Raw genomic sequence first — 119,707 nt, 5'->3', positions numbered from 1 at the left:
TACACAAATATTTCTAGAAAAATCATTACAGTAATTCACCAAAAGGGTTTTTTTCAAGATCCAAAGCCTGTAGTACCTTCCTAGTGACCTGACTGACTTACTACAGGTGATATTTGACCAATTTACCCCTTACTGTATGTACAGTACTCAAATATTATTAGAAAAATCATTACAGTAATTCACCAAAAGGGTTTTTTCAAGTTCTAAAGCTTGTAGTACCTTCCTAGTGACCTGACTGACTTTCTACAGGTGAAATTTTATCAATTTATACCTTACTGTATATACAGTACACAAATATTTCTAGAAAAATCACTACAGTAATTCACCAAAAGGGTTTTTTCAAGTTCCAAAGCTTGTAGTACCTTCCTAGTGACTAGACTGACTTACTACAGGTGAAATATTACCAATTTATCCCTTACTGAATGTACAGTACACAAATATTTCTAGAAAAATCATTACAGTAATTCACCAAAAGGGTTTTTTCAAGTTCCAAAGCTTGTAGTACCTTCCTAGTGACTAGACTGACTTACTACAGGTGAAATATTACCAATTTATCCCTTACTGAATGTACAGTACACAAATATTTCTAGAAAAATCATTACAGTAATTCACCAAAAGGGTTTTTTCACATTCCAAAGCTTGTAGTACCTTCCTAGTGACTAGACTGACTTACTACAGGTGATATCTGACCAATTTACCCTTTACTGTATGTACAGTACACAAATATTTCTAGAAAAATCACTACAGTAATTCACCAAAAGGGTTTTTTCAAGTTCCAAAGCTTGTAGTACCTTCCTGGTGACCTGACTGACTTACTACAGGTGAAATATTACCAATTTACCCCTTACTGTATGTACAGTACACAAATATTTCTAGAAAAATCATTACAGTAATTCACCAAAAGGGTTTTTTCAAGTTCCAAAGCCTGTAGTACCTTCCTAGTGACTAGACTGACTTACTACAGGTGAAATATTACCAATTTACCCCTTACTGAATGTACAGTACACAAATATTTCTAGAAAAATCATTACAGTAATTCACCAAAAGGGTTTTTTCACATTCCAAAGCTTGTAGTACCTTCCTAGTGACTAGACTGACTTACTACAGGTGATATCTGACCAATTTACCCTTTACTGTATGTACAGTACACAAATATTTCTAGAAAAATCACTACAGTAATTCACCAAAAGGGTTTTTTCAAGTTCCAAAGCTTGTAGTACCTTCCTGGTGACCTGACTGACTTACTACAGGTGAAATATTACCAATTTACCCCTTACTGTATGTACAGTACACAAATATTTCTAGAAAAATCACTACAGTAATTCACCAAAAGGGTTTTTTCAAGATCCAAAGCTTGTAGTACCTTCCTAATGACTAGACTGACTTACTACAGGTGAAATATTACCAGTTTACCCCTTACTGTATGTACAGTACACAAATATTTCTAGAAAAATCATTACAGTAATTCACCAAAAGGGTTTTTTTCAAGATCCAAAGCCTGTAGTACCTTCCTAGTGACCTGACTGACTTACTACAGGTGATATTTGACCAATTTACCCCTTACTGTATGTACAGTACTCAAATATTATTAGAAAAATCATTACAGTAATTCACCAAAAGGGTTTTTTCAAGTTCTAAAGCTTGTAGTACCTTCCTAGTGACCTGACTGACTTTCTACAGGTGAAATTTTATCAATTTATACCTTACTGTATATACAGTACACAAATATTTCTAGAAAAATCACTACAGTAATTCACCAAAAGGGTTTTTTCAAGTTCCAAAGCTTGTAGTACCTTCCTAGTGACCTGACTGACTTACTACAGGTGATATCTGACCAATTTACCCTTTACTGTATGTACAGTACACAAATATTTCTAGAAAAATCCCTACAGTAATTCACCAAAAGGGTTTTTTTCAAGTTCCAAAGCTTGTAGTACCTTCCTAATGACTAGACTGACTTACTACAGGTGATATCTGACCAATTTACCCCTTACTGTATGTACAGTACACAAATATTTCTAGAAAAATCATTACAGTAATTCACCAAAAGGGTTTTTTCAAGTTCCAAAGCTTGTAGTACCTTCCTGGTGACCTGACTGACTTACTACAGGTGAAATATTACCAATTTATCCCTTACTGAATGTACAGTACACAAATATTTCTAGAAAAATCATTAATTTAATTCACCAAAAGGGTTTTTTCAAGTTCCAAAGCTTGTAGTACCTTCCTAGTGACCTGACTGACTTACTACAGGTGATATCTGACCAATTTACCCTTTACTGTATGTACAGTACACAAATATTTCTAGAAAAATCACTACAGTAATTCACCAAAAGGGTTTTTTCAAGTTCCAAAGCTTGTAGTACCTTCCTGGTGACCTGACTGACTTACTACAGGTGATATCTGACCAATTTACCCCTTACTGTATGTACAGTACACAAATATTTCTAGAAAAATCACTACAGTAATTCACCAAAAGGGTTTTTTCAAGTTCCAAAGCTTGTAGTACCTTCCTGGTGACCTGACTGACTTACTACAGGTGAAATATTACCAATTTACCCCTTACTGTATGTACAGTACACAAATATTTCTAGAAAAATCATTACAGTAATTTACCAAAAGGGTTTTTTCAAGTTCCAAAGCCTGTAGTACCTTCCTAGTGACTAGACTGACTTACTACGGGTGAAATATTACCAATTTATCCCTTACTGTATATACAGTACTCAAATATTTCTAGAAAAATCACTACAGTAATTCACCAAAAGGGTTTTTTCAAGTTCCAAAGCTTGTAGTACCTTCCTAGAAACCAGACTGACTTACTACAGGTGATATTTGACCAATTTACCCCTTACTGTATGTACAGTACACAAATATGTCTAGAAAAATCATTACTGTAATTCACCAAAAGGGTTTTTTCAAGATCCAAAGCTTATAGTACCTTCCTAGTGACTAGAATGACTTACTACAGGTGATATTTTGTTTTGTTTTTGTTGCTGCTCACTCTTGTTCTTTGTATAGTGTCACCTGATCTCTTGTGTACTGTGCTCCAGTGTTCCCGCTGTGTTTGGAATGCCTGTCGTTTGTGGATCACATTATCACTGGATTTCTGTCTTGCAATTCATTCATCCACCCATTTTAGTCCCTGCGCTACCGAAGACACCATCAGCACCCACAACCTCCTTTGTTACTCAGCTGTTGTTCACGTTATCTTCCTTAATAAATATTTGTATGCTTGCAACTGAATCTCGAGTCATTTAACGTGACATTTTCTCATTATATTTGTATTTATTTTATACTGAAATTGGTTAACCCCCATGTTAATATTTTATTACATAATCAATCCTTGACAAGTTTACCACAAGTTAACACAAATTAAATTCAACTTGCTGAGTTGCATCAAAATGATATTGTCAAAACAAAAACAAAAAATATAGGCAATATTAAGATCATTTAGCATTTCCAATTATTTTAGGCCTTTTCCATTCTATTCTATTAATATTTGTTTAGGCTACTTTTATTAATAAATTAATATTATAATATGCCACATTTCATCCTCAGTAATTTCATAGCACATTACCCCATAACTGACGTGCTGTTAAGATAAGATGTGAAGAAAAGATTAGGCTATTAGCCTATTTTCCTTTAGATTTTTTTTTTTAATAAGATTTGTTTTATTATACAATGACATTAATTAGGCCTATAATTTAAATGAGTAACAGTGTTTTTTTTTTTATGTACGGGCCACAAGAGAAAAATATGGTCCCACTTTATATTAAGTGGCCTTAACTCATATGTACTTGCATCAAAAATAAGTACAATGTACTTATTGGGTTCATATTGAATTGTAAAACACATTTGCTGCTATTGAGGTGGATACGGGTAAGGTTAGGGAAAGCTTTGGTGGGATGGGTAGGTTTAAGGATAGGGGTAAGGGTTAAGGGATGGGTCAATAGTGTAATTACAAGTGTAATTATAGAAATTAATATATAAAAAACTAAATATATTTTATTTGAATAACATTATCTAAGTTGATTTATCATAAGAACATAATGTTTTGATAAATCATGAAAATCGTTATCTAAATATAAAAGAATGTTCTACAGAATTAAATGGAACATGTGGGGGGAAAAATAATAAAAAGTTAACTTGTACCCTTACCAACAATGAATGCTAATGAAAAAGTTTTATGTAAAAGTAGTTTTGTAATTACTTTTTTTTTTTTTTTTTTTTTGTTAAAGAACAATTTAATTTAGCCTATCTATTTATTTATTTATTCTTTGGGCCGGGTTTTAAAAAAAATCTGAAGTGCCTATGCTTGGCTTTTAATTTGAAATAAACAGTGTATCCGAGTTGCTTTCGCGATCGCATCGATCGAGTAAGGACGTACAGTTAGTACTAATTAGCCACCTGGTCAAATACCTAAAAATTGGTTGTGAGATAGCGTTGATTATTCCGCTTATATTAGGCTACTGCAAGTGATAAGATTATATATAGGCTATATATTTGTAATATTTTGTAATGATCATAATTTTTCCTGCAATGGTTTTTTCCCAGCTTCTGCATTTTTCTGTCTTTTCTTTCGCGGTCAGAACAGGTGAGTAAAACAACAATTTCGAATCTTGACAGTATTTTATTCATAAGATAGTGAATTTACATTGACACTGCAGGTTAGGGTAGACAAAGTGATGTTGAGCTACAGCTTTCGAGAAGTAGGCATAGGCTAAAATAAAGACATTTACAGCTATTAAAGTGAACTTTACCTGTAGGGCCTGGCGCAAAAATGAGGCATCGGCATCTCACAGCGGCATTTCCAGCAGCATGGACCTTCTTCGGCATTTTGGTCAAATATCACCTGTAGTAAGTCAGTCTAGTCACTAGGAAGGTACTACAAGCTTTGGATCTTGAAAAAACCCTTTTGGTGAATTACAGTAATGATTTTTCTAGAAATATTTGTGTACTGTACATACAGTAAGGGGTAAATTGGTCAAATATCACCTGTAGTAAGTCAGTCTAGTCATTAGGAAGGTACTACAAGCTTTGGATCTTGAAAAAACCCTTTTGGTGAATTACTGTAATGATTTTTCTAGAAATATTTGTGTACTGTACATACAGTAAGGGATAAATTGGTAATATTTCACCTGTAGTAAGTCAGTCAGGTCACCAGGAAGGTACTACAAGCTTTGGATCTTGAAAAACCCTTTTGGTGAATTACTGTAATGATTTTTCTAGAAATATTTGTGTACTGTACATACAGTAAGGGGTAAATTGGTCAAATATCACCTGTAGTAAGTCAGTCTAGTCACTAGGAAGTTATTACAAGCTTTGGATCTTGAAAAAACCCTTTTGGTGAATTAAATTAATGATTGTTCTAGAAATATTTGTGTACTGTACATACAGTAAAGAGTAAATTGGTCAAATATCACCTGTAGTAAGTCAGTCTAGTCACTAGGAAGTTATTACAAGCTTTGGAACTTGAAAAAACCCTTTTGGTGAATTACTGTAATGATTTTTCTAGAAATATTTGTGTACTGTACATACAGTAAGGGGTAAACTGGTAATATTTCACCTGTAGTAAGTCAGTCAGGTCACTAGGAAGGTACTACAAGCTTTGGAACTTGAAAAAACCCTTTTGGTGAATTACTGTAATGATTTTTCTAGAAATATTTGTGTACTGTACATACAGTAAGGGGTAAACTGGTAATATTTCACCTGTAGTAAGTCAGTCAGGTCACTAGGAAGGTACTACAAGCTTTGGAACTTGAACAAACCCTTTTGGTGAATTAAATTAATGATTTTTCTAGAAATATTTGTGTACTGTACATACAGTAAAGGGTAAATTGGTCAGATATCACCTGTAGTAAGTCAGTCTAGTCACTAGGAAGGTACTACAAGCTTTGGATCTTGAAAAAACCCTTTTGGTGAATTACAGTAATGATTTTTCTAGAAATATTTGTGTACTGTACATACAGTAAGGGGTAAATTGGTAACATTTCACCTGTAGTAAGTCAGTCTAGTCACTAGGAAGGTACTACAAGCTTTAGATCTTGAACAAACCCTTTTGGTGAATTAAATTAATGATTTTTCTAGAAATATTTGTGTACTGTACATACAGTAAGGGGTAAATTGGTAACATTTCACCTGTAGTAAGTCAGTCTAGTTACTAGGAAGGTACTACAAGCTTTGGAACTTGAACAAACCCTTTTGGTGAATTAAATTAATGATTTTTCTAGAAATATTTGTGTACTGTACATACAGTAAGGGGTAAATTGGTCAGATATCACCTGTAGTAAGTCAGTCTAGTCACTAGGAAGGTACTACAAGCTTTAGATCTTGAAAAAACCCTTTTGGTGAATTACTGTAATGATTTTTCTAGAAATATTTGTGTACTGTACATACAGTAAGGGGTAAATTGGTCAAATATCACCTGTAGTAAGTCAGTCTAGTCACTAGGAAGTTATTACAAGCTTTGGATCTTGAAAAAACCCTTTTGGTGAATTAAATTAATGATTGTTGTAGAAATATTTGTGTACTGTACATACAGTAAGGGGTAAATTGGTAACATTTCACCTGTAGTAAGTCAGTCAGGTCACTAGGAAGGTACTACAAGCTTTGGAACTTGAAAAAACCCTTTTGGTGAATTAAATTAATGATTGTTCTAGAAATATTTGTGTACTGTACATACAGTAAGGGGTAAACTGGTAATATTTCACCTGTAGTAAGTCAGTCAGGTCACTAGGAAGGTACTACAAGCTTTGGAACTTGAAAAAACCCTTTTGGTGAATTACTGTAATGATTTTTCTAGAAATATTTGTGTACTGTACATACAGTAAGGGGTAAATTGGTCAAATATCACCTGTAGTAAGTCAGTCTAGTCACTAGGAAGTTATTACAAGCTTTGGATCTTGAAAAAACCCTTTTGGTGAATTACTGTAATGATTTTAAAGTAATTTCAAATTATACAAATTAGACGTTTTTAAGAAGTTGGGGAATTGACAGACGTTCCCTTAGTCATGCACCGTGATCATGCACTGTGAAAGCGCTTTAAAGCATACATATGCATCTGTAATACCCGTAGGTGGTTTTGAGTGATTTTTTTTTATGTTGATATACATAAGTTTCATAATTGTTAAAACTATTTATAGTATTCATATCTCTGATAGATTGTCGTCTTTGTAGTACAGTGGCAAGGGAAAGCGAAAATCCGGCGAATATCAAACCTAAAACTAACTTTACCCCGCTGCTCCAGCAAGCTTTCGTTCCGTTATCCACTGGGCCGTGCTGCGTAGTTCAAAGTAAACTAGTGAAACATCTGAAAACAGTGCTATTTGTTCTGTATTTGTTGTTACTGACAGAGAAACAACAGATGATTCAATGACAGAGCAGTCCGAACCAATCCATATCGTTTCAGATCATTGTGCAAGTGCGTTTGGCCAATTCACGGAAAAGAAAGAATCCAGACAAAAGAATGATTCATTCACGAATGATAGGTATCGCTGGTTCAGTCGACAGAACTACAGGACACACATAATATCTGCTGAAATATTTGCACAGAAAAAATTTCTCAGGTCAGTCGGAGGCGCGTGCATGTTACATACAGTGCATATATAGCCGTACAGCTGCCATGGCGGCCACGTATTTTACCAAATTTAGCCGCACTGCCAGGAAAATAGGAGGAAGGAAGGAGCCCTGTCCTATGCCTTTCCTATTCAACTTATGGAAAAAAGCTTAACTGACGCGAAACAAGTTTACACTTCTCCGTAACTTGAATATGAAAGGTGGTCTGGAGGAAGCTAGATATTTTAACTTTTTAAATATGTATATTTTTTTGCACAAACACATCGCTTTGCTTCAGAAGGCCTTTATTAACCCCCCGGAGCCATGTGGAATATACATTTATGATGGATGGATATGGATGGAAGCACTTTCTTTAGCTCCTACTCGTTGATCCAGCTCACTGCCATTATAAAGCTCGGATGTACGGAAGACGATTAGGGCCAAGCAATAATAAAAAAATAAAACCATCTCGAGATTAAAGTTGTTAAATTTCGAGAAAAATGTCAAGATAAAATGTTGAGAATAAACTTGTTAAATTACGAGAAAAAAGTCAAGATAAAATGTTGAGAATAAACTTGTTAAATTACGAGAAAAAACTTGTTAAATTTTGAGAAAAAAGTCAAGATAAAATGTTGAGAATAAATACGTTAAATTACGAGAAAAAAACTTGTTAAATTTCAAGCAAAAAGTTGAGATAAAATGTTGAGAATAAAGTCATTAAATTATGAGAAAAAAAGTTGTTAATTTACGAGAACAAATTCGTTAAATTATAAGAAAAATCTCATTAAATTTCGAGAAAAAAGTCGAGATAAAATATTGAGAATAAACATTAAATTATGAGAAAAAAGTTGTTAAATTACGAGAACAAATTCATTAATTTACGAATTTGTTCTCATAATTTAACGAATTTGTTCTAGTAAATTAACAACTTTTTTCTCGTAATTTAATGACTATTCTCAACATTGTATCTCGACTTTTTTCTCGAAATTTAAAAATTTTTTTTTCGAAATTTAACAACTTTAATCTCAAGATGGTTTTATTTTTTTATTATTGCTTGGCCCTAATCATCTTCCGTACGGATGCTTCAGGATATTTATCAAAATTTCTCAGATTGTGTTTATCAGAAAGAAGAAAGTCATATTACACCTATGGTTTAAATTAAATTTTCATTTGAAAGTGAACTAATCCTTTAATTTAAATTAAATTAAAAGTTATTTTTTAAACCTATATATTGATATATTTTATACTGAAATGTTGAATGTTTGTAATTAATGTTTAAAAAAAAATAAAAAATTCATAGATACATCAATACCAGTATTAGTGTCAGTGATTCTGGCCTTCATTCATAAAAAGATACCATTAACCAAATGTTTAAAATATAATATCTTTAAGTTGTTTCTACATTGATTTGGAGAGTAACTGTAAAATTATTACAATATAAAAATATAAAAAACTCCAATGTTTTTAATCGTGATTATTCACAATTAATTACAGAAAAAAAAAAATTTTTAATTGATTGACAGCACTACTAAAAACTTGTTAGTCAGCTAGGAAAAAATCATTTAGAGAATTTTGATAAATGCACTATATTGCATATTCATTATATTTCTACTTAACATGTTCTTTGGTGCTTTAATGTAAGTTTGAAAAAAATCTGTCATGTTTTATGACAGCCACATTTAAATTTTTATATAAAAAAAAAAAAAAAAAAAGAAAAGAAATGTCTAGCCCTATTGCCCATTACAACACAACAAAGTTTGTGCTATGCTATATTTATAGTCAGGCAGTTATTATGAAAAGCACAATCTAAATTAGTGTGTGCTTTGTGACACACGCCCACAAACCATGCATCCACTGGGATTCTGTTTGATGGTATTTAAAATGTGATGCTCTGACATCTGTGCCTTCAACAACACCTGTGAGGGAAGCGTGTACTGTAGATTTGCATTAACAAGGACTTTGCAGTATTACTCTATTCAGTGTTCTATAGCAGCATCTGTGGTTAATTTGATCTTCATGTTTGAAAATGTCTAATCCGTTTAATGCCTCTAAATCAAACCTCACTCAGACTCTGTTGATTTTGGATCAAGATGCACCAATGAAGGCATTTTTGTTTGTGACCCCATGTGTTATTTTCCTTTATGTCAATGGGGTAATGCTGTTCACTTTGAGGAAAAAGACTGTTTTTCAGGAGACATCCCGCTACATTCTCTTTGGTCACATGCTTTGGGTCGATACGCTCAATCTCTTTATGAGTGTACTGTTGTATATATGTGCTGTCAGTAGGATTTTAGTTATGAAAAATATCTGTCTTGTTCTTCTCAATGCTGCAACAGCTCTCTTTCAGGTCTCTACCTTAAATCTGGCTTTGATGTCACTGGAGAGGTATGTGGCCATCTGCATCCCTCTCAGACATGCAGAAATCACCAGTTTTGAAAGAACTCACTTAGCTTTCGGTGTTGTTTGGATCATGGGTTTGTTTCAGTCCCTGTCGGAGGTGATTATTTTCTACTCCATTGATACTACAAACACAGCAATGTCTTTGTTCTGTTCAAGAACTACTCTCTTCAGACTGCAGATATATAAGAAACTTGATATAGCTTTCACATGTATATTTTTCATCTCAGTGTGTTTTGTTATTATCTTTACTTATGCTTCTATAGCAGCTGTGGCTAGAACAGCTGCCTGTGATAAAATGTCAGCCAAAAAAGCCAACAAGACTGTTCTGTTGCATCTAATACAGCTGGGTCTTGGGGCATCATCCATTTTAGTTGGAGTCATCCAAGAACCTATTTATGTTTATACTGACCCAACGACTGCAGTAAATGTAATGTATTTTTGCTTTTTAGTGTTTATAATTTTCCCTAAATGTCTAAGTCCTCTTATATATGGCATGAGAGACCAGGCCTTCAGCTGTTTATTTAAATACTATTTCACATTCGGTAAAGGTAAAGTCAAACCAGTTATAATAGATCAAAACGTTTAGTAGCAATGGTTAGAAAATTAGCACTTCATATTGTACCATATTTTAATATATTGGATATGTTCCTGGACATGGAGATAATAATATGAGATAAAATGTTATGTAATTTATTGTAAAGATACTCTGAAGTTGAATCAGACTAAAACAACTAAGCTGTGAAATATGCAAGCATTTAGCATGCTAATCTGTTTTATTTTCACAGCACAGTGTGCCCGTATATGGCAAAAATGTTTAATAATTGCTCATTTTTGTAAAGGACTACATTTTGGCACTGTGACATGAACATTATTAAAGTTGTCATTTAGATTATAGTCATTTTAATCTGTTTTGGACATCTAAATTATCTCTGAAATGACCTATTCATTCACTGATACACTTCAAAATAAAACCATGCAAGGAACAAAATAAATGTTTATGTGGAATGAAATGCTTATCTTTCTGTCTTTTTGTTATTTGTCCTTTGCCAGAAAGATTTGGTAAGATCTAGAATTACAAAATAGATCATGATGACATTTAAGAGATGTCATTGCACCATATTCAAATAACATCATTATATTTCCCTTCTGTGAGTTTTTAGAAAAGGAAGTGCGTCTTTCGTGACTTTAAAGCCCTCGAGTATCATGACAAACACCCCCATTGGAACTCCCCTACACTTCAAAGTTAGTGATTGCATTAATTATTTAAAACTTTTTTAGACTGACAAACATGTTTTTTTTTCTTTATATGATTGTTTGGGAATAGGTATTTCCATAAAGAATAACAGAGACAACTACATTTCAACAGAGGTTCACTAATAGGGTCTAAATCCTTCACAAACACTTTTCTTAATGAGAGGTTAATCTTAGAGGACTCTTGAGACTTAACCACTTATTATGATCAATAGAAATGACATCTGGGCATGACTCACTCATATTCAGACTTGGGTTGAATGTGGCTGCAGCTGGGGACGTCCAACAGAGTTCTAATTTTAATCTGTGGGTCATCAAAAAAATCATCGGAAAAAAAACACATGCACTTCTTCTGAAGGCTTGTAACTTTCTGAAATTAATTTGACAACTCCTGGATCTAAAAACATCTGTGTTTCCCTTCAGAGTTGTTATCATTAACTAAAACTAAAACGTAAAAAAAAAAAAAAAAAAAATCTACCTTTATTTTGTATTTATAGCCTAAATCATAAAAAAAAAAAAAAAAATCTAACTACTTTAGGCTGAAAGAGAAACAACATATTGTCATTTCAGTGTTATTCAGGTCATATGAAAGGGCTGATAAGGTTACAATGAACAAACCAGAAAACACAAACAGTACCTGAAAAACAGGATCAAGTTTATATAGAAATGTCATGGCCTTGATGAAACAAGTGTGCTTGCAGACCTGGTTGTGGCAGTTATGACTGACAAAGAGACAGAGAAAATGAAACTGAATGCATATATGGACTAATAGAGGCTTCTAGATCACTATCAAAATTCAATAATATTGGTTCTTGTAATGGTTATAAATGTGCACCATTAGGTTAACAAACATTTGACTAACCAGGCTGTCAGACAATTTGTGTGAAAAAAAAAAGCGGCCTTAACATAGTATAATTTGCATTATTATTAAAAAGTGTATAAAGTGCGTCATTCGCTTCAGTCATCTTCAGGGTGCACTTCTCTCTCAACACCGACAGAGGGAGACTGTCATCACTTCATCTCAAGAAGTATGGCGGCGTACAGAAGGAAATTGTTCGCTGCTGGACTGAGGTTGTATTATTGTGTTTTCAGCTGTCTCGTTCTTGAAGATTGTTTAATTTCATGAAACCTAACTGTAGTGTATTTGTGGTTTCTGTGCATTCATAAATAATGGAACAGTAGTTGCGGTTAGATAAACATATGTAGTGTAAATTCGATCAGATGTTTCGGCAAGTGTAGTATTGCTGCCTATATTTCTTATTTTAACTTTCTAAGATCTTTTATTTAATAACCTACTTTCCGTTTCGTTTTAGCCTTGTGTGTACAAACTGTCTTGTATAGTGTTGTCCTTGAACTGAGTGCCTTAATTATGCATCTTATTGTTCCTGGCATGAACTTTGTTTGTCATTATGTTTTGTGTAGCTGTGCTGCTTCCTTGATGAACAGAAGCTCCTGTCAGAGCAGTCGCAGACTGGCTGTGCTGCCCACACTCATCAGGAAGAACTGGAAGACGCTGAGTGTCACAGGTGCTCTGTGTGCTGTTCCTTTCATCCAGGTCTGCACCATCACAATGTGACTGGAATATGGACTGTTTGATTGCTATAGCTGCCAATATTTAATAAACAAGTACAGAGTTCAAAAGATAGCATCATTTCTGATAGAGCCTATAATTCACTATCTATTTATTAATAGTGGCCTATGAAGGTGAAGGCTTATCTCATGTATATTAATTAGATGACAATACTAGGCCATCTTCCTAGCCGTTCAGTCATGCCAACACATTTAATTAAGCCTTCTTCACTAAATAGTCTGCCATTAAACCTCTTTAGTGTTATTTTCTACTGAACTGGTATCTGAAAAACCTCTTTAACGACTCTGTTCTCTTTGTCTTGTTTAGAAACCAGAAAATCTGTCTCATGAAGATCTGGTACGGAGAGCATCGTCTCTGGTCACTAACAGTACTAATACTTTTGTTTCTCAAACTACTTTAGCGCTGCTCGACTCCCTCACAGGCTATGTTAAGGTAATCCCAACTATTTGAACAAGGGATTGATGCTTTCATTTTCACGATTAAAAAAAGTTTGCAAAAACAACATCCAAAATTCTTGTCTTCTCTAGGCTATAAACAGTCTTGTGAAGTTACACAAGCACTATGTGGATTCTATCAGCAATCTTTCTCCTGCGGAGGAGAATGCTATCTGGCAGGTCATCCTTGGTCGGCGTCAGGAGGTAATGATTTGGGAAAATGCAGGGAGTTCATGTTCACAAGCTTTCAAATTAAAGTTATCCTTTACAGTATTTAAAGGGTTAGTTCACCCAAAAATAAAAATTATATCAATCACTCACCCTCATGTCGTTCGACACCCGTAAGACCTTCATTCATCTTCGGAACACAAATTAAGATATTTTTGATGAAATCCGATGGCTCAGTGAGGCCTGCATCGGCAGCAAAAACACTCCATTTTTCAATGCCCAGAAAGCTACTAAAGGCATATTTAAAACAGTTCATGTGACTACACTGGTACAACTTTAATATTATAAAGCGACAAGAATACTTTTTGTGCGTCAAAAAAAAAAAAAATTATGAATTTATTCAACAATATCTAGTGATGGTTAATTTCAAAACACTGCTTCATGAAGCTTTGAAGCCTTACGAATCTTTTGTTTCGAATCAGTGATTCGGAGCGCGTGTCAGACTACCAAAGTCACGCCCCCTGGTGGTGAACCATTGAAATTTCGAAATACTTTTGACATAACAAATCCTTGTTTACTGAAATCATGTGACTTTGGCAGTTTGATACACACTCCAAACCACTGATTCGAAACAAAAGATTCATAAAGCTTTAAAGCTTCATGAAGCAGTGTTTTGAAATCACCCATCTCTAGATATTGTGGAATAAAGTCGCTATTTTGTTATTTTTGGCGCACAAAAAGTATTCTCGTCGCTTTATAATATTAAAGTTGAACCACTGTAGTCACATGAACTGTTTTAAATATGTCTTTAGTAGCTTTCTGGGCCTTGAAAAAGGGAGTGTTATTGCTGCCAATGCAGGCCTCACTGAGCCATCGGATTTGATCAAAAATATCTTTAATTTGAGTTCCGAAGATGAAGGTCTTACAGGCGTCGAATGACATGAGGGTGAGTAATAAATGACAGAATTTTAATTTTTGGGTGAACTAACCCTTTAGTTGTGTAGTGGTGCTTCTCTGACATTATGGTATAATACATTATTAATATAACTTCTCTTTTTAATGAAATGATTGCATTTTCAACAAGGTAATTAACAAGAGAAAGGATTACAAACAATTTGAATCCTGCTGGATGACTGCCATCAATCTCTCAAAGCTGGCAGCAGATGCAGCCTTCAATGCAGGTAGGGCTCATTTTCTTTAGTAGGTGTTTAAAGGATTAGTTCTCTAAAAAATGAAAATTCTGTCATGAATTATTCACCTTCATGTCGTTCCAAACCTGCAAGACTCGTCCATCCTCGGAGCACAAATAAAGATCTTTTTTAATGAAATCTGAGAGGATTCTGTCCCTCCACTGACAGTCTACGCAACTACCACTTTCAAGCCCCAGAAAGTAGTAAAAACATCATAAAAGTAATCCACATGACTCCAGTGGTTTACCCTCAATTTTATGAAGTGACACAAAAGCTTTGTTTGCATAAATAAACATAATTTACCACTCTATTTACAAAATAACGATCTTCAAGGAGAGCACCGAGACGCAGATGTTGTTGCTTGAACACGCATTGGAAATCTTAATTTGTGTGCCAAAGATGAACGAATGTCTTACAGGTTTGGAATGACATGATGGTGAATAATTAATGACAGAATTTTTGCGTTAGGGTGAACTAACCCTTTAAGATTATTAGGTTAACACTGTTTAACACAACATTTTTTTATTTAATTTAACAATTCTTTATGAACATCAGGATGTTTGGTTAATATTTGAATGAATAAAAAAAATAAAACATATATTATATTATATACACTACTTTTCAAAAGTTAGGGGTCAGTAAGATTTTTGTTTTTAAAAAGTCTCACATGCTAAATAATGGTAACCTTATTGATAACATCTTAACGGGTTGTATTCAAGTAAAAGATATTATGTAATATTGCTGAATCAACCTAAATGCATACATTTATACCAACAAAATTAATTTAAATCAAGTTAAAAAAAAAAAAAAATTGTTCTTTAAGATAACAGTTGCATGTTAGCACTTTTTACAGTGTTAGACTGCACTTATTTGATTAAAATATATAGTAAAAACAGTAATATTATGAAATATTATTATAATTATAACTTTAAATACAAATAAACTGTTAACTACTTTGAAATAAGTATGATTTAGTTCAGTGCTTCTAAAAGCTGTGATGGGGACCATTGCAAATTTTGGATGTCTCCCTCATCAGACACACCCAATTCAAGTCTTGTGGTACATCTGAAATTGCACACTGTCTGTGCAAGTACTACATTTCAATTTGAACTTACTTTGCGACCGTTAAAGTATGTCCTATACAGTATGAACAATGTGCGACATCCGCCATATTGTTATTGTCACGTGACCTACCAGCATCAGTTGCGTCGGTTAACTGCCATTCATAAATCCTCTCGTGGCCTCATGGGATAGTAAAGGTGTTCGTCAAATGCACACTTCAGAATCTCAGCAGAAGTAGTAGGTCATCTTGGTACTTTTCACCCTCCTGTTTTTCGAATACTATGTATTCGGACATACTACTCTGTCGGCATACTGTTTTTTGCATTGGGAAGTATTTGATTTCGGACACAGTGATGCAGTCTGTGCTCACGAGTTGAATCAGGTGTGTTAGATGAGGAAGACAAACAAAATGTCCAGTTATGGGTGGGGACAGATTTGAGAATCATGTGACTTATCCAAATACCTACACTTGCTGTCTTTACACTTGACCACTTGTCTACTTGTATGACATATTTCCTGTATTTGCCCCAATTGTTCAAGTAGGCGTGAAGAGCCTTAAAAATTCAATTTTACAGAGCTTTATTATTTTCAATACTTTGCATCTTAAAATACACATATAAATGTCTGTCAGTAGTCGCTATGTAACTAACAGAAAACAATTTTAAAATACCACAAGAGTGGGTATTTTGACAGAGCAGTGTAGAGACTCATTTACATTTGGCACTTACTGCCACTTGGTGGTCATTTGTTGGATTGCGCTTTTAGCCACACATTGTAATAGCCTAACCCTGTCTGTCCTCTACAGGGGCTGACCAAGCTTCTGTGTCAGCACAGAACAGTCTACAGGCCGCACAGTCCCAGGTGGAACATTTTCAACAGCTGATGCAGGAGGCTGAGAGAGAACTCAAAGACTCTAATGCTGAGAACAGCGAGAGGTTTCAAAACCACAGCACTGGAGTGGAGGATGAGGACATACCAGATGCATATCTACGAGAGGACTAGTCACATCAAGACCTTTAGCACAGCTTTAAAGTATATTGATACAAAAACCTCTACCACTACTGAAGCACAGAATTGAATTTGATTAATACTCCCATCTGCAAGTTATTTATTTTGTGTGTGGCAAAGGACAAATGCTGTGAAATGAGCTCAAATCTGTGATGCAGCCAGGACAATTTATATAAACGAATATAAGTATTAAATACAAAACTATCAGGGTAAGAAATGGGACTTGATAGATAAAGACTTACTTTCCAGGTCAGGTGCTTCACATTTGTTAGTAATTGATAAGTGCAATTACAGTTTAATTACATGGATTTAAATTTAAACTACTTTTAGATTTTAAAACAGTTGTTTCATAAATGTTCTTTTTACTGTATGCACAATATGTCTGATCTATAATTACAGTCAGATGCTACCCTTGTAATTTCTTCTTCTTAAAATAAACATTGGAAATGATTTGTTTTGATGATCATTTCTGTCTGTTTTGTTTTTTCCCCTGTTGCAATTAATTTATAATGGAACTACATTATTATTTAAAAAATCAGGTGTTTTATTTCAAACAATTTCCTTTTGATGTTGTCATTCTGTGTTCCTCTCAGTCATCCCGATAAAGAATGCACTAATACTTTTTAACCATCTATTAAAATGTCATTTGTAAAAACCTCCCTTCTAGAACTGCATTTGTATTATCACTAAAATATATTAATTTCTGTCTCTTGTTTGTCCCCTTAATTTTCTTTTGCCATTCTCAACAACAACCTATCATCTATGTCTGCCTCACATTTATCTCCACCTGTTGTTTCCAGTGCTGTGGACTGAAGGGCTCATTACCCACACATCCATCATGGCGGTAGAGATGTTGTCTTCCTTTTGTGCCGTTTAGAGTTTTCTCTTTTCACATCACTTTTTCAGTCAGCTCTCCAGAGCCAAAGTCATATGTCATTCCTTTGTCCTTTCAGATCTTAATCCAAACAGATTGATTTATTGTTTGAATCATGGCATATTTTCATAATGCTGTAAAAAAAAAAAAAAATTTTAGGAAAGGTTATTTAATGTTACTCAAATGGTTCGTGTCTTTTAAGAAGCGTTGGTGAGATGAGGTTTTAAACGACCATTTTAGATTCATTGTTGTTGATAAATAGAGTGGGAATGTGTTGACGAATAGGTCGTGCATCAAATATCTGTTGGAACGAGGCCACACGTGCTTGTTGTAGACTTTTTTTCTTTTTTCTTCTTTATTTTGTTATTTTATTTGGTTTCAACATTTAGATTTACGTGGTAAGTTACAAGGTTTGCTTGGACATTGCTTGGATTAAAAAAAATGTCTCTTTTTAATCAGAGAGTAACCAGAAGGAGGCGATATAGGACCATTTATAGTTGACATGGTCTTCTCGTCTTAATGGAAGTAACACTGTGGCATTTAGTGGTGCTAACCTCATATTTGTTCCAGTCGATCGATCGATCGATCGATTGATTGATTGATTGATTGATTGATTGATTGATTGATTGATTGATTGATTGATTGATGTTGAAGAACTTGGGGAAACAACTTTTCATATTCAATATCTCATGTATTTTAAGACAATTCCTTCTGCTATTAATTTATGAACACTGTACTTCTTAGAGCTAAAATTTTAGTTCATGCTTAGAAAATTACTAGTTTAGTAGATTGATAGATTACAAACATGCGATAGGCCAAAAGAGAAAGGTCAAGACTCACTTATGATAAAAAAAAATCTAAATCAGTGTTATACTAATACTTTTTAACCATCTATTTAGTTTGTGAAGTCTGACCTAAATTTGCAATATTACTAAAGTATATTAAAAATTGAAAATGTACTAAATTTGTAGATATGAGTAACATATTACAAACGTACTGAAAGGTCAAAAGTGAAAGTGACATGTGAAGGCCAAGTATGATAACCCATTTTCAGAATATTTTCTCTGCATTTAACCCATCCAAGTTAGTGCACACACATTAGGAGTAGTGAGTAGTAAACACACAAACACACACACACCCGGAGCAGTGGGCAGCCATTTTTGTTGTGGCGCCCACCAGGGGTTGTGCCTCACTCAAGGACACATCAGTCATTTCCTGCCAGAATTGAGAATCAAACCCACAACCTTCCGGTAACCAATCTGACTCTCTAACCATTAGGCCATGACTGGCCCAAAGTGAAGTCATAACTAGTTTTACAGAGCAAATATGATGAGCCATAAAGACCACAGCTGGAACACTTTCTGAAGTGTTTTCTTTATAAAAGCAATTTAAACAACAACAACAACAACAAAAATGAACTAAACTAAAAATGAGCATTTATGGAAAAATGTTTGTTTAGCTATTCTGAACAATGTGGCAAAGCCTGTTTCCAGCATCAAAAACAATGTGGTATTTATAGTGTATTCTTTACAAAACATTGGTCAAAGTGACATGAAGACAATAGAAGAGTCAAAAACACTGTTCCTTCCAAGTCGTCATTCCAAAGACTCGACATTTTCATGGGAAACAACTTGCTAAATTGTCAAAGTAAACTCTGCCACGGTTTATGTTTGGTTTGGTTTTATCCAATCAATGTCTGCCCTCTGCGAGCATTGTAATGGAAATTCATCTATGACTACATGGATTTGGGCACTGGATCCCACTTTAGGACTTCACTAACATGCCAGTGTTGAGTGAAGACTGAAGTAATTTGGGGTTTGCTTACTAATCAAAGAAAAACCCATAGTCAGCCCAGACAGCAAACGTTTAGTTTTTGATCTTGCGCTATGTATTTATAAAATAAAAGACTTGTTTATTGAATCCAAAATAAAAGAATGAGAATAAAAAGAATACTTCACATTGAGTGATGGGGTTGAACACAAATATGAGACTGAGAGCATGAATGAAAACAAATGGATAAACAGCTCCTCGATCCTTCCAGCCGGCATTAGACACCCTTCATTCCCTGCAACTCTTCTGTGCATAAGTGCTGGTTACTGGCATGCTTTATGATGAAATTAGGCACATGATTTATTTTCAGAAGGGTGCTGTTCTATGTTACTTGTCTAGGAAATGTTTAAAACTGCAGCTTATGAAATACTGTAGTGTATTTACTTGAATAAACTATAGTGTGCTCTGCAATGAGGGAGTTAAGTCAGTGCGTGTTGGTACAAAAGTGAGTGCACCAAGCCTCCTCTTTTAAGGGTCCTTGAGGACTCATGCAACATTCCTGGGGCAGGCAACACCCTCGATGTGCTTCCCGGTTTTAAGAACACAAGAGTGAAAAATATATTTTTCAAGGGGTAAAATATACTAAACATTAAAGTGTTTAGAAAAATCTTTCAGGCACGTAATTCTTGATAAATGGCAAAACACTTTACAGAGTTTGAAACGACAGGTTTGAGCAATTACATCTCAAGTGTTTTAAAGTATGCCCATTTGTTCTGGTTCCAGGACAACCTCTGGAGCAAGATGAAGACTCGATCAACTACATTATCACTTGAGTTCAGGATACATTACCATTTGAATGTTACCATGGCATCACACCATTAGAGACACAAAAAGCCTCTTTGAGGGAAGCTTGCCTAGTAACAGGTTTAAAGGCTTTTGTTGCTATCTAATGAAAATATCTGTAAATTAGACACTGTTTTTTTGCTTACAATTTAATTAATAGAATGGCTGAGTCAAAGTTCATAAGTAGTGTTGCAAATAAGAATATCTCTAAATTAGATACAATGATGGCTATTCTTGTGGTTCTATGATGTTTATGTCCATCTTATAATTTAATTAAGTCATAAAACAAAAATATAGATAATATGTATCCATACATACACACACAAATACACACACAAACACACACACACACACACACACATTGATACATTCACTAGTTCACACTTATAGCCACTTACATCCAAGCTCAGAATTTGGCCCAAACCTAGAATACTCCCCCCATCCCTTGCTGGGATAGGAATAATCTAGATTGAGGAGCTGGGGTGGAGGTGGGATGCTGGAAAACTGTTGTTGAACCCAAGTAAGTCGTCTCCATATATGACTCTCTGATGTTTATATCCATCTTAATGTCATAAAAAATATAAATATACAGATCTGACATACATATCTGATTAGCCAAAACATAATGAGGTGAAGCAAAAAATCAGGTGAAGCAAAAAAAAATTAAGGTCACATGTCAAGTTCTGAGTAGATTAGATGATTAGTGAAAAATCAGTTCTTGTAGTCATTGTGTTGGATGGTAACTTTAACCACATTTAACAGTACATTAGCAACATGCTAACGAAATATTTATAAAGACAATTTACAAATATCACTAAAAATATCATGATATCATGGATAATGTCAGTTATTATTGCTCCATCTGCCATTTTTCGCTATTGTTCTTGTTTGCTTACCTAGTCTGATGATTCTGCTGTGCACAGATCCAGACGATAATACTGGCTGCCCTTGTGTAATGCCTTGAACATGAGCTGGCATGTGCAAATATTGGGGTCATACCAGTGGCGTAGCAAGTCAGCCCCGGGTCCATATGCAAAAAAATTTTTACGGGCCCCTCTCGGTTTCGCGGTGGGTGAAGAATGTGCGTCTTATGTGAATGAGCCCAGGACTTTAATATGAATAAGATATTATCACTAATATGCAGACAAAAATGGTAAAAAAAAAAAAAACATTTCTAGGAATGACAACAGCACTACAGTACTATATCCGCTCCTTATGAATGAATTGTTCCGTTACATAGCCTACTTTTTTAATGCACATGTTTTATAATAAATTTACTAGAAGTTTCTTCTCTAAATTTGTTTCCATCACGTTTTATGTGCATTTTATTTCGTTGAATATAAAGTAGGCCTATCCACCCCAGCGAGTGTAGGAGTTACATTTATTCACATCTTGCGCAGTATCTTAAAATGTGCAGACGTAGTCGTTTTTTCAGAAAACCAATATGACTCATTTTGTACTACTGACATTACTGCATGCACAAGTTTCAGAAAACCACTTTAAAAATGACAGAAAAGCGAATACCAGTCAAATACAATAGATCATCTCTAAGACATGGCATGGATCATTTTATGGTCCATTTATTAAGATTTTCAGTACATTTAACATAGATAGACTTAACATTTTTTCTATTATACTTCATTTTTATGAACATGTACATGGCTTCTGTCTCTCACACAGATGCGCGTGCGAGCCTTTGAAAGTATTTAGCTGCAGAAAGACGCGTTGGGCATGTGCGCTGCGCACTATCTAGTGGATTTTGTTTTCAAGCACAGTTCATACACTGTCCGTGCCATCACAAAAACTGGGCTGCATGCGGACGGGGAGTGCGGACGTCCGCGAACCCTCCTGATGACAAAAATTTCGCGATGCGGATGGTGCGTGGACGCCCAAAATATACTTTGGGGTTAAGCCCATAATAGCAGGCCCCCAATCTGCCCGGGCCCATATGCACGTGCATACCTTGCATGCCCAGATGCTACGCCACTGGGTCATACATATTCATGATCCCGACTGTTACGTTACAGTCTGTGTTATTTTGAGATTCGCCTGTTCTTCAGAGGTCTTTTAAACAAATGAGATTTACATAAGAAGGAGGAAACAATGGAGTTTGAGACTCTCTGTATGTCATTTCCATGTACTCAACTCTTGTTATTCAGCTATGCCAAGGTAAATTCAATTTTTAATTCTAGGGCACCTTTAAATCATTGACGGGGTTGGGCGACCAAGACTTATTGATGCACAAGGGCAACAAAAGGCTATCCATTCTGGTCCGAACCGACCACAGAAAGTCATAGAAAATTTGAATGATGATTATGGGAGGAATGTGTCAGCACTCAGTACATATTATATGGGACTGCAAAGCCGTAGACCAATCACAGTGCGTATGATGACCCCTGTCCAATGGGCGTGAAAGTCAGAACTGGACCTTGTAGGAGTGGAAGAAGATCGCCTGGTCTGATCAGTCTCGTTTTCTTTTACATCATATGGACATATGCGCCATTTACCTGTAGAAGTGATGGCACCAGGATGCACTGTGGGATGACGACAGCTGGCAGAGGGAGTGTGATGCTCTGTGCGATGTTTTGCTTGAAATATCTGGGTCCGGCCATTCATGTGGACATAAACTTGACACGTGCCACCTTTGCAAACTAGGCACACCCCTTCAATGCAATGATATTCCCTGGTGGAAGTGGCCTCTTTCAGCAGGATTTTGCACCCTGCACACATTGTTCAGGAATGGTTTGAGGAACATGAAGAAGAGTTCAAGGTGTTGAACTCCCCAGATCTCAATCTGATTGAGTATCTGTGGGATGTGCTGGGCCAACAATTTTGATCCATGGTGGCTACATCTCTCAGCCTACAGGACTTGAAGGATATGCTCCTAATGTCTTGGTGGCAGATACCACAGGAAACCTTTAGGAGTCTTGTACAATCCATGTCTTGGCAGGTCAGAGCTGTTTGGTGGCACACGGATGAGCAACCAAGTATTAGGCCGGTGGTCATAATGTTATGGCTCATTGGTGTGTACACACACACACACACACACACACACACACACATTAATACATTCTTACTTAGAACTTTTTCTAAGGCTATTTATTGCTCTAAACAAGGCTATGTTTATATCTAAATTCCATAAACTACAGACAAATCTACAACACAAGACTTTAATTTAAAAGGATCTCTATACTGTAGTCAGACCCTGCCTTGCTCATCATTTTTACTTTAATACAGAGACAAACATCCAGCCAGAGAGAAAAAAATGAAACTTTATCGATCCCCTGTCACACATTAGAAAGAACTGTGAGATATACATCAGAATTAAGGTATTCAGCATCATAAAGTTGTCAGTCAACCGGTGAGTAAGTCCTTCTTATATTTTTTAATCACTTGGAGTACCTCATAAATAGTCCCTCTCTCACTGCCAGGTGAGACCGTGTGCCCAGTTTTCCTTCAATGTTTTTCTCCTTTTCCAAATTAACAAATGGTGAAAGAATGAGTTACCAGGAAAATTTGCTTTTAGAATAATTCTAGTCCAAACAGTAAGGTGAAACACTGGCACACATTACAGCAGATGAAGAAAACATTCAATAAAGATGTTCATAAATTTCTGCAGTGTCCACGGAACATTATTTTCCAGTTGGCAATCCCTCACATTGAAAAATTAAACTCACCTGCATCTAACAAGAGAGAGGATTCATTGCTTCGTTCATGGATTGTCTTTTAAAATAAACAAAGTCAACAAACAACAAAAAAGGGATTTAGGGTTTAGTTGGAGGAACGATAATGATGGGCAAGAATCTTTGTAAACCAAACCTTCTGGGTGCAGATAGACAAAACCTCTGCTGAATGGATGGAGTTTCTCAGTGAGATTGTTGACGAGGAGATGTTTGGTTCATTTAGGCTGTTGAAAGAGACAGATCCTCAAGGAACGAGGCTCACTGCTCAGTACAGAGGGGTTGTGGGAGAGTCTGGGGATCTCTGTCTTTGATGTACTGTTTTCATAGAGGAGATATCAGTAACAGAGTGAGCTGACTTTGTTGATGGGGCATTGCTACTCCTGGGAAATCGTTTATAAAGGGCATATCTACTGTAAAGACACTCTCTTTTATTTTTTGAGCTATTTTCTTGCATGCTGTGATCAGCAATGCCCTGGAGAAAAGAAAATAATTTCTCTGTCCAATAAATCAAAGTAACAGTGGGGGAAAGGGGTGGCATAACTTCACTTCTTTCTTTGCTCTCCAGCTTCTACCATTCAAATAAATAGCTGAGCTAAAGCTTATCCTGGTTGGATTGAGACAAGACAGAAAGTCAACAAATTGCTGATCTGGCATAAATGAGGTGGAGCTATTAGCCGCCCAGTGCATTTATTGTTTGGTAGGATTAGCTCGTTAATTTCTATATGTCCCAATTAGACTAGGTAACAGCAATGGGGTGAGGGGTTTTTTTGTGGCTTTGAGGCAAGAAAAGCACAGATTGGAGATGAAAACTTAAAAGGGGGGTCTGAATGGATTAGCAGGGGGTACAGGGGATTAAGTCTGAAGCTAACAGAAAATTAACGCCTATTTGTGGGACTGCACCTTCTATTAAGTAATAGAAGTGGAAATCCAACTTGTCTTTTGAGTTTCTATGTTAAAGCCAAAATACACAAGATTTGAATTAGGATTACATTAGTCTAAATTCCTTTAGATTTGTGGGTTACAGTTTATTTTAAGGTGTCATTGTTACAGTGTAATTATATATTTACGTACAGAGTAATGTTAATTAACAACATGTACTATAGGGTTAGGGTAGGATAATGGTTTGGTTGAGGGTTTAGTAGCATGTAATTATGCATAATTTACTATTATTACTATGGTAAGTGCATGTAACATATTTAACAAGGACACTGTAAAATAAAGTGTTACCAGTGTAACAGAAAAGTTAAGAAACTTTACAAATTTGTTGGAGCGCAGCCAGTTGGTGGTGCAATAAAAAATACACTTTAAAATGGCTTTATGTGATCATTGTTAGGTCTGGATTGGTTTTTCGTATGCATTGAATATATTTGACACAAGCTGAATTCAGAATAGTATAGCCTACTAGAATCCTAATGTAGAGTAGTAGGTTGGCACACCATTCTGAATCCAGGCTTTTGGCAATATATGAGGAAAATAAAAGTCGGCATTAAATCAAAATTAACCCTATTTACTTTGTTAGCACAAATTACAAGTCTTGTGGTAAACAATTCATCCACGCACAAAAAGTATTGTCTCTGTAATCTTTACTCAAAATCTGAAAATGTACTTCCCCTCTGGAATGGCCTTCCTTCTCTCATGACGTCATTTTGACGGCTTAGGTAGAACATCCCCTCCAACTGTCAGTCTGCTGCGAGCTTTGACAATGAGCTGAATGGAGAAGAAAAAAATGTTCATTAACTGGAACATTGAGAAATAATATTTCAAAGTGATTTCCATCACTTTTTGACAGACAATAAATATTGTAATTACCTGCTTTAGAAATATGCAGTAAACACTGCTAATAGGGATAAGAAGTGAAAAGGGCAGACAATTATATTTTAAAGCATCTATGTGAAAACAAATCTGGAGAGAGATGTGAGGATTTGAGAGATTCTTAGTGCATTCCAGTGAATTATTCATAGGATATTGTAAATTAAATCAGGAGAACAGACCACAAATGCACCACAGTATATGTCTTTTTCATACTGTTACAGTGGAATACAAAGGGAAAAAAAGTTAAGCAACTGAAAAGTGCGTGTGCCATAGATATTCTTCTTATAGGCTCCCATGTCACATTAAAATACCAAATGTTAAGTTACTCTCCTGACGTCTGAAAATAGTATGTGAAGGGAATTTACAGCTCATTCAGTCAAACTGATGGAGAAGGATTATTTGTAGTGCAACATTATGTTTTAAAATGATTTGTTTCAGTCTTTTTGAGGTGAATTTACCCAAACCAGAAGTGCCTCATAATGGTATTTATGAACAACAGCAGAACTGATATCTTTCTAACATTATTTTTTAATGTTAATTAAAATACATGATGATAAATACTTAACTTAACATTTAAATTTAAACATTAGTTAAATAAACATTTCAGCCATAAATAGGCTAAATTATAAATGTTATCTAGATTATGCTTGTCACAGACACGTCAGGTTCCACCTCACTCCCTTACCCGCGCACTCAATCACCGGAATTCTAATCACCGCCACCTGCAGCTCATCACCACAGTCATCAGCCTCACTATAAGAACCCCACACTCACACACACACATTGTCCGGTCTCGTTCGTGATACACCCCGTTGTTCACTTACCTCAAGGACTCTCTAAACGATCATTACCTGTATGCATCATCTCCTTCGTCTCCATTGTCTCCAGTACTCCTCGTGTTCCTACCTGCTTGTGTGTGTGAGTGTTCCTGTCAACCATCTCCAGCGTCTCCTTCCACCATCACCTGCAATATAAAGAATAAGGACAGTATTACCTCTCATTCACCTCCAAGACTTTCGTTATCACCATTCACTTACCTGTTTGCTCTGCTGATTGTCTCAATAAACAACCCAACTGCTTTTATCTCTGCTTCCGGTGTCTCTGTTGTAACGGAAGACCGGACCTTAACAGCCTTACATCAGCATGAGCCATCATGACCCATTTCAAGAGCTCGTGGACGCTCTGCGACGAGCACTCACCCCTCAACCACAGTCCCCATCGCCAGGACCCCTCACCGCTGCCACTTCCGCATCCACTGTCACCGCTGCTTCACCTGTTTACACCGCCAGTCCCATGGCCAAACCAGCGCCCTACTCAGGATCGGCGGAGGATTGCAGCGGATTCCTTCTTCAGTGTGAGTTGGTCCTGGAGATGCAGCCGCACCTCTATCCCACCGAAACGGCGAAGATAGCGTTCATAATCTCCCAACTGCAAGGTAAGGCCCTTCAATGGGCGGATTCCCTCTGGACTCAAAAAGGCTCAGTCGTTAAATCCTATCCAGCGTTCGTCTCCCACTTCAGAGAAGTCTTCGGAAGACCTTTGGCTGACTCTTCTACTGGTGAGAAACTGTACAATTTAAAACAAGGAAACCAGACTGTTAACGATTATGCCTTGCAGTTCAGAACGCTCGCCGCAACCAGCGGCTGGAATGAACAAGCCCTCATCACCACCTTTCGACAAGGTTTGGAGCCTAATGTGCGGTTGCATCTCGCTGCATACGAGGACTCCATGGGACTCGAACAATTCATCCAACTCGCCATCCGTGTGGGTTCTCGTATGCAGTCGTGTCTCCTTGAGCACCAGGGCCAACCACTGACCACCACCCTCCTCCGTCGGTCCGAACCCGTCAGCTCTCCAGAACCAGCCACCGAACCCATGCAAGTGGATAACTCACGTTTGTCTCCAGCAGAAAGGCGGAGAAGGCTGACCCTGAATCTTTGCTTGTACTGTGGATCCCCTGGGCATGTCATCTCCACATGCCCAACCCGTCCTCCTCGACCTGTGGTGAGTGCTATCATTCCTTCAATCCAAAAGATGAAACCACTCACTACTATCGTAAACCTTACTGCTGCTAATGCTTCCGTTCCAGTGGTGGCGCTCCTCGATTCAGGGTCAGCAGGAAACTTCATCTCCGGCGCCCTCTGTCGACACCTCGGGCTCAAGACCTCGCCTTCTCCGGTTAACTACCAGGTCCACTCCATCACGGGCAAACCCCTAAGCCGAAAGATGGTTCGTCGCGTCACTGGTCCTCTTCTACTGCAAGTGGGTATCTTCCACTCTGAGACCATCCATCTGCTGGTTCTGGAGGAATCCACCGCTGACGTGGTTCTAGGGCGCCCGTGGTTGGAACTCCACAATCCCACCATCTCCTGGCGCACGGGCGAAGTCCTGAAGTGGGGCGACCACTGCTTCTCCAGCTGTTTCCCAGAACTTCCTGTTCCAAGATCTCCTCTCTCCAAGAATATCTCCGTGAACACTACCTCCATCGAAAGTCCTGTGGAAAAACGCTCCGTCGATGTTCCACCCGACTACGCCCCCTTCAGTGACGTCTTCTGCCCGCAACGCGCCTCCAAGCTTCCTCCACACCGGCCATGGGACTGCGCCATCGATCTGTTACCGGGTGAGCCAGTGCCTAGGGGATGCATTTACCCCCTATCAGTACCGGAGGAGAAGGCCATGGAGGAATATATTAAAGAGGCCCTTAACCAAGGATACATCCGCCCGTCTACTTCCCCTGCTGCTTCAAGCTTCTTCTTCGTGGCCAAGAAGGACGGAGGTTTGCAGCCCTGTATCGATTATCGCTCACTGAACAAGATTACCGTGAAGTTTAGGTATCCACTTCCCCTCGTCCCAGCGGCCCTGGAACATCTCCGCGGTGCCACTGTGTTCACCAAGCTGGACCTCCGCAGCGCGTATAACCTCATCCGGATACGCGAGGGGGACGAGTGGAAGACCGCCTTCGTCACGCCCACCGGCCACTATGAATATCTTGTGATGCCGTATGGCCTGGTCAACGCCCCCTCCGTATTCCAGGATTTCATCCATGAGGTGCTCCGGGAGTTCCTCCACAAGTTCGTTCTGGTGTATATTGATGACATCCTCATCTACTCCCGGAGCTTGGCCGAACATCGCCACCACGTTGCGGAGGTCCTCAAGCGCTTACGGCAGTTCCAACTCTTTCTAAAAGCAGAGAAGTGTTCCTTCCATCAGTCCTCTGTCCACTTCCTGGGATATGTGATTGACCACAGTGGCATCAGGATGGACGAGGGGAAGGTCTCCGCCATCCAGAACTGGCCAACTCCCACTACCATTAAAGAACTCCAACGTTTCCTCGGCTTCTCCAATTTCTACCGTCGCTTCATCAAAAACTACAGCACCATCGTCAGCCCACTCACCAACCTGCTCCGTAAACAGCCCAAGTCTCTGTCCTGGTCCCAACCTGCCACTGAAGCTTTTGAGACCCTCAAGAAAGCCTTCACCACCGCTCCCCTCCTCGTCCACCCCAATCCAGAATTACCATTCGTCGTGGAGGTGGATGCCTCCACCACCGGAGTGGGAGCGGTCCTCTCACAGCAGCAGGGGAATCCAAGTAGGCTCCATCCATGCGCCTTCTTCTCCCGCAAGCTCAACCCGGCGGAAGTAAACTACGACATTGGGGACCGTGAACTCCTGGCTGTCAAGCTCGCCCTTGAGGAGTGGAGGCATTGGTTGGAGGGAGCTAACCACCCTTTCCAAGTTCTTACTGACCATAAAAACCTTGAGTATCTGAAAGCTGCCAAACGACTCAACCCACGTCAAGCCAGATGGGCAATGTTCTTCTCACGATTTAATTTCACCATCTCATACCGCCCAGGATCAAAGAACCTCAAGGCCGATGCTCTCTCACGTCTCCACGCTCCCGAGGAGAAGAATGATGACCCTGAAACTATCCTGCCCGAGTCTCTCTTCATGAGCCCCATCGAATGGTCGGAAGAGACCTTACCCTCCTCCAATGCCTCCTCACACACTCCGCCGGGTTGTCCCCCAGGCTTGCGTTACATCACCAGGACACGACGCACTCCACTCCTGCACTCCGTACACTCATCACTTGGCACTGGTCACCCGGGGGTCAATGAGACCCTCTCGCTGCTCAAACAGCGCTTCTGGTGGCCAAACATGGCCAGCGACGTCAGAAGGTACGTGCAGGGCTGCAGGGAGTGCGCCATCTCCAAGAGCCCACGCCATCTTCCAACCGGCAAGCTCAATCCTCTGCCCGTTCCTGAGAGACCCTGGTCACACCTGGGAGTAGACTTCGTTACCGACCTCCCAGAATCTGAGGGTCACACCTGTATTCTAGTAGTCGTAGACCGTTTCTCCAAAGCCTGCCGTCTGATCCCCCTGGAAGGTCTACCCACTGCCATGGCCACAGCAGAATTAATGTTCAACCATGTCTTCCGTCATTATGGAATCCCCGAAGACATAGTCTCTGACAGAGGACCCCAATTTATCTCTCGAGTCTGGAAGGCGTTCTTCTCCCTCCTGGGTGTGACCGTCAGCCTATCGTCTGGATACCATCCTCAGTCGAACGGGCAGACGGAACGGAAGATCCAGGAGATTGGGCGCTTCCTGCGTACCTTCTGTCATGGCCACCAGGACTCCTGGAACCAGTACCTGGGCTGGGCCGAGTACGCCCAGAACTCCCTCCGTCAAGCTACAACAGGATTAACACCTTTTCAATGCGTGCTCTGCTTCCAGCCCCCACTGTTCCCCTGGGACGGGGAACCCTCCAACGTGCCAGCGGTCGACTACTGGTTCCGGGAGAGCGAGAGGGTATGGGACTCAGCTCATCACCAGCTGCAGAGAGCCCTGCGCAGGCGCAGGATGACAGCCGACCTTCGGCGCTCCCACGCTCCTAACTATCAACCGGGGCAGAAGGTCTGGCTGTCCACCAGAGACATCAGGATGCGCCTGCCCTGCAAGAAGCTGAGTCCCCGCTTCATTGGCCCATTCACCATCCTCCGACAGATCAACCCCCGTCACCTACCGGTTACAACTTCCTGCACAATATAAAAGAATTCATCCAACCTTCCATGTGTCACTCCTAAAACCTCACCACCCTTCTGTTCTTCCTTCCACAGAACCTGACGTGGCAGCCGTCGAGCCCCCCCTTCCACTCATCCTGGACGATGGAACTGCCTACGAGGTTCGAGAGATCCTGGACTCCCGGCGCCGTGGTGGTCTGTTAGAATATCTGGTGGATTGGGAAGGCTACGGTCCCGAAGAACGCTCATGGGTCCCTAAGAATGATATCCTTGATCCTACTCTGTTACAGACTTTCCACACCAACCACCCGGACAGACCTGCCCCACGACCTCGAGGACGACCACCACGACGTCGGGGTCCTCGGCCCTCAGGAGCGGGCCGTGGGAGGGGGGGTACTGTCACAGACACGTCAGGTTCCACCTCACTCCCTTACCCGCGCACTCAATCACCGGAATTCTAATCACCGCCACCTGCAGCTCATCACCACAGTCATCAGCCTCACTATAAGAACCCCACACTCACACACACACATTGTCCGGTCTCGTTCGTGATACACCCCGTTGTTCACTTACCTCAAGGACTCTCTAAACGATCATTACCTGTATGCATCATCTCCTTCGTCTCCATTGTCTCCAGTACTCCTCGTGTTCCTACCTGCTTGTGTGTGTGTGTTCCTGTCAACCATCTCCAGCGTCTCCTTCCACCATCACCTGCAATATAAAGAATAAGGACAGTATTACCTCTCATTCACCTCCAAGACTTTCGTTATCACCATTCACTTACCTGTTTGCTCTGCTGATTGTCTCAATAAACAACCCAACTGCTTTTATCTCTGCTTCCGGTGTCTCTGTTGTAACAATGCTCATTACCTGTCTAGCGATGTATGTTTATGCTGAAATATATATAGACGCACCCGTGGATATTCAGTTTTACTTGTAAAATATGTCACAATACTGAAGTAAAGTAGCAACTTCCGGTTCATGCAGACTTTAAGCATATTAAAAATATGACCACTATCAGCCAATCAGTAGCCGAATGTCGCTAAACTCAAAGTATTGATGAAACGGAAGTAATAACAAGTAATAAGTAATAAGAAGTAGATTTTTTCTTCTTTATTGTGATGTACATCTGAATGTAACCGATTGATGAAAAAGAAAAAACTGTTGCTAAGGACTTTGTTTTATTTACCGGTTTTTGATTGGATGTTGAGATATGGGCATTACAATAAAAAATGGAGGCAAAATAATTCAAACTTCCAAATTATTGGACTGGCAAAGGTCACCAGAGAGAGGTCTGTCATTTCACTGCCAGAAGATCAAGTTGATATTTTGTTTAAAAATTAAGAATTCAACAAAAAATAAATAAACAAAGAAACATGGATATATTAAGATTAAAAATATGTAAAAAATAAAATAGGGTGAATTTTCATTTCATTGTAACTTTATCTACCGGCTTGCATACATTTTACATCCCAACTGGACAGAAAATGGCGCTATAGGTCTAACAGTGACAACATGGAAATACATGTTTGTTTAGTTACACAGCAAATATAATCAATGTGCAAGAATTTGTGTTAATCTCTGTAAAACAAAACTGTTACTGTTTTAAAATATTAAAGGGATAGAAAAAAATGAAAAATGAAAATTCTGTTCTACTCCCCCTGAAGGTGTTCCAAACCTGTATAAATTTCTTTGTTCTGCTGAACACAATGGAAGATATTTGGAAGAATGTTTGCATCCAAGCAGATCTTGCGAGTTTATATCTTGCAATTCTGAGAAAATAAGTCAGAATTGCTGAATGTAAATTTGCAACTGTGAAAAAAGTCAGAGTTGTGATATATATATATATATATATATATATATATATATATATATATATATATATATATATATATTTTTTTTTTTATTTATTTATTTTTTATTTTTTGTATAGGTATAAATAAACTTGATGACCATCCACTTTTCCACTTTTGACAACATCTTGTTTTGCAAATAATGCTTTGCATGGACTGCGCTTCAGGTGAGACACACACCCCCATAACGGAGAGGCAGAGTGGTACGGTCCAGACTCAGCCTTTTCCCTATGGAGTTGTTGCTGAGGAGCTTTCAGAGTTTCGGGGAGAACGAGAGAAGAGAGAGCACGGGCGGCGATATGGCGCTGACAATGACTGCCCATTATCTCAGGAATAACCCGATTCACCCGGGACTGAATTTTAGAGTCCTGCTCATGCTGTCGTTTGTATCAGGTAGGTTTGATCATGCCTCATTTGCTGTGTCGTGAGAGCGCATGCCCTTGGCAAAGTTTGGGGGAATCCAGCGGTCCGTGGAAAGTATTGAGCGCGTGAACATGATGCCTTCCAGGCTCGCGGACAGTCCTTCAAAACGTCACTATGCAACGGCGTTTGTGCCACGAAAAGTTTCTAAAACTTCGTTGTAGACAATTTTATTTTGGATACCTTTAAAATATTTCCCCTGGGAGCTCAATCTTGCCGCCGTAATCATCCAACACCGTTATTTTCCCCTCAAACTAACGTTACGCTGATTCTGTGAACGCAGGAATCTCGCACGAGGACTGAGATTTAGCTGCCATGGAAACATCCGAGCAGAAACTGAGAAACAAACATTCGCTGTGTTTTTATATATAAATAAACCTTTCTTTCTAGCCTTAAATCTTTAAAGAAAAGTCGGATACTCGAAGTAACTTAACCCCTTGACATTTATGTTGGCAATGGAATGCTAGTTATTGTTTGCCAGCTGGTAATCCATGCCAAATGTTGCGCTCTTTGGTTTTTTTTTTTTTTTGTTTTTGTTTTTTTAGCATGCAATTGTGTCCGTGGCAGAAAACGGAGCTTACTGTTATTTGCTTCATCTGTAAAATGGACTGACCCATGAGTTTGCGACCCAAATCAGATAAGCAATTCCTAGTTTCTAGTAACTTGATCAGAAGTCTTTTATGTAATCTAAAGTGGCATTTCCATAGTTTGGCGCTTATTTGCTTTCACACTTTGCTGTCTAATGACAATAAGAGTGCTGGAAATTCCCATTTAAGCATGATACCCGGTTTCTAGCTGGTCTAAGATGGTGTTTAGCTGGTCATACCTGGTACCATGTTATAAAACGGCAATTTTAAGATGAATTTTCCTGCAGGCACAATGCTCGTTGACAGTTAAACTTATTCTGTCTCTGTCCGGGTGTCTACGAGCACACCTGTCGCGACCGCAGTTGCCTTCTTTTAGCAACGGGCTTCAGCTGTGTTGTATCATTTTGCAGCTGTAGGGGACACATGCAGGCAGAGGTCAGACCACATCACAGCTCTCCGGCTCGTGCACTGTGGGGCGGTATCCATAGTGACCGGTTTGCCTGCAAGAGACAGCGTCCTCGTGCCCGATCGATCACTTACTAACTCATTTACTCAAAGCAAATTTAATCGTTTGTCGGGCCTTGGGAAGAACAACCATTGTCGTCTTTGTCTGTGACATGTATTTAAATGTTAAAGTCACCATGAAATCAAAACCATTCTTGTGTTAATGGAATATTGCAGTATTTATTATAAATGATTTACCCATGTGCATCATTTTTTTTTTTTAATTGCAATCCTTAATTTTTAAATTTTTTTTAATTTAAAATGTCCTCATAATCTTACATAATCTCTTCTCCTATGACGTGTTTACTGCCGTGAGGGCGGGACAACTTGCCATTCACATCACATGACATCTCAGCAATAGTAAACCACAATGATCAATCCCATCCCATTTAACTTTGATATTCATCACAATAGTGTAGAAAAGATCATCACAACATTGTTTCATGCTGAATTTAAAGTAAATATTTGGTCTGAGGTGGGATTTTAAAGCTTTACTTGTCTGCTTTTATGTACCAATGTAGTCGTTTGCACTTTTATTGGTCTAAAAGTAAAGTTTGTGACAGTGTATTGTGATTTCGAAACATTTATCCTGTTCATCGTAAAGAGGCAAATGTCAGGCCAGATGTCTTGCTGACGCTAAGACCCTGTGTCCAGCGGGGTCGGCCACTACGTCTCCTGTCCTCAGGTTTGTCCAGACATGGTGTGGTCGTTAGCTGCACTGCAGTGAGTGATGGCGGCAGGGGAACGAGGAGAGAGAGGAGGAAAGAATAACAGTTAAAATACCACACAGGAGCTGGGGATTAGCCCTGGCATTCCACTCTGTATATCCCTCGCTCCCTCCCTCCCTCCCGGTCTTTCTCTACCTCTTTCTCGAACTGCTCTTCGCTCCATCTTATTCATGTCGTCTTAATTGCTTTTCTTTCTCTGTCTCTGTCACCGTGTTCCATTTTTATCCTTGAATCAAATTGGTTGGTTAATAACCTAGACTTTAAATTTTCTCTCAGGCCTTTTTCTTTGTTAAAGGCAGATTTTCTCCACGTGTCTTGATATTTCAGCTGGGTGATATCAGTATCTAGACTTTTTGTATAGATATCATGGTACTTTCTATGAATGTGAATAGGATATACTTTGGTGTCCATTACTGAACATGAGGTACAAAATCCATGTTTTTGTAAAGGACTATTCAATTTCCTAAAGTATTAGCCTATCTAACATAAGATCAACAAGTTTGTATAGTAAGTTTCAAATACATAAAATGTCGGTAATAGCAAAATGTTTGCATCCCACATCGGGGGTCTTGACCTTCCCCAACATATGATATATGAATTGATACTTAAGCCTAATTAATTGTAGTAAAAACTATTTTTTGACTTTAACCTGGGCAACCTCCAGAGGTTGCCCAGGTTAAAGTTGTTGTAATGGAAGTAGCCACAGATATTTCCTTCCATAATGTGGCATACATCAGAGTGAAATGGGGAAAAAGTAGGCTGAGGACCTGTTTCAGTTCATCAGTTGTTGATTGGATGGAGGCAGATGTAGAAAAGTGCATGGATGAATTGTTCACAAGGAAATTAATTAACATGCATTTCAAAAAAAGGGTTATTTTCCTTTTTTTTCCTGACCTGAAAGAGATAGTTCACTCAAAAATTAAAATTCTGTCATTGTTTACTCACCCTCAGGTTGTCCCAAACTTGTATACATTTTTTTGTAATGTTGAACACAAAGGAAGATGTTTTAAAGAATGTGGGAAACTGAACAGTTCTGGGGCACCATTGACTTCCATAGTATTTTTTTTCCTACTATGGAAGTCAATGGTGCCCCAAAGCGGCCTGGTTACAAACTTTCTTCAAAATATCTTCCTTTGTGTTCAACAGAACAAAGAACTTTTTACAGGTTTGGAACAACTTGAGAGTGAGTAAATAATGATAGAATTTTCATTTTTGGGTGAACTATCCCTTTAAGATCCTCTGTAAAAAAAAAAAAAAAAAAAAAAAAAAAACTCCTATTTTGTACGTAATTTGAGGAAAGTACCATCAATTCTGTATAAATTTCCAACGCTGGATAAGAGTGATGTTTTGTGTTGTTATAATGTTAGCATTGTAGACTGTATTATCACACTACTTGCTAGACTTGAGCAACTAAAAATGATGACATGGAAAAATATAATTTTCTATTTTACCCTATTGTGACAGCCAAACCCGTTTTCCACCAATAGGGTGCCGTTGCCCTTTCCACTGCAGAAAAATCAGCACAGTCCTTGGTCCTAAATTCATATTGGTCCTGAATCAGGAACCACTAACATCAGAGGATAATAATATTTGCAGAGTAAAGTATATACATATATATTTCTTTCACTCTTCTCTTGACTCTCTTCTATATGATCGATAAAAGCACTAAAAGGTGATGTGGGAATTGAAGCATTAGTGCTGTTAAACACAATCCTTTCAACACTCTCAATCTGTGTATTTCTCTAGAGCTTAAATCACTGCTACCCAGCCCCCTGAGTGCTCTCTAGTTATCAAGACAGAATTGATAAGGCCGCCAATGTGTCGTCTGGAGCATGATATTATTGATCTTGTAATGATTGTGACATGGAATATGTGAGGTAGAAAAAAAAAAAAGTGTACGTCCACGAGACTATTAAAGTATCAATACATTGTACACATTGAGAAGACTTAGCCAGGTTCTTTATTCATAGTTTATTCATGAATAACCTATGAGATACATGCATTTTCTGTGGTATAGTTGGAGTACAGATTTCTCCACTTTGGCACTACGGGTCACACTGCTTTGGAGCCGGGTTGAATAATGAATGACCTCTTTATTTAGACCCTTTCATCTGTGCTTGTGAGAGCCTGTTGGTGCGGGGCGTACGGTGGAGAGTGAGCTCACCTTCTGTACCGGTTGTCATTCTAATGTCGCCCTTTACTCTCATCCAGAGCTTAATGACCAGATTATTTTACCATTTGGAGTCAGAAATATTTATTTATTTGTTTTTTCTTTTTTACTTTTATTGAGCAAGGACACATTAAACCAGGACCACACTAGGGTTGGGTATCATTTGAATTTAAACGATTCTTTTTCCGATTCTGCTTATCGATTCTGATTCTTATCAATTCCGATTCTTATCAATTCCTAATATGGATTCTGATAAGACAGTTAACCCTTAAACGCATGACTGTTTCGCCAATCATTCTTACATAATCGGGTCTTTATCGACCCAGATCTACATCTAACACGGAAGGATCTCTACCTGTCGTGATAATATAAAACTCCTCTGATATTAGAGTAACAATTAAAGAATAAAATAAATTATATTTTATAACCTTTTGGAGCTTGAAAGGGCTCAGTTTGAGCAGATGTTTTATGCCATCATCACTGTCCTCGTCAGAGCTCATTTCCCAGTAAATTCAGCAAATAATGGGCTAGTTTTCTGTTTGAGGTCATGAATATGAGCCCATTCGCGATCTCAAACGTATTCTCAAAACTATATAATTTTCAACCTCTTCAAAATCAATATTTCGATCGCTAACAGCTTCACCAGATTCATCCTGTAACAGTTAGTCATATTTGATTGCGTTCATTACTTGCTCTGCAGTAAATCGCTGAGCCATTTCATGTTTTTCTTATTATTTCGTTTTCTGTCTGAATGAGTCGTCACTTCATCGTGTATCAGACATTGCCACCTTGTGGAATAAAGGTGAATTGCACTTATTCCGTCATCTAAGATTCAATTATTGTTTTGCAGAAAAAATATATGTACACTTATACACACCTCGGGTCGTTAGCGACCCTTTTTTTGTTATATTCTTTATAATGAATTGATTGAGGAATACCAAGAAGGTTGATGAAATGAATGAGGAGGAGGGTAGTGAATGATGTCCCGGGTCACTAAAGACCCGAGGTATGCATTTAAGGGTTAAAAAGAACTTGGATATCATTCACCTTTATTAAGTCTTTTTGCAAAACATTTCCTTGTAGCTGAATCATTTGAACAAAAATCATCAGTTTGTGAAGTTCGAATATTGTTTTTACTTGTAGCAAGTACTTTAGTAGCCCACATATGCATGTTGCCCACATATGCATCTCTTTACAAAAAAATTTCTCTTATTGTGCCCTCAAGGATAGGGCATTAACATAAGTGTCTTTTTTCCCTCTATAAACTGTAATATTGTAAGCTGGCAATGAACATGGTCTTCAGTCTGGTTGACTCTTTTTATAGCTTGTGATGTTTTGGGCTAAAGATGAGCTGCACCATCAGAGAACAGAGCGCTGCCAGCGAATTGTCCCAAACTGGGTATGAAAATGTGCTTTGTGCAGAAAAACAAAAATAGACAGGTTTTTCTGAAATTAAGGATCACAGGGAGATTTAATAGCCAACACAGATCGATTTAAAATTGTGACATTTAAAGAGGAGGTCGATGTGATGTCAGTGCTGTAGAGAATTGCTATTCATTCATCTGTCCCTCTGTTGCAAAAGAGGATTAAGCCCAAGCAATAATGGAGAGGCCAGCTTAGGATACTATCTGAGTGTGTGTGTGTGTTGCGATGGTGCTGTTAACATGAGAGAGAAACAAACAGACAGTCGGTGATCTCTGTGTGCACTTCTCCCCAGTATTAATCTCCGAGATGACCAGCCCAGCTTTTTTCCGGAGCCTGAAGGGCAGCCGAGTTCCAGTGACCTCCTCCTCAAGCAGCTGTCTCTCTGTGGGTGGGGAGAGGAGCCTTGTGTCTTCTACGAGCCTGTGGTCTTTGGTTAACACTGACATTTTCACCCCTTATGTAGTTTCTAACTTGATTACTTTCTGCAGTTGTCAGTGGAGGTTGGTGTTCATGGATATTTGCTGTGCTGCTGGTTATGACTTGGAGTGTGTTATAATTCCAAAAGGATTTTCATTTTCTGCACTGATTTTGGGGGAAATTGTAAGCTTGAATACTCAAATATGGATTTAAACATGATGAAATTTGATGACCAGCTGACCTTCAAAGACCACATTGCTAATGCTGCATGATTATGCAGGTTTGCACTGTAGAACATCAGGCCCTTTTTAACTGAGCATGCAACACAGCTTTTCGTTCAGGCCCTTGTAATTTCTTGGCCTGGCTCCTGCAATGCTCTTCTGGCTGGACTTCCAACATGTGTAATCAAACCCCTTTAAAAATGATCAAGAATGCAGCGGTTTAACTGGTCTACAATTAACCCAAGAGAGGCCACGTCACACCGCTGTTTATCTCTCTGCACTGGCTTTCCGGTTGCGGCTTGCATTAAGTTCAAGACATTAGTGCTTGCCTACAGGACAGCCACTGGCTTTGCACCTTTCTACCTCCACTCTCTGAGTCTACGTGCTGTCAAGGAACCTCCGGTCTCCAAGTGAGCAGCGCCTCGTGATACCATCACAGAAAGGCACAAAATCAGTCTCAAGGATGTTTCCGTTCATTGTTCCTTTCTGGTGGAATAATCTACCCAACCCTATCCAGACAGCCGAATCCCTAACCATTTTCAAGAAACACTTGAAAACTCATTCCTTCCCTGAGCACATAAAGGATTAGTTCACTTTAAAATGAAAACTACCCCAAGCTTTATATGACTTTCTTCTTTCTGATGAACACAATTGGGGTTATATTAATAAATATCCTGACGCATCCAAGCTTTATAATGGTAGTGAACGGGACCAACGAGTATGAAGCAGAAAAAACGAGATGGTCCTCACTGCAGAACACAAGATCTAGATCCAACTTCTCCCACTTTCCTTAGCCCTAAACCTACCCGACTCCGCCCCCTGGTTCTAAACCTACCCATCTCCACCCCCTGGTTCTAAATCCAACTCCTCCCACTTTCTATATACCTTAACCTACCTGACTCCACCCCTTGGATCTCGAGTGTTCTGCAGTGAGGGGCTACTGGAAAAAACTGCATATAACCATTATAAACATACTCCACACGGCTCCAGGGGGATAATAAAAATCTTTTGAAGTGAAGCGTTTGTGTAAGAAAAATATCCATATTTAACAAGTTATAAAGTAAAATATCTAGATTCAGCCAAAAGTGAACTAATCCTTTAACTGCAGCCAGCTTAATTAAAAAAAAAAAAAAAAAAGTGTTTCACTATTCTTACACTTATGATCATCTAACTATTCTTTAATCTTCCCGATTCTAGCTTGTACTCTCCTGAACAATGACCGAAACTTTGTATTAATAGCACTTATGTTTGTTGCCTGTTGAATTCCTTAATTGTAAGTCACTTCAGATAAGTGTCTGCTGAATGAATAAAAGTGAATGAAATGTACTTTTTTTTTTTTTTTTTTTTAACCCAGACTCATTGAAAAAAACATACCTTTGGTGCAATTTCTGCAAAATATTACATTGCTTGCAAGTTTTGTGACACTTTCAAAGTGAAATGTGCAGTGAGTGGCACTAAAAGTGTGTTCAGTTTTATCCGAAACTCTGGTTGTTGTATGTATTAAAGCAGTTCAGAAATGAAATATCTGGTGAGTGGTACTAATGAATGCTTTATCATGTTTGAAAATAACATACCACCTACACGCAACACTTCCTATAGCATAACCTATAGTGTTGGCAAATAAAAAAACCAAATTGCTCTAGCAACCATGTCGGTTTCAACCATGAACAATTTTATCCAGTGTGACTCATGTTTCACGATACTCATGCCCAATCTCTCCGCATTGCAAGTGTACAGGTGAGCTACAAGGAAAAGTTATATAATAGTGTCAGAAAAGCCATACGTACAGAGCTGGTTATGTGATACAACATCAAAATGTATTCGTTTTAGAGCCGCACAATTCTGGATAAATTGAGAATCATGATTTTCATTTTGGGTGTTTGAACTGAGATCACGATCTTTTAACGATCAATCATGCAGCTCTGATTTGGTTTTTTTTAATTGTATTTTATTTTTTTTTATATATATATATATATATATATATATATATATATATATATATATATATATATATATATATATATATATATATATATATATATATATATATATATATATATATATAATAATGAATTAATATATGCATTAATTAAACAATATACTACATTTTAACCTAGTAATGGTTTGCTTTGAGTTACCTCTATACACATACTTTCCCAGGAGTGACCATTTAAACACCTTTAAGTCATTTTGTTGCATGATGTTATGACATAGAGAAGGGAAAGCGTGTAGATTTCATACAAAATGTAATCCATCCTGACTTGTTTCTTTGCTTAAGTGCTGTTTTGTTGCCATGGTGTCTTTCTCTCCCACTGTTCCCCACCTCTCTTTTCTTCTAAAAGCTGTTTGATTCTGTATCTTTTATCTCATATTCCATAGTGTTTTCAGAATGATGTATTCTGGCCCAGTTTATGTGCATTTGCTGCATTGTGTGGAGGTTTCAGATATTTTTCAGATCGTCCCGGGACACATGGAAATCCCTGGGGTCTCTCAGAGGGCCCACAGCGCTCCTTACAAAAGGCTGTTTGTATGTGGTGTGTTGTCACTTCAACCTCTCTTTGTGTGTGCCCGCAGCCCTGGAAGGTTTTAATGAGAGGCCTGTTAAGTTTATGTATGTGTGTTTGACAGTTTACTCACAGTTTAGACTTCACTTAGTAATGGTGCAGGTTATCATATGGCCACTGGATTGCATTAAAAAACACCCGCGTTGTCTGTGGGGCAACCTTGATGTTGTCAATAATATAACCAAAAGGCATCCTGATAGTGACTCTGGAATAAACTTATAATGCATTATCCAGTAAGGGACTCACAAGTCTCACAAAAGCATACATATTTGCTGACATATTCATAATTCTGCTGCTTTTCAAGGCAGTGCAGTGTTTGGTTGAGGTGCATTTAAAGCTTTTTAAGCCTGTTTTAAAATGCCTGGAATGCAGCGGATTAGACTCTGATCTGAGAACTTTCTCCACACACCAGAGTCCTGCTGTAGATTTGACTTGATGCTGAGGTCATTGTCACCCTTTCTGTTCATAAGATTTTGGTGTTGATTATTTTAGGTCGTACCTTTTTTGTTACTCTTGGCTCAATAAAAACCAGAGCTTTGTTACGACCTTCTGTTCTGTTTCACTTTTGAATGCAGTGCCTTTTACTTATCAATGAACTCCAGTCCTTCCTTGTTTTCAGCAAGCCTTCACAGGCACGCTGGGATCGTGAAGTGGTCACTCTTTTCCCATACAAGCGTCTCTAATAACCAGCCTTTCTTATCAGCACTTTTGGGTGTGAACTATGTTTGGCTGACTTGTTCTCTGAAACAGCCCTCTTCACTACTTCATGTCATAGTGTCTTGTTTGACATCTTTAGATCTTATTTGGATTGTCATCACAAGTAGAGGGATAAACTAGTGGTCAGCAGCTATGGGCTTTTTAAATATAAAAAATAAATCCTCTTCTAAAACAAAGATGGACATTTTTTTACTAATTTAATATAAACATTATAATTATAAACATATTAATAAACATTTCATTTTTACTCACTTACTCACTCACTCACTCACTCACTCACTCACTCACTTCCTTATTTTAAAGTCCCCCTGTGGTGAATATGTCTGTGATGTTTTTAATATGCTCCAAGACAAACTGTGTACAAATTCATAAGTCAACACCATTGCTGAGAATTATCTCTTTAAAAATGCCGTGATCTAAAGACCGTTTCAAAAACGCAGTTTGAAATAGCTGGTGTTTCTTATGGTACAAACTACCTTGTAACCAATCACATCAAAGTGACGTTGGGCTTTAGCATATCATTAACTATGACTGCTCTGAAGTGGAGAAGCCAGGTTATCCCAGTATATTTTTCTGTTGATATGAAAAATTGGGTAAATTTAGCAATATAGCGGGTTCATGATATATTATAATGTTACGATGAACTATATTCCTCTCTCTACTGATGTTCTGAGTTGTTTTAAAAGGCAGCTGTTTGACTCTGAGATGGCGAAAGGGAAAATGGATTTGTGTAACATTAGCAACACAGTTTGATAATGTAGTCAAGCAAAAGGCTAATCATATTAATTACTGTTATGTTTTTGACATTGTAAAGAGCCATACCATTGTGCAGCGTTTACCTCATTGAGTTTGAGCTCTGAGCTTGTGAGTGGGGGTGGGGCTTAGCATATTCATTGATCTGCGTATACTAAATGAAGCAAGGATGTCGAGTTCCAGTCATGCTTCCATCTGAGCCCTGGTGCGCACCAAAAGAGCAGACCGAGACTGCTGAAAAGATGGGTCTTGGCCCGCTTCCAAACTAACTCTAGTGCAGTTGTAATGAAATATGTATGCAACACAGACCAAAGTCATGTAATTGAACCGAAAACAGGACATGATGTCACAAGATGCGACCCTAAAAAAGGACCGAATGCTCAAGCGTACCGTTTTTTTCTCGTTGCGATACTGCCCATTACAGTTCAGGCATCAGAACCGCGTCTCCTCAGAGCAGATCTTCACTCCTTTACTCAATTTATCAGCTGTTCACGAATTCTCAGTTGGTCAAAATACCATAACATGTAGGCTACGCACATATAACGAGCTTATTTAGCCTAGCACACAACATTGTTTTGAATGTTTGGCAAGTTCCGTCACAAAATATATGTGAACGTGTCTCCCTATGCCTTTAGGTTCCGTATTAAAAATGCCAATGCGAAAGCTAAGTGGACCATGACTAAATGTTTTTTTGTTTTTTGTTTTTTTTGGACCAAGTGAACCAAATTACAAGTGTGAACACACCCTAAATGAGTTATTGGCCATTGCAAAACAAGTTACATTATAATTCATATTTCACGATTGATTGGCAGGACTCTTGGGTGCATTAATACACCCGTGATCTATTTCTAAATAAATTTGCAAAAAAAGAAAATAAAAAAAAAAAAAAAACTTAAAGAACCATTTTCACTGTGATTAAAAAAAAAATAAAATAAAATATGATAGGTATATCACATAGAGATGCAATGGTGTAAAGTATTTGAGTAAATGTAATTAGTTACTGTACTTAAGTATCTTTTTGGCTACTTTGGCTTCGTTTTACTGAGTATCAAATATATTAGCAAACTTTTACACTTATTGACAAAATTAAAAAAATGTATTTATATATATACACTCTTTACTCTAATACACTTGTGATGAGTAATACAATTACTCGTTACATTTTGCATGGCACCTAACTTTTTCTTCAACAGTTTATTTCTGCTACAAAAGAAGTGATATTGCCGTTTACAGGGCGTTAAATGCACTATATCTTGTGCGTTTTCCCCTTACTCACACAAACTTGTCAACATGGCTACTTTACGCAAATGCATTAGAAGGTAATTGCTGAATCGTTGCGGTTTCATATATAAAATGAGAACATGCCTGCAGCCGGTGATGAGGCCGAAACCAACATTTGAGCCAACATTCAGTACGAGTAAAAAACATAAGTACTGTTCAAATCAGATACTCAAGTCATATTGGAATTGGTGACTTGTAACCTGTAATGGAGTCATTTTCGCTGTAAGGTATTGGTACTTTTGCTCAAGTATAGGATTTCAGGTACTCTTTACACCCCTGTAGAAATGTAATTGCAGAAATTGGTTATGAAAAATATAATAAAATTAAATAATATTTACTTGGTTCACTCAGATTATTTAAAAACTGTAAATATATCGTTCTATCACTACTTTTCTACTGGTGTGATTGAATGACGTGTCCCAGTTCAACCACAGGATAAAAGTCTAGCCACCATTTTTTGGAAATGATTCATTTAAAATCCTTCCACTGTGGATGAACACGTGCTTTAATCATTCATGGAAATATCTAGATTGCAGCCCAGATCCTGATCTCCGCTCGGCCTGGTTGGAGCACTCAAACTCTGTATCTTGCGCTGACGTCTTTCTTTTTTTTTTATATAATGTTCCAGTGATGGAGTCCTTCATGGTTTTCTCATTTTGTCATTCTGGAATGCATGCACTCTGAAATGCAATTCTGACAGCCACGCCAGACGAGGATTGCTGTAATTGTGTTCCCTTTCTTTCAAATGAACCAAAACATAATACAGCGACTGTAATTATAAAGACTGCTGAGCTTCTCGCTGCTGACGTCACTGAATTGCTTCGGTCTGATGTGGCAAAGCGTTTTCTATCATGATTGCAGGCAAATGTGAAGCTCTGTGTGTGATTTCACATACTGTTGTCATCATCCTCATCGTTGCATACCATAGTTGTCATATCTTACACATAAGGGACTTTGAAGTTCTTGGAACTCATGGTTTAACATTCCTCTTCTGATTCCTTGATGTGAATGCATTGCCATTGACGCCTCCAGGAGACAAACTTTTAACTTCTGGGTCTGTAGCACCGGAAGTCTTTTGATTTTGTGAAGGGTTCGTGATTGAAAGGCTGTCAGTATTAACTTGAATTGAAGTACTCATCTATTTTATTTTCATGTGTTTTTCATCCGTAACCATGTGCAGAGAATCTGCTGCATCCCACCCAAGTGCATCTGTCTCCTCTCACTCTTTAATTAGACAGTCCCTCAGTGCTGTTAAATTGGAGCTTATGAAAGAAAGTCTTTTGGGCTTCAATACGGATGTGTGTGGTGTGTTCAATTCAGACGGTATGCTCGTAACTTGTTTTATTTATTTATTATTGTGAGCATGCTGTCTGAATTGAATGAGGAAAAAAGATATTGGTTTATAATTAGAGATGCACAATATATCAGAAGCATATTGCTTACAAGACAATATTACTGATTAGTTTAATTATGCATGCTCATTTTCACCTATTTTTAACTTTGCTGTCATCTAGTACTCACTTGAAGGTAAAACTGCAGCCAGGGTAGCTGACATGGCATTAAACTACAAATAAACAAACAAACTTGAAGGTATAATGCTAATAATTAAGGCTACAGTGGGTACGGAAAGTATTCAGACCACCTTAAATTGTTCACTCTTTGTTATATTGCAGCCATTTGCTAAAATCATTTAATTTTTTTCTCCCTTATTAATGTACACACAGCATGCCATATTGACAGAAAAACACAGAATTGTTGACATTGTTGCAGATTTATTATGTATTCAGTATTTAGTAGAAGCACCCTTTTGATCTAATACAGCCATGAGTCTTTTTGGGAAAGATGCAACAAGTTTTTCACACTTGGATTTGGGGATCCTCTGCCAATCCTCCTTGCAGATCCTCTCCAGTTCTGTCAGGTTGGATGGTAAACGTTGGTGGACAGCCATTTTTAAGTCTCTCTAGAGATGCTCAATTGGGTTTAAGTCAGGGCTCTGGCTGGGCCATTCAAGAACAGTCACAGAGTTGTTGTGAAGCCACTCCTTCGTTATTTTAGCTGTGTGCTTAGGGTCATTGTCTTGTTGGAAGGTAAACCTTCAGCCCAGTCTGAGGTCCTGAGCACTCTGGAGAAGTTTTTTGTCCAGGATATCCCTGTACTTGGCCGCATTCATCTTTCCCTCGATTGCAACCAGTCGTCCTGTCCCTGCAGCTGAAAAACACCCCCACAGCTGCCACCACCATGCTTCACTGTTGGGACTGTATTGGACAGGTGATGAGCAGTGCCTGGTTTTCTCCACACTTACCGCTTAGAATTAAGGCCAAAAAGTTCTATCTTGGTCTCCTCAGACCAGAGAATCTTATTTCTCACCATCTTGACAAACTCCATGCGGGCTTTCATGTGTCTTGTAGTGAGGAGAGGCTTCCGTCAGGCCACTCTGCCATAAAGCCCCGACTGGTGGAGGGCTGCAGTGATGGTTGACCTTCTACAACTTTCTCCCATCTCCCGACTGCATCTCTGGAGCTCAGCCACAGTGATCTTTGGGTTCTTCTTGACCTCTCTCACCAAGGCTCTTCTCTCCTGATTGCTCAGTTTGGCCGGACGGCCAGCTCTAGGAAGGGTTCTGGTCGTCCCAAACGTCTTCCATTTAAGGATTATGGAGGCCACTGTGCTCTTAGAAACCTTAAGTGCAGCAGAAATTTTTTTGTAACCTTGGCCAGATCTGTGCCTTGCCACAATTCTGTCTCTGAGCTCTTCAGGCATTTCCTTTGACCTCATGATTCTCATTTGCTCTGACATGCACTGTGAGCTGTAAGGTCTTATATAGACAGGTATGTGGCTTTCCTAATCAAGTCCAATTAGGATCGTTTGCAAAATAAAAGTCTGTGTTTACGTAATATATGTGTATGTGTTCTGTGTATAATAATTATGTATATATAAATACACACACATACAGGTATAAAGTTTAGAAATATATGCATGTATTATAAATATATATATTTATATATATTTTATATTACATATAAACATAAATATTTTATATATAAATATAACATTTTTCTTAAATATATACATGAATGTGTGTGTGTTTATATATAAATAATTATTATACACAGAACACACACATATATATTACGTAAACACAGACTTTTATTTTGCAAACGATTAATCGCGATTAATCGTTGCAGCCCTAAGTCCAATCAGTATAATCAAACACAGCTGGACTCAAATGAAGGTGTAGAAACATCTCAAGGATGATCAGAAGAAATGGACAGCACCTGAGTTATGTATATATGACCCTATATATGACCCTATATATGAGTGTCACAGCAAAGGGTCTGAATACTTAGGACCATGTGATATTTCAGTTTTTCTTTTTTAATAAATCTGCAAAAATGTCAACAATTCTGTGTTTTTCTGTCAATATGGGGTGCTGTGTGTACATTGAGGAAAAAAATGAACTTAAATGATTTTAGCAAATGGTTGTAATATAACAAAGAGCGAAAAAAAGGGGGTCTGAATACTTTCCGTACCCACTGTATACAATGCCTAAACCACATATAGAATTCAGAAACCCTTGTTATTAGTGACAACGGTGACCATTAAGTGAACTGCAGGCACCAAGTTGTTGCTTGTGATCACACTTGTGCACACATAACATAGACTAAACCTGAATCAAGGCCCTGATATAGCATACTCACAGCGAAGTTCTTTTCCATCTTTTTATAAAGTATGAAAATCACTTTGCAGCGATTTTTAACAAACATACCCAGCGCCGTCCACGCTGCTGAGAGTGACATTTAGATGAATATGTAATTATGTGCTGGGCACTTTCCTTTCAATAACAAAATAAACGCACAACAAAAATGACAGAGGTGAGAAAACAGCACTTAAAAAAGCATCTGATCATAGCGACGTGGATATGTTTGTACGACCTCTGCAATTTATCTGTCGGCATCATGTCAACAGATGAGGTAATTAAAATTTCACTGTTAAGATAGTTTGATTATAAAATATGTTTGAGACTTAGACTATATAGCAGTGGTAACCAAACTGGGGTACGTGAGGTGACAGAGGGGGAAAATGCTAAGTTTTATGGTTCATTTAATTCTTCCCCATCTTAAAATAACATTAAAATCGAGCATGTATTTCCAACAGGCACAGTGATTTAAATACATCACATCCAATCAAAATACCACTTCTTATGCGGTCAAAACTGACTGCATCCTTTTCCACATAAGCAGTGCACACATGGGTGCAAATAGGTTGCGGCAAAGTCTGCTGCCTTAGCAAATCATGCTATTATTGACGTTCTCCACAATGTACCTGTAGATTTAGCACAAAAACAAAAGGCCTGTCACATAAGGTGCATAGATTAATTTAAAATTCAAACTCTTGATACAAAACATACCTTTTTTGAGTTCTTGTTTTTAATGTTGATAATGGCAAGAAAGCAAATCGAAATATTCACACGATTGCAAATGTGACATTGATTTTATACAACAGTTCAACAAACAAAAGGGTAACATGTTCTTCACAGTATTGTCAGTATTTGCTCTCTTTTGCAATGAATTGTTCCAACGAAAGCCACAGCAGAACTACCACACACAATTGTTTGTGAAAGTCATTGATTCAATGATTCATTCATAAATACAGCCACTTGCTTTGTTACTGAATGAATGAATGACTCAATGACTCGCGCATTAAGACAGTGACTTACCACCACCTACTGGTGGTTTTAGTATGTAAAAGTCACTTTTCACATTTTTATCATCATTGCATCATTTTTTAAATTTAAAACATTAACGTTGTAAAGGTATTCATAAAGACAATAAATGCACTGGAAAGTCAATTTAGGGGGCAAATATTGTCCCTTAATGGAAAAGGTGTAGTCGAAGTGGAAGAGAGGGGTATGCAAAAGGATGGTAAATGCCTCAGGTGGTACTCCTCTCTAAAATGTTTGGGAATCACTGCTATATAGATCTCTGGCTATGTGAGACTGTAGTTTGAATTAAACCTTTTTCTTTGCATGACACATTGACATTACAGTACAGGATGGCTCTTGTGGCATTATCCTGAACATTGTATAAGCATTCATTTCATGAGTCATTGAAGGGAAGCGAGGCTTTAGAGAGCATTTAACCGTCACTTCCTTTGGAATCTTTCCAGAATCCTGAAAATTGATACAGAATCCTGACACCATTAAATCAATTGTTTTCATTTCTAGTCTTTTTTTTCTTTAGACAACAAGGTATAGACTGTATAGTTGTAGTTGTATATATTTTTATAACATGAAATTTATAGTATTAATTCTGTATAGGCAAGAAGTTCATTATTATCGGTGCCATGATCCTTGAATCGATTTTGATTTGGCACTTTCTCAGATTTGTTAGCAACTATTTTCTTGTACTAAGATTTGTGAAAATGAAGCATCTGATTTTTTCATATGACAGCATATGAAGAAACACATTTACTACGGTATTTTAATTGTATTTATTTATTTTGCTATTTCCATTAGCATGTTTTGCTTGAAGTATGTCAAATTAATGCACCGTTCAGTTGATAGAAATATGCCCTATACCTCTGAGTCATTGTTTTTCTTTCAGGGAGTCTTCAACAGAAAGACTCAGTGAGATCAAACTGGCTCGTTCTCTCTCTTCATCATTCAAGTAAACTTATTGTATTCCAACATCCTCCGCATTGGCAAAGCTGAGTTGAGTTGAATTTGTCTGTACGCACATGTACCCACCCTCTCTCTTGTTTTCCTGGGATGTAGACTCTGAAAAGGGATTTTTTAGGATGATACGCCGGGCAAATGTCCTAGACGTCAGAAAATCTCCCATAGGTTTAAACCTCTGTTTGTTTAGGAGGCCTTATTTGGAGCTCTGCTGCACCTACCACAGCGAGGAACTTGCATCTCCCACGCTCAAACATGGAATCGGCCCCCAAACCGCTCATTTCTCAGTCCCTCCCTGTCACAGCACAAACTTGATGGGCCGACCTGAAAGCAGACTGTTTTGAAGCAAGAGTCCATCTGTCCCTTCAGAGACTTGTGGTCAGACAGATCCTTGAGGCCCGCTTTGCCTTGTGTATTTGAATCTGTCCTCACCATGTTAATGCATCACAGAGTGGGATTTGAGCTTGATATTGGAACCAGTCCTTTATATCAGATCTGGATGAACTATGTAGAAACAAATGACCTAACTAGTCCGATCATAATATTGTATGAAATCACAGCTCTCTCATTTGGCATCTCAGCACTTCCTTGTTTAGACAACTGTTTTATTTCAAAACCTTGTGAGCTGTCTACGTAGGCAGCATTTTAACACATCATGGGCACACTTCAGTCTCAAAGGCTTAGAAGGTATAGGCAACTAAACTTTTTCTGTCACTTTTGATTAATTTAATGCATCCTTGCTGAATAAAAGAATTAATTTATTTAACTGTTGAACGGGAGTCTTTATCCTTTTGCAGAGAAAGCAATCCTAATTTTTTAGGGGGGGAAAAATGCACCATCTTTGATTTAAGAAATAAAAAGTTCTGTCTAAGATAGTTGTTGTTGTAGTGGTTAAGTTTAGGCATGGGGTAGGATTAACAGTGCATTCCCACGGGTCGTCGGCGTTAACGCTTTTCATTTACTTTGAATGGGTGATGTCATGCGTTGCCGAACTGAATTGTGGGTTCTGGCGTTGCTTGCGGATGAAGTTGAAAAATGTTCAACTTTTCAAGCACCAATGCAGGTGTCAGCCAATCAGATCGCCTTATGTTTTTTTTTTTTTTTTTTGTTTTTTCAGTTGAGAATTTTTGTTTATGATACAGAATATCCGCGGAAGTGTTACTTGTATCTACTAGATTTCTGTATTGTTTCTATATAAAAATGTCAATAAGATGTAAAGTATTCCGGTCAGTGTTGTATTTGTCCCACCCCTCCTCCTCTGTGATTGGATGGCTGGGTAAAAAGTGCCAGTGATGAGCACTGCGTTTTACCCAAAGTTGAACATTTTTCAACTCTCTGAGACTGGTAAAAACACTTCAGCGGGAAATAGACACTCCTCGTTGTGCTCCCTAACAACATGTCACTTTTGTTTCAATCTATAAGAAGAATATAATCAGCCTATGTTATAGTTTAAAGTTAAAGATAAGGTGAGTCTGAGAGTCTTATGTTTATTTGATGGTGATTTCACATTTCTTGTTATGAAGGTTAAATACAAATAAAAGGTGAACGTTTATTTATTTGTACCATTTTTATTTTTTAAAACATTGCATAGTTTCATAGGAGACACTTTCATAGACTTGGCAAATTCATTTTTCAGAAGTTTGTAGGTACAAACATCCATTTCTGAGGTTTTTATATTGTTTATTTCAATATTGGAAATATATCGTATCGACTGAAATTAAGAAATATATCATGATTATAAATGTTAGCCATATCATCCAACCCTACCTAGTGCAGACGTTAACCAATTGCATTCAAGCAACATCAGAAAGTAATGTGATTGGTCGTGGTCACTATGATGGTCGCGTCAGCACCAAGCTTTAGACATGGCCTCCGTCAAGCACCAATGCTGACGCCCCGTGCGAATGGGGCATTAGGGATGTGGAATATGGTCATGCAGAATAAGGCATTAATATGTGCTTTATAAGTACAGCCAATATGCTAGTAATATGCAAGCTAATAAGCAACTAGCTAATAATGAGAATTGATCCCCAAACTAAAGTGTTACTGAATAGTTTGTAACTCATCAGTGCCCTTTTTTTTTTTTTTTTAAACTGCACCATTAGTGTAGCAACATGCTAACATTAAACTCTATTGAAATCAATTGTGATTTGAGCCTCCCATGTGGAACTTTATTTGTGTGCGGCGCAGAGATGCTGCCTGTGTTGAACTTTACAAATTGGTCCCTTATGAGGTTTTTTGTCTGTTAGGGTGCTGCCTATACATGCAGTGAGGTTTTGGAACGAAACGTATGTATCGTTGCCCAGTGTGTGTAGCCTCTGTGAGAAGTTGCAGGGAATGAGGAAACAAGTTGGCTGGACAGCGGAAACAGCCGGGACTTTCCCATACGAAAAGCATTTCTCCCGCTATTAGCAGCACACATTAAAGCTATGTTTCATTAATCTTCCTGTTGCTGCTGTTTGTTGAATGGTGTGCCGAGAGCCCAGGGAACAGCATTAAATTGGGATAGTTGATGGTGTGATTAGCAGTGTTTTGAAGTGGAGAAGGAAGGAAATCACTGTTAAGAGACCTCTAATGTTATCATGTGGAAAAAGGGGGTCTCACAGGGAGTGTTGGGGTTGAGCGCACATGGGGTGCTCTGTAATTTGGCCCAGGAGAAATGGAAGGGCTGGGTTGGTTTTTATTCAGACAGTCTCAGCTTTGATGTGAGTCACATCTAAATGTTGTACAGTTAAAGGAATAGTTCATGATTTCCTCACCTTCAAGTCATTCCAAACCCGTATGCCGTTTTTTTTTCTTCAGTGGAACGCAAAAGATATATTTTTTAGCATATTCTTTATGAAATTTTTCCATACAACAACAGTTTAATTATTTGTATTTTAAGTATTTATTGTATTATATAAAATAAATTTAAAATAAATTAATACATGTTTGTTTGAACTTAATGGACATGGTAAAAATGCATTGCTGTTTTATGGAAAAGTGCTGCTTAAAGATTCTTTAAAAAAAAAAGATGTATGTTCCATGGAAAAAATAAAAATTACACAAGTGTAAATGATTAGTTTCATTTTTGTAAGAACTTTTTTTTTTTTTTTTTTTTTTTTCACCTATATTATTACAGTCAGAAAGACATTTGATTTTGGGACACATGATAAAGTTCATGTTGAATGCATTTGCCTGAATGTATTGATCTTGTCAAAAGCATTTAAAAACCTATCTATCTTTTTCTTCTCCTAGGGTGCTTCCCTTTTTTTTCCACCCCTTATATTCCTTTCACTCTGGTCTCATTTTAACCAGGCACATGGAATGATATTAGCCTCAGAGGGATGGAAAAGACAACCAAAGTAAAATGAAAACATTGGTTTGTTCTGCTGGAGCAAAACGAGAGTGTTAAGGTTTTGACGTAGGAGATGAGAAACGGCTATTTTTCCATTGCTGTTTTGACCATTAGAAAACAGTGGCTTGTGAATTGCGGCTCTGTGAGGTTGACTGATTAGAAGCCTGAGAAAGAGAGACACTGTGACTCAGCATTAGAATATGACCTGGGCTGCTGCACTAGCCATTGTGCTGTTGCAGCTTTTCAGTCACGTGTCACAATCAGGGATTTTTACAGCAAGGGCTGAATTTTGTGCCGTCACATCACAGTGACGATTTTGTGAAGCTTTGCTTTCATAATCTCACTTGTTTTTTGCAATGTCACCAATAAGATCTTCACGCAACTATCAGACTTTCTTCTAACATCACTCACAACATGGAGAAAAATTAGCTTTTTGACAAGCTTCCTTTAATTGAAACCAATTACTTATGAAAATACTTCCATAGCCATAGAAAATAATACCTGACAAATGTATTTTAGGGTGCATGTGTAAGAATTTGTAGGGTTTCCTCATGCTCAGGCTTTTTTTTTTTTTTTTTTTCAGTCCCAGAAATTTTTGGTGCAACCACCTCCCCCTCACACTGGCTGTTTGTGCTCATATCTGGTATATTCTGGCAGTCTCTTGGCCTCTCTGTGGTCTAGACTGGAGCTAGTGTGCTGCTTTCTGAAAGAGCCCTATGAGTCACTCTTCCCAAAACCACCATCTCTGTGTGAGGGCATCAGCCTCACTGCTACCCTGAAGACATCACCGTTCGGACTGTCACAACACAGGCTTTCACACACGTTTTTGGTCTCTTAACACGCATTCCCGCTGGCCTCTCGCTTGGTAAGCCCCTGCACCAGGATGCTGTGAGGTGACTCTGTTTTCTGTCATCAATTGTTAGCCGTTCTTTGAGAAGCCAGCCTGCTGACAGCCAGTGAATTGCTGATTGTGTTCGTAATGCTCCAAAAGGGAAACTATAAAAGTGCAGTATTTGTGTTCAATATTACAAGTAACTTCTAAAGCCATAGGTTTGTGTGAGAATTAAATCATTCAAATCATTAATTTATATACACAGTCAAACCAAAATGTATTCAGACACCTTGAACATTTAATTGATTATTAGTTTATTCGCTACAGTTTAAAAAAAAAAAACTGTTAAACTGTGTCTGAAAAATCATATTTAATATAAATTAAATCATATTCTTTAATTTATAAAATTAGCAAAGGTCTAACCTTTCATTGAAGGAAAAGAATTGAAAGTGGGGGGGAAATAACATTATGAAATAAAGGTTTTTCTCCAAAACACGTTGGCCACAATTATTGACACCCTTTTATGCAATTCTTTTTGCAACCTCCTTTTGCCAATTTAACAGCTCTGAGTCATCTTCTATAATGCCTGATGATTTTGGAGAACACCTAAGAGATCAGAGATCATTCCTTCATACAGAATCTCTCCAGATCCTTCAGATTCCAGCTCCATGTTGGTGCTTCTTCTCTTCAGTTCACTCCACTCATTTTCTTAAGGGTTCAGGTAAGAGGACTGGGATGGCCATGGCAGAAGCTTCATTTTGTGCTCAGTGACACATTTTTGTGCTGGTTTTAATGTTTGTTTTGGATCATTGTCCCCATGGACGATCCAACCACTGCCCATTATTGGATTTCTAGCAGAAGCGGTCAGGTTTTGATTTTTTATGTTAGTATTTGATAGAATCCATGATACCATGTATCTGAACAAGATGTCCAAGACCTCCAGCACAAAAATAGGCCCACAACATTAAAGATCCAGCGGTATATTTAACCGTAGGCATGGGGTACTTTTTATCCATGTGTGCACCAAACCCATCTGATGGTTTTGCTGCCAAAAAGCTCTTTTTTTTTTTTTTCTTTAATAGTTTCATCTGAACACAGAAGTTCCAGTCTTGTCTGACAACTGAATATGCTGGAGATTGTTTCTGGATAAGAGCAGAGGATTTTTCTTGAAACCCTCCCGAACATCTTGTGGTGATGTAGGTGCTATTTGGTCTTTTTTTTTTTTAGGCTTTCTGAGACTCAAGACTCAACTAATTTCTGCAATTTTCCAGCTGTGATCCTTGAAGAGTCTTTGGCCACTCAAACTTTCCTCCTCACTGTGCATTAGGATTATTTAGACATGCGTCCTCTTCCAGGCAGATTTGTAACATCTTTAGTTGATTGGAACTTCTTAATTATTACCCTGATAGTGGAAATGGGGATTTTCAATGCTTTAGCTATTTTCTTATAGCCACTTTCTATTTTGTGAAGCTCAACAATCTTTTGCTGCTCATCAGAACTATCTATTCTTTGTTTTTTTTTCATTGTGATAAGTGATTAAGGGAATTTGGCCTTTGTGTTTCCTCATGTTTATACTCCTGTGGAACAGGAAGTCATGGCTGGACAATTTCATCTTCATGATCACCCTGGTGTGCTAAAAAATGTAAATATGAATGGGAATATACTTCAGAGATATTTTACTCATAAATTCTAGGGGTGCCAATAATTGTGGCCAATGTGTTTTGGAGAAAAACATTTCATAATGTTATTTTCCCCCCACTTTCAATTCTTTTCCTTCAATGAAAGGTTAGATTTTTGCTTATTTTATGAATTAAAGATCAAAAGGATAAACAATGCGGTTTTATTTTTAGGGTAATCTTTGTTCATATTTATCAAGGGTGCCAACAATTTTGTCCATGACTCACTATTGACAATATTGTCTAAAATGTTCGTCACATAATATTAGCTTAAATTTAGCTATTTTTGATTTATTAACTCTTTATAATATCAATATATTAAAACTTTGAGCGCTGTTGAGCGGATTCGTAAACACCTCTGATTGGCCATTTTATTCATGCGCTCATCGGATATGTCTGTGATTGGCTACAATGATCAACGCACAGGAGCGTTTAAAAGAACATGCAAGTGTTTGAATTTAAAAGCGGGAGCGTTTGAAAGCAGGCGTCTATCAGCGGACTGGTCCGTGATGGTCCTGCTTTCAAACACTCCCGTGGGTATCTGTGTAAGCGCTCGATGAAGAGCGCCTTTGATGACTATTTACAAAGTTTTGAAATGGGTTGATCATTGAAGCCAATCACAGACATATCCGATGAGCACGTGAACACAATTGCCAATCAGAGGTGTTTACGAATCCGCTCAACAGCGCTCAAAGCTTCACGTTTTTAAAATTTCAGTACCGACTTGGTACCAAAGTTGGTGCTTTTGAAAGCTCTACATAAAGTTGATTCGTAGGACCACTGGAATAGAGCTTCACCTTCAAAAATTTTTTAGAAAACGTTCATTACACAAAATTCATAGGGATATGCCTGTATATTGTGCTTTTATGAAGAGCTTGGTCCGGCTATTTATCTTTTTCAGGGAAGTGGAGACTTATTTGAGGTCCCTGGTGTGTTCCTGCTGAGTGCTCAGGCCGCTGGAGATGCAGTGACCACATTTATGTGAAACCTGAAGCCACTTCTGTTGTTGCTGCTGCTACATACAAAAATGGTGTAACCCTTAACGTCAGTGCCTGTCATTGTCTTTTATGTACAGATTCACACACACACAATTGTCATACGAACTTTAGCCCCATCCCATGACCTTGAGGTCTTCAGTCACTCAGGTCTATTTTCATTCAGCATCTCCGGCCCTCTTTCAAGTGTCTGTGTCTGACGTGTGCAGATGCAGTCCTTTTTAAACTACTGTCTCTGTCCAGAACACCCGTCCCCCTGTACAACTTCACAGGCTCCTCCTCTACAGTCCCCCTAAGGTCATTTATCATTGTTGTGTCATATTTTGAAAGTAGGTTCTCCAAAAAGGTCAGAAGGTGGTAAAGTATTTTGTCACATACATGTAATTGAAAAGGCAGTAAAATGCATTTTACGCAGGTCAGGTCTGATATTTTTAGTGAGAGTCGATCGGAATTATTTATGAAGATTAAGTTTTGGATCGTTGTAACCTGACCTGAAGAGAGTTTAGAAAGGGGATGTAGCTTGTTAAATGACTAATGTTTTTCTTCATATTTCTCTCTGCTTCTGCCTTTCTCTTCCACCTCATGCATGGATATTAAGTTCGGTGAAGGAGATGTGGCAAAGTTAATCCCATCTGCTGAGTCATGGCAGAGGTGATGGCTCCATTGCGACCTGCCATGTGCAATGAATACAAACTGTCTTTGAGAGGGAAAATTGAACCCCGTCACCTCAGAGCACACAGACGTGCAGCTTCTCCCGCAGACACCCTCATATGCACCAACACACCTTGCAGGTAGATAGCGCATGTGGGGGAAATAGCTGACTCTGGCAGAATAGAGAGCGAACCCTTCTGGGAGCTCGGTGTCCTTGCTGTCAGGACAGTTAACTTCCTGTGCCGCTCTGACCTCTCAGGCTGTGTGTGTGTGTGTGTGTGTGTGTGTGTGTGTGTGGTGTAGTGACTGTGCTGTGGAACATTCATGAGTTTGTATAATTCATGTTTATTACACCATTCAGAAATTTGTTGAGTGCACAGCTTTGTCTCTACTGAATTTCATTCTCAGACTGAAGCAATTTTAATAAAACACATTAGTCACTTGTGCATTAGGGAACATTTTGTTTGGCACTTGTCACATTTCGGTGAAATTGTCTCCTGAGTATGTGGATAGGCATGCTGAAACTAGTCTTAAACATGCACGTTATCAGAAAATCTTATTTTTAGCTTAAAGGGTTAGTTCACCCAAAAATTCTGTCATTAATTACTCACCCTCATGTCGTTCTACACTCGTAAGACCTTCGTTCATCTTCAGAATCAAATTAAGATATTTTTGATCAAATCCAATGGCTCAGTGAGGCCTGCATTGACAGCAAGTTAATTTACACTTTCAGATGCCCAGACATATTTATAACAGTTCATGTGACTACAGTATTTCAACTAGGGCGATCCATATCGATATTGAACGCGATATTGCGTGGCTTATCAGTGAACTACGGCTCTGTCTATTAAATGCCGCTTCATTTGAAAACAGGTGATGGCGATTTAGCGGTAGTCAGGGAACCGGCTTTACTGACGAAATGCGCGTGACAAAAGCGTTCGATATATCGCCCAGCCCTAATTTCAACCTTAATATCATGAAGCGACAAGAATACATTTTGTATGCCAAAAAAACTAAATAACGTCTTTATTTAACAATATCTAGTGATAGCGATTTCAAAACACTGCCTCATGAAGCTTCGAAGCTTTATGAATTTTTTGTTTCGAATCATTGGTTCGGAGCGTGAAAGTCACATGATTTCAGTAAACGAGGCTTTGTTACGTCATAAGTGTTACGAAATTTCTGATTACAAAACCACTGATTCGAAACTAAAGATTTGTAAAGCTTAGAAACTTCATGAAGCAGTGTTTTGAAATCACCCGTCACTAGATGTTGTTGAATAAAGTCGTTATTTTGTTTTTTTTGGCGCACAAAAAGTATTCTTGTCGCTTCATAACATTAAGGTTGAACCACTGTAGTCACATGAACTATTTTAAATATGTCTTTAGCAGCTTTCTAGGTGTTTGAAAGTGTTAATTAACTTGCTGTCAATGGAGGCCTCACTGAGCCATCAAATTTTTATCAAAAATATCTTAATTTGTGTTCCGAAGATGAACGAAGGTCTTACGGATGTGGAACGACATGAGGGTGAGTCATTAATGACATAATTTTCATTTTGGGGTGAACTAACCCTTTAAACTTCTGAAAAATCAAATAAGAGAGGGAAAGTATAATTTGTTTTGGGAATTTTTAATGGGGGAAAAAATGTTATATATTTAATATTACAAAGATAATATTAAAAATGTTAAGATAAATATTAAATATATTATATATTAGCAATGGTTTAATTTATAATATTAAGGATAAATTAATATGAGGATATTTTATTTAATAATAACAATTAATACATAATTTATATAATCCTCAGCAACTTTAGAAGAGTCAATCTTACAAAAACCGTCAAGAAATGTTTGGGTCATATTTCACAATGTAAAATAAAATATAATTGCTTAATTTTTCTTTTTTTTTTTTTTTTTTTGTGGTAAAATATGAGTCTGACAATGCTTTCTCAGGTCCCTCTGTATATTGCTTATTATTTCATCACAGACGGGCCAAAGTGTTATACCCAAAAGTATGTTGCTCCACTAGTGGCACCAAACAGAACTGTAATTGGAAATATGGTTTGCAAGGCTGCAAAAAAATTTATGTTCCCTGAAAAAGTTTATGTTTTAGGCATAAATGTTAAAACAAAGCTCAAATGGAGTCTACATGTAAAGTGGTTCAGGCTGAATTTAATAGTAAGAATGTAATTCATAGCTTAGCAGAAAGTTTAAAGGTGCCCTAGAACTTTTTTTAAAAAGATGTAATAGAAGTCTAAGGTGTCCCCTGAATGTGTCTGTGAAGTTTCAGCTCAAAATACCCCATAGATTTTTTTTAATTCATTTTTTTAACTGCCTATTTTGGGGCATCATTATAAATGAGCCGATTCAGGGCTACTGGCCCTTTAATTGTCCTGCTCCACACCCACGGAGCTCGCACTTGCCTTGAACAGTGCATAAACAAAGTTCACACAGCTAATATAACCCTCAAATGGATCCTTACAAAGTGTTCATCATGCATGCGTCGGATTATGTGAGTATTGTATACTGTTATATTGTTTACATTTGATTCTGAATGAATTTGAGGCTGTGCTCTGTGGCTAACGGCTAATGCTACACTGTTGGAGAAATTTATAAAGAATGAAGTTGTGTTTATGAATTATGCAGACTGCAAGTGTTTAAAAATGAAAATAGTGACTGCTCTTGTCTCCGTGAATACAGTAAGAAACGATGGTAACTTTAACCACATTTAACAGTACATTAGCAACATGCTAACAAAACATTTAGAAAGACAATTTACAAATATCACTAAAAATATCATGATATCATGGATCATGTCAGTTATTATTGCTCAATCTGCCATTTTTCACTGTTGTTCTTGCTTGCTTACCTAGTCTGATGATTCACCTGTGCAGATCCAGATGTTCTGCCCTTGTCGAATGCCTTTCATAATGTTGGGAACATGGGCTGGCATATGCAAATATTGGGGCGTACACCCCGACAGTTACGTAACAGTCGGTGTTATGTTGAGATTCGCCTGTTCTTCGGAGGTCTTTATATAAATGAGATTTATATAAGGAGGAGGAAACAATGGAGTTTGAGACTCACTGTATGTCATTTCCATGTACTGAACTCTTGTTATTTGACTATGCCAAGATAAATTCAATTTTTCATTCGAGGGCACCTTTAAAGACACATCAGACATCAGTACATTGCTTTGTGTTGACTGCTTTTGTATTGACTATCTATATTGCTTTGATCTTAAGGTGATGTGTATCCCATCAGCCCAATGAGTGACTGTATTTGATCCAAGCGGAAACCTTGTGGCTTGTTTGTTATGAACCCAGTGATTTAAGGATGGAGAGGTCTGCATTTTGTCATTCCTGGTGACTCAGTGGCCTAAAATGCCTTGGTTTAAATGCTGACGGCAAAAAGTTAGTCAACATTTAAATCCTCCAGATCATTTCCTCGCTTGCTCATCCATTCCTGTGAGCTCATCTTTTGGCTTTGCTAACCTACTGGCTCTGATAGAGATGTTACTTCTTCCAAACTTCCTTTTATGATTCTTATTTGCCACGTTTATTGTCACTTTTATTTTTACTCTTATTCCTCCTCTTCAAGTCACAACGAGGATGTGCCGTCGAGACAAAAGAGGGAAGGTCGTTGCTGGCAAGACAAACGCTCCAGCGGAATGTTTAGAGTCTGTTGCCAAGCAATACGGCGGGTTTTGATTTACGATTACATCTTCCGACCAGCAGCTTGTTGCAATTAACGTTGTCGTTTGAGAGGCTGAGTGAGTGAGCGGGTGGGTGTGTGCGTACAGTATTTCTGTTTATTTGACTGAAAATGCTCCAGCATTCTCTTCACAAGATCTTCACTGATCTTTCACACCGCCGGTTGCGTTTAACATTTATCTGTTCCCTCTGTTTTTAAACTTTCTTTTCCTTTCTATCTATTACAGATTCCATGTTTTCCTCTGAGCTGGTCACTATATAACATTGATTGTCTTTAAGGGAATGGTGAAGAATGCAGATTAAACCCAGATATTTAGTTTTGTTTGAAGTGTTGCTCTGACTGGACCAAAGCGACGCGGTTGCATGAGGAGCTGGTTTTAATTCTCAGCTTCAGGTCAGCAATCGGCCAGCCATCATACATAAATATGTTTGTGTGGAGAAGATGGCTTTCTGAGATGGCTTTCTTTTAAGGGTCTTCTTCAGCTTAAACTTGGGGTTCCTTTGACAAAGAGCATCTCTGACAGGTCATAATGTGTTTATGGTGTTAAAGCTTTGTTCACTAGGCAACAACCCTACAGAACAACGGACTGTTCGGTTTGATGTGAACCCGAGATGAAACTTATTGTGTACATCTTATTCATTGAAAACTCCTGATAGGATTGAATTTATTAACAAAATTTGATATCGTGTATCAATACTAAATCTGAGGCATCAGATTTGCAAAATGATATTGTACTGTAGTAAATTGTTGGTACTGTGGTAATGCTGCACACTCCAGCAGATGACTGGTGTGCCGTTGATGTGGGAATCCAGAGAAGATCCTCCCAGATGATTTTAATTCCGTCATCTCCCAAAAGAACACAATGATTTGCCTCCGTCGCCACATGTTAGAGAACACATGCAACTTTGCTGTATATTCGCGTGTGTATGTGTACGTGGATTCAGATGCTGCGGGCTGTCTGGGTGTAATAAGACACACAGGTTGTCCTCATGTGGCCTTTGTTGTTTCTTTGGCATCTTTTAGCGCTCGTCTCTCCCTCTGTCTCGTCTCGTCTCTCAGTCTCGTCCGCACGCTTCCCTTTTGCACTCATTTCACACACACGCAAACCCTATTTCAAACATAATTAAGCTTTTGTTCAGCATATGGAGAGAGGAAAAAATGATGACGGGCTGAGCGATGGAAGGTAGGCAAACGGAAAGGAAGAGAAGGAGGTAGGGAGGAGAACAGTCAGAGTTTTTGTGGTGAATGTCCATGTTGTTCCTATTTTAAAGCCCTATGGGCCTAATAGCTGCGCAGACCGGCGTTTTTGCCGGTCAGCCATTGTTCTGTGCACCATAAAATCAGCCTGATTTTAGTTGTTGTTGTTGGTTTTTTCACTAGTCTGCTTCAACTCCATTGTTCCTGACCCACTTTTAGATTTTTATTTTAGATTCAAGAGTTTGACATTAAATTCTTTCCTCAGTGAGCTTAAGGTGACTGTTACACCGTGAACAAGAGAGAGTCAGAGCACAAACACGGACCAATTGGATATAAACTTGAGGTTAGAGTTCAGGAACAGTGAAATGAAAATAAAACAAAACAAATTCATTGGTATAAAAAATACCCTTGTATTATTTTAAAATTATTTAAAGGCACAATATGTAAGATATCCAAAATCCACTAGGCTAGTGTTATGTATTTTGTTCAGTTGAGTACTTGCAATATCTCAAATGTTTCCAATTATTTGTAAATCGTGAGGAAAATCACAATTTTAACCAAGGATACGGGACGTGTCCGGGAGTTGCCTGTCAATGGCGTCATATCCGCGTTACCCTCGGTTTCCGGTTTTATTTTGTAGAAACCATGGAAACACTAAAGACGCTTTAATATATTACATGTTTTACTAGACAAGGGAACAACTGTTTGGTTACATTTGTGATGCGATCTGGGAAAAAACCCAGTCGGATGTCATGATTGAACGTTTTCTGTAAAGTCAAAAAAATTGGTCAAATATTTTTTTTATTTTTTTTGTCAAAATTGGATTTCAGTAAATTATCATTCTATAACAGCTTGTCTATCATCTCTGAAAATATCTTGGCAAAATTTGCCTGTTAAGTGCAGAAAAATAGTGGCAAACGTTATTGTTTAAAGGTTCTCTAAGCGATCCTGAGCGGAGTAAATTCCTGTTGACGTTTGAAGTGTTGTCAAACAAAACAGAGGCAAGCTAGACCCTCCCTCCTCCTCCTCCTCCTCCCCTCCCATTCGTGCTTCCTGAAACAGTCACGAACGCGCATTTAAAATCCTTCTTGTCGGTTATTGGCTGGAGCGTGTTTATTATGATTCGTGGTCCAGGCTGTCCAGTTTGTTTTTGTTGCCGTTTTTGGAGCTTGTGGCGACTACAGAGACCGCGTTTTTTACAGTGTGTTCAGGGGACAGGCAGCTAGCGGATAGTGAGGAGATGTTTGCTGTATGTGACAAAAAAAGTTTTGGCCTAAAAACGCGTGAATTCGCTTAGAGGACCTTTAAGAACACACCCAGCGTAGGTGGAAAAAAACGCCCATAGCTTTCCCTCTCTTAATACTACAAAGACGGTTCACCTATCAAAATAAACCACATAACATGTAGCAAGAATGTGTATTAACTCAATTGTTTTCAATGGGAACGCCGCGTTTTTTAAACGCCGATAACGTAACGAGGCGCTGAGCGTCTTTTTCACGCTCAAGCGCTGAGAGCTGGGCGTTTTTTACTGGTCGCCTCGAGTTGAAGAATGTTCAACTTTGAGTAAAACGCTGCGCTCATCACTGTCACTTTTTAGCCAGCCGTCCAATCAGAGTGGAGGAGGGGCGGGACAAATACAACTCCGACCAACTGTCACATTCTTGCTGTACAGCGACATCAACAAACAGAAACAAAATGGATGAGAAATTAATATTGCTGGTCTCCGAACATACATAGCAAGTAATTCCACATTGTGTGAACATTTTTAGCCTGAAACAAATTACCTGCAAAATCAGTTATAAGTAACAGTGACGCGGATATACCGTATAATAGCAACAAAGCGTCTCAACGGAAAAAAACGCTACGCTGCAGAAGCGCTCTCAAGCGCTCACAGACGGGCGTTTTAAGCAGAGCGCCTAGCGTTTTCAGCTGGCTAAAAACGCTTAGGTGGACACACGGCCTTTTTCTCAGAATTCCGTTCCTGAAAATCAGAGCGATCAGCCGACTTCAGATAACCATAACTTTTGTCACAGACAAGCTATGAAAGAAGTAAAAACAGATTTGGAAAAGACTCAAATCCTGTGATAGGTACAATTTCAGTGTTGTTTTACATTTTATTAGCTACTTTATTCAATTTCTTTACCTGGAAACTGGATACATGAAGAACCTGAAAAGCTTTATTTATTTGTATCTTTGCTTTACTGAAGTTATTTGTGCTGTTTGATTATTTGTTCTTATTTTCTTTATTTTTATTTGACATACCGAACATACCGTACCGAAACCGTGAGCCTAAAACTGTGATACAAACCGAACCGTGAGTAATCTGAACCATTGCACCCCTACAGAAGTAGTACTACATAAAGACAACATTTAAAACTGTATTTTATATTTTTCTACATTATGCACTAGTTTAGTTAAATACAATTCATTGTATAAAGGAATTTGCCTTTTCAAAGAAAAAAAAAGATTGTTCCAGTTGAATGGAATCCAGTTTAATAGAATGTTGTTTTGTATCTCTCTTTCTCTCTCTCTCTCTCTCTCTCTCTCCTGTGCTCTGACTCCATTGTTCCTGACCCATTTTTAAGCTTTTATTTTAGAAATCAGAGTTTTTGCAGTAAATCAAATGTAGGGATAATTTTAGTCTCCCTCCAGCACAATAAAACATGTTTTATTTGCGTCTTTTACAGCACAGCAAATTACACCAACTAACCGGTTTGGTATCCGTCTCCTTCTCAGACGTCTCGGCATTAGGGATTTGTTTTCTCATTTGGAATTAGGAGCTGTACTAAGAGACCTTGGCGTCTGATTGATTGGAGCTTGAACGGGATAAAAACAGATTTGTCCGTTGAAATGGTGGACAAGTGCTCAAGAGCTCTTTTCTGCAGCTGCTCAATTGTCCTGACTAACAATGTCTTCATTTCTTTCCCCTAGGGGTAGTGTATGGCAGTCAGGTGGTCGTCCCCCCTAAGGTGAATGCTGTGTTGGGAAAGAACGTCACTCTCAGCTGCAGGGTGCAGGTGGACACGAACCTCAGCCTGACGCAGAGCTCCTGGGAGAGGAAGCTGCCCACTGGATGGGTGACTCTGGCCGTGTACAACCCCATGTTCGGTATCTCCATCCCGCCTGAATATGAGCGACGCCTGTCCTTCCGCTCGCCCTCTATGCATGACGCCACCATCGTGCTGGAAGATGTGGGTTTCGCTGACATCGGCTTGTACACCTGCAAGGTTGCCACCTTTCCGCTGGGTAACACACAGGCCTCCACCACTGTCAGCGTGCTAGGTAACAAGAGACCGCGTGTGTGTGTGTTTTTGCAGTCTGATTAGGTTAGATTATGCACTCATAGCGTGGTGCTTGTGTATTAATGCTAAAGTGCCGTGACGAACCTTTTGCATGTGTGAGGTCCACAAACAAAGAAAGGCGTGCGAGTGGATGCGCATCACAGCTGCTGATTTGTGTAAGTGGGCAAGTATGCAGTGTGTGTGCGAAAGGGTGGAAAAACATTAAGAGCAACTCCAGGGCAGGAATGAAAGCTGTGTTTTGGGATACCGTCCAGCTCTTTCAGAGAACATGGTGATGTTTAAACTCTCTTCCTCCACCAAACCCCCAAAGCCATCTGCTCTGCTAAACACAGATACAACTGAACGAAGCGGTGTGCTTTTGTTATCTGGGTGTACAAGAGACAACAAGAGGAAACTTACAAGCACAGTGCTTTATGTTAGGTATATCAATTATGTATTGCACTCTGGAGGCATGAGGAGAGTCCCTGTTTTCTCTGAGCTGAAGATGAAGGTTACACAGTGAACATCATCCGCCCCTTCAGGAATAGACTTCAGCAACAATGAAGCAAAAAAAAATAAATATATATATATATATATATATATATATATATATATATATTTTTTTTTTTTTTTTTGTAATAATATTTCACAATATTACAATTTTTACTGTATTTTTGAGTAAATAAATGCAGCTTTGGTGAGCATAAGAGACTTCCAAAACATAAAAAAAATTGTATTTTTTAAAAACATTTGATATATATATATATACAAGTTATTATATATAAAATGTGTGTGTGTGTATAATATAATATAATATAATATAATATAATATTAAAAAAAATGGATTGATGGATGGATGGATGAATGCCACACACATCCAGTGTAGACGCCGTGTTAGAGTAATAAATGACAAGCAGACTGACAAGTTGAGTGAAGGACCGTAAAGCACAGAAAAGGATAAATTGAAAAGATGATGTCATAGATAAAATGAGCAGTGCAATTGGAGGAAAATCGGAACGTAAATGAGAGCACAGAGGAACGGGGACTGAGTGCTTTAATAAAAGGAGAGATGGGGGGGGGGGTGCAGGAGGATGGAAAGTGGTGAAGTGAGAGAGCAGGAACGAGGGAGGAAGGGAACACGCGCCGGAGCTATAATTAGATCAGGAGGAATGTTGCATGTGTGTGTGCGTGCGTGTGTGTGTGCGTGTGTGTGTGTGCGTGCGTGTGTGTGTGCGTGTGTGTGTGTGCGTGTGCGTGTGTGCGTGTGTGTGCGTGTGTGCGTGTGTGTGTGTGCGTGTGTGTGTGTGCGTGTGTGTGTGTGTGTGTACGCTGAGACAGGAGTGTATGAGTGTGGGAAAGATGCCTGCTGCTTTTGGGATCCACTGCACTTTAGGGTCAAGGATGTCATTGCGAGGTCCTGTTGAATTCGTTGTTTAAAGTGACACGAGATTTGCCGCACACACGGGCACACAGTCACAAGCACTTATGTCGTGTCACTCACCACCACACACCAGTGGATCGTTGAAGGTGCGACGACCACAGCTGCTACTGTTGTCTCTGAAGGTCAGCTGCCAATGTTAATACTTCACAAGATGAGAAGAGAAAGAAACTCATGGCAGAGGAAAAGAGAGGGAGAAACAAAAGCTAGTCAATGAGTATTGATGCATTCGGTACACATCCCTTGACTTTGCAAATTAATATTTATCATGCATATTGTGATGCTAAATGATGGTATAAGAATAGATAGTTTGCACTGTTCCCAGGTGATTTATTTTATTTTTATTTATTTATTTATTTATTTTTGCCTTTTATGTTAATTTAGAATAGCATTTTGTTTAGCATTATCACTTCAGAAAATTATATCCATGCAACATATCTGTGTATTTTCAGAGAAATTATCATGATGAAATGCCGTTTGAAAGTTGTAATACTTTTGTTTAGCAGTGTTACATTAAATTGATCAGAAATGACCATAAAGGCTTTTACAGTATTACAAAACATTTATATTTCAAATAAATGCTGTTCTTTTGAGCTTTCTATTAAAAGAATCCTAAAAAAAATGTATGACGGTTTCCACAAAAATATTAATCAACAAAGTGGTTTTAATATTGATAATAAAAAAAAATGTTTCTTGAGCACCAAATCGGCATCATGTGACACTGAAGACTGGAGTAATGATGCTGAAAATTCAGCTTTGTCATCGCAAGGAATAAATTACGTTTTAAGATATACTAATATTTTTAAGATATATAATTTCACAGTATTACTGTAGTTTTGACCAAAAAAATCACCTTTGGTGAGCATAAGAAACTTCTTTAAGAATCATACTGACCCCAAACTTTTAAACAGCAGTGTGTCAATATATGATTATATGATTTGTTTTAGCACAGCCCTTCTTGACTTAGTGGGCCTCCTTTGTCACAGAGCCCAGGACAACGTTCCATTCGTCTCCCACCGTTGATGACACTAAGTGGAGGAACGGAAGGGGAGAAGCAGCCCACACATGTTAAGTTTCTGTCAGTCACTGCAGAGGCAAAGCTCAGTTTTCCAGCCCTGAACACTGCTGGATTCATAACGGCTCGTACACGCCCGAGCCCCGCCCCTTCTGCCATGTAAACTGGATAAGCCATTAAAACAAATAATTTCATCTTCTCTGGAAAAGCACTTAGTGCTCTCTGATGAGAAACCGAGGCTGCCCTCAGCCAGTAGTTACCATAGAGGATTTTTATTTTTTTCTTTCGGTCTGATAAGTCTTGTATTTCTTCTCAAAGAAAATCTAATTATTCTCTCAGTCATGCTTATCAGTTTATGAATTTATTGGCTGTGGTACCAGAGCGATTCTTGATGCTGAGGGAATTAGTTTTTATTTAACTTTGTACTCTTGTTTGAATGGATTTCCTTTAGCTCAGTTTATTATTTTGATACATCTTACATGTCTCCTCACATTAAAGCACAGAATTAAACACAAGCAGTGTGGTACATTTTAACTCAAATATGTCTCTGACTGTCTTAGTGGAGCCGAAGGTGTATGTCTCAGCTGGATCTTCCGCTCTGATCGACGGTGGCAACGAAACCACGGTGGCCACCTGCATCGCTGAGAGGGCGCGGCCCCCTGCTGAAGTCTCCTGGGAGACGAATCTGTACGGCACGTCTGAGGCCCACATGCAGGACGATGCCAACGGCACCACTACGACCCAAGTGCACTACACCTGGCAGCCCTCCCGTCACTCCCAAGGACACACGCTAACATGTGTGGTGAAACATCCCGCTCTGCAGAGTGACTTCAGGATACCCTATATTGTCAACGTACAGTGTGAGTATCCGATACAACATTTATTTAGAGTGTGACGAGACTGCGCACATGATTCTAATTTAATTTGTATTGATTTGAGCAAATTTACCAGACATAAATATTCCTTACTGGCAGCTTCCTTTTTTATTATTATTATTTATTTTTTTAAATAGAATAGAATAGAATAGAATATTACTGTCACTATTTTAAAAGAACCTCATGGAAAATGTTATTATTATTTTTTCTATTATTTATGCTTTAAATGTTTTGATTTATATTTTGTTATAGTCTCTTTCAGAGTGTTTCTGTAGTTTTTAACTGAAATTTATCATTTATCATATACTTTTGCAATTTTTAAAAGTGATTTTACACAAGAAATGCAATTTAAAGCTTACTATACTTCAGTTGATATCCCCAAAGCAGTTTTTTGTGTGTTCATTTATAATATTTGGTAAATAAATAGCAGTTAAATTGCATATTTTGGCCATTTGGCCCAACTTTTTCATATTCGATGTGTAAGCATTAATTGAGAAAGATTCTGTTTTAAGGAAAGTGTATATCCAAATTAAATGGAAATTGGCTGATTCACAAATAATATTGAGAAATTATGAATCAGAGTGAGGTGAAATCTGTATGGACACTCCGCCTTAGAGCATGTCTTTTCTACATTTGCCAACATCACTTGCATCAGGTTAACCTGTTTAACCTGTGAAACAATGTATCCTTAAACTTATTTACTCCCAAAAGCCAAATTTAACTTATTTGATACTCGTTCCTATGTACGTGCAAGCCTGTTTGCTTTACCTTGCACAACAAACCCAAAGTAGCTTCTCCATGAAGACTTCACAGTAACTGATGTTTTTTTTCTATACCAAGTCAAAGCAGTCAGATTTATGTCCAGAGCCCACATCTGTTTTCCATATCACCCCAATGCGGTAACTATCCACATGACACAATGTCTTGATGCTGTCTTGTGCATGATGGAGCTAAAAGCCCTTTCACTAGGACACAGTCATTAAGGTTTCATGGACTTATAACGAATAAGGGTATTGATGCTTCAGACAAAAGATTTATCAGCTTCATTTAACAGACCTCTAAGCACCATTGAGCAGTCAAGAAGGCATGTAAGTGTGTATCTGCAGTGGTGGCGAGTGCGTAAGCACAGATGTCTCTTAAATGAAATATAGATGTAGTGGTGAGGGGCAGGTACAGGAAGCAGCCGGTGAAGGGAGTATGGGAAAGGAGAGGTCACATCAGTCATGGGACGATGCTCCAGCGCTCAAAGGGGGCTATAGTCACGAAAGCTCTTTTGATTCATTTTCCATCAATCTTTTTCTTCTCATTTGGTCTACTTGACATCTTAATTCAGCACGCTCACTTAAAGAACTTTAAAGAGTTTTTCTAAAGGCACAAATCAATACAGTGTCCATTGTCTTTGTAAGTGGTCTTGTACATTTCTTGTCAGTCCTAATTGTGAATTATGTTGTTTTAGTGTGTGTGTGTGTGTGTGTGTGTGTGCATATATATATATATATTATATATATATATCTTATATATGTATGTCTGTGTGTATATATATATATTATATATATATATATTATGTATGTATGTATGTGTGTATATATATATATATATGTATATGCACTTTCATATTCTTTCTAGTATGAGAATACCCCGCCCCCGATGCATAACACCTACAGTAGCAGGTAGCAAATCATGATTTATGGCTGTGATGTAACTAAAGCCTATTGGGTATTTAAAAAAAGGGACCTTTGATATGTTCTGCCAAATCTTACTGTTTCAATGGGAGATGCATTGACACAGGATCAGAGAACTGCACTCGTTATGTCAATTCATAGTGTCTTTAACAAGGGATAGCCTTACCTTAACTTTCTTGCACTACTCTGAATGATCCCTTTGTGCTTTGTGTGTGTGCGCAGTTGCTCCAGACATCCTGGTGCTGGGCTATGACGGCGACTGGTATGTGGGCAGGGAGAATGTACAACTGAAGTGTCGAGCCAAGGCCAACCCGCCTGCCCAGCACTTCAGATGGATCAGGTGTGTAAGCACAACACTCACAATAGCCACAGTGCACCATGTCTGGAATGGGTCCAAGAGTGTTAATGTCTGTTTCCTGAACTCATCTCAGTCAGTAGATGATCTCTATGATTTACATCACCAATAGTTGCTTTCAAACTCAGATTTCAATGCAACTAGTTGGATGCCCAAACAATGTACACATTCAAAGTAAATCAGTTCTCTGCCACAAATCCATTAATGTCAGTATTGTTTGCTCAATTGAATGATTGAAAGTCAATCATGAGAGCTTAAAAATTAATTAATTGTGATTTAATCTGTCTCAAGCAGTCATACATGTTAAAATTTTGGACAATCCAACTCATTTTTTGTTGAAAATATCCATAATGAAGTCATTTAAAGGGGAACTATTATGCCCCTTTTTACAAGATATAATAAATCTCAGGTGTCCCCAGAATGTGTCTGTGAAGATTCAGCTCAAAATACCTCAGCTCAATTGTTGTACCTTGTTATAAATTCTCATCTTTGCTCATTTTTTCATGCATGTATCTTTAAATGCAAAAGAGCTGCTGCTCCCCGTCCCCTATCCAGCTCGTGCCTTTGATACTCTGACAAAAACATCAAAAACAAAACATTTGTTTGGTTTTGATTATCATCTCTATCGTGGTCATACTCGCATGACATTGCAGTTTTTCATCATCATGAAAGTTTATTTATTTGCATGTGTTTTAAAGTCATATCAGTTTAGACTTCTGATATGCGAGTATTAAACCAAGTTCTCTTTCACATCTTATTGTGCTTAAACTGTCAAATACACAAAAGGTTATGTCAAAAACTCACAAAGTTCACATAACCACAGTCATTTATGTCTGTAAACGTAAACTGCAGGGAAAGAAATCGCATATATTAGATCTTTGTATTGAAGTAACAGCAGCGTAATATACAATATCTACTGCTGTATATGCTGTTAATATGAATCAAACAACGAAAGAAAACAGAAAATCTCTCACTGCCCTTGTTTGAAAAACTTTTTAGTAGTTTTAATAAGAATACATTACTTGAATGCTGCTGTTAAATGCTCTGGCAAGGAGATAAACATGGCGGTCTGTGTACAGCTCACATTCCGTAGCCAGTCGTGGACGGGGCCTGTGTCGTCACATTGGAGTACATTCCTAAATTACTTATTTTGAGACGCTGTTTCAGATTTATGGGAAAAACAACAAATGGATTGGACATATTTTTACCACAATAAGGGTGGTTGTGTACACACTGCAGACATAAATATGTTCAAGAAAAATATTAAATTTTGCACAGTAAATCTGTGAAATGACATATGGGAATTATGAACAAATAAAGATTTTTGTTTAACAAATCATCTTTCATATATTGACTTCCTCGGAGTTCCCATTTATGCTGGGTACTTGTTGACTGTGTTTGCTTATCTTGTCTGACTCATTCATTTCACAAAAAGCTTAAATTAGACTTAAAGATCTAGCTATTTGGAAGCAATTTGATGTGTTTTGTATGTTTTAGGTTGGATGGCGAGATGCCGGATGGAGCAGAGGTGGTGAATAACTCTTTGGTGTTTATGCGGCCCCTACAGAAGAACGACTCTGGCGTTTACAGGTGTGAGGTGGCAAACGACATCGGACTGCGCAGTCGAGACATTAGAATACGCATTCAGGGTGAGTGAGAGACTTAAAATAACACCCATCTTACCAATGTTTGCCAGTGTTTTTCCCATGTGAAGCTGGAGAAACAACGGTAAAATATAACAACACAACTTAACCAATCAAATTTATTGAAATGTTGGCATAAATACAAAACAAATGTGACTTCTCACTTAAAATGCCATTTCTAGTCTCCTTAAAGGGGTCATGAACTGTGTTGTTTTATTGTTTTATAATGTTTATAATGTTTCCTGGGGTGCAAGAAAATTTTATGTTTATCTGCTTACCCCCAGGGCATCCAAGATGTAGGTGACTTTGTTTCAGTAGAACACAAATGATGATTTTTCACTCTAACCGTTGCCGTCTGTCAGTCAAATAATGCGAGTGAATGGTCACACAATTTATAAGAGTCAATAAACATGCACAGACAAATCCAAATTAAACTCTGCGGCTCGTGACGACACATTGATGTCCTAAGACACAAAACGATCGGTTTGTGCGAGAAACCGAACAGTATTTATATCATTTTTTACTTCTAATACACCACTATGTCCAACTGCGTTCAGCACTCGCTTAATGAGGTCTGATCGCGCTCTGACAATGGCAGTAATGTCTCGCGCTTATACTTCAGTGGACATAGTGGTGTATTAGAGGTAAAAAATGATATAAATACTGTTCGGTTTCTCGCACAAACCGATCGTTTCGTGTCTTAGGACATCAATGTGCCGTCACGAGCCGCAGGGTTTAATTTGGATTTGTCTGTGCATGTTTATTGACTCTTATAGATTGTGTGACCATTGACTTGCATTATAAGACTGACAGACGGCAACGGTTGGAGTTAAAAATCATCATTTATGTTCAACTGAAGAAACAGAGTCACCTACATCTTGGATGCCCTGGGGGTAAGCAGATAAACATCAAATTTTCATTTTTAGGTGAACTATCCCTTTAAAAAATTGTCATACTTTATAAATAAAAGGCATTTTTCCAACCCTGATTTTTCCAACCCTTTCCTACCCTGAGCCCTCTTATTTGAACACTCTGTTTTAAGGGGCGTGTCTGCTGTGAGAACGCCCACTGCTGTGATTGGCTAACATCTTTGCATATGAAATAGCTAAGTATTACACTCTCAAAAACTTTTAGCACATTTTTAGTATTACAGCTCTCAAGGTTAACTAATAGTGAAAAGTGTTGATTACATTACATTTAGATCTGTGTTATTATATTTAGATTTTGGCATGAAAGGTTGCAGTGATAACCATTGTAACATGTTGTTGCATGAAAGCGGTGATCTCGTCATTGCAACTCAATTTCTGCACACGAATGCTTCCATCATAACTAAGTGCCAACATGATGTAACTAAGAGATTTGTTAAATAACTCGGTCACTGATAAACTCACGCTGTTTGATTGACAGCTCCAGTAATTGTAAAGGGAGTGTTGTTTGATAGCTTTCTATATATAATTAAATCACCATTTAAATAACAGATTATTTTCATCTACTAAGATAAACAACTCGAAGATGACCGTTTAGTCACTGGTTTGATTTACTGACTGTGCATGAGTCATTACATATCAGATCAGGCATTAGAATTAACACAGTTACTTACATGTTGTTATATTACTGTCGAGTTCATATCGTAAAAGTCTGAGCCAGAGCCTGCGCCTGCGCCAAAATGCGATTGATTTACCAAAGAATACACAGTGAAATCGCGATAACAAGTAAAGCGCAACTGAGACATTCACATTGTTGTAAATAAATAACCATATTCCTAGCATTAGGATCCTTTGAAAGGTAATGTCATTTTAAGTCCTGTATTGCTCTTCTCTCCTGAGTCTCCTCCTCATCTCACTAACACGCCAGTGGGCAAGGTTAACGTTGCAATGGTGAACTAGGTGTTGATTTCTTCTGCGGAGGCGGCGTTTCACCTATAGGGACATTCCGGGACGAGTGGTTCGCTGGGCCTGGTGTCTATAAAAGCTTTTATTGAACTAACAAGGATGTTTTCAGTTCTGAAACTTGCAGGATATTCTTATAGTACGATGACCTCTTGTATATCAAAAGATTTCTCAACTTTTCTTTTCTCAACAAAATTTCTCATGACCCCTTTAAAGGAAAGGTTCACCTGAAGACATTAATTTTATCATTATTTCCTCGTTTCAAACCTGTATGTTGTTTTGATTTTCTTTTTACAAACAACAGCAAAAGGCTGAGTAAATAAAATTTTTGGATGAACTGTTCCTTCAAGCCCCACAGATGTTTCATAATGTTTTCTTCTTTTGAACCCACCTATCGCAAATCATTTAGAGTTGCAAAGATCCAGATTATGAGCACACAAGCTCATAATCATTTTCCAGAGCGTGAGGCTTTTGCTTGAAAGGCATTGGCCCTAAGTTCAGCTTTGGCTCTTAAAAAAAAAAAGTTTTGATATGTGTTTCAAGAGTCGTTATCTAATTGACCTCTGAGACTGCTATCTGCTGTCACACTCCATGGTGTTTATCTCCCATCATTTTTGTGTGAACATTTTTGTGATAGAGATGCACAGAACTCTCCCCCCTACCCCCTGCTCTTTCTCCCTCCCTTGTGAACACTTATGTCTCTGAGACTGTCACGCAGTTATACAAGAGGAGAATAGAGCGGAAGCAACCTTGACTGAGAGATGTCCTAGATTCATGAAACATTCACCAGCTCTTTTCAGCCGCCATTAATTATGTATTTTCTTTTCTTTATTTCTTTATTTATTTTTTTTACATTTATTTATGCTCTCCCCTTGAGAAAGATTCAGCATCTGCGTGCATGAAGCTATGTGTTTCTGTGTGGTGTTTGTGAGTCGTTATTTAATGTCAAATTTGTCTGCCTATATCTTCTAAGAGTCCCTTTGCGTCAGTTGTTTGAGTCGTGATGTTCCTACTAGAATGCCTTCTGCTACTGTTTGCTTATAGTGACTGTGGGTGTGAAAGTGTGTGTGTCTGCTGTTAGTCACTGATCTTTGTGCATGAGTATGGGTGGGCAGAACCTGTCCTGCATGTTAAACACCCTGCCACTACCTGTGTGGTCACCAGTCACCCCCCCAGATACACACCCACACACTCGCTCCAAACGGACAAATTACATTTAGGTTTGAATGATCTGTACAGTCTACAGACAGGCATGGGATACCACATACTGTACATAATTTGTGATAAATCTGGATTTTATCGACTCACAGAGAAGAGAAGCATGAAAGAGGGAGGGATTTCTGACCTTTCTGTGACTTGTTCCTCGCTTTCTGGACATTGATGTGCTGAGGCGAGAAGCCCTACTGTTTATTGATTGAAACAAATTATTCTTTAACTCGCTGGGCAAAACTGAATAAATTAAAATAAATTGACATTATCCATGTCCTTGTGTTTTAAGGGGATAGTTCACACAAAAATTAAAATTCTTTCATTATTTACTCATTGTCATGTTGTTGCAAGCTTGTATGACTTTCTTTCTTTTATGGATCAAAGACATTTTTGCGAATGTTCACACAGATCTTTTTTGTACAATTGCGGTTCATGGTGTTAATCTCCAAAAATGCACTATAAATGTAGTCTTGTATGAGATGTGCAATATTTTTAAAGTATTTTGAAGCCATTCAATAGCTTTATGTGAGGAACTGTCCAAAATGTTAATCATTATCCATTTATCATGTTCCCAGTTTATTTGAGAACTACAGAATCATTGAGTCAGTGAGTTGAGGTCCTGGTTCATGAACAAGTTATTCAGATTCTTGATTGAATCATTCAGACCTAGTTCATTTAAAAAACTCAAAAGAGCAATTTGAGAACTAATATAGTCCTCCAGTTTAACTCACTGACTCTTGAGTGGTCTCTATGAACTGTCTTATGGAAAAGAGCTGTGTGAATTTTCTTCAAAAATTCTCTTTTTCTATTGCACTCAAATAACCACATATGGGTTTGGAACAAGGGTAGGTAAATAATGACAACCAGGGTGCACCAGTCCCCGCATCCTCTAATTTGCACTGGCCCCGTCCTTTGTTAGAGGAGGCTTTGGTGACAACTTTGATTTTTGGGTAAACTGTCCCTGTGGTTTAATATATGCAACAAATGTTTGCACTGGGAATACTGTGGGAGTGCAAAGATATTTTTTGTATCAAAAATGTTTCCAAAAGAATGAATGGGACATTTCAGTCCCAAACTATATAGCTGCTCTTTCCTACATACATATACATTCACCAGACCCACAGATGCATCCAAATTACCTTTGACCTTGCGGGAACAATACAGTCCAGGAATGCTTTATGTATGCTACGTTTATTATTCATTCCAGTGAGGATAAGCAAATTAGTCCCCACTTTAGCTGGAGCATTTGAACCGCGTAACCCTGAAGAGCTTGCAGCCCTGACTCCTGCGCCTCGCACGTTCTGCACTCAATGCATTCACACACTTCACAGCCGGCCAAATAGCTCTCATTGCATCGGGAACAGGACACTCCGTAATGGGATAGTTTGACTTTCAGCTCCCAGCCTCAGAGAACGCTGCTTGCATAGTACAGATGCATGCCCCAGAATGCGATGAAACGCTACACGCTGCTCCCTAACACAATCAAGCGATCAATGCATGGTAATGGCGTTAACCCAATCTCCTATCCTTGCACCAGTCAAGTCATGTTAGCAGTTAGGCGTAGCAGCCGCCCAATCCTTGAGCATTCTCGATGTCTGTTCCCTCCCCTCCCCCAGTAGCAAGTACCCTTTCCCTGACCCCTTCCTTCCATTTTGTTTTTTCTCATCACTCAGCCATGTGGTCATCCATACTCCCTCTCTCAGCTAACACAAATTTTGCTCATTAGGTTTCATTGTTGCGGATGACTGTACTTCGTTGTTAGCTGGAGATGTTAGTATGTAGCTCCCCATGAATCCCTTATCATGCAGATCTCAACACTTCTTTCTCTTCCATGTTTGTTTTTTGTTTTGTTTTTTTTTAGTCGTCTTTGCTTTGGACAACAGTTTCAGGTTTTAAAGCTGTTGGGAGGTTTGCTATCATTTCCTTTCAATATAAGATCCACCAAAACCTGGAACTGTCACATCCATGGCAACAGAAGAGAGTCCTGTTGGTCATGCTAGATGTTACGATATTACAATCTTGGAAGCAGATTCATATGACTGTTAATGATATACTGATGTAGTTGGCATTGACATTATCTACTTTTCTTTGTCTGTCCATCCCTTCCTCCTATCCCCCTCCTTCTTGCCTTTCCTTCCTTCCCTCCATTAGATCCTCCCTCAACCACCACCATGCCCCCCACCACCCCTGTGCGCCTCCTAACCGCCGACATCTCTGCCACCGCACCTGGCAATAAACAGCGAGCCCTCATCACCTCTCCGACCCTGGCGCCTCTGCCGGAGGGAAGCCTAGGCACAATTGTGGGTGGAGCAGTGGGCGGAGCCCTCTTCCTGCTGTTGCTGCTCATTCTAGGTGGAGTTTATTACCAGCGTCAGCGGCGGACGTTCCGCGGCGACTACTACACGAAGCAGTATCACGGCCCCTCGGACATGCAGAAAGCTCCCCAGCCCCATGAGTTGCAGCAAGTCTACAGCAAAGGAAGCCCTGACACCAAGCTCAAATCCAACCAGGATAACGGCACCATCTACCCAGATAAGGATCGAGAAGAGTGGGGTGATTTCGACCGAGAGCGATCACCCAACGGTCGCAGCAGAGCTTTGAGGGAATCAGGCGGTCAACTCAACCACCATAACTATCACAACCATGAGCACAGCTACCACAACAACCATCACCCTGGCCATCCGCAGACCTTTAGTCCAGCCCATCACATCCAGAGGAGCTCGCTGCAGCCAGAGCCCCGCCGGTACGCCGCTCCCCAAGTCATGAGCAACGGCTCGCCCTACATGCCAGAGAACTGCTACGACAATGACTACGTGTCGCACACTGATGGCTCAATGATCTCCCGGAGGGAGTGGTATGTCTGAGAAGGAAGAGCAGAAAGAGACTACATAGACACTTGAAATGCTTCAGACTGCAAAACGAGACAAGGATGAACAGAGTTATGTAAAGAAAATTAGTAGGAAATGCACCTTTTCTAGTAGTTTACACCTACCAATTTGTTTTGTACATTAGCCTAATCATTAGTTAGCTGTTCATAGCTAGCTGGTTTAAAGGATGTTTTGGGACCAAGAGGGTATAATTCTTGTCTTTGTTTAAGACGGTCAGGCAACTAGACATCTGCTTTATGTTTCACCAATAAGCCAGTTCGAGGTTGATTTCAGGGGTGATTTAAGTTGGGTTGTCTTGCCAAATCAATAGCCAGTCTCCTTTTCTTTGCACAGTAAGGTGTACTGTGTGATTTTATTTAAAAGAAAGTCATTACAAAAAAAAAAAAAAAAAGCCATTCAAACAAAAGCAATTTGTATTCAGATAACCTGTCGATAAGTGTTTCAGATCAGCGCCGATGTGAGCGACGAGTTTAGATGAGTCACGTCAACTTTCAATGCTGTCACTCTGATGGAGGCAGAAATTAGCTCCTGTCAACAGCCTGGAGGTTTCCATGGCAACATTTATTTCCTCTCTTCTGGCATTCAGAGTTGGAGTGCTGTAGGGAGGAGCTAGACAGGGAGGACCGTAATGGATTTGATAAAGCCCAATGGTAGAAAGCCAGACAGGATGATTGCCGAAATGGGGTGCTGTAATTGTATCAATTCAGCTTCTATTTGCATACCACGGCGTCACTATTAGCTCTGTCTGCAAAAGGAGATGGTTGGACAGTATCTTGTACTTCGAAACCTGCTGCCATTGTTCAACATGAAAGCTTGTCCAATATTAATGTAGCTGTCTGGCTTGTCTTCGTCAGACCATCACTGCCCAGTGTTAACAACCTCCGACTGCATTCAGCGGCTGTGCATTACGTCACAAATCAAGTCCTGTGCCTATCTGTTGTGTGATTTGTGTGTATGTGTCTGTAATATGTAAATCCAGTCAGCTAGTGTTAACCGACAGTGTTTTGATGAATCGGCTCATCGTGTGTCCAGTAGTGTTCAGATTTCTGGCCTCAGATTTCACACATTCATGCACATAATTTAATGCAGAAGACGATAGCCTAACACACGTGATTGGTCATTCATTTTTAGTGTTGGCTGGATCTTGATAAGCTAGCAAATGCATATGAGTTGGGTTTTGAGATATTGGAGATAATATTGTAGTGCCTTAAACTGAAGACGTGCCCTGTAAGCATTATAATGTGCATGCAGAAGTTACGAATGAGTGAGCTTCATTTTCAGAAGAAGTATGTGAGTAGTTTTGAGGCGTATAATGGTCAGGATGGGTCCTGAGAACATCATTTTGTACTGTCCTTTGTTTTGTGTGCCATTTGTATGATTTGCTTTTTGCAGATTTTCAGACAATAACTAATTGTTTTGCTCGCATTAAATGACATGTGACACTTGAGTTACAGTGCACATCAAAGAGTTATGATAAAGTAAATCAAAATATCTATGTGTACAGGTTTGGGCAATGCAGAGGTGTAGAATTCAGTGTAAACAAGGTTGTTATGTATATATGCTGGCAGTTGGGAGAACCTTGTTTTGTTTGTTTGAATTTAACATTCTTATAGGAAGCCTGAGATTCAACGGTGGAATGCACTAGAAAACCCACCATTACACCGATTGTGATGAGAGGATCACATGTACACTTCTCCAGTACATCTTTTTCACTTTTTTTTGTTTTACAAAAGATCTACTGTACAAAAAATTATAATAATACAGTAATAATAAAAATAAAAAAAAAATAGCAAAGAAGAAATGTATTTGCAATGTATAGATGATACTGAGCATTATTTTGTAAAATCAACCTTTGGGATACATTTGTTTTGAAATAAAGCACCTTTTTTTTCTGTGACATGCTTCTTTGTTTTATAAGTTGGCCTCAGATCCATTTCATATTGGTTGGAGGGGTGACTGTTGAGGTCTTGGGCGTGACTGGTTGCTTCAGCTGCAGAAATGTTCCCTGTGGGGGTCTCCTCTACTCTCCTGGAGGCCTCCAGGGATGTATTCCTCACGCCCTCTTTTCCTTTGCTGTGGTTAACCTACTTCATCTCTGAATATCCCTTCTTGCTCTGAGCCTCATGCATATTTTGTGGGAAAGCCTGTGGCTAAAAGCTTCCTGTGGATGGGGGCTGAACTTCCTCTCAGGCTTACCTAGGATAGCTTTAAAGTGTGTGGGGATTAGACTTGTTGATTCTTGTGTTTGCACTGCTGTTCTGTCGATCTGTGTGAGAGGAGATGGGGGGGGGGGGGGGAAGCTGGTTGACAAAGGGAAGATCAAGCACAGCAGTGGGAATAAATTGTGTTTGAGTGGTTTTTGTTTTATAGCTGAGTCTATCATCCTGTCCAATCAGCTGGTGGTGGAACAAGCAAGTAATTAGTTGTCAAAAGTTCCACAATGAGTCAATGTCCGAAGTCAGCACATAAAATGTGCCTCTTTAATCCAAGACAGTGGAGATCAGGGCTAAAATGGGTATAGTAAAGCAGTGGTTCTGAAACTTTCATGCCTTAGACCACCCTGCACCCCAAATATGGGGCAAACAGATTTGAGGTGTCAAAGTAATTACCTGTTGTTTTAAGTGTGTACAAATTATCCTTGATTTATAACTTTTATAAGGTGTGGTAGAAATGGTAGAATTTTCTAGGTGGTAGAATATAACCTGATATAAAATCAGTGGAAGTCTATGCAATGAGTGTGTGTGCGCGTTGAACTTTCTACTTATCAATGAATACTGAAAAATATTTCAGGATTTCCAAAAAAATATTTAGCAGCACAGCTGTTTCCAACATTATTGATGATGATGATGATAAATGTTTCTTGAGCACAAAATCAGCAAATTGGAATAATTTCTGAAAGATCATGTGACACTGAAGACTATAATGAGAAATGATGCTGAAAATTAAGCTTCGCCATCACAGGAATAAATTACATTTTAAATTGTTTTAAGAATATTTTAAGAGAGTGGTTATTTTATATTATAATATTTCACAATATTTCTGTTTTACCGTATCAAATAAATGCAGCTTTGGTGATCATGAGAGACTTCCTTCAAAAACATTAAAGGTCCCGTTCTTCGTGATCCCATGTTTCAAACTTTAGTTAGTGTGTAATGTTGTTGTTAGAGTATAAATAAAATCTGTAAAATTTTAAAGCTCAAAGTTCAATGCCAAGCGAGATATTTTATTTAACAGAAGTCGCCTATATCGAACGGCCAGTTTGGACTACATCCCTCTACTTCCTTCTTTAATGATGTCACTAAAACAGTTTTTTGACTAACCTCCGCCCACAGGAATACACAAAAAGGGGGCGTGGTCTTGTTGCGCTCCCATGGAGAAGAGCAAGAGTTGCGTTTGTAGAGTGTGTTTGTCGCCATGTCGTCGAAACGTTGTTATTTTCATCCCGCAGTCCAATCACCTTTGTTTTGCCTTCCCATGGACACTGTACTTAGAGATCAATGGTTACAATTTATGTTTAACTCGGTTCCCGAAAATTATAATCCACATGTAAAACTATGTGCAGCACATTTTGCTGAGGACAGCTTCCTCAATCTCAATCAGTTTAATGCCGGATTCGCACAAAGATTATTCTTGAAAGATGGAGCAGTTCCCTCTTTGTCTGGAGAAGGCGTTGTTTATGGACCACAACTGGTAAGCTAAGCTGCTGTCGAATCTCAACACAGGAACCGCTGGCACAATCAGAACTCGTTACGTATTTCTGAAGGAGGGACTTCATAGAACAAGGAAGTCATCAGCCCGTTTTTATGACAGTGGAAACAGTATTTTTCACATAATTTACTTATCTGTATACCGCTGTGTTTTTTTTACACGCGAAACATGAACACATGTTATATTGCACACTATAAACACAATCAAAGCTTAAAAAAACCACGAAAAACGGGACCTTTAAATAAATCTCACTGACCCCCACACTTTTGAATGGTAGAGTACAGTGTTAAAGGCACAATATGTAAGATTTTAGGATTAAAATATCTAAAAACCACTTGTGTACTTACATTATCTTAAATATTTCCAAGAATGTTTAAATCCAGAGAAATAAGCAATTTTAACCACGGACCATGTCCTTACGTCGCCTATCAATGACATCATACCCATGTTACCCTCGATTTCCAGTTTTATTTTGTAGAAACCATGGAAACCCCAAAGACGCTTTAATATATTATGTGTTTTATTAGAGAGGTGAGCAACTGTTTGGATGGATGCATTCATCATCAGAAAACTATATATACTATTATATAGCTCAACACAATAAGTCTTATTATTTAAATCCTGATTTACAGCGAGTACCATGTTTTACCATGACTAATATCAATCTAGAATATTGCAGTGTGCAACAAGTGCCTCACAGCAGCTGCCGAGCGAACACAGAGTAGCATTATAACAACTTTCAACGCACAAATGTATCTTATATGATAAAACAGCGCTGCTTTACCCCATGTTTGAATGACCGGAAGAAACCGAAGCGGTGACTGCGGCAAAATAAAAGTTCAGCTGCTCTCGAGGCATGTGTCGTGTCCGTCTCTCATTACCAATCACTCCAGCAGCCTCATTCAGCTCCCACAGCACTCGGCCCCGCGCTGCTTCATACTACAGTATCGTTAATAATATCATCCATGAACATGATTTCTGCCCGAGTACCATCCCGATTCTTTTCCACCGGCTGTAGACGTGAAGACAACACCTCCCATCATTCCACAAAATCAAGGCATCATCAAGCTACACCTTTGTTTTTGCATAAGCGACTTCTAGTGGTAAAAATGTACATATTGTGACTTTTTAATTTGACACTGAAATTTAATTCAGTGATTAGTTCAAAGTTGGTGCTTTTCCTGCATCAATCACAGGCCATCAGGACTAAAGTAAGCACTAAAGTCTGTTCTTCTGAACATTGCCCTAATTGTTTACCTTAGTGATAGAAAATGACACAAACATACTCTTTATTCCTTAGGAAATTTACAGAATAGAGACACTTTCGTTCCCTCGGGTATTTTAAGTCCAGGTTACTGTACAATTCCTTGGAAAGTGAGGTAGCCCACTAAAAATAACAATGTAATTCATTATACGAGTATTCACCTTATCACGGGTGAGGAGGTCACTGTCTCTCACTGCACTGTTTGAATAGATTCTCTAAGGAGCAGTATTACCACCCCCCCCCCCCTCCCTGCTCCATGAGTGCTTCTGATTGGTTCAATTAGCCCGGTAGAATGGTTTTGTTTGCCAGAGCCCCCTTCCACGCCATTGACACCGTCCCCATGGCAACAGACTCTTCCCGGGCTCATGACAGAGAGCTTGTTCTCTTGAGGGATACCTGTGCCTCCCGTCTCACTCTCCATCATGGAGAAAAAAGAGGGGTTAGAGAGTGGATAAAAGGGCAATTCTTGCGGAAAAAATAGCGAGAGATTTTAAGAAATGGGGGGAGCTTGAGACAGGAAGAAGGGAGGAGCCAAAGACGGACCAAGGTTAAAAAGGAGAACTGGGGGATGACCATGAAAATGCACATGTGAAGGTAAAATATGCCAATATAAATTCCTTCTATAAAAGATGGTCTGTTTAAAAGGCTGTGATCTGTCATTGTGACCAAGTAATTTTCTTCCTCCAACCCCCCCCCCCCCTTCCGGAGACAATATTTCCTTTGGAAAATTTGTCATTTGTGACTCCTTCTCCCTCTCAGATATCCATCTTTTATGGCATATTTTTCCAGTAATACATCACAGTGGTCATGAAATCATTCCCTCAGTGGTAGGCTGTTATTAAATGTTCAGTGCTCCATTTTAGAGAGTCTCATATTTATCAGAACTAGAACCCTGGAAAGTGTTACTGCACTTTATTATTTCACAGTCACAGATATACTAGGTGGGGTGTACAAATATGTAACCAAATATAGTGATGATATTTGGCCTCCTGTTGGTTCTCAAGATGTCATGTTAACTCTAGACAAATAAATCAAAAGAATAGGGGATGGGGGATGCTGATAGGAGATATTCTTTAGTTCTTGCAGTGGGCACTTCAGACAGCATTTGAGGTCTTTGTCAAACACTTACTGATTTGAGAGACCACCCAGAATCAGCTGCTCTTCTCTATAGTCGTGCACACTAAAGCACCTTCATAAAAATCTGGCAGTTTAAACAATGGCAACCACAACAGAAGATGACCTCTGACACTTGACCTACCTATCTCCTTTCATTCGCCAGAACAACCCTCGTGATGTTACTTAAGCAGTGGGATTGTCTTGTCTAGAGTCCTCTATTAAGAGAGACGTGTTATATTGAACAGTCATTGAGCCCTTTTGGTCAGCTGCATCATAAACATTTGCCCTTTCAAGGACGTTTCAGTGGTTCTTTCCATTGCCCCACAGTTTCACAGTAATTAAGACTCATGGGTCGCAAACACACAACTGAAACCTTTTCCGGTCCAACACAGACACACTCCCTACCTGCGCTCCAATATGGCTATCAGGTGTCAGGCAGCAGGGGGAACCAGCTTTCCCCATGTAACATTTACCAGAATGCATTGTGGTGCTTCTCCCCCACCCAGCTCCTGTTATCAAATACACGCCGAGAGCGTTGAATGAGTTACGGGGTGTCTGTGTCTGATACGACAATCTGAGACCTATAACAGTCAGCCTAAGAGAAACACCTGATCCCTTTAATCATGTTTAAAGATGCCTGCCACCCCTGAACTGGCTCTAAGCGAGTGTGAACTCATTTAATCCTCCTGTGCTCTGCATCACCTCTGTTCTGAGCCATGAATTTCTCCATCAGTCTCCAGAAACCTTAAATCTGCTTGGTAAACACCTCTTAGAAGGAATGAGAGCACCTTCAAAGGATACGGTTCAAGTCTGGGCTCACCTGTGAAAGATCTTAAGTCCAGTGGGGTTAAAGTGAGCTGCCAAAAAGGCACCTGAATTATAGTCAGAGCACTTTAGCAGGGCGGAAATATTGAAGAGGGACTAACAGATTGCAGAAGATGTTTGTTGGGGATCATGGAGAGAAATGGCTCAAGAAAAAGCTCAAAAAAGGTTGTGCAGTTGTATTGACTGACACACACAATTGTTTATAATTTGCTAGAGTATCCAATTACCCTTATGAAAACTAATATTAAAAGGCCACAAAAGTGTAAGAGATTATACTTTCATGACTGTTTCCTAACACACTTAAATAGTTTTTAAAAAGTACACTTTGTGATAATTAATACATTTTACTTTAAGTAACATTTAAAATCATTGTTTAAGAAGTACAGTTATTTGTGTTGAGTAACATGCTAAAACACATGTAAAGTTCTTGAGTAAAATTAGCTAAAAGTGCAAATTCAATTAACATTAAAGTATATTTTAGATTCAAATACATTTTTGTCAGTGCATCCGGCAGTACGCTTTAACCATAATTCATAATTACGAAATTATATATATATATATATATATATATAAAAATAATAAAAAAACACTCCTAACTTGATTAATTATACACTGTAAACCCAAATTTGAGGCAATTATAGTTGCTTCAATTTTTAAGTTAGCAGAACTGGCAAATTTTTATTTTTTAATCATACATTTTAATTGTTCTTAACTTGACATTTTTGAGTACTCTAATAACTTCAAATTTTCATGTAACCTCAGTATGAAAATTTGTATTAGTCTAAACTCAGCTAGCTATAACAAGCTAATTCTCAAAATGCTAACTTGCTAATTTGCTATCATGTTAATAATAGCATGGTATAGCACTTGCTAGCAATATAAAGCATTTAACATTCCTCCTCTTAAACCAAGCTGCTTGCACCACTTGTCACCATGATGATAACTCTCCAAAAACCCACATTAACAGAAACTATTCTTTTTTCATAACAAAACATTAATCACTATTAAATCTCCCACTTAAGAAAACCATTAAAATGCTGGGAAATAGAAAGCCCAGTTTCAGTTAAACTTAAGTTTGTCTAAATTAAAAGAAATAAGTTTATAAAACTAAAACAATGAAACCGTTCAGTTCACTTAAAATATATCAGCTTTGTGAACTTGAAAGAAAAAAAGTGCTAAATACTCATAAAATTTAATTTGACTGAACTTGTTTAATTTAAGTTTGTTCTACTCAAGACAATTAATTACTTTGAGCGTTAGGGTTTACAGTGTATTTCAAATAAAGTATAAAACATTTTCATTTAATTTCATTTAACGTGCAGTTTAGTCCAAAAAAAGTTTGCACCATAGATTATTTTAAAGTATATTCGTAATAATCATTCTTTTTAAAAGTATGCTAAAAAGTACTTTTTCAGGCGGAAAATATGGATTTGGAGTAAATAAACCCAATTGTCTGTGGCTTTATTGTATAATGCAAGGTGAATGTTGTACAGCAAACAGACAGCTTTAACCCTTGTTGAACGGAACTGTAAAGAGGTCTTGTGACTCTCTGTGGGGGGCCCATCTGTGGTATTACACGCCAGACGGTAGAATGATCGCCTCTCTCCTGCCCCCTCTGAGCGCCGTCACCATCCCTGACCATTGTTCCCGTACACTGAACCACATATAATCCCAACTGAACTTAAACCTTCAGAAAACATCTATGGAGAGATAAATATAGAGACATGCTAGACTGGATGCTATATGTGCTAATTAGTAATAGAAGAGTGTGGAAGGTAGCTGAGGAATTTTAGTCAAGAAACATTGCGATTAATGTTAGGAACATTTTCAGTTACTAACAGAGTTCCTCTTTTTTTCCTTAATCCCCCAATATTGTACAAAAAAAAAAGATTTCTTGTTATTATCATTAGGAGGCTAAATGACTGCCTTTCGCCCATGTAATTAGTAACAGAGTTCTTCTGTTTATAGTGTCATTTTTTTAATTTCCCCTATCCTAGTTCAATGTGTAAAGACAAAATGTAGACAAAAGCTGTTTTTGCAGTTGTGCTTGGTGATGCTTAGGGCAAGGTGAAAATCGATAATGATATTTGATATAATGATAACAGAAAAAAATAAGTCCACAAAAATATTTATAATAAACTGTTGAGAAATTTACTATATTTCTATATTTAGCCAACATCTGATCATCTACATGATCAGATGTCTCTGTTTCTGAGCAGTGCAGTTTTGTCTGAAACGAAAAGATCTTTTCGACAAACTGCCAAAATAAAAGTTTGGCTTAACTTGAAGAAATTATAACAGAAATAAAATGTGGTTCTCAAAGTCTTATTATTATTACCATCATTATTGCTATTATTTTTAAGGAATATAATACAACCGTGATGTACACTACCGGTCAAAAGTTTGTAAACATTGCTATTTTTAATGTTTTTGAACAAAGTCTCTTATGCTCATTAAGGCTGCATTTATTTCATAATAAATACAGAAAAAAACATATTATTACAATTTAAAATTATGGTTTTCTATTTTAATATACTTAAAAATATAATTTACTTCTGTGATCAAAGCTGAATTTTCAGCATCATTACTCCAGTCTTCAGTGTCACATGATCCTTCAGAAATCATTCTAATATGCTGATTTGATACTCAGTTATTATCAATGTTGGAAACAGTTGTGTTGCTTAATATTTAATTTTTTTTTTTGGAACCTGTGATATTTTTTTTAGAATTCATTGATGAATAAAATGTTAAAAGGAACAGCATTTATTCAAAATATAAATCTTTTCTAACAATATAAATCTTTACTATCACTTTTTATCAATTTAACACATCCATGCTGAATAAAAGTATTAATTTCTTTCAAAAAAATACTGACCCCAAACTTTTGAATGGTAGTGTATATTGTTACAAAAGATTTCTATTTTAAATAAATGCTGATATAACTTTTTATTCATCAAAGAATCCTGAAAAAGTATCTCAGGTTATAAAATAATATTAAGCAGCACAGCTGTTTCCAACATTGATAATAAATCATCATATTAGAATGATTTCTGAAGGATCATGTGACACTGAAGACTGGAGTAATGATGCTGAAAATTCAGCTTTGATCACAGAAATAAATTATATTTTAAAGTATATTCAAATAGAAACCCATAATTTTAAATTGTAATAATATTTCACAATATTACTGTTTTTCTGTATTTATTATGACTAGAGCGACTTAATGAGGATATGAGACTTAAAAATTAAAAATAGTAATGTTTCCAAACTTTTGGTTAGTGTATATTTCATCCATGTTTTAGTTTTTCATAAACAAGTTCTGTTGTGCTGCATTCACCTTCTTTTTTAATTTTAATACATTTTTAAATTAATTTAATTTGATGCCATTTTTGAAGATTAACTGTGGATTTATGAAGAAAATAAAATAGAAAGCATGGAATTTGAGAACAAAAAACTTTGAGGTCCTAAATGGAAAGGTAGCTTACTCTGTGTTTACATTTATTCTGGTCTAGCAAACATGTGGACAGCATTTTCTTCCCCTTTAATGGTATGAATTGATATTGTGATAATATTTTTGGCCATATCACCCAGCCCTAGTGATGTTAGTGGTACAGAAATGATACGCTTCAATTTTAACTCTTCACAAGCTGCGAAAGTCATATTTTTATTACACTGCCTTCTGATGTTGCCGTATGGACTTGCTGTGCAAAGATCTGTCACAAGCCTGGTTGAATCACGACTGCGGCAAACCTCCAATTCAGTGCCAAAATTTTTACTAATGTTTTTGGTGCTTGTTTTTAGTCCTCTCTTCTCATTTTCCCTCCCAGATCTCCTGACACCTTACACCCTTGACCTCCTGCTCTCACTGTCTTTATTCCTCCAGTGCCAACTTCTCTCAGCCCCTCATGGGCCGGACGTGTGCTCAGCAGGGCAAATATTTACCACTTGCTACACTTAAACGATCGCTATTGAATGACTTGTGACTGAACATCCTGTTCTGTTCTCCTGTGAGAGCAGAGGTGAGCTAACAGTAACAACACTGTAGTAATTATTGGGTTCTCGGCCATAAAACCTTAGGGGAAAACGCTCGATAATACGTTTAATTGATTTGTGTTAGGGGAAAAAAGACAAAGAAAACATATTGTGATTATTTTTTATATTGAATACAGCATGCCCAACAGCTTCAAACTGTGGAGTTATGTACCATAGTTCAGGTGGCAAAGTTGAGTAATATGGTGTCGTTGTTCCACACTCTTGGCCAAGAAGTCTGGTGATCATCCAAAGGGGCACTCTTTGAGTTTAATTAATCTTAATTAATGGATGTAATCCTTTTACTGGAGTCCTGTTGTGGGGATAATGAGCTTGTGATCGCACCATCCTCATTGATACTGGTGAACTTGCTAAATGAAGTTGCGCAAGAGCGTGAAACTCACCGTAAAAGCGAGCGAGAGAGGAGGTACTGTAGTGATGACAGAGAAAGAGAGTGGAAGGGAAAGCTGGAGGAAGAAGTGCAGCAAAGCATAAGAGCACTGCGGGGTGGGAGAGACAGTAACAGCAGGCTTTAAAGGAGGGCAGCATGAGGTCCTAATTACTGAGCCTTAGAGCTGCCTGACTACAGCTTGCCCCTGCCAACCTCTGCACAACCCACCCATCCACCTGACTCGCTGTAACAACAAACGGCTATTTCTCTATACTCTTACTCTTGATTAACAAATAAATCCACCAGGACAGAGGATATGCACTGTAAAATATCAGTTTAATCACTGACATCATTTTCTCAATCTTACTTTGTAGTGAAATATTTAAACATACCTATATGTGAATTGCTGTTTTTAACCTGTTTTGTTCCTTTTTTGACATTTCAGAGTAAAAATAAGAAAATAGTGTTATAATTGATTTTATCCACTAGGAACTGAGATCTTAATAATTGGTTGTTACAAGAATGGAGCTGAAAAGTTTGCTAAAAAAATGTAATTGTAATTTTCATTGAAAATAATGCAAAAAGGTTAAAAACCAAAAAAGCAATTGGTTAGCATCAAATAACCTTTTTTTCCCCTCTGGTAATCTGGTAACACTTTATTTTACATTGTCCTTGTTACATGTAGTTACTATAGTAATAACTAAATTATGCATAATTACATGCAACTGTCTATAACCCTATACCAATTATAACCCTAACCCTATGCTAAGTACAAGTAGTTAACTAATATTACTCAGTACTTAAATGTATAGTTACACTGTAGCAAAGGCACCTTAAAATAAAGCGTAACCAAATATTTTAATAAGAAGTCATGTGCTGCGTCCAAAACACATACTCTGAGTAGGCACTTCTTTTGAATAAGTATACTTTGCAACTGTTAAAGGGGTCATATAATGCCACATTTTCCCCAAATGTGTATGTGAAGTTTTAGCTCAAAATACCCCACAGATAATTTTTTATGGCATGTTAAATTTGTCACTTTTTGAGGGTTAGCAAAAACGCTGTTTTTGTGTGTCCCTTTAAATGCAAATGAGCTGCTGCTACTAAGCAGAGGGCGGGGTTTCAAGAGCTTGTGTTTGCTGCACCAAATACCTCAGACTCACTGAAAATGTAAGAAACTTCAGCTTTTTATGTTCAAAACGGAGTTGGACAATGGTGGAGAGACTCAAGAAGAAGTGACAACATGTAGAATGCAACAGGACATTTCTGAATGGTTAGTTGATTAATTTTATGTCGCTGATATGGAGTTAACTATCTTAAAGTTATTCAATAGCATATTCTGTCATGATAATCTATAAATGTGGGAACTGTTGTAAGATGCCTACAGAGCCAGAAAATATATGCTGCATGAAGATAGAACAGGTAACAGTTTAGTTTAATTACCGTTATAACTTGTCATGTTGTCATCTTCTTTTATGACATGCTGTTCCATTTGTGTTATGTATTGTATTGCAATAACATTGTCTCACAGCTTTGTTGCGTGTTCTCCCGGGCAGGGTTCATGTAAATTTTAGGGATAGTGATGTCACTAAATCCGAAAGAAGTCCTTAAACGGATAATTCTTTAAAAGAAAATATCTCCCTTTGCATTGAACTTTGAGCGTCATAACTTTGCAGATGTTGTTTATGCTCAAACAGCAACATTACACACTAACTAAAGTTAAAAAAGTAAAATCATAATCAACCATCCCTTTAAAAAAATCATATATTTGTTGCGAATTAGTGATTCAGATCTCCTATCAAATGGGTAAACTGCTGGAATCACGTGAATTTAGCGCTCCGATTCACTGATTCGATTTGTAAAGCTCTGAAGTAAACCCAAATAAGTTAGGCTAGCTCAAAAGATTTGAGGTAATCAGTTACATCAAATTTTTTGAGTTATGATGTTCCCAATTTTAAGTAAGCAGAACTATGAAGTTTTGAGCTTGTAGTACTCACGCATGTTAATTACTCCTAACTTGAAGTACTGAGTTAGCTAACTCATACACTTTGATAGTAATTAACATAAAATTTTTAGAAAATTATCAAATGAGTTAATTTACTTCATTGTAAACCCTAATAAGAAAATTCAGAAAGTGCCAACTGGCTAATTTGCTAACATGTTAACAATAGCATGGTATAGCGCTTACTGAATAAGTACAGCAACTTAAAACATGCAACTTATGTGCTCTCAAACCAAGCCGCATGCGCCACTTGTCACCATGATGATAACTCTCCAAAAACCCACATTAACAGAAATACTTCTAAATTAACATAACAAAACATTAATCACTACTAAATCTCCCTTACCATTAATCTTGCACAACAAAAAAAACATTATATAACATTATATAGCATTTACTCTTCCTTTCAAGTGCCATGGGCAAAGCATGCTGGGAAATAGAAATCCCAGCCCAGTTTCAGTTAAACTTAAGTTAGTCTAAATTAAAAGAAATGAGTTCATACAACTCAAAACAATAAAACAGTTCAGTTTTCTTGAAATATGTCAGTGCTGTGAGCTCAAAAGAGAAAGAACGTTCTAAATACTCTTAATAGTTAATTTAACTGAACTAATTTAAGTTTGTCCTACTCAAAACATTTAAGTATTTTGAGCATTAGGGTTTACAGTGTGTTTTGAACTCGACCCATATACAGCTATGGAAAAAAATTAAGAGACGACTCCAAGTTCAGAAATCAATGTTAAGTGGTCTCTTAATTTTTTCCATAGCTGTAGATATTGTTGAAAAGTCTTTATTTTATTTTAGATATTGTTGAAAAGTCTTTATTTGCTTTATAATATTAAGATAGAACCACTGAACTCACATGAAACGTTTTAAATATGTTTTTAGTACCTTTATGGACCTTGAGAGTTTGAATGGCTTAGTAGAGGCCTAACTGAGCCATTGGATTTTATCAAAAATATCTTAATTTGTGTTCCGAAGATGAACGAAGGTCTTACTGCTGTAGAGCGACATGAGAGTGAGTAATTAATGACATTATTTTCATTTTTGGGTGAACTAACCCTTTAATTACTGCTTATTAATAGTTAGTAAGGTAATTGTTAAGTTTAGGTATTGTGTAGGATTAGGGATTGTTACGAACCCCTACTTTAAAGGCAGAAAAGGGGAAACGTAACACAAAGAAGGACACGTGAAACCCAATACGTCGTTAAATATTTATTCAAAATAGAAATTGGGAACACATAGCCTATTATACAGAAAAACAAACAAATAAATGCCCAAATATAACCAACAATTAACCCAAATTAATAATAAATAAATACATGACTTAACCAAGACAAACAAATTAACTTCAATAAAGAAAGACAAAATAAAGAAGCAAGGGAAAAATGCTTGTTTGCTGGTGTGTCTGCTCACTCCAGTCTCCTTCAGTGTCTTTCATATAATCGCTCAGCGCACGCAACTAGATGCGGGTGCACAGAGGCGGACCTACAATCAAACTCTCAGAATGAAAAGTAGAGTCATGACGTCACAACACACACAAGGCACAGGCCGTAACACTCCTATGTAGAATATGTTCATGCAGAATAAGGCATTAATATGTGCTTTATAAGTACTAAAAACAGCCAATAGCCTAGTAATATGCAAGCTAATAAGCAACAAGTTAATAGTGAGAATTGGACCCTAAACTAAAGTGTTACCTTATATTCTCTGTAGGATGAATGTGTGTAGTATAATTGTAATCTGGACATACTACATTCGTCATGGCGTCATTGTCATGTGACCTACCAGTGTCAGTTGTGTCACTTCACTGTCATTAACAATGGCCTGATGGGATAGTAAAGTGTCCATTGGCTGATTTTCGCATACTTTATAGTGGGGGAATTGGGTATGCATATTCAGATGCAGCATTTCACAATTTTAAAAAAAGTAAAGTTGTCTAGTTTTAATGATAATTGTTCATTTATTTATTTATGTGCTAAACTGTTCTGGCTGTATGAGCTTAATATTTTGCTGATTCTGTCTTCACTGTTGGTGTTTTTATTCATATCTTCATTAAACTGAGCTGTCTTATCTCTTGCTGTTCTGTTGGTTGTCTTTTGCGATCTACATCAACACATGCTGAGCTTAAGTGTTTAACATACAGTTGTTAGTTGCTTTCACAGGCTGTGCTTTGCTGTTTTGTGCTTTTTGTTATAATTTGTGGCATTTAGCCGTTCTGTGCCAAGATCTCCAGTGTTGTATTGTAACACACTGATGATAATTTTAGTGGAACTTGATGTACCTCCAATAACGTGGGCTGTGTTCATTTATTAATGAGCTTTTCTTTTTGCTCACTGTGTTGTGGCGCCTTTCAGACATGTCTCAGAAGCAGATGACATCTTCCATGGCTATTGCTGGGGCCGTGATGGGAGCTGTGCTGGCACTCTTCCTCATCACCGTCTTCACCATCGTCCTCCTCACAGCACGCAAGGCTCCCCCATCCACATACACAGATAAAGTGTGAGTACATGCAACATCTTTCCCTACAGATGATCTGACTTTTAACTTGTACCTAACAACATCCAGGATGGGAACTGCAGGAATGCCATCTTTAATTTCAAATACATTTCAGGCACAATGTTTCACCGTAAGCAACAGAAAGCACTCTCAGAATGTTTTGTAAAGATTCTCTCAACTTTACAAACGTTTGTAGGATTGCTTTGATGAAAGCATGAAAACATTATTCCTACTGAACGCTTTTACCATTGTTGTTTTGGATAACTAAAATATAAAAAAAAAATAGAGATATAAACTCACAATTGCAAATTATAAAGTCAGAATTGCGTAATATAAAATCAGAATTGCGAGTTATAACCTCTATGGTGTTTCGTCATTTGTTAAATGAGGCATTGAAAATCATCGCATTTAAAATGCAATAATAATATTCAAAATTAAAATCTTTGTGCCATGCACTTGACATTTTTGGCAACAAGGACCTGAAGGAGACATGAGCACATGTTCGGTCACATGCTGTCAAGGCTCCATTGTCAGTTCATTTTAGGCTAGGAAATACATATAAATTCAATTTAAAATAAATTTCATTGTACATCCAAATGTGTTTTCTAAAGTTTTTGGCCATTTGTAATGCACATTTAGTAAATTCAATAACTCAAATACCAAAAAATCTGTGTGTTACTCATAAATGACAATGTCCTATTAGGTGATAGATTTTTTCTGTATAGCTGCACTATTGTTCATCACTGGCAGGCAGAATAATAGCTTTTTGCCTGTGTTTTAGGTTCATGTTAGTAAGTTTTATAGAAGACAGAGAGGAAAAGCTACCTTATCCAGAAAGTATTGATGATAGTGATGGTAGTACATCTGAAAATATGGTCGTAGTAAGAAAGGAAGAAGATAAAGATCAAGGTTGAATAGAAGAAGTCAGGGCCGTCCTTAGAGCGATGCAACCTGTAAGATCGCACCAGGCCCCATGCTTGAGTCCCCATGCACCAGGCCCCATGCTCACTACACTGACAATCAAAAATGCTCCAAAAATGATGACTAAACAGGTCAAGACCGAGTCACATGTGGAAGGTGTGGGCTACTCTGAAAAAGAAGAGTCTTGTTGCTTTTCACTGGTGCTACAATCATTGATTTGGAATTCCAAGAAAGAAACAACGTTAAAGATTGTTTTTATTTTTTTGAAACACTAAGGTTGAAACACTAAACTATGGTTTCACTATTTTCCAGGCATCTGAAAATCTCAGGCATCTGAGTTTGTGTCGAGTTTTTGACATTTTCACATGTGAGTTCCATATGAAATATAGTAGCACAAGCAGAATTGGAATGTTAATAAAGCTTTTTAATGTTTTTTGAAACACTAAGACCTTTTCACTACTTTTCAGATTGTGAAAATGCATTTGAATGTGTGTGCAGTATTGCCAAATTTGCCAAAAATGATTTACCCTAATAGAATAACGTCAGTTTAAATGACGAAACCCTAAAAAAAAGGTCAAAGGTCAGATGAAGAAATCAATTTTGGAAAATGATTTATCTTAAATTTGTAAAATATAAAGTCATTTTTTTCTAACTGTGATTTCATAATTCGTCCCATAGAGGGGTTATAAAGTCAATTGCAAGTTATAGTCACAATTCTAATAAAAATAAGTCATAATTGCAAGATATAAACTCACAGTTCTGTCATTTACACTAGACTTGCGCCGATATTCGGTAATGCGATAAATCGCGATAATGAATATGCACGATATTGTAATCGTCGGCACTTCAGAATACCTTAAATAATAATTTATTACCAATTATTAATTTTTTATAAGGCAATTAAGAATACTTTACCCATCAATCGTATAAAATGCACAACACCGCTGTATTCTGCGTCAAAAGGACATGCGCTCAGATGTAAACAATCCCAACGTACACGAGAAGCACATGGGCGGAACCAGTGAAGGAGACGAACTGCGTGTTCACCAAAGACTATAGAATAACACAATACGTGTCACTCGTATTGTTTTGAATGGGAGAAAGTGTAACGCGCAAAATGGCGGAATAAGTCCCGCCTTCTAAAGCCAAGAGCCAATCGCTGACTGGTAAAGTCATCGCGTCACTCCGAAGAGACGCGCATTTAGGTCTGCGCATGCGCATTAGCTTGATCCAGCCTGAAAAAAATAGTTTTTTTGTCATGATTCGAGCGTTTAGAAACTAAATTTATGAGTCGGTTGTTGTTAGATTTCATTGGTGATTTGAAATATCAAATTTAATCGTAAGGTTGACGAACAGTTTTGGAGAATCTGATGTTTCCCCATTCAAAGAGAGGAGCTGCATGATGCCCAGGATGCCCGAGAGGCGTTTCAAAGATGGCCGCAGAGTGAAATGACTTGTCTTAAAGGGACTTTGGCGTTCACTCTCTGACAGCAGAGGGCGCTGATGGAACAGCAGCGTGCAGCAGTTACCACGGAAACCGTTCAAACAAAGTAACTGCGCTAGTGAAGTTTTTAAAATGCTTCAAACAGCCATTCATTTTTTTGTAATCTCAGTGTTGTTCATCACAGAACCAAATACTGAATACTTAAAAAAGACTTAAAAGGATATTTATTTTCAATCCTAAACATTTTTATATTTTAATCTGGACTACAACATGCCCTAATGATTAGAAATGTTCTGATTATTTGTTATTGTTCAGTAAAACTTTGAAAACATACAGCTTCATTAGTTAACATGTTAATTCATTATCACTAAACTGAGAATAAAAATACTTATAAAGTATTAATTATTATTAATTAATGTTAATTTCTTAGTTACTATTTAATAACATTACTAAAATCAAAATAACTTATTTAATGGACCTGAGATAAAACTAACAATGATCAGTTGTGTTTCTAAACTAACATTAACAAAAATAAACACTTTCTGTAACAAATGTAGCTATTACTCAATCTTAGTTAATGCTTAAATAGAGTAAAGTGTTATCTGTTGTTCTTTATAGCCTAATTCTTTTGCATTTTAATCTGTTTGAAAATTTCAGTCAGAGTTGTTTTTGTTTTATTACAAAAAGAGTTCTTAAACCTGTTAAACTATGACAAAAATGGTTTTGCAACTTATTTTAATAAGTTGCAAAAAGTGTTGAAAAATGAAAACGATCCTTGTCTACACTGGCGATTCCACAGCATTTCAGAAACGATCTCCGTCTACACTACACGGCCCAAAACACATATCACATGACTGTTCATGCACACTGGGCATGTGCGTACAAGTGTAAACAGAAAAAAATTAGTTTAGTGCAGAGTTTAACTGCACAATGGCTTTTAAAAATGACAACAAAGATTGCAGTTTCAGTGGTATGGTTTACACGGTCGTCAAGGATATGTAGAGCGAACGTGGTCAGCCACGATTTCTTTTTTCAAAAGTCTCTGTTTTGGTCCGTTTATACTGAAACGCAACCCCAACGTTTTCAAACTAAAACAGGGTCTGCAGCGTTTTCGAAAGTCTCCGTTTTCAAGGTTAGAAAACACCGGCGTAGTGTAAAATGACAGGCCTAACCTTAGCAAAACGTATGCATTTTAAAACGTAAATGCACTAGTGTAAACAGGGCCTAAATCTCGCAATTTTTGAGGAAAAAAGTCCGAATTATGAGATGCAAACTCGCAAAAACCTTTTTTTTTTTAATGGATTTTTTTCCCAGAACATTTTAAAATTTCATTTTAATAACTTAAAGGGAACATTAGGAAAACATTCTGAAAACATAACATTGTTTGCATGGGTACAGACCTCTGGGTTTATTGTGAGTGTCAGACATTTGAGATATTTTGACTGAGTCACCTGCTTTGCCACACGTAGACCTTCAGTTGGGGCAGTACATGTGCACTTAACTGGTGAATTATTTAATCATTACCATGCTACCTCTGCAATTTCCTGACTGTCCTTTGAACTTGAACTGACTGAATAAAACTTTAACTATTACCACCCTTCGTTCAGTGACCTCACAGACTTACCAGATCTTCTTGTGCCCATCGATATGCTCATGTGTTACAGTTTTGGTCTAACATGCCAAACCAATTTACTCACAGTCACATATGTTTAAAAGGAGTTTATTGAAGTGAATAGTTTATTGAAGAGTTTGGTTGTCCAGTCAGGCTATCATTAAATACATTACACTCCGCTTCGGCTCTGTCTGGCTCACCTGTTGGCCTGTCAGAACGAGGCATTTCACGCTACAGCACCTCTTAATGGCTTAACCTTTGATTAGCCGCCTTAACCGTAATAGATTTTGTCTGGTCAATTATTACTGAGCCCAAAAACCCAGTCAAGACTGTAAATATTCTATTCTAGTGGGAGCAACATCAGATGGTTTGCTTTTGTTTCCTGGAAAAGCAACTGCATGTCATCACAAAGAGAGACCATAGCCACAATAGTCTACAGTTGTGTATTTGCTTTTGCAGTATACAGAGACTACCACACGATACATCATTTCAGAACTTGTGTGGGCAAAACAGCTTCAGATATCTCCTTTTTGACAAAGCATGTTGATTTTCAGTTGTTTTCTTTTGGTTCTTGCAAAAAGAGCCGCTTTATTGTTCTGTCACTAAGCGTGTCTCTAGATGACGTCTCATTTCAGCCAGCCCGGAGATCTCCCTTTTCCCACAGCCTCCAAAAAGCAGCTCCCCTTATAGGCTTTTCACACTGCACTTAACCCTGGGTTATCGTCTTTTTAATCTTGGTTTGAGGCTACTAATTAATCCCTGGTAAAGTGGCATTTCACAATTGTTGTTTTTAAAGTGTTGGCTTTTTAACCTTGGGTGAGGAACACTTTTATGGTGCCAAAAGTATAATGTGAAATGATTCTTTACTAGCATCTTAAAGAGAGTCGTTTAGCGATAGATGACCAATAGTATATAATATTAGTATAGTATAGAGCCCCTAAAGGGTCATTGTGATGATAAGAAAATTAAGGTGGGAGGAGAAAATTATATTTCTTAAATGTATTTCTTGCAAAATACATTTGCGCTAGTTTTCAAAACATTTGTGATGGAAATGTTATGAGATGATGGGGGGAATGCAGTGTTAAAAATTGGCGAACACATTAGTTTTGCGAGAGAACGCAAATATTTTGCGAGCAAGCGCAAAGTTTCTCCATGGAACGTAATACTTTTGTGAGACAACTCAAAACGCTTTGTACATTTGCTAAAACTTTCACACGCTGTTTAGTTTCAGTATCGGCTAGAAAAATGACTGTTGACTGTCAAACAAATGGTCAAATGATCAAACAGTGATGGCAAACGTGTTAACCGGAGGAAAGAAACTGTTGTATGTTGAAGTGGCTTACAAAAGCTAGAACATCTTTCTTGTCAAGATTGGCACAGATGGGTCCAGCAGTTAAATAAAACAAACTGAGATGTGTTCATCCAATTCATTTTATTCACCATATAAATATGCAAATTAAAATGTTAACCCAGGTTTATAAATGCATTGTGCCCACATAAGACCACATAGATTTGTTGTAGATGTTTTTATTCTGTCAAGGACCCTCCATTGTTAGTTTGCCACAGGTTGTTAGTGTTTGTGTCAGTAGAAATAACACTGAATATGGGACGTTCTTCTCGTTTTCCTTAAAAGAAGGAGCTAGTGTAAATATATGAATATAAATAGTTAAGCAAACATAGCAAAAAGCATGTTTCCTAGAGCCATAGTGATGGATGCTGTTCTCTTGAGGATGAGGTCACAGCAGAGTCTCGTGTGATACAGCTGTTCACAGGGAAAATTGTATCGGGGAACAGGGGAAATGCAGCAGGCAGACAATTCTCAGCGCTCAAACGTCTGGCTTCCATATGATTTGTGGACCTTGAAATTTGTTTCAGAATTTTCTCTTTTTCTCAAGCCTTCCATCGTAGATTCTGCTGTAATATGACCTGAACTTGTTATCCAAACATGACAGCTAAGGGGACGTTCACACTGGATACATTCTGGAGTTCATGGCTTTTAGTTGTCTGTTAGAGTAGTGTAGTCTTGAACATGCACAAAATTAACTTTTAGCAGATGTACACCACTATTCAAAAGGAAATTAATACTTTTATTCAGCAAGGATGCATTAAAAGGTTAGTTCATCCAAAAATGAAAATTCTGTCATTAATGACACCCTCATGTCGTTCGACACCCATAAGACCTTGGTTCATCTTCAGAACACAAATTAAGATATTTTTGATGAAATCCGATGGCTCAGCGAGGCCTGTATAGACAGCAAGATAATTTACACTTTCAGATGCCCAGAAAGCTACTAAAACATATTTGAAACATTCACGTGACTACAGTGGTTCAAACTTAAAGGGATAGTTCACCCAAAAATGAAAATTTGATGTTTATCTGCTTACCCCCAGTGCATCCAAGATGTAGGTGACTTTTTTTCTTCAGTCGAACGCAAATTATGACTTTTAACTGCAACCGCTGCCGTCTGTCAGTCAAATAATAGCAGTAGATGGGAACTTCAACTATAACAGTAAATAAAACTTGCTTAGACAAATCAAAATTAAAACCTGCGGCTCGTGACGACACATTAATGTCCTAAGACACGAAACGATCGGTTTGTGCGAGAAACCGAACAGTATTTATATAATTTTTTACCTCTAATACACCACTATGTCCAACTTCGTTCAGCTTCCTGTTAGTGAGGTCAAAGAACGCGTTCTGAAGTCGGAAGTGATGTCTCGCCCATATACTTCAATGAGCGCGAGACATCACTTCCGTTGTCAAAGCGCGATCAGACCTCACTCACCGGAAGTTGGACATAGTGGTGTATTAGAGGTAAAAAAATATATAAATACTGTTCGGTTTCTCGCACAACCTGATCGTTGCGTGTCTTAGGACATCAATGTGTCGTCACGAGCCGCAGAGTTTAATTTGGATTTGTCTATGGAAGTTTTTTCGACTCTTATTGTTCAAGTTCCCAATCACTGCTATTATTTGACTGACAGACGGCAGCGGTTGCAGTTAAAAATCATAATTTGCGTTCGACTGAAGAAAAAAAGTCCTCTACATCTTGGATGCACTGGGGGTAAGCAGATAAACATCAAATTTTCATTTTTGGGTCTCGTCGCTTAATAACATTAAGGTTGAACCGCTGTAGTCACATGAACTGTTTTAAATATGTCTTTAGCAGATTTTTGGGCATCTTAAAGTGTTAATTATCTTGCTGGCAATAGAGGCCTCACTGAGCCATCGGATTTAATCAAAAATATCTTCATTTGTGTTCTGAAGATGAAAGAAGGTCTTACGGGTGTGGAATGACATGAGGGTGAATGATTAATGACAGAATTTTTATTTTTGGGTGAACAAACCCTTTAAATTGATCGAAAATGACTTTTACATTGTTTTCAAAAACATCTCTTCTTGTTCTTTTGAACTTTCTATTCATGAAAGAATCCTGTAAAAAAAAAAAAAAAAAAAAAAAAATTTTTAAATCACGCTTTACTTCAAATTATTAAGCTGATACTATTAGAATGATTTCTGAAGGGTCATGTGACACTATAGACCAGAGGCTGCTGAAAATTCAGCTTTGCCATCACAGGAATAAAAACATTATTTTAAATTTTAATGATACTGTATTTCATGATATTACTGTTTTTTACCGTTTATTTTTGATCAAATAAATGCAGACTTAGTGAGCAAGAGACTTCTTTATTAAAACGTTAATAAATCTTACCCACCCCAAAGTTTTGGACAGTAGTGTACACGCTTAAAATTGTAATTTTCTCTCTCTAGGAAAATTGACTAAAATATTGCTAATATTACTAAAATATAATACCGTCTACATCCATAGTGTGTAGAAATTAAGGTTGATTAAGGCGGATGTTAATTTGCTTTTTAAATAAAAATGCATCCTGTGTTTTTAAATTTGCTGAATTGTTGACTGTTAGTATTTATTACTTGTTTTTTGCTGTGCTATCTTTATGCGCATCATCTATCTTGAAGTGAGCCCTCTCTGAAACTTCTCAGAAGTGCTGTCAGAAGCATCACTCTCAGAAGAGGTGCAAGAGACACTCTTATCTGTTTCGGCTGATCCCTGTTCAGCCTCTGGGTGTCTTGGCTTAGCTTTACTTTGGCTGCAGGCTGCATGCAGATCAGTGTGGTGGGACAGCTGGGCTTGGTCTGATGGATGATGCTGCCGCTGCTCTGGAGACGGCAGGGAATCTGCGAGAGATAAGCAGCGTTGGGATGCTGACACATGGTGCTTATGCAGGAATGAAAGCAAAAAATGTCCATATAACTCTTGACATTTAAATCTGATTGTACCCAGTAGTCCAGGATGAGAAAATGTGCTTCCTTGAAAGGCTTTTTTAAAAAGATTTTTCCATTTTTATCAGGTTTGTGTGAGCTTTTCACTTTTATTTCCGAGTCATGATGATTTTGTGGTTTGATTTTGTTTTGATAGCTTCCATTCATCTAAAGTGACCTTGAATTTATCCTTCACTAGATGATGTGGCAGCATTTAAAATATTAAAGTAGTTTATATGTCAAGGTTTTGGCTTAAAATCAAGACAATTGGAAAATGTTCCAGGCTGTCTGAAGAGGAAAACAAATGAATCTGACCTTCAACTGTGCATTCAGTACATGAGAGGAGATGAAAGTGAGAAAACTACATGAGGACAATGCAATCTCATTCCCTCCCTCAAGTCCAAAATTTTGGCCCTTGTTTGGTCTCTTTGGACATCCAGGTGGAACCAGTGAGAGTATCCAGGCCTGTCTGCGTCTCTTCCTGCTCACGCTATACAAATGCACTCACCATATCGTCTCTCAAGTCCATGGATGACATCTCCTGCTTTTAATTCTCTATTTCAGTCATAACTTTTCATGGGAAATGCTAATGTGAGTCCATATAGACTTAATGAGTCATAAAACACTGCTGTACGCTTTTCCATCTCCGTCTGATTTAGAATTTATGTGGGGAGGGTAGGGGACACATTAGACAAGACTGATAGTCCATTGAAAGTCAATTACACAAAACAATGTACTACTAATGGTTGGAGATTAATGTTCACAGGAAGTGGAAAAACAAAGGCAAAGTTGATCCCTTGAGGAATGAGGAGCTTATGGATGCACATTGGGAAAATATATATGAGGAGAGGTCACAGTTCACATGTTTTCCCTAAAGGGTTTTTAACCACGAGGTGCGAACTAATTTTTATTCTCGTATTTGAAGAGCTTGTTCTCATTGGTTGTCAATGCAGGGCTTTTAAAACAAGCAGTGAAGATTTAAGATTCCTTATTTGTCCACTAATGACTCTAGACTATCTTTATGACATTCACTAGATGACCTTTACACAGCAGTATCTACATCTAGGGAGCAAGAAAAGGTATCTTTCAATATATTAGGCATTCTGGGAATTCAAGGTCAGGCCAAAGCGACCCTCGGGACCTCCCAACGCCTAGGGCTCAAAGCAGAAGCTCTAGACATTAGTCAACCAGGGCCCAAGTTATTAGGGATGTGAGACCACTCCTCTCAATTAGTTTTGATTAATATCAGATCAGAAATCATTTTAATAAGCTTGTTTTAGCTTTTTTTATATGCATTGGAGCCTGCCCTATATATCAAATATAGTATCCTGTATTGACATCAAACCATGATGAACTGTTTAAAGGAAATGTAAATGACACGACTGTTTGTTCCCTTACTGTATGTTCTTAGAGGGTCGTTGCAGTGATTCACGAGTCGAACAAGAAGACAAAGTCATTTGTTTCCATTTCGCTCAGTTTTGTTTGGAGTTTTAAAATGGGCTCCAGTTGTATTTATGTATGTCACTAACATACACCTCCACCCACATGTGTGCCCACACAAAGTTAAGATGGGGTCTATTGTGGCCTGCTGGTGTTTGGTTTAGAGGTCCAGAGAGCATGAGAAAGTATGTCTCAGTGTGACTGTAGGGACTTGAAGACATGGAGGCCATTTTGAGTTGCTGATGATTGAGCCAAAAGTGACACCTTGCATGGGTGTGGAGCTGAGAAATAGACTCTCAAATTCATTTTAGCCTTATAAATGTGATTATTTTGTGTTCAGCTTGAGAAACTGTCAGTCTTGCCATGGAAGTAAAACAGAACAAAAGTTTCATTCTGTTCCCAGAACTAAAAGAAGGTGTGGTTGTTATTGTTCCTCAGACTAAACACATTTTGTCTTGACCAGCATTTCCTCCGTCTACTGACAAGAAGACAAACAGTGACTCCAAAAAGTAATATATATATTGTTTTCATCATCAAACAAACTTCTGTGAAATGTTTAGCCTGAAAACAGCGCCTAAACAATACATTTCTATTGATTTGGTAGGTGATTTATTGGTTTGATATTTTATGTAATACAATGACATTCATACATTTTCAATTGTGACTTGTGTGTCCAGATACTACACACTTGCGAATCAAGCAACATGTGTAGTCAGTGATATACTTATACTAACTGCTGTTGTTTTTTGTCCTTCTTCAGAATTGACCTCCCTCCAACTCACAAGCCTCCTCCTCCATATACAGAGAGACCTCCTGCCATCCCATTGGCCTCTCAGGCCCCTCAGGTGGCCTCATTCTCTCAGGTAAACCTCACACTGCTCTGTTTACACTGTGGGGGTCCCTGCTCTATATTCTGATTTATTCTCCTACTGTGGTACTTTATAATAGAGCTGCATTCGAAAGATGACTACTGGTATGTTTCTTATTATTTAAGGAGTGATTATATGCTCTCTTTCAGCTCACTTTTTCCAGATTTTTTTCTCTTTTTTTGTCTTTCCTGGCGTTTTTAGCAATCCAAAACATAACACTGCTGAAAAAATATACCAGCCTCAGGTGGTTTGCTGGTCTTAGCTGGTTCAAACTGGTTTCCCATCCAGACAAATTATATTCTTCTTCTTCTTCCCGAATGGGAGTCTATGGCAGCCCTATGAACAGAACATGAAAAAATGATGAAATTTGGCACAATTGTAGGATGGTCATGAAAAGTAATTGGACCAACTTTGGAGTCTCTAGGGCCAACTGTATAGCGCCACCACCAGTTCAAAAATTCACTTTTCTAAAGGTTATAACTTTTGAAATATAGTACACCGGATTCCTCTCTTCATTCTGATCAAATTCAACATCTTACATTAAGACTCCACCCATTACAGTAATGGCCATTTTGAAAAGTACAGTATTCAGGTTTTTTGTTGCTCCTCCTTCAAAATTTGTCCAAAACTTGTTTTTACATTTTTGCTTTATTGATAGGACAATGAAGGGTGGTTGGGAGCTTTTATTTCATATCATGCAGTTTATATAAAATATTTAATTTTTCCTAAATTCGATTGACAGCCCTAAAAAAAAAAAACACTGCATTTTATCCATCTAATCACATTAAGCATTACATTTCATTGTCTAACAGCATCAGCACCCAGGGGAGCTGCTAATAATACTTTGGATATAATATGAATTATATCTGTTGTATCATTATATAGGATCGTCGGATGGAGAGGCGCCACGAATTGGCCGAACGGGTGCCCGGCAGGATGGCTCGAAGAGACCTCCAGAGCCCCACTCACCATTCACTGTCCTATCAGGAATGGATATGTCATCAGAACGGGGCAGACCGAGTTTACATCAACCATAGAGAACATTACGTGTGATGGCGTCCTTGTGTCAGCTTCAGCGCACTGCCAGCCCCAAAGTGAAAACTGTTTACGAGAATACTGGGAGCAAAACACAATCACTGCTATACAGTAATTAGAACATTGAACTATTACTGGTGTATATACAAGGTCTATATAATGCACAATGAAAACCCTGGCAGTATATATATATATATATATTAGTCTGGCTTGTTTAACATTTACAGTATAGTGCAATATAAAATTACCTAGGCTGTCTATATGAGTCTCATTGTTCACTCATTACCAATCTAGTGGTCAAACTGAGGGTGATGGTTGACATTTCTAAGACTGTACAAAGCTATTTTTCTGTAGGGATCATTGCCCTTTGTTTGATTGTTTTACGCAAGGACTTTTTCTCAGTAAAATGTGATTTTTATTCAGTGTAGACTGGTTGTCATTTTAGGTGTGATTTTGACAAACTGCGATTTGTTTACTTATGACATATAGTGACTGCTAGAGTTCATTTGCCATACGTTTTCTTGTTTACACTGTGATGTACAGTAGATGTGAATTTGCATCACATGCTTATGTACTTTGTCATTCCGTACATTATGTGTGTAGATACTGTATTATGTTTCATGTAAATATCCAAGCTCATAATATCAGTGTACTTCACAATTAAGTGGCTTTTTGTTTGTTTAAGCTCAATTAGATCATTTTTGTTAACTTTTTCCTGTTGGCTTAGTTAAACATGAACTTTGAATCTCATAACCAAAGCAATCTTTGCATTACATCATACCAATAATCAAATAAAGTGATGTAACCTGTACTTATGAGACTTGTTTTATTGTGCAACACACTTAAAATGATGTTATTTTCCATATTGGTTTGCAAAAAACACGTCTAAAATAACTAACCAGCGTTGTAGGCCTAATATAAAGACTAGACACGCTACTTCTCAAATCTGCACACAATCTTATTAGACCGGGGTTTGAGAGTCAAATATAGGTTGTAAAACCTGATGAATGCTTAAAATGCTGCTCTATGGTCATCAAGACTGCTATACAAACTTTCCCCAGTCGATGATGGAAAATTTTAGACCGCAAAATGCTCTCTGGGAAGGCGCGAGAGACAGTGAATGAGGGCGGCGGGAGTGCTAGTAAGAGCCTTTCGGCACAGACTTCTGTCTGCATGTCAACTTATGACTTGTGTTGTAGGTAAACAAACTGGTTATCTGCTGGGCAACTGGATAGGCAAGGCCATTAAACAGCAGGCTTTTAATGAGGTGACGGCCACCAGGGAGCAATCTATACTATTCTGGCCTCACCATTCAGGGAAATGTCAGCCAGTGGACCCCCAAACACTCAATGAGAGCATTGTTTATTGCGTCAGTGAGTTACCTCTCTGGAATGCATCCACCATCGCTATATAAAAATGTGTCATTCCCACAATAAAGTATAAGTTTGGACTCATCCAGGATAAATCCATTTAGACTAATAAAGGTGCACTTCTCAGTCCAAATCTATTACAAAGCATGCAATAACATAACAGCCCTCTCATCACCTAATACAAACCAAAGACGAGCCATGCTTTGATATACGCACTCTTCTACCGTTTCTTGACAGAGCTTGTATATTCTTTCATGTTTTGTCTCCTGATCTCTTGTTTTGTGTCTGACCTGTGGTGGATCTGATATTTCACCGCATTAAGAAGCCATCTGAGGGATTTGAGGTGCTGAGGTCTATAATTTTCACCTGAGAGATTTCGTATTTGTTCTGGATGAGCAAACGTTCTGTCGTTCCAGCAAAGGTCTCAGTTTTGCGAGACTCTAGACACAAAGTGGAATGTTGCATAAATATTTTTGCAAAAGAATCTTCGGAGAACGAAACCTTTGGGAGCTTTATAATATGTAGACATTGAGCTCCTCTGCTCTGAATTATTTGTTCATGAATTGTTGAGCTTAAATTTTCAGTCTGAATGCTAACATATATACAGTAGTGAAAGAGCTACATAGAGTTCTATTACGCTTTTAAGGCAGTGGGTCACCATGTTTTTTATGGAATATTGCAGTATTATGAATTATTTATCCGTGCACATCTTTTTTATTATTATTCATGTGCCCTCGTAATCTTTAATCAAAATAACTTCCCCTCCTTCTTGCGATGACATCTCTTCTCTGACGACATGTTTACTGGAGCAAGGGCGGGATGACCCATCACTAACATGAGATCACAGCTATAGCAAATCACAACAATCCAATCAATCAATGGAAAAAATCAAGACCCGTCCTACATTTATTCTTGTTTGAGAAGCCATTTCACTCAGATATACAGCAGACAATCGCAACTTCCATTTCATGCTTACTTGAATCTTTTTGACTCTAAGGGCCCCATTGTCCAATGCAATTTTCAAGGGCCCCACATATAAGGTAAGTTATTTCTTTCAGTATTTCTGCTATAATTATGAAAAAGCTGCTTGTTTTTATTATACATTTTTTTATAAACAGAAACTGGGTAACAAACATAAACAATAGTTTTCTTAATGTGATGTATTAAGTTCACTTTATCTGAATTGATTAATAATAATAGCACAATCAGAGATATATTTAAAAACATCCTTAGTCCTCCAAGGTTTATAATGGTTGTGAATGGCAGCCCAAATTTTGTAGACAAAAAATGCACCCATCCATAAAAAAAAAAAGAATCCATACGAGCTTCTGGCCTGACAGCTATACGCATTTGACGTATGTCCGAAAAGCGTTAACTTCCACGACGTAGTACACAATGACATGACGTACTTGCATAGTAGGTCATGGCGTAGTGTAGAACGTCATGTACTACATCCCAGAAGTTCACTTTTTGGACGTATGTCGAATGCATATGGTTGTCCCGCCATGGTTGGCTGCCATTCATAACCATTATAAATCTTGGAGGACTAAGGACATTTTTAAATATATCTCTGATTGTGTTCATCTGAATAAAGATAGTCATATACACCTAGGATTGCTTGAGGGTGAGTAAATCATGGAATAATTTTCATTTTTGGGTGAACTATCCCTTTAATAACATTAAGTCATCCTGTGGCCACCTTGGAGGCTTGCTGAGGCCCCTTAGTTGAGAACCACTGTTTTAAGATGCTTTTCTGTCCTTTTTGAATCTTTAATGCTTTGGTCTCCAATCATTATAATTGCAGTTAATTTCGATGTTTGAGTGAATTAACCCTTTAAACTATACAGACCACTTTCAGCGTATAGGCCGTCTGCTTTACATTAGCCAACTAATCCTGAATATTTCTGTGAATTCCAAAAACCAGCAGGGAATGCTGGAAAATTCTTAGCTGCTTGTGAAAAGTAATTTGTCATTGTAGATTAACGTGGACCATCATTGGCACAGTGCTGGAATATGAAGTAGGACCATAAAGTGTCTCTTAACACAGCAAAGTGCATCCAAAAATCCTGTCCTGCAATTGTTATCAGGAGACTGGTTAACTTTATTATAGGTGGAACAATCTGCAATGCTGTCTGTTCTGTCTGCATCTCTCCTTCTCTTGCATTCTGAACCCACCTTCAGCGCTGACACGTAATGGAGATGCAGTCAACGGCAGCCATATTGGACACCTGCCATGCTGTACGGCCATTAAACTATTAAGTCAGCTGGCCCCAGAGTGACCGTCCGGCGCAGATTTACAGCCCTACAGGAGACAAGGGAGAATAGGAGAGGGGGACAGTGGGGGATGGTTAGCATAGTCCAACATTACAGATTTATGACGATGGAGCAGAAGGTGCTACGGGCCTCCTCCTTTTCTTCTCTTCTCTCCTTCAGAGCTAAAAGTCACCCTGTTGTCTTTAAGAGACAAAGCTGACGTGAGGAACAGGAATATCTGATGTAGCTCTGAGCACATGTCAGTCCTGGGATGCAATGTTCTTGACAACTTGTAAGATAAAGGAACATCAATTGTGTCTTTATTGGCGTTAAAATTGTGTGGTAAATCTTTCTTCATGTGCTCCTTGGAAAAAACGCATAAGTCAGTAAATGGGATGAAGGATTAGCTGGTTCGCTTCAGAAGTTAGTATCTACTGCAGATGAATTAACTGCTCCATTATTCTGGCAAAAAAACACACACAAAAAAAAAACACATGTTTCTCTGCTGATGGTAATTCAAAAATACTTTAATTAAATAAATGAAAGCAAGTTTTTTCACACATTCACACACACACACACACACACACACACACACACACTACAATACACACATGAATGAACTGGTGTGGCTATAACAATATGGCAAAATTGAGCCAGAAGACTCAAATAAGAGGTTGAAATCAGGTTGATTTGAGCTCTGATTAAGCATTCCTGTTAATTTTCGTTAAATGTTTTGTTTTATTGAATTTTGATGTTATGTGTAATAAATGTCTTTCGCTATGTTCAGGTTTGACTAATAAAATTAGCCTAATGCAAAAACTGACTCTTCAAATCAACATGTCAAATAAAGCCAAGTCTTGGAGAATGTCTAAATATATATCCAAATCCACAATTTAATAAAAAATAAAAACGAGAGAATTTATGAGCCTTTTTATATAGAGCTATATAGGAATGTAGTGGTTAAACCATGGTATTACAGATGGCACTAATCTGCCTTAAAGGTGCCCTAGATTCAAAAATGTAATTTACCTCAGCATAGTTGAATAACAAGAGCTCAGTACATGGAAATGACATACAGTGAATCTCAAACTCCATTGTTTCCTCCTTCTTATGTAAATCTCATTTGTTTAAAAGACCTCAGAAGAACAGGCGAATCTCAACATAACACCGACTGTTACGTAACAGTCGGGGTGTACGGCCCCAATATTTGCATAGCCAACATTTGCAGCCAGTATTAACGTCTGGATCTGTGCACAGCTGAATCATCAGACTAGGTAAGCAAGCAAGAACAATAGCGAAAAATGGCAGATGGAGCAATAATAACTGACATGATCCATGATAACATGATATTTTTAGTGATATTTGTAAATTGTCTTTCTAAATGTTTCGTTAGCATGTTGCTAATGTACTGTTAAATGTGGTTAAAGTTACCATCGTTTCTTACTGTATTCACGGAGACAAGACTGTCGTTATTTTCATTTTTTAAACACTTGCAGTCTGTATAATTCATAAACACAACTTCATTCTTTATAAATCTCTCCAACAGTGTGTAATGTTATCTTTAGCCACGGAGCACCATCAAACTCATTCAGAATCAAATGTAAACATCCAAATAAATACAATACTTACGCGATTAGACATGCTGCACAACGAACACTTTGTAAAGATCCATTTTGAGGGTTATATTAGCTGTTTGAACTTTTTTTATGTTGTTTAAGGCAAGCGCGAGCTCTTGGGGCGTGGAGCACGAGAATTAAAGGGGCTGCATACCTGCATACGGCGCATTTATAATGATGCCCCAAAATAGCAGTTAAAACAATTAATAAAAAAAAAAAAAAAAACTATGGGGTATTTTGAGCTGAAACTTCCCAGACAAATTTAGGGGACACCTTAGACTTATATTACATCTTTTAAAAATATGTTCTTCGACACCTTTAAACATTGTCTCTATTTTAACATAACATACAGCTTTAATTGAAAAGTAATAAAAAAATAGAAAAAAGTGTTTGCATTAATTTCAATGGGGGAAAGACTATCATAATTATTGCATAAATATTAATTAGTACCATGAAATTCTCTCAAAATAGGCTACAAAATAAAAAAAAAAATATATATATATATATATATATTATTGAACGAAAATCAGTTACATTGATTTTACTGCAAAAAAAAAAAAAAGATTTTTTCAGATTTTCGGTCAGTTTTGACCGTGAACAACACAAGTTTGACCCCCAAATAAGCAATATCAGAGAGTTAAGTAATAAGCTTACATAAAGTATTGAAGGAAAAGTATGGGGTTACTGTTGCTTCATGAAAACATACAAAACGTGAGTGTCACCACTACGGGAAGCAGAACGTGTCTGTTTTCAACTCGTCCTCCCCCATCTGAAAGCGAACACACCTGCCATTATCTTGCACAACACCAGAACTGACAGCCATTAAAGCGAAGATGACAGCATCTGGGTCGGGCCAAGAAACTTTTAAGAAATTCATGCGAATGCAAATGGATGGCTTTCTCCAGGTACATTATACTTCCTTGATTCAGTATGATAAAGACTTCATCAATCACATCTACGTTGGGCCTATTTTGGTGGACAGTGAATTAACATTCCTCATACTTGCTGAGTCATGTTTTCTGTTGTCTAATGAGATATCAAATGAAGATAGATGGAAAGTTATGCGCCATTCATTCATTCCCCCATCGATTTATGTCAGTAAATGGGACACTGTGGTTCATCATAACTTCCTAAAGAAATTATAAAGAGGAGCCAGAGAGCTGAAGCAGAACTTAAAATCAGCCACATTTATCTCACATATAGTTGAAAACCATCTGTTTATAAAGCCCGTCACCAGTAAGTGCTTGTTGTCTTTTGGCAATAAATATGCAATAATGGAGAGACTCAATAATTCTGCTTATGGCAGTGAGTGAGTTATTAATAAAGCACAGCATAGTATCTAGGCCTAAGAGTGGTTCTCAGTAGCCTTTGTCACGAGACAATCAAAACGATACACGAAACAGCCTCAGTTTTGCCATAGTGAGTCAGTTGTTGGAATCCGGGGGCCCTGTCTTTGCACTTACATGACTATTGTATTTGGCTCAAGTGTTTAAGGGTGTGAAGAACGGCAGTGTCTAGAACTTTATATACAAATTTTGAAATACTTTGCATTTGCTTAAATGTATAAATGTCTGTTCAGTAGTCCCTACGTTACAGAAGACTTCTAATTAAGTGATAAAAAGCAGATGTTAACAAAATACACACTCATCTATGGACCAATAAAATATACAACACGTAAATCTAATTAATTTAACTTATATTGTAACGTTTTTCTTGACAACTTGAAATTTCAGGCACATTATGATGAATGATGGGATAAACTTAGTCTCAAACACTGCTCTGATTTTAGAGATACTGTAGCGTGGATATAATCAAAGGGCACTGAGCTTTGGCATTTTTCAGACCTCTGGCAGTCTTGCAAACTTCCTGTTGGGTTCACATGCTGTTAACTGACCAAGATTACTAACATCCTGTTGACAACGTGTAATTAAAGATACGGATTTGTAACACAATGGTTATAATATATGGTAATTTAAAGTAAAAACAATATTTACAAAGTTATTGTTTAACACTGTGTGCACTGTAAAAAATTATTTTCATGATTTGTTATCACAACATTTTTTCTTTTGTCAAATCAACTTAATTAATGTGGTTCAGTGGTTCATTTTAAGTTTCTGTTGATTAAACCAATCGCCTTCATTGCATTAAAGGATTAGTTCACTTCTGAATAAAAATATCCTGATAATTTACTCACCCCCATGTCATCCAAGATGTTCATGTCTTTCTTCAGTTGAAAAGAAATGAAGGTTTTTGATGAAAACATTCGAGGATTTTTCTCCTTATAGTGGACTTCAATGGTGTCCAAACGGTTGAAGGTCAAAATTTGTTTTAGTGCAGCTTCAAATGGCTTTAAACGATACCAGACTAAAAGGGTCTTATCGCGAAACGATCGGTCATTTTCTTAAAAAAAAAAAAAAATACAACTGTATATGCTTTATAAACACAAATGATCACCTTGCAAGTGCTTCCGCTTTCCGTATTCTTCAAAAAGCTTACGCTGTATGTCCCACGCCTTCCCTATTCTGCTTACGGAAAAAATGGAACTGCCGCCACGTTCCATTTTCCATTTTCCTTTAACTCAAATTTTTAATTTCAATGAACTCAAAAATTTCAAGGCAACCAGGTAAATTATTTTTTTAAGTTAAACCAACAATTCTCTTTTTAAAGTGTAAGATTTATGTGGTACAAATAAAGCTAAAACTAAAACTAAAAAAAAAAAAAAAACTTAAAAAAAAGTATTATACGAATAGAATAGAAAAGCAAAAGCAATAAAACATGTGAGGAAAAACCTAAAGCAAAATCAGTGGAGAATCACTGTAGTATGCAATGACTTGGATAAATACAAAATGTTGCACTTTAAAGTATAACACTGTGTTGTTTTCCTTTCCCAGGCACCCTTGTGATTTCCCTGCTGTTGTTCTCAGGCACTGCCCTTATTGGATTGAAACTGTGAGACTGTTTCACCCAACTTCTCTTCCTTTCTAATCATTATTTATACGTTTTTTTCTTGGTTCCGTTCTGGCCGTTGGAAGAGAGAGGCTTTCTTTATTCTTTTTTTTTTTTTTTTTTTTTTATAGGAGCCCAAAAATAGCATTCATTTTTCTTTGTTAGTGGATGTCAGACTCGGGCACTGAAATTGTGGCGGATACATCTGGTGTAATAAGGCAGAATATGTGTATACAATTGTTTAGTTAACACCAGGGGGATCAAGGTGCCCTACAGTGGGGGATGGTCACGTGAACAATTGATTCTGCTCAATGTCTCAATACGTCATTCACGCTCTCTCTTTCTCTCGCTCAATTTTCTCCATTTGTCCATCCATTGCCTGAAGGTTGCCACTGCACAGGCCTCTCTAGCCTTTTTTCACTAACTATTTCAACAGCTTCCTCAATAATCTTGATTGCGCATCTGATCATTGGTTATCTTCATTTGACCTTCAGTGCAAAGAAAATAATATCAAACCCAAAGAAAATGACATAGTCCCAATAAAATGGCAACAAAATCTGACACTCTGAATGAATAATGACAGAGCAGAGATGCAATATGAAAAACAGCTGCAGTATGATTGAGACATTAATGAACCTACTATATCCCTGTTTATAGCTACATAATCTCAACAGTATTCAGCCTGTAGCATTTCGGATGGACAGGGAGAGGGATGTATCTTTGGGGACAGCTGGGATAGTCTGAGACATTCGAGGATTGCAGTGCTTCCCTCCTCCCAACCTCTTCTTCTTGTCCAGATACCCAACCGTAGCCACTCGCAGAACTTTCCCTCTTGAATAATTTCCCTCTCTCAGGAACAAAGAGATTCTCTCTCAGTCTGTCCTAGTGATTATCTGGGGCCATTGTGGCATTTCGGCCCAGTGAATGAGATCATTCAAGCGGCTTTCACAAAGGCAAAAGGACTGAGAGAAAGAGTTTAACTCTTAATTGAAATTGCTCGCTATAAAATCACAAGTCAAAAGGGTCAGTAGTTTGCGAACTATGAAAACCTCTATTTGTGTTTCACATCTGTGTATTAGTGAGGTGGGGACTGTAAATGTACAAGAGCTCTCGGCATAGAGTGCACATCAATACAGAGAGAAAAAAACACTGGAGTGTATGATCAATGAACAGACATTTGTAGCGAGGATCCATTTAGACAATCAATAATATTAAACCAGCAATGAATTATTGTTCTTTTTTACGAAATGAATTAGTAAAGTTATGTCATTCACTTCAATCCAGCCTCTGTGGTAAAAACGTGTCCAATTCAGACTTTTCTAACCTATAAAGAGAGATTTCTGTGACTCACCTTGCAATGATCTCTCCATGACGCAGTTCTTGCTGTGAAAGCACTTTCTCTAAAACTCAATTACCACGTCTTTGCCAGACAGCCTTGTGTACTTCGACTAGTGAGAATGACCTGCACTCAACTGTAGAGCACTACTTCTGCTTCTTTCCCATAATGCTGTTGTGCAAATCCTGCTGTGAGATCATGTTCTATCAGTTGAGAAAACACAACTTAGTGTTCTTTAATTGGCTCAAGGTGCACGTATCCGTGTCTGATGCAGCTGGAATCTTGTGTTGTTTGTATCTGATGGCTGCCAATGAATTGCATGACCAATCAATTCTTCATTTGATGTCACTTTAAGGCATTTTGAGTTATTTTCTCTGTACTTATTTATTTCGTTTCATTGCAGATGTTTCTGGTCAAGTGCGAGAAAGAGAGCTCATTTGTGCTGACGTAAGACAGTATTTCCCTCTGCCGCTTCAACCACAATCCCAAAACATGTTGGCAGAATCATCTGTGAGGATGTCATCATGGACAAAATTACAGCTTATTATTCTCATTATTTCTTTGCTTTATGATCAGAGGGTTTAGACCCTTGTTAGTGAAGAATGGAAATATAAATTTTGGGGGGCATTTAATGTACAAGATTGTGTGCTTGTCAAATGTTAAGTTAAATTACTAACTTCAGATTTTTGTGTTTTCCCTACTGATCCATTTATTATATATCACTTATTTGAGCCAAAAGTTTAGTTAGAAGAAGAGTAAAAAAAACCTGAAAAAGACAGACACATGGCTCAACAATAAGAACGGCTTGATGATGTGAAAAAGTTTTAGGAGAGTTTTGTGTTTTCTCTACATTGTATGTTTGTTGATCATATTCATGTGCTCTTATTCCTTGAACAATGAACATTACTGTTATGAAATCTGCTTATTTAAATGTGTCACTAAGGTTATCTAGCTGCAGATGAAAAGTTATTGAAACATTATAGTAATTTCATTTTTTTTTCCTCCAGTAAAAGGGTATTTGTAAATCTGTCATGGTGCAATAATTTCCTGCAATTATTGAAAAATAAGAGCCCAAAAAATTATTTGTTGTAATTTTTGTGCATAAAAACATTTTAAAGAGATTTAAAGATATTTAAACATCTAAAATAATGTAGATAATATTTAATACTAACTTATAATTATATATATATATATATATATATATATATATATATATATATAATTATAAGTTAGTATTAAATATATATATATATATATTATGAAATAAATTATATATATATATATATATATATTTTTTTTTTTTTTTAACACAAAAATATGTTGCTAAAAATAGAACATATCTCTTTTATTATCTCTAAAATTGAGTCAGTATTCAGACAATTAAGCCATCATTCTGTCAGATAGGGCATTTAATTACATACAGCTATTTAGAAACGCTTAATAAAGTAAAAATTTCTAAATGTCAATTATCTTCATATCCTCATTAAGAGATTTCCCATTACTACCATATAACAAACAAAGACACACTAGGGCAATTTAAAGCTAAAGTCAGTCTGAATAGGTTATTTAAAACAGCAATGAATACAAAATGTTCCTTTGAATGCAGTTGTTCTTGTCAGTGGAGTTTTATTCCTGAGTGTCTTCTCATAGTGTGCAAAATGTTCTTTTCATGCTTTCTAAACAGTCCCCTCCATAAATTGTCATTTTATGGATGGTAAAGTTACTTTTTTAAAAGAATGTGAAGACAGATTTTGTTTATCACCATCCTAGTATGGAAGTATTTGAACATCAAAAGACATCCTATATTTGTTTCTGTTCAGCATTAGAATGTCCATCTGCAATCAGTATATAACTGAATGTTTTGAAATCATTGTTCCTTTGGACTCTCTGAAGTCTTCTCGAATCAGCTGCATCCTCAGCAGCTGCTTATTTCTGTGCAAGTTCGAAAATGTATGATGAGATGTTTTGTATGTTGTCAGATGCAAAAAAAAATGGCAAATAACATTGAAAACATGTGTTTACTGGGGGTCGTGTTGCACAAAAGACGTACAAAGACAGAAGCAAAACATATAACTTGTTTTAAAGTGACTTATTAATTAGTTTTGAATTGCCCTGTAACATGAAACATTTAGTATTAAATATTAAAACCCAAATTATGAGAACAATCCCAGTGGGAATTGTTAGCTCCAAAAATGTTAAACAAATTTACATGACAGAATTTCTGTAACTGTTCTGACAGAGAACTGCTGTGATTGTGTGGTCGCATTGTACCCTCTAGTGGAGAAAAACATACTAGCAACTAGGTTCAACTTTTTCTATGAAAATCTGTAGAAAAGCCTTGTCAGGCAAAATGAACCAACAATTATAAATATTGCACAGCTTTATATAATTACTAGTTATAAAAGACAGTTTGAGTGAAAATAAATGAATACAATAGGTGTACATCTAGACTTCTCTTGACTTAAGTGTGACTGTTGCTTAATTCTTTTGAGAAGACCTAGTGAAGAATCTCCTAGCTCCTTAAAGGATTAGTTCGCTTCAGAATTAAAATTGCCTGATAATTTACTCACCCCCATGTCATCCAAGACGTTTATGTCTTTCTTTCTTCAGTTGAAAAGAAATTAAGGTTTTTGAGGAAAACATTCTGGATTTTTCTCCATATAGGCTAGTGGACTTCAACAGGGTTCAACGAGTTGAAAGTCCAAATTGCAGTTTCAGTGCAGCTTCAAAGCACTCTACATGATCCTAGACGAGGAATAAGGGTCTTAATTAGCAAAATGATCAGTCATTTTCTAAAAAAATAAATAAAAATGTATATACTTTTTAATCACAAATGCTCGTCTTGCACTGCTCTGCGATGCGCCACACATTACTTAATCACGTTGGAAAGTGGAAGTACCAACTTCAAAATCACCCTACATTGTTTTACCTTTTTTTGTAAAGGGTGTTTGACTTGGGCTGTGTCCGAAAATCTAGGTAGCTGACTTGCTGCCATCAAGCAGTGAGTTGTAAGACAGCGTCTGAGCACCTCATGAAATGGATTTCGAACAGACTTCTGAGGCAGCGTAACAGTTTAATGATCTACCGCAATATAGCGCGAGCTTTTGTGAGAACTAAACAAATATTTAATTACTACTGTAGTAATTTCTCGCTAGAAATGACATCAAAAGTGGAGAATGTTGGTCAAAAATTTACATTTACTCACAAACTGGCCAGCAAACGCAACTTTCAGACGGCATCTTTATTTTTGTAGCTTAACAGCCTTGGGCTGCGTCCGAAAACTGGAAAATGCTGCCTTACGAGGACACATTTCAAGGTAGTAAGGCAAGGCACGCCGAATCCAATGTTAGCTTCACTTCCTCAATCATGAGATACCTTCATCTGATCGATTTTTGAAGGAAGCATAGATGTATTCTTAGCTGCCTTTGATATCCCACAATCCTGTGCTTTCCATTCTGTGACAGTTGAGCTAGAAAAAAAAAGATGGCTCCGAAAGTTGCGTTTGCTGCTCAGTTTTTGTACAAATGTACGATTTTGATCAACATATTTCAATTTTGATATCATTTCTATCGAGAAATTACTACTGTAGTAATTAAATATTTGTTTAGTTCTCACCAAAGCTCGCGCTATATTGCTGTAGATCATTAAACTGTTACACTGCCTCAGAAGTCTGTCCGAAATCAATTTCGTGAGGTGCCTTCATGCACAAACGCTGCCATACAAGTTATTCTCTTATAAAATAGCGAGCCAGCAAGACAGCTACCTAGGTTTTCGGACGCAGCCTTTGCACATTAGCTTTGTAAACACTTGGTCCGTGTACTTCCGCCTACGTCACCCGCAGAGGTCGCGTTAACCAAAAATTTTCCGTCATTGACGGAATTCTTTTTTTAGCACTGACGGAAAAATCTGAAAGCCGTCCGTCATTTTGATAGATTACACTGAGGGTCTATTGTAACTTGAAACTGTAATTCTCACTCCTGTCCACTTGGTGGAGTGGACTCTTGCTGACGATCAAGTTAATGGTGAACGAATGGCTTTTCTGTTTATTGACGTCTTTTCGTGGTTAAAACACTGATTGAGCGATTACTTGAGAGACAT

The 119,707-nt window shown here is 37.8% G+C and overlaps 3 protein-coding genes and 1 long non-coding RNA gene across 4 annotated transcripts; 3 read left to right on the top strand and 1 right to left on the bottom strand.

The window, feature by feature from the left end:
- The first annotated feature begins 9,580 nt into the window (after positions 1–9,580).
- LOC137013167 (odorant receptor 131-2-like) lies at positions 9,581–10,920 on the top strand. The gene has a single exon (XM_067376799.1). The coding sequence runs from the start codon at positions 9,581–9,583 to the stop codon at positions 10,538–10,540; it is 960 nt and encodes a 319-aa protein (XP_067232900.1). The 3' UTR covers positions 10,541–10,920.
- Positions 10,921–11,188: 268 nt separating this feature from the next.
- Positions 11,189–17,258, top strand: diablob (diablo, IAP-binding mitochondrial protein b). The gene is made up of 6 exons (XM_067375856.1): positions 11,189–12,276; positions 12,628–12,760; positions 13,103–13,228; positions 13,324–13,434; positions 14,483–14,579; positions 16,456–17,258. Exons 1-6 carry the CDS (start codon positions 12,236–12,238, stop codon positions 16,650–16,652), a joined length of 705 nt encoding a protein of 234 aa, XP_067231957.1. The 5' UTR covers positions 11,189–12,235; the 3' UTR covers positions 16,653–17,258.
- A 15,527-nt stretch (positions 17,259–32,785) lies between these two features.
- On the top strand, positions 32,786–80,525 carry nectin3b (nectin cell adhesion molecule 3b). Its single transcript, XM_067376285.1, has 6 exons — positions 32,786–32,907; positions 65,308–65,658; positions 68,671–68,970; positions 70,890–71,007; positions 72,520–72,671; positions 77,915–80,525. Exons 1-6 carry the CDS (start codon positions 32,814–32,816, stop codon positions 78,625–78,627), a joined length of 1,728 nt encoding a protein of 575 aa, XP_067232386.1. The 5' UTR covers positions 32,786–32,813; the 3' UTR covers positions 78,628–80,525.
- Positions 80,526–105,097: 24,572 nt separating this feature from the next.
- On the bottom strand, positions 105,098–115,724 carry LOC137012820 (uncharacterized). The gene is made up of 3 exons (XR_010893615.1): positions 115,625–115,724; positions 109,634–109,760; positions 105,098–105,389 (listed from the first exon to the last, which is right to left on the bottom strand). It is a non-coding gene; the product is annotated as an uncharacterized lncRNA (long non-coding RNA).
- Between the last annotated feature and the right edge of the window lie 3,983 nt (positions 115,725–119,707).

The sequence above is a fragment of the Chanodichthys erythropterus genome, chromosome 22, assembly GCF_024489055.1.
Source record: "Chanodichthys erythropterus isolate Z2021 chromosome 22, ASM2448905v1, whole genome shotgun sequence".
Taxonomy (NCBI): domain Eukaryota; kingdom Metazoa; phylum Chordata; class Actinopteri; order Cypriniformes; family Xenocyprididae; genus Chanodichthys; species Chanodichthys erythropterus.
Note: the sequence above shows the minus strand (reverse complement) of the source record. Positions and strands in the feature narration are given on the sequence as shown.

Excerpts from the sequence above, each read along its gene's own strand:
- LOC137013167 (XM_067376799.1), top strand. The coding sequence starts at position 9,581 with ATGTCTAATCCGTTTAATGCCTCTAAATCAAACCTCACTCAGACTCTG.
- diablob (XM_067375856.1), top strand. The coding sequence starts at position 12,236 with ATGGCGGCGTACAGAAGGAAATTGTTCGCTGCTGGACTGAG. Across the intron at positions 12,277-12,627 it reads TTGTTCGCTGCTGGACTGAG|CTGTGCTGCTTCCTTGATGA; the intron begins GTTGTATTATTG and ends TGTTTTGTGTAG. Across the intron at positions 12,761-13,102 it reads GTGCTGTTCCTTTCATCCAG|AAACCAGAAAATCTGTCTCA; the intron begins GTCTGCACCATC and ends TGTCTTGTTTAG.
- nectin3b (XM_067376285.1), top strand. The coding sequence starts at position 32,814 with ATGGCGCTGACAATGACTGCCCATTATCTCAGGAATAACCCGATTCAC. Across the intron at positions 32,908-65,307 it reads CATGCTGTCGTTTGTATCAG|GGGTAGTGTATGGCAGTCAG; the intron begins GTAGGTTTGATC and ends TCTTTCCCCTAG. Across the intron at positions 68,971-70,889 it reads CTATATTGTCAACGTACAGT|TTGCTCCAGACATCCTGGTG; the intron begins GTGAGTATCCGA and ends GTGTGTGCGCAG.